This window comes from Oncorhynchus keta, chromosome 1 (assembly GCF_023373465.1).
Source record: "Oncorhynchus keta strain PuntledgeMale-10-30-2019 chromosome 1, Oket_V2, whole genome shotgun sequence".
In the NCBI taxonomy this organism is placed as follows: Eukaryota; Metazoa; Chordata; class Actinopteri; order Salmoniformes; family Salmonidae; genus Oncorhynchus; species Oncorhynchus keta.
In genome coordinates, this window is record NC_068421.1 from 40,883,203 (window position 1) to 41,003,681 (window position 120,479).

The 120,479-nt window shown below is 42.5% G+C and overlaps 2 protein-coding genes and 1 long non-coding RNA gene across 7 annotated transcripts; 2 read left to right on the forward strand and 1 right to left on the reverse strand.

Annotated features, from left to right (window-relative positions):
- Positions 1 to 9,202: 9,202 nt before the first annotated feature.
- Positions 9,203 to 28,946, reverse strand: LOC118385321 (uncharacterized). The gene is made up of 3 exons (XR_004825994.2): positions 28,579 to 28,946; positions 18,817 to 18,974; positions 9,203 to 13,734 (listed from the first exon to the last, which is right to left on the reverse strand). It is a non-coding gene; the product is annotated as an uncharacterized LOC118385321 (long non-coding RNA).
- A 44-nt stretch (positions 28,947 to 28,990) lies between these two features.
- On the forward strand, positions 28,991 to 64,181 carry LOC118385304 (echinoderm microtubule-associated protein-like 1). Of its 4 annotated transcripts, none has more exons than XM_035772341.2 (22): positions 28,991 to 29,200; positions 40,527 to 40,733; positions 44,115 to 44,247; positions 44,507 to 44,611; positions 49,732 to 49,754; positions 52,731 to 52,860; positions 53,334 to 53,483; positions 54,297 to 54,366; positions 54,675 to 54,785; positions 56,488 to 56,583; positions 56,820 to 56,954; positions 57,086 to 57,185; positions 57,374 to 57,528; positions 60,112 to 60,237; positions 60,453 to 60,584; positions 61,933 to 62,000; positions 62,198 to 62,286; positions 62,453 to 62,550; positions 62,663 to 62,750; positions 62,848 to 62,943; positions 63,333 to 63,463; positions 63,688 to 64,181. In XM_035772341.2, exons 1-22 carry the CDS (start codon positions 29,128 to 29,130, stop codon positions 63,811 to 63,813), a joined length of 2,442 nt encoding a protein of 813 aa, XP_035628234.1. In that variant the 5' UTR covers positions 28,991 to 29,127; the 3' UTR covers positions 63,814 to 64,181. The 4 variants fall into 4 exon arrangements, with proteins under 4 accessions (XP_035628234.1, XP_035628243.1, XP_035628252.1 ...); XM_035772350.2 differs by lacking the exon at positions 28,991 to 29,200 and adding an exon at positions 38,394 to 38,541; XM_035772359.2 differs by lacking the exons at positions 28,991 to 29,200; positions 40,527 to 40,733; positions 44,115 to 44,247; positions 44,507 to 44,611 and adding an exon at positions 45,900 to 46,043.
- A 15,218-nt stretch (positions 64,182 to 79,399) lies between these two features.
- Positions 79,400 to 112,551, forward strand: LOC118385325 (G-protein coupled receptor 4-like). 2 transcript variants are annotated; one of them, XM_035772387.2, is made up of 2 exons: positions 79,400 to 79,912; positions 110,149 to 112,551. In XM_035772387.2, the coding sequence occupies exon 2, from the start codon at positions 110,647 to 110,649 to the stop codon at positions 111,790 to 111,792; it is 1,146 nt and encodes a 381-aa protein (XP_035628280.1). In that variant the 5' UTR covers positions 79,400 to 79,912; positions 110,149 to 110,646; the 3' UTR covers positions 111,793 to 112,551. The 2 variants fall into 2 exon arrangements, with proteins under 2 accessions (XP_035628280.1, XP_035628287.1); XM_035772394.2 differs by having other exon boundaries at positions 79,400 to 79,885.
- The last annotated feature ends 7,928 nt before the right edge of the window (positions 112,552 to 120,479 follow it).

Genomic DNA, 120,479 nt, shown 5'->3' on the forward strand with positions numbered 1-120,479 from the left:
GCTGTGAAATATCTTTTGAATAAACAAAAATATTGTATGTTCAGCTGTTTGAAGCTGGTGTACAAAACTGAAAGTAAAAGATGCAAAAACAAAACTTAAGAATGGAAAGCATAGAAATAGCGCACATAATAATAATAATAATTTTGCACGCCCAATTTTTCAGTTTTTGATTTGTTAAAAAAGTTTGAAATATCCAATAAATGTTGTTCCACTCCATGATTGTGTCCCACTTGTTGTTGATTCTTCACAAAAAAATACAGTTTTATATCTTTATGTTTGAAGCCTGAAATGTGGCAAAAGGTCGCAAAGTTCAAGGGGACCGAATACTTTCGCAAGGCACTGTATTTTCTTCAACAAGCAGGAAGCACAGGATGTACTGCAAACACCCGGCAAGGAAGACATCCCCGTTATTGGCAAGAGAAGGAGACGCACTTACAGAGGACACAGAGCGGGGTGCCTCGTAATGATCCGGAGAAGACGAGAGGGAAAGCTGTCGTTACCGTCAATATTACTCGCCAACGTACAATCATTGGACAATAAATTAGATGAGGTACGATCACAAATATCCTACCAACGGGACATCAAAAACTGTAACATCTTATGTTTCACGGAATCGTGACTGAATGATGACATGGATATTCAGCTAGCAGGATATACACTGTGTCATGACGTTGGCCTGGGGATAGGTTTATGACAGTCATAAATACCTCTTACCCCCTTGTTCCTCTCTCTCTACCCTACTGATGTTACATTTGAAAAACCCTTGGTTAACATAGAGATTCTGAGAACATCAGAAGGTGGGGGGAAATGAACAATATTCTGGTAATCTGACCAATTGAACATATGCGGTGGTACTTAATGAATATGATGTCAGTTCGGTTTGGGACATTCGGTCAGTTCTGTCAGTTCGGTCTGAGACATTCTCATCAATGATAAGATGACATAAACTCTACAGTGGAAAGTCTACACATCAGAGTTATCGGATTCACATGGAATTGTTGTTCAATTTAAATGTTTAAATATGAAATTATTCGTGATGGGATGAAATGGGATTTTAGCTTCCAAATGAGAGATTTGGGTTTTCATAAGTTAGGGCTATGCTCAATCAGTGGCCCACCCCTGTGAAGGGACATGGGCTATAAAACTTTTCAAACACGCCCTCCTCTCCCTTCCTATGTAAAGCCTTGACAACAATATAACCTCCTGTTCCGAGGACGTGAGGACGACAGTCCGATGTCAGAATGGTTCAGATAATAACTACAGAACGAAGCCAACATCAGCGTGAGCTTTGGTTGCGAATGGTATGAACTTTGAACTCTTATTCACTACAGAAGTGATACCTCCTAGCCGTTGAGTTAGCAACAGCCACTGCAAACGAGGGTTAGGAAGGAACAGACAGAGTATCCTGTCTACCACACAACGACGTTACTAAAACGTATTCAATTTACCAGCAGAGACATTCTTCAAAGGACTCGGTTGGGTAACACGGCCTTCCATCTACCACCAACCTACCTCAGAGTGAATATTTATTGCATTTTCCTTTTCCAAATGGGCGGTAATTTAGAATGCATAAGATACTGTATTTTTGCAGAGGGTTTGTGCAGAGAAACAAAAATGTACAACTTTCAGATGAGACTGAATTACGATGACGATAAATTTTGACTGCTATTGATGTAACATATTACTAGGTCTTTAAGAGTTTATTTGGAAGATAACAGCTCTTTAAATATTATATTGTGGTGCCCGACTCTCTAGTTAATTACATTTACATGATTAGCTCAATCAAGTAATATTAATTACGGAGAAATTATTTTATAGACTAGCATGTCATATCACTTAATCCGGCATAGCCAAAGACACGACAATTGCACCGGCTAGATAGAACAGCACACTCCAGTAAGAGGGGGGCATATGTGCATATTTGTAAACAACAGCTGGTGCACGAAATCGAAGGAATCTCGAGTCTCGAGATTTTGCTCGCCTGAAGTATAGTATTTTATGATAAACTGTAGACCACACTATTTGCCAAGAGAGTTTTCATCTATACTTTTAGTGGCTGTTTATTTACCACCACAGACGGACGCAGGCACTAAGACCGCACTCAGACAGCTGTATAAGGAAATAAGCAAACAGGAAACCGCTCACCCAGAGACAGCGCTCCTAGTGGCTGGGGACTTTAACGCAGGGGAACTTAAATTAGTTTTACCTCATTTCTGTCAATATGTTAAATGTGCAACCAGAGGGAAAAAAATCTAGATCACCTGTACTCCACACACAGAGACGCATCCAAAGCTCTCCCTCGCCATCCATTTGGTAAATTTGACCACAATTCTATCCTCCTGATTCCTGCTTACAAGCAAAATGTAAATCAGGAAGCACCAGTGACTTGGTCTATAAAGAAGTGGTCAGGTGAAGCAGATGCTAAACTACAGAACTGTTTTGCTATCACAGAACAGAACATGTTCGGGCATTCTTCCGATTACATTGAGGAGTACAATGACGTCATCAATAAGTGCATCGGGGACGTCGTCCCCACAGTGACTGTACGTACATACCCCAAACAGAAGCCATGGATTAAAGGCAAAATTCACACTGAGATAAAGGGTAGAGCTGCCGCTTTCAAGGTGCGGGACTCTAACCTGGAAGCTTATAAGAAATACTTCTATGCCCTCCGACGAACCATCAAACAGGCAAAGCGCCAATACAGGGCTAAGATTGAATCGTACTACACCGGCTCCGACGCTCGTCTTATGTGGCAGGGCTTGCAAACTATATCTGACTACAAAGGGAAACACAGCCGTGAGCTGCCCAGTGACACAAGCCTACCAGACGAGCTAAATCACTTCTATGCTCGCTTTGAGGCAAGCAACACTGAGGCATGCATGAGCTGTTCTGGACGACTGTGTGATCCCACTCTCCATAGCCGACGTGAGTAACACCTTTAAATAGGTCAACATTCACAAGGCCGCAGGGCCTGACGGATTACCAGGACGTGTGCTCCGGGCATGTGCTGACCAACTGGCAGGTGTCTTCACTGACATTTTCAACATGTCCCTGATTGAGTCTGTAATACCAACATGTTTCAAGCAGACCACCATAGTCCCTGTGCTCAAGATCACTAAGGCAACCTACCTAAATGTCTACAGACCCGTAGCACTCACGTCCGTAGCCATGAAGTGCTTTGAAAGGCTGGTAATGGCTCACATCAACACCATTATCCCAGAAACCCTAGACCCATTCCAATTTGCATACTGCCCAAACAGATGCACAGATGATGCAATCTCTATTGCCCTCCACACTGTCCTTTTTCACCAGGACAAAAGGAACACCTATGTGAGAATGCTATTCATTGACTACAGCTCAGCGTTCAACACCATAGTACCCTCTAAGGTCATCACTAAGCTGAGGATCGTGGGACTAAACACCTCCCTCTGCAACTGGATCCTAGACTTCCTGACGGGCCGCCCCCAGGTGGTGGGGGTTGGTAGAAACACATCTGCCACGCTTATCCTCAACACTGGAGCCCCCTTTTGGGTGTGTGCTAAGTCCCCTCCTGTACCCCCTGTTCACCCACAACTGCGTGGCCAGGTATGACTCCAACACCATCATTAAGTTTGCAGACAACACAAAAGTGGTAGGCCTGATCACGAACAACGCCTGAGAGAGCCTATAGGGAGGAGGTCAGAGACCTGGCCGGGTGGTGCCAGAATAACAATCTATCCCTCAAAGTAACCAAGACTAAGGAGATTATTATGGACTACAGGAAAAGGAGGACTGAGCACGCCCCGATTCTCATCGACGATGCTGTTGTGGAGCAGGTTGAGAGCTTCAAGTTCCTTGGTGTCCACAGCACCAACAAACTAGAGTGGAACAAAACACACCAAGAAAGTTGTAAAGAGGGCACGACAAAGCCTATTCCCCCTCAGGAAACTAAAAAGATTTGGTATGAGTCCTCAGATCCTCAGGCGGTGTCAGAGGAAGGCCAAAAAATTGTCAAAGAACCCACATAGCCCAGTCATAGACTGTTCTCTTTACTACCGCATGGCAAGCTGTACCGGAGCGCCAAGTCTAGGACCAAAAGGCTTCTCAACAGCTTTTACCCCCAAGCCATAAGACTCCTGAACAAGTAATCAAATGGCTACCCAGACTAATTGCATTGTGTGTCCACCAACCCCTCTTTACACTGCTGCTACTCTCTGTTTACCATGTATGCATAGTCACTTTAACTATCCATTCATGTACATACTACCTCAATTAGCCTCACTATCCGGTGCCCCCTCCCACATTGGCTACCCGTACTCTCTGCATTGTGTCCCACCACCACCCCCCCACCCACCAACCCCTCTTTTACGCTACTGCTACTCTCTGATTTTCATATATGCATTGTCACTTTAGCCATACCTAAATGTACATACTACCTCAATTAGCCTGACTAACCGGTGCCTATATATAGCCTCACTAATGTTACTGCCTCGCTACTGTATATAGCCTCGCTACTGTTATTATTCACTGTCTTTTTACTGTTGTTTTTCATTTCCTTACTTATCTATTGTTCAGCTAATACCTATTTTTTACTTAAAAATTGCACTGTTGGTTAGGGCCTGTAAGTAAGCATTTCACTGTAAAAGGTCTAATCCTGTTATATTCGGCGCATGAGACAATAAACTTTGATTTGAACTTTGATTTGATATACCCCTTTTTAGACTTGCTTTAAATGAGAATGGCAGATCTACAACTAACATTTCAATGTGAGTTTGGTCAGGTCGTCCAAAAATATACATATTTCAGCTTTAATGTTCTTGGAACAATTTGAGAACATGACTTTTAGCAGAACCATGTGGAAACCTGTAGAAAACGTGATGCTGAAGTACTGAAGAATGTTGTTTCTTAACGTTCTCTGATCTATTTGAGAACATTCCCAATGTCAAACCAGTTGGAAAACGTTTGTTTGAACATTACCAAAATGTAAATGAAATGTAACCATGTTTGAACTTCCAGGAAGCACTTTGTTAAAGTAATGAAATACCAAAGAAAATAGCATTTTTTTGTCAAGTTCCTTAAATGCGCAGAGAATGTTCCAAAGCTAAGCAACCATCGTGCACCATTTCCAGAAGGTTGTGGGAAAGTTGTATACAAAATAACCATAGGACAACCACGCTCTCACCAAGCTCAAAGAAATATATGGTTCTCAGAAAGTTATCTGCTAGCTGGGTACTCCGTGCAACAACACGCTTGGTGTCCGTGACGAGCTGTCAAAGACTCACACCAAGCCCAAATACTGCAGGCTGCATAACACACACCACACACAATGGCACAGTTCAAACATCAAACATACATAACCAATCAGCATGCCCCCATGAACACACACACTCATGCACACACACTGAGGCATGCCCCACCCTTCACCCGTGGGTTGGGACCAGGGGTGACATTGAGTGATTATAACACAGTGTACCGTAAGATGAATACCGGTAAGCAAGTGTGGTCCCACCTTGTTATCACAGGCAAAAGCAGAGCATGACAGGCAGCCTCTTAAATGCATTAGCTTGTTACTCCCGCAGGGTTCCATGTGTATCATGGGGGCGTGGTATTATTGGCTCCCTTGATAAAGAGGAGCAAAAAAAACTGTACAAGATAAATAATAAAAATACTTAGCTATATTGTATGATATTATTTTATACTAACACAATTGCCCAGAGAAAGAGATTTTGATTAACAAGTAATACATTTTTTGAAAGATAAGGGTCAAAGTTCAAAAAATGTTTTATGAGATTGGAGAACATGTTGGATGGGATCTTAGACCATTCCTCCACACAGAATATTTCCAGATCCTTGATATCCTTCGTCTGCACTTATGGACGGCCCTCTTCAAGTCAAACCACAGGTTTCCAATGGGGTTCAAGTCTGGAGACTGAGAAAGTAATTGTAAAATGTTGATTTTGTGGTCAATTAACAATTTTTTGGTGGATTTTGATGTGTGCTTTGGGGTCTTGTTGGAAGATTCACTTCAAGCCAAGTTTCATCCTCCTGGCAGATGCAACCATACATTTTTTTATTTATTTGATTTATTTCACCTTTATTTTACCAGGTAGGCTAGTTGAGAACAAGTTCTCATTTACAACTGCGACCTGGCCAAAATAAAGCAAAACAGTTCGACACATACAACAACACAGAGTTACACATGAATAAACAAACATACAGTCAATAATACAGTAGAAAAAAAAGAATAAAAAACTTTTATATACATATATAAATGTCCTGGTACTGGGTAAAGTTCATGATGCCGTTGACCTTAATAAGGGCCCCAGGACCAGTGAAAGCAAAATAACCCCATAACATCAAAGATCCACCACCAATCCTTAAGTGTTGAGGCTCTCTCCCCCTGCATCTTTCTCCCTCTCTCCCTCCCGCTCCTTCTCGCTCTCGTCCTCTCCGTTTCTCTTTCTAAATCAAAGCTTAGCTGTCTACATTTGTACAGCCACAACACTCCAACAACACTCAAAGTTCGGTGGCCCATTAGCTGTCTGGGGAGGTGCTGTCCAACCAAAGACTGCTAACTCTTAATGCCACACACAGATGTATTGAACCAAAAGCAAAATATGCAGAAAAGTAAGTCAGTTGTGTAAACATCAACTACAAACCATCAACATCTACTACAAGGCGTCCTCTTAGCGGCGTACTCTAAATTCTGTCTGTACTCTATTCTGCTCCACAGAAGGAAACACACATAGAGTGCAAGCAGGAACGAACTAACAGCAAAAGACTTGACTCTGTGAAAGCGGTCTTTGGAAAATGACAGGATGTTCATGTGAAATGCAACCATTTGAAATATATGGATGGAGCCTACTGATAGACGGATTCCACCTTCGCCTGACTAGAAGCTATAGATATTTCAGCGATCATTTAGTCTGTAATCCTGAACGATTCACAGCACGCAGGAAAAATATGACTTCAGGCAAGCACCTCTCAGTTGTTGCCTCTTGGCTGTAGTGAATATTTGTGACGAACTCAACCACTCGTTGACAAGCCTCTTTGTGCAAACATGTTCAATTACAAGCTCCGCACTTTGTTTGATCTGAATATGCACTGCTGTGAAGTGAACAGATTCAAACAAAAGTCACAAGCTTTATGGACTCCCACTATGATGATTGAGAAAGGTAGCAGTCATTTGTCTATGTACGGGAAAGCCCTTGTCTCCTATAATAGTCTACTGTACATTATGTAATGTGGAACAGACCAAAATACCCACATTAAATGATCAGACACATGGAAAATCCCTCTGAGAAGCGTTTTGTCTTTCGGGTGAGGTTTATGTTTGAGTTAGTGTTTCATTGACACAAAGCCACAAAGCTACAGTGTTATGAGATGGAGCCTAGCAGTGGCTCAACGGATATCAGTTAGACCCTACTATGCTATCAGTCATTAAATCTGTTTTTTAATGTGCTGTCCTCCACTTCACGCTCCACAGTTCTTGATGCCCGCATTACATTTACTGGTTAATACTTGCCATTAAATGATCTTAGTTAAATTGAATCAGCCCATATATTTCACATGTATATGGAATCAAGAGCAAACAGCCAAACAACATAAGCGGTCACAGTGAAATTGGACATTAGTTGTCCTCAATGTAACTGTTTCGCACATCAAGAGGTTAGGCACATGGTATCACTTGTATGTTGTTGTTTGCATCGACACAGAGGCCCTTTGCTCCACTAGGAGTTAATTAAGTAAAAGTTCAGTAAATCATGACATACCTGTATATGCATGTGAATAGCCATAGGACCACATAGCATTTGACAGCTACTGTACAGTCGAGCTGTCAAATGCTCGCCAGATAATATCAGCCAGTTAACATGACCTTTATGAAATATGAAGCCTTCATGTGCTTGTTTTGATGACATAAATGCGTCAAAATTTGAGCCACTGATGAAGATTATCTCATAGAACAAAACACAAGATTTTCTGTGTTCACCACAGACCTTATTTTCAGTGTTTATCCAACACCCTTACAAAAGCCCATTCATTTCCCCATAGGTTTTGTTCAAAGAGCCACGGCAGTTAGTGCCTACAAAAAGATGCCATTACTATTGCTCTCTATAGCTACAGATTACAAAAAACAATCACGTCTACTTGTCATGCATTCTTTAGAGCAAAAATCTTTTTTATAATTTATAATTAATTCTTCACTTGCACAAGTGATTTACACTCATTTTTCAACATCACCTGTTCCTCAGCTCACATTAGCATGAAACCCTCAGTAGCTTTTCGCTAATAACGGTTTAATTAAGGGCTTCACCCGGGGCTGCCCCAGATCTCCTTAATAACCCATCTCTGATCAGTGATCACACAGCGTACCATCCAACTAACACATCTGTCCAAAAGAGACCTGGCTCTTAGTTAACTTAGTATGGGTCCATCATGGAGCAGATGTGTGTGGGCCTACGTGTGCTGAGGGCCCACCAGTCAACCATGGCTTAGAGAGTCGAGAGACAACACTTAATACATTTAGCTTCAATTAAAAGGTCATCCAGCTAAATATTTTTCATTGACTGGATTTGGTGTCTGTGGTCAGTGAGCAGCAGTTATTCTCAGACCTTTGTCAAAGTCAGAAATAGTCATTGTTGAAATAACCATCCCTGTGCCAAAAGTTGGTAAATTTCAATTTGCCCTGAGCGTACAGCATACACAGGTATTTTGTTAGAGGTAAAAGTTAAAGAGAGTAGTTAGTGCAGTGTAATTTAAAGTCTCAAATTTTCCACCAAGTCTTTTTTCTTTGTAGACCGTAGTACACTATCAGCGCTCAGGTCCACAATTTGACAGTGACCCTTTAAAAACGCCTGCATGTTCTCTGAGTCAGACTCAGTCCCTTTGTGATGAACTGACCAAGCTAGCTACTGGCCAGTGTTCTAGGCTTTCCCCTTGCACTGCTTGCGTCTTCATCAGTATTAATGCAGCTCATGTGGTGGAGGGCCATTATGGGTTATCACACACTGCTACTGTAACTTATCTCTCACCCCATCAAAGAGCAATGAACCAACAGAGAGGGGGGAAGATATTGACAACCGCGCAGTCCTAAAACCAGTATTGTCTGCTTCAGACCAGTCTCCTGCTGAGAGTGTGACGGGTCTAGAATCTGGTCTTCCTTCATGCCTGGTAGCCCTTCTGCTAATGGTTTTCAGAAAAACACATTTGACAGCCCATAATGCATGAAGACACGCTTTATTGTTTGTGTTAGCAACCTGGACTCCGGGGTAGACGTAAGAAAGTAAATGTAAACCCGGGACACTCCAAACAGTATGATATGTTACGTTTCATTTGGTATACATTCATTTGTGGATGTCCATCATCCATTTCGTATGATATGTTACGAATTACAATTCCTACAATATGTTGCGAATTGCACTTCGTACAATAAGTTAATCACTGGCAAAACATATATGTTACGAATTCCCATTTGTTGTGACTAACGTTAGCTATGTGTTGCCTCCTGCCCTCAGGAGGATGAAAAGGTTTGGCACGGCCCCTCAAATTGCATGGCGCTACAGAGGATGGTGCGAATAGCCCCAGTACATCACTGGAGCCGAGCAAGGTTCCCATACTTTGTAGAACTGATCTGTTTTAGAATGCAATGTACATGTCAGCTATTCCAGTGGCACCCATTCAAATAGTATCTTATGCCAATCTTTAATAGAGGAACCTCATCACTAATCCACTGTAAGAGGATGTTTTTCCTCGCTGCGAAGGTAAGGATGTTGTAAAGCCTCCTCTTACCCACAGAAGTAACACGCCTACTAGGGAGACCTAACAGTAAATAAACTGGGTCCAATTCTAAATCAACCCCTAGGATCTTTTCAATTTCGTGCAGAACACCAGACCAGTATCTTTGTATTTTGGTACATGACCATAAACAATGTATTAGGGAGCCTGTATCAGTTTTACATTTAAGACACTGAGGAGAAGAGGAAGTGGGGCTAAAAGCATGTCTGTGATTTGGGGATATATGCAATCTGTGTATTATTCTTAACTGGATTGCTCTAGTACGATTACAAATAGATATTGTTTTTGCATATCTCCAAATGTCCTCCCACATCTCTTTGTCAATAGTAACAGACAATTCTTTCTCCCACACTTGTTTCACCCTCTGTGTGTTGACAGCAGAAAAGGATCTTAAAGTATCATAAAACAGACTTACAGACATTTTCCTTTGTGGGACAAAAAAAAACATTATTTCAATGACAGTCACATCAGGGTTGCCAATTAAGGTGGTGCTCTTCAAAATATAATGTCTTACTTGTAGGAAGCGGAAAAAGTCCTGCTTTGGGAGTCGATATTTCTCGACCATCTGCTCAAATGACAATAAAATCTTATCAGCAAATAAATCATTTAGTCTGCGTATGCCCTTATTAAGCCAAAAGTTAAAGCCAGCATCCAGCAATCCTGGACCAACATCTAGGTTGATAAGAATTGGGGTAAGAGCAGGAGGTTAGTTTGGACCTTCCCAAAAAAACATTGAACTGACCTCCATACTTTGAGTGTGTTAAATGTAATGGGATTATTGCAGTGACCTTTTACAGACTTGAAACTTCCGAAAAATAAAATATCCTGTAAGGGGTATTTTGAAAGAGAAGTCTCAATGTCTAACCAAATAGAGAAGTCATCATTTGTGATCCAGTCAGAAATATAACATAGTTGGACACACCATTGATAGAACCTGATATTGGGTAGATCCAAGCCACCCATAGAACTTGGAAGCTGCAATATTGCCATCTTAAGTCTTGGCTTGCGTTTACTCCATTTAAAGGAAGTTAGCCATCCATTTACATCCTGTATTACCTTATTGGAGAGTAATACTGGGATCATTTGGATTGGGTAAAGTAGTCTAGGTAAAACGTTCATTTTCAAGAGGGATATTCTACGCAACCATGAAATCGGAAGAGAGTTCTAATTGTATCAAACAAGGGAACAAAATTGGCTTTGTACATTTGCTGGAATTTAGGAGTTACAAATATACCCAGATACGTCAAACTTGAGGGAGACCATTTAAAAAGGAAGGGGGGAGAAGTATTAGGTACAGAGTGTAGGTTACCAAGTGGCATAGCCTCTGATTTAGTTAAGTTAATCTTGTAGCCTGAGAATTCGCTGAATAATTCAATAATATTAATAAGAGATGTAATTGAAGTCTCGGGACTAGAGATGAATATCAGGACATCATCAGCGTACAAGCTTACTTTATGGTGAACATCACCAATGAGCAGCCCCTGTATAGCAGGCGTTAACCTGATGGCCTCGGCCAGTGGTTCCATAGCGAGTGCAAATAGGAGAGGGGACGTGAGGGGAACATTTTGCTATTACACATTTTGCCATGAGGCTGAGATGTATTCTTGCCTGTTTAGAGCACATTTCCTGCAGGTGGGGGTCCTTCAGGGGTCCATTGGCCCCTCTCCAGCAATGGCAAGCATAGTCTGTCTGACCAGCCATCTGAGAAGTGTGGCATGGCCATGTGGGAAAAGAGCATGAGGAGGAGGGAAAGAACTGTGAGTAATAATAATTCATTTAATTTGCAAAGCACTTTCATCACACCCAGGGCAGTGGACTTGCATCGATAGAGTGTATGCATCGTGGCATATTGTCGTTATTAAGGTTGGGGGTCTTCTGTACAGCTGCAGTCAAAAGACCGGTGCATACTGTAACTTGTACACTGAGTGTACAAAACATTAGGAACACCTGCTCTTTCCTTGACATAGACTGACCAGGTGAATCTAGGTGTAAGCTATGATCCCTTATTGATGTTACTTGTTAAATCCTTTAACGATGCTCGGTTTTACATGTAAAACAGTTTCCAGTGTATATCAAGAATAGTCCACCACCCACGGACACCAAGCCAACTTGACACAACTGTGGGAAGCATTGGAGTCAACATTGGCCAGCATCCCTGTGGAACGCTTGGCACTTTGTAGAGTCCTTGTCCCGACGAATTGTCCCAATATTTGGAAAGTATTCAGACCCCTTCCTTTTTCCACATTTCATTACATAACAGCCTTATTTTAAAATGTATTAAATATATTTTGTTCCTCATCAATCTACACACAACACCATATAATGACAAAGCAAAAACAAGTTTAAGAAATGTTTGCCAATTTGTGAAAAATTAAAAACGGAAATACCTTATTTCCATAAGTATTCAGACCCTTTGCTATGAGACTCGAAATTGAGCTCAGGTGCATCCTGTTTCCATTGATCATCCTTGAGATGTTTCGACAACTTGATTGGAGTCCACCTGTGGTAAATTCAATTGATTGGCCATATAGGCACACACCTGTCTATATAAGGTCCCACAGTTGGCAGTGCATGTCAGAGCAAAAACCAAGCCATGAGGTCGAAGAAATTGTCCGTAGAGCTCAGAGACAGGATTGTGTCGAGGCACAGATCTCGGGAAGAGTACCAAAAAATGTATGCAATTTAAGGTCTCCAAGAACACAGTGGCCTCCATCATTCTTAAATGGAAGAAGTTTGGAACCACCAACGCACTTCTTAGGGCTACCCGCCCGGCCAACGCCCGGCCAAACTGAGCAATCGGAGATTTTGTTGAAGAACCTTTTTGGTCTGTAATTACTGCCAAAGGTGCTTCAACAAAGTACTGAATAAAGGGTATGAATACTTATAGAAATGCAATGTTTCCATTTTATTTTTTATTTTTTTAAATGTAAAAAAATGTTTTTGCTTTGTCATTATAGGGTATTTTGTGTAGACTGAAGGAAAAACAAAAATGTAATACATTTTATAATAGGGCTGTGACGTAACAAAATGTGGAAAAAGTCAAGGGGTCTGAATCCTTTCCGAATGCACTTGGTTAGGGTTAGGGTGAGTGTACACTTGCGTAATGAAGGGCATTGACCCGATATCTGAGAAAAGAGCTTCAGCTTTGTTTTCACTAACTGGTCTAAATGCTGATATTGATGGGGAGGGATAGGTTTCCCTTGAAATGGACAGATAGTCAATGAATCTAGTCCAGCCCTCATCAACTAAAGAGACTGGCAGCATGGATCATTGAGCACGATTGGTGCTTCACAAAGTGATTGGACCAATGGCTTTGTCTGGGTTGGTTTGGCGGCAGGAATAAAAGGCACCAAAAAACAAACAAACAAAAACATTTGTGTTCACTTGTGATTTGTTATGAAAGACAGTGACCTGGAAGAGCAAATAATATCAACATCAATGCCAACATGAGTTATTCCGCCAGAACATTCATGTTCCCCTCCGAAGATAACGCTACACAAAAACATCTCTAGCCCTCATAAAGCCACAGGATATTGTCATATCCTTCAAGATACAGCACAATAGACAGCATTTGAGCTCACATTCCAACATACAACATATCAAGCATCACCTCAGTGCAATTGTTTTTCTATTGCGTTTTGGCATATTGACACCTAAAACACTTTTTAAATTAAACCTCAACCTTTCTGTTCAGCCTCATTTTTGAACAGATTGAAATGATTGGCATCAATAACAGACTAAGTTTAACTCACAATGAGAGATGACAAAAAAAATGCAACAAAATTTACGATTTGTTTGTGGTCGCAGCACAAGGAGAGGCATGGAATGAACGGGGGAGTTTATTGGATAAAGAAATGTTAGATAAAGTCTGGTTTCGGGGCCCACTTCTACTTCCTGTGGTCTCTGTGTCCCCTCCCTACTGCTGATCCAGCCAGTCCAAGAGAGTGCCACAGTGTCCTGAAAGGAAAAAAACATTGCTACAGTTATATAGTGAATATACTGACACCCTATACTAAACTATGTACAAGTAATGAGGTTCAGCCAAAAGGTAGGGCATAGTAATAATCACAAAAATACAGCCGAGACCAATAAACGTATGTTAACCTAACCAAGTGGGGAAGAGGAATTGGTTCCTTCACTGCACCTGCTCCTCTGACCAACACAACTAAATCAAGTATCCTGTGACGGCAGGCTTTCCGTTAAGCAGTCAATTAAGTGATAATGCAATCGAAGCCGGTGTTTGGAGCATATACAGTATTGGCACGGGTGTTGTTAGGCCCGAGACAAAGTCCAACTGTGCCAATATATCCAACAAACACCGGCTTCGGGGGCATTATCACTTTTACACAACGGGTTACCAACATATTCAAATAATGATTGACATATTATAATTAGAAATGTTATTTTGCTCAATTTAATCATACTATATTTCATCCTTCCACAATATATACAGTTGAAGTTGGAAGCATACATACACTTAGGTTGGGGTCATTAAAACTTGTTTTTCAACCACTCCACAAATTTCTTGTTAACAAACTATAGTTTAGGCAAGTCGGTTAGGACATCTACTTTGTGCATGACACAAGTAATTCTTCCAACAATTGTTTACAGACAGATTATTTCACTGTATCACAATTCTAGTGGGTCAGAGGTTTACATACACAAAGTTAGTTGTCTGTGGCTTTAAACAGCTTGGAAAATTCCAGAAAATTATGTCATGGCTTTAGAAGCTTCTGATAGGCTAATTGACATAATTTGAGTCAATTGGATGTGTACCTGTGGATGTATTTCAAGGCCTGCCTTCAAACTTCAAACTTCAAAATAAATCAGCCAAGACCTCAGAAAGACAATTGTAGACCTCCATAAGTCTGGTTCATCCTTGGGAGCAATTTCCAAATGCCTGAAGGTACCATATTAATCTGTATAAACAATAGTACGCAAGTTTAAACACCATAGGACCACGCAGCTGTGATGAACGTACTTTGGTGTGAAAAGTGCAAATCAATCCCAGAGCAACAGTAAATGACCTTGTGAAGATGCGGGAGGAAACAGGTACAAAAGTATCTATATCCAGTAAAACGAGTCCTATATCAACATAACTTGAAAGGTAGCTCAGCAAGGAAGAAGCCACTGCTCTAAAACCATCATAAAGAAGCCAGACTATGGTCTGCAACTGCACATGGGGACAAAGACTGTACTTTTTGTAGAAATATCCTCTGGTCTGATTAAACAAAACTAGAACTGTTTGGCCATAATGACCATCGTTATGTTTGGAGGAAAAGGGGGGATGCTTGCAAGCCGAAGAACACCATCTCAACCGTGAAGCACAGGGTTGGCAGCATCATGTTGTGGGTGTGCTTTGCTGCAGGAGGGACTTATGCACTTCACAAAATAGATGGCATCATGAGGCAGGATAATTATGTGGATATATTGAAGCAACATCTCAAGATCAGTCAGGAAGTTAAAGCTTGGTCGCAAATGGGTCTTCCAAATAGACAATGACCCCAAGCATACTTGGCTTAATGACATCAATGTCAAGGTATTGGAGTGGCCATCACAAAACCCTGATCTCAATCCTATAGAACATTTGTGGGCAGAACTGAAAAAGCATTTGGAGCAAAGAGGCCTACAAACCTGACTCAGTTACACCAGCTCTGTCAGGAGGAATTGACCAAAATTCACCCAACTTATTGTGGAAGGCTACCCAAAACGTTTGACTCAAGTTAAACAATTTAAAGGCAATACTACCAAATACTAATTGAGTGTATGTACACTTCTGACGCACTGAGAATGTGATGAAAGAAATAAAAGCTGAAATAAATAATTCTCTCAACTATTATTCTGATATTTCACATTCTTAAAATAAAGTGGTGATCCTAACTGACCTAAAACAGGGATTTTTTTTTACTAGGATTAAATGTCAGGAATTGTGAAAAACGGAGTTTAAATGTATTTGGCTAAGATGTATGTAAACTTCCGACTTCAACTGTAGTCTCGACACAAATCAAGGGTTGCTAGATTTGTTCGTTCTATCGGTTCGGTTGCTAGAGACGCGACCCAGTCATTCAGTCTTTTTGTTTTGTATCTATGGACGTGACCCAGTCATTTGTTCTAAATGTTCCATTGCCATACTGGCTGGCAATCTTATTATCCCTTGCTTGCTAGCTAGCCAACTAAAAAAGTGCAGCAAGAATATCAGCCTAGTAGCTGCATTTACATTTGTTTAAGCTGTTTTCTAGTGAATTTATTTGGATACATCCATAACAATGAGCTAATGAGGCGCAATTTCGCCTGGAATAGAAAATGTGCTCACTAGTCAGGATACTGATGTTCAGAGGAGCTAGCCAACAACACAGCTAACAAAATCAATTGAAACTGAAGCTAGAAAGACTGCAAACTAGCTGCACTATGTTTCATTTGACATTTTTTCAATTTACATTTATTTGTATATATCCATAAAAATGATGCCAGCTGATTCATGATTTTGACTGACTGAGAAATGCTGCCTGCTTGTCTGTCTTGTCCCGACACGTTCATCACTATGGGACACATTTTTATATTGAAACAATGTTGCAAATGTTGGAGAGACAGACAAAAATGTTTATACAAATTCTCTACTGTTGAAAATGGAAATATTAGTCTGAAAGAAATGTGAGATAATGTCTAGATGCTTTTATAATGAAGATCAAGTTTATAAATTCCCTGAAAGGCTGATGAGACAGTGGATTGCGCAGTCAGTTGGAACAGAGTGAATAGGCATTTTAAAGTCATAGATTTAGCCGGTGGTAACCTGTGGAATAGACACCGACTGGAATGCGGTTTTAACCAATCAGCATTCAGGATTCGACCCACCCCTTGCATAAAGTGGTGTAAATTCTGTGGCCTTTGGGTACACACAGTAAATAACTGCAAACAGCCAGCAGAGGGATAATTAGAGTATGTGCATTGACAATAAAAGTCTGCAGTGAGGGAGATATACAAACACAGGCCCACCGCTCAGTACACAGCTGCATCCAGGCAGCCAGCACAATCGGAACATCACTCATCCTCCATACACAAACCACCCTCTTAATGGAACCACTGAATAGACTTATTATCCTCTCTCGTGGTGATACAAGAACAAGACTCCTTCAGGAGGTTAAAAGGACACATCCTGGCAGTCGTGTGAGAAATGTGGAGTGTGTTAAAGGTGATTATGATGTCACACTCATAAGTTATTCTGGACACGGTGGTAGGCATGCAAGGTTTACCTAGCAGCCTGTTGGTCAAGACATGCGTGCCTGTGTCACTGGACCATTTTAGTGCACCTGAATTACTTTAGCAGCACTGTGGCCTGCAACGCAGTCTCAATCCGCCAAGCACAGCAACCTCAACAAGAAAGCATTTTCACTATAAAATGGGAGAGGTTTTTGACCGTCTGAAATCTGCATACAGCAGGCTCACAAGAGAATCGTATTTGAATACAGGAAGTACTAATCAGCAGTACATTCTAAAGGTGGAGGAAGAGACACTGCCGCTGCTCAGCGCTCTGACAGTCTTGGATAAGATCCAAAATCCCCTGGAAAGGAAGAGCCCCAGCTCCCATAGGGCAATTCCCTTACACTATCCGCAGAGGGGTGCAATAGATCCTCACCTTCTATCCCAACTGTATAACTTTAGAGGTCAAAGCATAGATGCAACATTTTTGTCAGGGTTAGTAATAATGTGCTCTGGAGCTGTGCAGGCATTGGATTCGTTTAATTGCTTTCTAGAACGATTTCCCTGTACTGTGTTGCACATTTTCTTGTCACCACTAATCTAATATGTTTGAGGTATAGTGCTATTATCATCATCTTGCAGTAAGTTGAATTGCCATTTTGCAGATTTGTATGGTCTTATTGAGCTCATTTCCAAGTTTTACACATCTTGTGAACACTGAAATGCTAAATTGCTCAGAAATATACATGAGTGGGTGTAAAAGCCGTATATGCAAGTCATTTGGCACCTTTCTCCTCCCAGACTGGCTCTGGTTACAGTGCCAGCACCAGACATACATCACTCCTGTCAATTGTCAGATGTGTCCTTGGATTTCAGTAAGGCAGCATTTGAGGTCTATGGAGACTTTTCCGCACAGGGAGTCAATGCCGCGTTTCCAATGCTTATGTCAACGGTGCTGTCCCTTATAATAGCTATGTCCTTTCTTTGGTGCCAGTGACCTCTCCATCTTTTAATCCCCCAAATGCATATTCAGAGCAAAATCATTGGTAAATTATTTTATTGTGCACGAAAAGCTACTGTACAGGTATGCATCCATTTCATTGCGTTTGAACGAGAGGGCTTTATATAATATTGGGTTTGATCCAGGGAAGGTACAAGTAGTGTTCGTCTACCCATGGGTTGGATGGGTATCTTCTGAAGATCTAAAAATAGATTCTGTAGAAGATCTAAAAACATGTCAAGTGTAAACATGTCCATCATGGCCAGGAGCATGGAGCAGACATGAGTCTATCCAGTAGCATTGGTGCTCTTTCTGTCTGTCTGCTCCCTGTTGGGAGGTCTGTGAGGTGGATGCACATACTCAGGCGTAATCAGAGCCTGTTAAAACCCTATGTAGAGAAAGGAGAGCTGCCTCTGGTTTGGTTTTTCTGCCCTGGGCCTCAGTGGGAGGCTCGCTGCGTGACTTCCCAAAGTTCCTCCTCCAGGCAAAATGGAAATCAAACTGACTAATTGCATCCGGAAGACAAATTCATGCGCATTAAAGCAAGTCAATGAAATGTGAATCTCATTTTTATCACAGGGAGAGGTGCATGAAGAGGCGCTGGACTACTAATAGGACTGCCAGACCATATAACATTATTTACCATGTCTCTCTCTCTAGCATACGTTATCTATCTCAATCTGAAGCAGTCAAAAACTAGGGTCAGTTGTCTGAGTGCACTTTGGCATCGCCTCCTCCTGTACAGAAATAAGGTTATCACTGGCCATTTCTGTATAGTGTTACCTTTCGGTTTTCACTTTAAGTGCTGTGTTAGCATGCTGTGCTCATACGGCGAGCCTCACCTTCCTTGAGATTTTCTTAAGCGATGCCTTCCGTGTGCACCAGTACTCTGCACTCAGATTAGTCAAGATCCACCAAGGTGCAATATTCTGTTCCATTGTGGCCTTGAGTGATGATGAAGCTGTTGAGTGAGAATAAAAAGAATCTCGGGACCTGGGACCTGTGGGTCAGAGAAAAATGGAGGATCAATCAAGATCATATAATGCACACGGGAATTGTTGAGAGCCAGTGTGATACTTTTAAAAATGCATTTCCACTCATCATCTAAAGTCTCAGAATGAGCGACTGAGGTAATGGACCTCTGATCAATGGAGATACAAGAGATGCAAGTAATGGAATGGAGAGTGGTTGCTATATGCGGTGAAGCAGCTCCCTCTACAGTTCTCTCTACACCGTACATGAGATAGTGACGTGACAGAAGCCTAAACGAGGCCTGTTATCATTCCCTCAACTCATATTTATTTACATGAGCGATTTAACAGAGATTCCACTTGTTTCTTTCATATTTGTTGACTTACAAAAGAGCCCAATATTTATTTGTACATATATTTGACCAGGGGTTTCATTCAAACTGTGCGTGACTGTCTGAGCTTTAGCTCAGGGTTAAGATTGGTGTTCTGTATATCCTACATGAGGTCAGCGTGCCAAGTTTGCTCTTTACACCCATTCTAATAAACACCCATCTGTTTTTAAATGATCTGGAGATAAGATGCATTACAAAATGATTCAGCTTCAGTCTATTTTGGAAGTCTGAAGAAGTCGGTTGGGTTTACTGTCCCTAATTCTGCCTAGACAGAATCATCAAGTCTACATGGAAATTCAGAACGACTGGAGATTTAAAAAGACCATAGAGCAACGCATGTTACTTTCTAATGAATAACACAAAAAAATACTGTTGAAGTGCATTGTAATCTGCAATGTACTGTTTACTGCATGTAGGCCTTACCGCACTACATGGACAGATAATCCCCCAACACAATGCAATGTAACCAGTCCTATAGGGGGGTTTTATTGAAGGAAAGATTCATCCATTTTGAATGTTGGAGCGATGCTCTATCGATTCCCGGGGTCATTTCATGTTTCAATGTGTACATGAGCAATTCGCCATTCAAGCAGGCAGGAATACAGGCAGAAAATGATCACATGATGCTTTATTTCTGCCTGCTTGAAAGGCGAATAGCTCAAAGACACATGAAATGACCCCGGGAATCGATAGAACATCACTCAAATATGCACAAATATAATATAACATTCAATATGGGTGAATCTTTCCGTTAAGTAGACCTGAGCCAGCTGTTATTGTATTGGTGCCCATGGGAGAGCCATAAGATTTAACCAAATATGACAGATTTCCCCCACACACAGCAACGGTAGTACATTTTGGGCAAATTTTATGACAAGCCAAACGCTTTCTGAACCCAAACGGACATCTTTCTAATAAATACATTATTAGAAAAACAGCTTTGTTTGAAGTCTGTGGTAGTTCTCAAAGTGTATGAAGCAGTCGTATCTGCCTGCTGATCGCTAGCTCGAACTCCTGTGAAACAGAAAATGACGTAGTAATGAATGACAATGTTTTTAAATTAAATATTCTTTGTTGGTGTAATCAATTGTGTGCGTTCTTGTGCTTAATTGTGTTTGATGATAAGGAACTAGATGGTAATTGAGCCTATAGCCATCATTTTCATGCAAACTGGATTGTTAGCTAGATACTAAAGAACCATTTAATCAACCTTGTACAGTACCAGTCAAAAGTTTGGACACACCTACTCAATCCAGGGTTTTGTAGAATAATAGTGAAGACATCAAAACTATGAAATAACACATGGAATCATGTAATAACCAAAAAAGTGCAAAACAAATCAAAGTATATTTTAGATTATTCAAAGTAGCCACCCTTTGCCTTGATGGTAGCTTTGCACACTCTTGGCATTCTCTCAACCAGCTTCACCTGGAATGCTTTTCCAACAGTCTTGAAGGAGTTCTCACATATGCTGAGCACTTGTTGGCTGCTTTTTCTTCACTTTGCGGTCCAACTCATCCCAAACCATCTCAATTGGGTTGAGGTTGGGTGATTGTGGAGGCCAGAACATCTGATGCAGCACCCCATCACTATCTTTCTTGGTCAAATAGCCCATACACAGCCTGGAGGTGTGTTGGGTCATTATCTTATCATTATCTCTCATTATAGTCCCACTAAGCGCAAACCAGATGAGATGGCGTATCACTGCTGAATGCTGTAGCCATACTGGTTAAGTTGAATTCTAAATAAATCACAGACAGTGTCACCAGCAAAAAAACACAACATCACACCTCCTCCTCCATGCTTCATGTTGTAGGAAAGTAACTTTTCTAATAACCAAAGGAGAACCTTTAGAGAACATCACAGTTCTGAGAATGTTCAATTAACCCAATAAAATAACATAATATTTTGGTGTGTTAGAGAACATTTACAGTGCATTCAGAAAGTATTCAGAGCCTTTCACTTTTTCCACATTTTGTTACGTTACAGACTTGTTCTAAAATGGGATGAAATTGTTTTTCCCCCTCAATCTTAACACAATAACCCATAATGACAAAGCAAAATAGGTTTTTAGAAATATCACATTTACATAAGTATTCAGACCCTTTACTCAGTACTTTGTTGAAACACCTTTAGCAGCGATTACAAACTCAAGTCTTCTTGGGTATGACGCTACAAGCTGGCACACCTGTATTTAGGGAGTTCCTCCCATTCTTCTCTGCAGATCTTCTCAGGCTCTATCAGGTTGGATGGGGAGTGTCGCTGCACAGCTATTTTCAGGTCTCCCCAGAGATGTTAAATTGGGTTCAAGTCCAGGCTCTGGCTGGGCCACTCAAGCACATTCAGAGACCTGTCCCGAAGCCACTCCTGCTTTGTCTTGGCTGTATGCTTAGAGTTGTTGTCCTGATAGAAGGTGAACCTTCGCCCCAGTCTGAGGTCTTGAGCACTCTGGAGCAGATTTTCATCAATGATCTCTCTGTACGTTCCTTCATTCATCTTTCCCTCGATCCTGACTAGTCTCCCAGTCCCTGTTGCTGAAATAAATCCCCACAATAAATCCCCACAGCATGATTGGTGGAGTGCTGAGAGATGGTTGTCCTTCTGGAAGGTTCTCCCATCTCCACAGAGGAACTCTGGAGCTCTGTCAGAGTGACCATCGAGTTCTTGGTCACCTCCCAGACCAAGGCCCTTCTCCCCCCGATTGCTCAGTTTGGCAAGGAAGGCGAGCTCGAAGAACAATCTTGGTGGTTCCAAACTTCTTCCATTTAAGAATGATGGAGGCCACTGTGTTTTTGGGGACCTTCAATGCTGCAGACATTTTTTGGTACCCTTCCTCATATCTGTGCCCCGACACAATACTGTCTCTGAGCTCTAGAGACAATTCCTCTGACCTCATGCCTTGGTTTCTGCTCTGACATGCACTGTCAACTGTGGGACCTTATATAGACAGGTTTGTGCCTTTCCAAATCATGTCCAATCAATTGAATTGAATTTACTACAGGTGGACCCCAATCAAGTTGTAGAAACGTCTCAAGGATGATCAATGAAAACACAATGCACCGGAGGTCAATTTCGAGCCTCGTATCAACGGGTCTGAATACTTATGCAAATAAGGTATTGCTAAACACCTGTTTTCGTTTTGTCATAATGGGGTATTGTGTGTAGATTGATGAGGGAAAACATGTATTTAATACATTTTCTAATAAGGCTGTAACGTAACTAAATGTGGAAACAGGGAAGGGGTCTGAATACTTTTTGAATGCACTGTACATAACATTCCCCTGTAAAAACGAACCACACGCCAACCCCTCTTTTACGCTACTGCTACTCTCTGTTCATCATATATGCATAGTCACTTTAACCATATCTATATGTACATACTACATCAATCAGCCCGACTAACCGGTGTCTGTATGTAGCCTCACTACTTTTATAGCCTCGCTACTGTATATAGTCTCGCTACTGTTATTTTTCACTGTCTTTTTACTGCTGCTTTTATTTCTTTACTTACCTATTGTTCACCTAATACCTTTTTTGCACTATTGGTTAGAGCCTGTACACGTGAAAATAAACTTTGTTTTGATTTCATTTGTTTGTTTGTTTGAAAAATAACCTTCCCCTAACGTTCTGGGAACCTTGCATGTGTTTCTTTGGGCTAGGTGAGGGCGTGGTTGTCCTTTGGTTATTTTTCATACAACCTTCCCACAACTTTCTGGGAATGGTTTTGAGTAGATGCTTGGCTTTGGATTATTCTCATCACATTTAACCCCAAAATGTTTTATTTTCTTGGTATTTCATTACTTTAACAGAACATTTCTTAAATATGTTTACAATTTTAGTAATGTTCTCCAACTGGTTTGGCATTGGGAATGTTCTCAAAAAGTTCAGACAACGTTAAGAAATAGCATTCTTCTGTGGGAATGTCAGTAATTCAGCATTACATTTCATACAGGTTTGCTCATGGTTCTAAAGTCATGTTCTCAAGTCGTCCCAAGAACATTAAGAAACAACATTCTTCTGTGGGAATTTCAGTACTTCAGCAAAACTTTTCCTTCAGGTTTCCTCATGCTTGTTTTTAAAGTCATGTTCTCAAATTGTTCGAGAACGTTAAAACCTCTCTGGGATATGTGGGACGGTAGCGTCCCACCTCGCCAACAGCCAGTGAAAGTGCAGGGCTCCAAATTCAAAACAACAGAAATCTCATAATTAAAATTCCTCAAGCATACAAGTATTTTACACAATTTTAAAGATAAAATTCTCATTAATCCAGCCTAAGTGTCTGATTTTAAAAAATGCATTACAGCGAAAGCACCACAAACTATTATGTTAGGTCACCACCAACTCACAGAAAAACAGCCATTTTTCCAGCCAAAGAGAGGAGTCACAAAAGCACAAAGAGGTCCAATTAATCACAAACCTTGGATGATCTTCATCAGATGACACTCATAGGACTTCATGTTACACAATACATGTTTGTTTTGTTCGCTAAAGTGCATATTTATATCAAAAAAGCTCATTTTACATTGGCGCGTTACGTTCAGTAGTTCTAAAACATGCGATGATTGTGCAGAGAGCCACATCTATTTACAGAAATACTCATTATAAATGTTGATGAAAATACAACTGTTATACATGGAATTAGAGATATACTTCTCCTTAATGCAACCGTCAGATTACATTAGTCATAAATAGCATTATAAATATTCACTTACCTTTGATGATCTTCATCAGAATGCACTCATAGGAATCGCAGTTCCACAATAAATGTTTGTTTTGTTTGATAATGTTCATCATTATGTCCAAATAGCTTCTTTTGTTAGGGCGTTTGGTAAACAAATCCAAAAGCGCGTTCAGGTCCTGTCGAATTTCAGACGAAAAGTTCAAAAAGTTCAGTTACAGCCTGTAGAAACTTGTCAAACTAAGTACAGAATGAATCTTTAGGATGTTTTTAACATAAATCATCAATAAGGTTCCAACCTGAGAATTCCATTGTCTGTAGAAAAGCAATGGAACGAGAGCTAACTCTCTCGTGACCGTGCCTCAGAGCCTGTGGCAATCTGCCAGACATCCACTTCACAGTAGAATCCTCAAACAAAGTTCTAAAGATTGTTGACATCTAGTGGAAGCCTTAGGAAGTGCAACATAATGAATATCCCACTGTATCTACAATAGGGGCTGAGTTTTAAAAACTACAAGCCTCAGATTTCCCACTTCCTGTTTTCTTCTCAGGTTTTTGCCTGTCATATGAGTTCTGTTATACTCACAGACATCATTCAAACATTTTTAGAAACTTCAGAGTGTTTCCTATCCAATACTAATAATAATATGCATATATTAGCATCTGGGACAGAGTAGCGGGTAGTTTACTCTGGGCACCTTATTCATCCAAACTACTCAATACTGCCCCCCTGTCACCAAGAAGCTTTTAAGAAAACTTCCCATAAAAACTACAATCATTTTCTGGTAACATTCAGAAAACGTTGTGAGAATCTTATTAAAAAAAAAACACATATACATTTCGTTCTTGGCATCAATAAAACTCTGTATCTTCTATATTGTTAAGTGTGTTCAGGTGTGTTGGCCAAGCACACTAATTTGCCACACCTGATCTTAATGAGGGCTTGTTTCCTTTGAAATGGGCTCTGCTTGAATAGAGTGAAATCAACAGTTTTGTTTTGCTCCATCCTAGTTTTTGCTAGCTCCATCCTGGTGGCTCAGTGAACTAATTCCAAGAATGAAAATGATAGGTTTGAATCTCACTGATGCCGTGTCACAATTAAAAATAAATGCGTTCGCATGATTAAATCCTGAGGAAATTAATTTCCATATGTCCTATCTGTGCATTGCGTTAAAATAAATCTTCACACAAAATAAGATAGCAGTGTAATTAAGTCTTATTGAAACAAACACTGTTCTCAGAGCGTTAATAAAACCTCCAAGGAAAACTTTCAAGGAACCAGAGTAAAACATTAACGAAACCTCCCTGCAACCTAAAAATAAATGTTTGCAGAACAGGATAAAATGCTTGCTTCTATTCTCAGAATGTTTAAAAACGTTTAGTTTTACAGGTCATGAAATGCATGGCTTCGTTCCCACACCCAAAGTGAAACCAAAAACAAACATTCCCACAACTTCCAAGGACCAAATGTGCTAGATGGGTACTCTCGGAAATAAGATATATCCATGTAATTCTATGATATCCAAATGTGTGGTGTGGTATCCCAGGGAGGTATACCCCAGGGGATGGTAATAGAGGGGAGGTACGTGATGCAACGTTGGCTCCCTCTGCTGGGAATACGGGAGCTGGGCACCCCGACACGGACAGCTCTAAGTGGAGGTAATTAGAAGAAAGTGTCAACCAGCCGTGGAGGCCAAATAAAAGGAGCACGGTGGCACACCGAGAGGAGGGGGACGAGACCGACACCAAGCAAAGGTAGAGAAGAAGGGACGAGCGAAACCTAAGTGATTTTCTTTGTTATGTTTATTTTCTGTCTTAGTAAAGTTGTTTTTGTGGACTAAAGCCTCCCTGTCTCTGTGTCAATCTCTGCACGCTCAACCGAACACCCCACGGTTTACCACAGTGGCTATTGATGATATCTGCGTTTTCTGTGAAAAAGGTGAGAATCTGTCTCACTCGTTCTTTGAATGTAAATATGTGTCATAATTTTGGGAAAACATTGCGAAATACTATTTACCATTATGAACACTACACACGTTTCTGACATGAAGGATATAATGTTACTATTGCAAGGATAACAAGACCATTGAATTTTTTTCTTTTTTCTTGTTAAATACTTAATACATGATTGAATGTAACTATTTTATTAAAACATTATCCCTAGTGAATAACAATAATAATATTTTCCTGAATCATTACAAGATTTTTGCACTAGATTTAAAAAAATATTTGTATTACTTGATATTTTTGTATGTTAGCATTTTCTTGTTAATACCATTCTATTTTGTTTGTAACAATGTAAATTGTTCTGTATTTTGAATTTTAAAAAAAATTGTTACAGAATCATTAAGAAACATATTTAATCAAATAAGCCACATGTAGCAAATAAGCCATTATAGGTTTTGTCAACTAAAATTCAACACTCCCTCATTGACCTCCATACAAAAACTCCTCACTTGTTGAGCAAAAAACACATCAAACTATACCTGCCAGAGAAAGATTTTCGACCAAGTTCTCCCCCTCACTTCGCCTCTTCTCTGGTTACATTCCATTCTCCACATTGAATCCTTCAAGTCTTCTTCTATAATATCATGGCGATCCACAAAGAAACATTTACAGTGCATGCCACTACCTACTGTGTTGGAATGTACGATCAATCATGATTGGGCCAATTCTGTACTACCTTAAATACAAATGTTTTGGAGAAATGTCCTGATGAAACAAAAATAGAACTGTATGTCCTGATGAAACAAAATTAGAACTGTTTGGCCATAATGACTATGTTTGGAGGAAAAAGGGAGAGGATTGCAAGTCGAAGAACACCATCCCAACATTGAAGCATGGGGGTGGCAGCATCATGTTGTTGGGGTGCTTTGCTGCAGGAGGGACTGGTGCACTTCACAAAATGGATGTTATCGTGACGGAGGAAAATTATGTGGATCTATTGAAGTAACATCTCAAGACATCAGTCAGGAAGTTAAAGCTTGGTCGCAAATGGGTCTTCCAAATGGACAATGACCCTAAGCATACTTCCAGAGTTGTGGCAAAAAGGCTTAAGAACAACAAAGTCGAGGTATTGGAGTGGCCATCACAAAGCCCTGACCTCAATCCTATAGAAAAGATGGGCAGAACTGGAAAAAGCGTGTTTGCGAGCAAGGAGGCCTACACACCCGACTCCGTTACACCAGCTCTGTCAGGAGGAATGGGCCAAAATTCACCCAACTTATTGTGGGAAGCTTGTGGAACGCTACCCAAAACGTTTGACCCAAGTTTAACAATTTAAAGGCAATGCTACCAAATACTAATTGTTTGTAAACTTCTGAACCACTGGGAATGTGGTGAAAAAAAAAAGCTGAAATAAATCATTCTCTCTACTATTATTCTGACATTTCACATTTCACATTCTTAAAATAGTGGTGATACTAACTGACCTAAGCCAGGGTATTTTAACTATGATTAAATGTCAGGAATTGTGAAAAACAGTGTAAATGTATTTGGCTACGGTCTATGTAAACTTCTGACTTCAACTGTAGTTCTACCAACCTGTTTTACAGCCTCTGCATATGATACATCATGACTGATCCTATTTCTGATCCTCTCCAGCAACTCTCTGTACCTGGCATCCACCAAACGCTGCACTGTGTTCTCCCACACAATTACTGCACTTAACCTTCACTGTAATCATGTGCACATCCACACATGTTATTTATTTTACATTGAGCAGCTACATGACCCATTCTTTGGCATTTAAAACACTGCAGTGCATATGGGACAAATTCTCTAATATTGAAACGAAGGAATCTGATCTGCACTTTTCTCTTGTAAGACTTTCTCAAAACCTAGATAGACAGTAGTTTTGGAATTGTTAGTTAGATTACTTGTTGGTTATCACTGCATTGTCGGAACTAGAAGCACAAGCATTTCGCTACACTCGCATTAACATCTGCTAACCATGTGTATGTGACAAATACAATTTGATTTGATTTGATTTGAAACCTCTGCATCACTGATAAGCTTTCACTTGTTTGACCCTCTTTCCTACTGATCAACCTTTTGGCCTCAATCACTCTGCCTCTCTTCACATTTTAATATCATCTTTGGGCATAGACATTAGGACCCCAGTGATGACTCCCCTCAATCTAGCATCAGCACCAGGGACATGGCTTTTAATCTTCTTCCCATTAAGTTTTCCCATTTTCTGAATCTTCTCTTGCTGAGCCTGGCTACCACACAATATTAACAATCTACCATTTCCAATGAACCAGGCTAATTTCACTTCACCTATCTTTCTCTACAGCATTAGTTAGACGTATAGGGTGTAAGTGTAGTAGTGGTCTCATCAAACACGATCACTACTTTCCACTCTAACACATCATTACTCTTGATTCCTACATTGTCCCTCTTTATCATTTCTTTACTAGATGATCCACAGCTTTCTGTATCATGATCTCTCTTCTTTCCACTACCGATCGTTCCGGTGCTTGACCCTGATCCTTCTGCTCCATACCATCAGAACTGACACCCATATCGTGAGCATTCCACCACACCTTTCGCTTCACCAACCTTTTCTCCATTTCCTCCATTTCGTCTGCAGTACTAGCCGCCATTTCCATCCTCCAACCCTCTCGCCCCTCCAAGTTGTCAGTTCTAGTCGTTATATTTCTATGCATGTATTGATGAAGTGTCAGGTGCTCAGAAAAGACACCTTACTGCAATAATTATTCAGCATAGTAAACAAAACCAACAGTAGGCTTATACAATCGGCATTTAACTTTAAATTAATGATAGTTGTGGATATATCCTACGTTATTAAAGACATTTAAAGTAGACAACATTTTTCATTTCAAATTTGATCAATGTATCTATTATTGTAAGCGATCTCGTGTCTATTACCAACCGCGTCCTCTCCGGGTTTCGAATGGTTGCATGTTCTGTGGTGAGGCTGTTGCTATAGTAACAGGTACGGAGAGCAGACAGTAGTGGCGCTGGTGAGCGACAAATAGCGAAAGGTGTTGAGGGTTTCTGAATGTGAAAGAGTGAGGTGGAAAGACGTGCGCGGTTAGGGAGGCTGCAAGAAGGGGGGAAGTGACGGGTCTGCTTGAAAAGAAAGAAATGTCGGAGAGGATCGCTTCATCATGTGGAAACCTTTATGACACTACGTCACTCCTTCTCCAGTACTGCAAAGGTGAGTTCACTTTTGACTTGCTTGCAGCTCCGAGTCGACCGGTTTTGATATGAACCGTGGCACACTGCTGGGACTGTAGGTTTGCATGCACCTGTTTGCAGGTTCCCTACCAGTTTACACGAAACATACATGTAGCTCGAGCTGCAGATTATTGAATAGAATGTTAGCTTGCATCGTTAGAATGATCTATGGTCGATCTATCCATCCATCATAGAGCAGGCTGTCGTGAACTTCGTTAACCCACTGCTATGTTGTGTTAGGTGTAACCCAGAGCCATGTATTTAGAAAAATATTTGGTTCAGGTGTAGCCGAGCTGCAAACCCTCTGACTTTATGTAAAATATTTTTCCCTACTGGGGGAAAACAGATAGGCTATCTCTATGATATTTAATAGTGGAACTATTTGCATAATATGGTTTCACTGTTCCAGATTAAGTGTAATTGCCTTAGAGAGAAGATGAATTACACTGTCGTGGCTTCATCTCTCTGTTGTAAATTAGAGAATGGTGTTCACTTTTTGAGGGGCAGCAGGGTCTGGACATGACTGTGGTGTGAAGGGTGATTATAACAATACAGCTCATCAAAGAAAAGCTGATGCAATGATGCTGTAACTGGCCACATCACAAGACCAGGTTCATGCACATGAGGAGAAAAGAAAACACACACCTCTGGTAATGTTTTTTACTCTACAGTATTTAGTTATATTTTATGCACCCATGCTATCCAATACAATTTGACATGGTTCACAAATCCAATTATGCACGTAAGCAGTGGGATGAAATTGAACTGCGAGTAAACATAGGATATTTGAAGGGACCGTGTAGCGTACCTAAATAGACTTGAAAGGTAATTTATGTATTGCTGAACAAAAATCTGTGAAACTCAGGTTCTGTGTATTGGGCTACATGTAGGTCTAAAAATATTGATATCATATTGAGTGACAGGTGGACAGACATGGAGAAAGGCATGTCATCTGTTCAAATGGCCAGGTTGTCCTTACCCTGTAACCATGAGAAGATATTTCCCATGGCAGGGTCTACTATGCACAGTACCCAACCGGGGTGTCCTGCCATGGTCTCCGTTGGCCAATGCCTACCCAGCTAGGACATAATGTTCTGAGAACCATATTTTTCTCAGAGCTTGGTGAAAGTGTGGTTGTCCTATGGTTATTTTGCATACAACCCTACCACAACTTTCTGTGAATGGTGCAGGACAGTTGCTTGGCTTTGGAACATTCCCAGCACATTTAAGTCACTTGACATAAAAAATAAACAAAATCTTGTTATTTCATTACTTTAACCGAATGTTTCCTAAAAGTTCAAACATGGTTACATTTCATTTCAATTTTGGTAATGTTCTAATCTCGTACGAACCATCCTGATCTCGCAAGCTTACATTCTGTTTCGCTACACGGATACAGTTTGGTCACGACAAGATTCAAGTCATTTGAGCCTCTCCATTCTATCCGATGTATGGTCGGACCAATCAGCATCCTCTAATAATCTGTGGGCACAGAAGTAGAAAATCATAACAACAATGGCTGCTCCTGAGGAGGTTGGTGTTGATTTTTCTATAGGAACAGTTATATCAGAACTGGAGGACATCGCTTCATTGAAAGAACAGCAAATAACTGCACTGAAAGATTGGGAGATGTTTTCAAGTCAAATCACATTTTATTTGTCACATGTGCCTAATACCAGAGGTGTGGACTCGAGTCACAAATATGATGACTTGCAACTCGACTGACTTTAACACCAAGTACTCGTGACTTAACTTGGACGTGAGCCTTTTGACTCGAACTGACTTGATACCCTCCCCAAGCCCAAATATGAAGAATTATGCTATTAAAAAGTGTGTAGCGCGTCAACTCTTCATTTAACGGATTACAGTTTGGACTGCAGCCAATCAAATTGTGCCCGTGGAGAAAAAGTTGCGCGTGGAAGTGCAGAGGAACGTCGGCGGGTGAATTCAGTTGGAGCCCTTGGAAAGATGATACCCCAAATTATTATTTTCGGATATAAAGACTACGCTGTAGTCAACACAAAATGGATTACAACTTGCACAAATGCGGGAAGAAACTGCTCAATTACAGATTTGAACAATACCAGATGAACAAAAGTGTCACAAGTGAACCACAACAGTCTCCAATCTGACAGTTCATGGAGACCCGTGTAGGGCAGCACAGCATGAATCATCCACAGCATGAATCATCCACAGCAGAAAGCTATCAACAATGCAATACTGTCTGACCTGGTTATCGATTGCACCTTGCCTCTGTCTATTGTGGAAAACAAGAGTTTAAGTCACTTTCTGTCAGTAGGTACAGCCCAGTGTGTCGTAGAACATTGACATCAAAAGTATACATTGTGTGCAAACGGCATGAGGAGGTAGGCGATGAATATGTAGCGAGGGCCTGCCGACTAGAGCATACAGGTCGCAGTGGTGGGTGGTATAAGGTGCTTTAGTAACAAAACGGATGGCACTGTGATAAACTGCATCCAGTTTGCTGAGTAGAGTGTTGGAAGCTATTTTGTAGATGACATCGCCAAAGTCGAGGATCGGTAGGATAGTCAGTTTTACTAGGGTAAGTTTGGCAGCGTGAGTGAAGGAGGCTTTGTTGCGGAATAGAAAGCCGATTCTAGATTTGATTTAAGATTGGAGATGTTATGAGTCTGCTGCCAACATGAGAAAGGCATTCACGGTGTGCTTCCCCATTGATCAAGAAGATGAAGTACATGACGAAGATCACCTTGATGACCCAGAGCTCTGGAATGACCTAGCCCTGGATGACCAGACAACAGTGGATGCTGCTATTGCTAAAAAAACAGTGCTTGCAGTGTTTTGCCCACACTCTCCAGCTCGTGGTGTGAGATGGCTTGAAAGAAACAAAAGAGATGACTCCTTCTCTTTCAAAGTTATCAAAAATCAGCTCACTGCTGCATACAAGCACAACATACAAAGAGGTGTTTGAGGCTGAATTTGGGGGAAGAGGCATCCCTGCTGTTGTCAACACAAGATGGAACTCAACACCGAGACAAATGAAGGTAGTTATCCAATGTGACCATCTAAAACTCAGGCATGTTCTAGGAAAGTCTGGGCACAAGGAGTTGTTGTTCACAGTACGGGAGTGGAATAAATTGAAGGAGTTGGTGGACATCCTGAAGCCATTTGGAGAAGCAACAGATATGACACAGGTGAGAAGATGGTCACAATCAGTTCTGTTGTTCCCTCGGTCCTGTCCCTGAATCACCATCTGGAGCAGCGGAAGCCTCAAGTCCATTTGCTGAGCGGCCTGTTCAGAAGTCTCCAGGCATCCGTGAACCAAAAGATTTCTTGGAATCTTCATCAATGTGAAAATGCCCAGGACACAAGATGGAATCACTGCCCCCTTTTCAGATCCAGTCTACCTCAAAGCAGCTGCCTTGGATCCGGCTTTTTCTCTGATGTGGGTGGAGCACCATGTGCTGTTCAAGGAGGGGGTCAAGGAGGAGGTGGCACAAAGAGTGAAAGGTAAATTATTATTGAGTTTAATGTCACTTTTTTTCTCATTTAATCCAATTGACTGCAACAATAATACTGTTTCAGTTTAACCCAGTGTACCACCAATACTCTAATACCGACCTTTTGGTTTCTACTTTTACATGTTTTGCCAGAACTGATTCTGCAAGATGCTGCAGGGACTGAGCAAGCTGTGCCTCTTGTTGATGAGGAAGAGCGAGAGGACCATAGTCTTGGACATGAAGAAGGGCTGTTTGCAGCATACTGTAAGAGGCAGAATAAAGCTGTTGGGACCTCTCCAGCACTGCAGCTAAGTCACTACCTTGACATATGCGAAGGACAGAATGCCCTCTTGTTCTGGGCAATGAAAAATGAAGGCTCTTCCTTCACTGTCCCAAAGGGCCACCAGGGTCTTGGCAGTGCATCCAGTGCCCCGGTGGAGCGTGTCTTCAGCCATGGTGGCATCATACGGCGGTCTTGTGCACAAATGACTGACAGACTTTTATCGAATTGGGTATTTTGCAAATGCAATGTATCATAGGGCCCTGAGATAAGAGGAAAAAAATGAAACTGTTTATGCATTACACATACACTCAAACACATGTAGTCTCCATGTTCAGGTTTTATCTCCCATCTTTGGGATCAGTATTTTATTCTCAGACATTCAGGCCAGTGTTCAAATTGTAGGCCTACTTGAATTTCAGTAGCAGTTGTTTTGCTGTACCTTTTTAATAAATGATTGTAACTTTATGGCAGGATTGATTTAAGTGTCTAAAGTATATCTGGAGAGAGATATTTTGTTTTTGTTGTCTTGTTGTTTTGTTGTATTTCCATGGAAATATAAAGTTTATTTGGAAAGTAATAAATATTGTAATAAACCTGTTGTTGAGGTTATTCACTGTAGCTCTCTTGTTTTGCTAGATCTATGGTCATAGCCAATATTCATACTGCCCTTGCAAGTCATTGCCACTCTTTCCCCTCAGTTGGCACACAGTCTTACATGGAACAGGTTCTGGAATGGGAAGGGACAGAATATCCCCCTTGACTTACACCTGGAACACCTCAGCTTCTTGAAGGCATTTTTGAAGGGCCTGGGTCCAAACATGACTGAGCAAGCAGCAGACAGGATTATCAAGTCCATTGGTGTCCTCAAGGACTTGATGGACACCGCAGATGCTGAGTTAGCAGCATTAAAGTCTAGTGGCATCCATCATGCTGCTCGCAAGACTGGGGACATTCTAGGCTTTGTGGAGGTTGTCAGGGAGGCAGAGCTGTTTAAAATCCAACCGGGCAGAGTTCACCTCATTCCCTGGTTTAAACCGCAACATTTTCTCAAAAGTGAAGTACAGTGAGTTGTTCCCATTTTGATTTGAAACAACGTAGGTGCCAGGCTAGCTGGGGATGTGGATGGCTTAGTCTGACAATTAAACCCTGTCTAAGAGGTCGACCGTGATTGGGAGTTAAGGGGCAGGAGTAGGCTAAATACACTAATGTTGTCACTGTAAATATGTCTTATTCATTTGTATTTATCAGTACAACTTTTGCTCAGATTCGTACTTTGTTATACAGATAAAAGCAAACGTTGACTTTATGCCTCTTGATTAATTCATAATGTTAACAGTTGGAAGTGAAACGACACCACTGACCGTTTTGAGCAACAGTTGTGACGTTTTGCATTTGGACAAGTAAATACACACAGATGGTAACAAAGGCTCATTTCTGAGCAGTCATTCAACTAACTACTATAGAACAATGTCCGCAGCATAAATTGTGCCGTAAATGACCTTCTGTCTTATGTACTGTGCAGTGCAGTACATCAGAAAGTATTCACACCCCTTGACTTTTTCCACATTTTGTTCTGTTACAGCCTGAATTGATAATGTATTGCATTTAGATGTTTTTGTCACGGGCCTACATACAATACTGCATACTGTTAAAGTGGAATTATGTTTAATTAATTGTACAAATCAATTAAAAATGAAAAGCTGAAATGTCTTGAGTCAATAATTATTCAAGCCCTTTGATATGGCAAGCCTAAATAAGTTCCGAAGTAAACACTTGCTTAACAAGTCACATACCAAGTTGTATGGACTCAATCTGTGTAACAAATAATAGTGTTTAACATGATTTTTGAATGACTACCTAATCTCTGTACCCCAAAAATAATTATCTGTAAGGTCCCTCAGTCGAGCAGTGGATTCCAAACACAGATTCAACCACAAAGAACAGGGAGGTATTCCAATGCCTCACAAAGAAGTGCACCTGTTGGTAGATAGGTAAAACATTAAAGAAGACATGGTGAAGTTATTAATTACACTTTGGATGGTGTGTGTCAGTACACCCAGTCACTACAAAGATACAGGCGTCCTTCCTAACTCAGTTGCCGGAGAAGAAGGAAACCACTCCGAGATTTCACCATGAGGCCAATAGTGACTTTAAAACAGTTACAGTGTTTAATGGTTGTGACTCCACAATACTAACAGAGTGAAAAGAAGGAAGCTTGAACAGAATAAAAAATAATACAAGACATGCATCCTGTTTGCAACAAGGCACGAAAGTAATACGGCAAAAAAGTATTACAGAGCAAATCACTTTTTTTTTGTGCTGAGTACACAAATCCAATAATACACATTTAGTGAGTACCACTCCATATTTTCAAAAATTGTTGTGCCTGCATCATGTTATGGATGTACACTACCAGTCAAAGGTTTTAGAACGCCTACTCATTCAAGGGTTTTCTTTATTTTTACTAATTTCTACATTGTAGAATAGTGAAGACATCAAAACTATGAAATAACAAACATGGAATCATGTAGTAACCAAAAAAGTGTTCAAGAAATCAAAATATATTTGATATTCTTCAAATAGCTACCCTTTGCCTTGATGACAATTTTGCACGCTTGGCATTCTCTCAACCAGCTTCACCTGAAAGGCTTTTCCAACAGTCTTAAAAGAGTTCCCACGTATGCTGAGCACTTGTTGGCTGCTTTTCCTCCTCCACCTCTTCCATGCTTTACGGTGGGAAATACACATGCGGAGATCATCCGTTCACCCACAGTTGGAACCAAAAATCTCCAATTTGGACTCCAGACCAAAGTACAAGCAAGTCTCTTCTTCTTATTGGTGTCCTTTTAGTAGTCGTTTCTTTGCATCAATTTGACCATGAAGGCCTGACTCACACAGTCTCCTTTGAACAGTTGATGTTGAGATGTGTCTGTTACTTGAACTCTGTGAAGCATTTATTTGGACTGCAATTTCAGTGGCTGGTAACTAATTAACTTATTCTCTGCATCAGAAGTAATTCTGGGTCTTCCATTCCTGTGGTGGTCTTCATGAGAGCCAGTTTCATCATAGCGCTTGATGGTTTTTGCGACTGCACTTGAAGAAACTTTCAAAAGTCTTGAAATGTTCCGTATTGACTGACCTTCATGTCTTAAAGTAATGATGGACTGTCGTTTCTCTTTGCTTATTTGAGCTGTTCTTGCCATAATATGAACTTGGTCTTTTACTTGGTCTCTCTCTCTCTATCTTCTGTATTAGGGCTGAGGAGTTTTGCAGGATAAAAATAAAAAAAAACGTAATGGAGCTAAGCACAGGCAAAATCTTAGAGGAGAACCTGGTTCAGTCTGCCAGATACTGGGAGGTGAATTCACCTTTCAGCAGGTCAATAACATAACACACAAGGCCAAATCTACACTGGAGTTGATTACCAAGAAGGCATTGAATGTTCCTGAGTGGCCGAGTTACAGTTTTGACTTAAATCTGGTTGAAAATCTATGGCGCCACTTAAGTTGTTGTCAAGCTATGATCCACGACCAATTTGGCAGAGCTTGAAGAATTTTGAAAAGGATAATGGGCAAATGTTACACAATCCAGGTGTGGAAAGCTCTTAGAAACGGTTTGAATCTGGTTTTGGCTAGGGTTAGTCTGTTGTTAATATAGTCCCAAAATGATTTGCATGTCAGCGATCAAGTTTTCAAGATATATAACTTTCAACATACAGAAATACAGCCGGTATGATGCTTTCAAAGTTATCTCCAATTCCCATGTGTCCTATTTGTGCTCGAAGTTCCAAAAAGTTTACCAAAAATAAGCTAGCAATGTTATTTAAAGTCTCTTATTGAAACATTCAGTGAAAGTTTGAATGAAGTTATTCAAAAACCTCAATATAATCATTAATTATTGTCACGTACCGGATAGGTGCAGTGAAATGAAGGATCCAGAGTAAAACGTTGTCAGAACCTCACTGCAACCTAAAAAATAAACATTCCCAAAACATTCAAAATGTGCACTTCTGTTCTCAGAACATTTTAAAAAGCTTAGTTTTACCAGGTTATGAAATCTATGGCATCGTTCCTACAACCAATGTAAAACCGAAAACACATGTTCCCACAACTTGTGCTAATGTGCCAAATGTGCTATTTGGGTAGCCTGGATGTGCTGCAGACTTAGGATCTGTTCCAGGCTGCGGATCACCCCGGACGGTAGAATACAGAGGGGAGCAGCTCAGCTCCTCTGCCAAAAGGAGGGTGAATTGGCTTTGGAGCCATCTTGGTCAGGGTTGACCAGCTCCTTTACTGGTTGCTGTGTGTGTGTGTGTGTGTGTGTGTGTGTGTGTGTGTGTGTGTGTGTGTGTGTGTGACCAAAGTTAGAGTCTGGACTCTGAATGGTCTGGTGCTGACGATTTAGCACGTAGTGTCACTAGGGGTTAATTAAGCACTTCAACAGCTGAGATAGCAATTGAGTGTAAAGGTGTATTTTTTTCCCCGCAACAAGCTATTGCTGTGTCTTTTGTTTCTCTCCACACATAGGGTTGTGTGTTCCTTCCAAACGCCTCAAATTTAGTTTAATCTGTTCACAGAAATATTTTGCCAGTGCATCTGTGGAAAGTCCAGGTGCACTTTTGCAAACTTCAGACGTGCAGCAATGTTTTTTTTTTGGACAGCAGTGGCTTCTTCCGTGGTGTCCTCCCATGAACACCATTCTTGTTTAGTGATTTATTATGAATGCAAACAATAGAAGGTAAAAGGCCTGCAAAGGTTAATGTGCTTTTAACTTGTGACCATCTGGCCCATTTGTCTTATTGACTGACTCAGACGGCGTGCAACAACAATGGCTCATCTATTAGGAAATATCAGACCTACAGGTCAGTGTTCAGGTGTCTTAACCGTTTTCATGGTGTGACAGCTGGTAGTAGGATCCCCTCCCTAGGGTTTGCTCACATTGTTACTCATGTAGACGCTGGTCCCCGTGGTGTGTGTGTCCTCCCATGACTTCCTTGGAGATGAAGGCAGGGGGCTAAGTTGTGTCTGTCATTCTGTCATTGATATAATGTACAGTATGATTCCAGCCATGCCACGGTGTGGCTGATGTGAGCACATACACATGTATCTGTGTGTTAGTGAGTGAGTGTGTTTGTGTGTCATGAATGGAGGAGACTCGGATCCGACCCGCTGCAGTCTCACTTCCTGGTAGTGCCTGGCTGTCTCTGCAGCAGAGTATAGGTCTGGCCCCCAGCCAAGCCAGCCTCCCTCCCAGCCTCAGGCTGCATCCACTGCTGCTGCCGCTGTGGAGGCAGGGCTGCAGGGAGCAGTGTCCTGTTACAAACTGTGACTCGCTGCTTGTCTCTTTGTGAGCTGCATGTACCGCTAGGGAGGAGGAGAATAAGGGGGGGGTTGGTCCAGGAAGAGGGAGGCAGAACAGGCACTGGCTGTAGAGGAGAGGAGGGGAAAACCCTACATAAGAAAGAAGCCCAGACTTGGCATCCCGGGAGCCCCCAAGAGAGCTGAGGAGAGCAGGCTGTCTGACGGAGTGGCTGGCTGGCTGAGTGACTGAGCATGACAGGTAAGGGAAGGCAAGCAGAGCCCAGAGCCCTATGAATATTTCAGCAGGCTTTGGTTTCGCCCCCGACCTCCATTGTCCTCTCGCATTACATAGGGGTTCATCCCTCTCCACCTTATGCCATATTGCTAACCTTCCTCCCCTCCCATTTCCTCTCTCCTCTCCCCATTTACTCATTTTCATATTATATAATTAGTAGCCATGCATTTTTAACACTGAGGCCACCTGCTTTAACTGTGCTAGCTGTAGCTGTCCTTTGCCTGTGCTGTGTCATCTGCTGGAGGCAGTAAAGAGAAAGTTATTGAGCACGCATCATAAGCCTGCAGTCTGTCGGACAGCTACTGTGTGTAAAGTAACAAGGGTGAAGGCTGTTTCATTAACAAAGTAATGGGACGGCGTTCATGTGGACTCGTTGTTGAATAATTAGGTAGATTTAAATGAATGAATGATCACAATTAATTCATTACCAGCAACGTTTCACTGAGGTGTTTTAGTTTGGGACATGGGGATGGGTGGAGTAAACCTCCATAGCTGTGGTTGTTTTGTACCTTGGCAGTGTTATTTACATTTGCTGCAGAGGCGATTTGAAATCTTATCAATGCTTTACTCAGCAGATTTCAAATTGTGACTAAGGTTATAAAGCACGCCATGGTTAATTGACAGCATAAGCCAAGTAATTCAATTTGGGGAAATAATCTTGCTGGTTATTTCCTTAATGAAAAACGGTACCTAATTCCCCATAAAATCCAGTAGGGATTTGTCATGTCGGAGTATCCAGTTCGACATGTTCTTTCATTTTCCCTCCTGCTTAATAAAAACCTCTTACAGATGTTGGGATTTTTAATGTCAAACTCTCCACTCTGCCCAATTTTGAATATGTGTGTTCTTCCACAATATTTCTGACTGAGAGATGAGATCATTGGTTCCACTGGGTCTGACAGGCAGAGTAAATAGGCATGTCAGTCAGAGTTTGCATTATACTCAGAAATCATGTTGGCAGTACTGCATGACAGATGCATATTAGTCCAGGTAGAATTCTCATATGCAAATAGATGTCTCTTGGTCATTTGAATGGCACATGATGATAACGAATATGAGAATGTCGTCAACTCAGCATTATACTGTATGTACAGCATGCTGTTGCATGGTCACAAAATCTGATTTAACAGCATTGTTTTGTTGAAAGACATTTGAAAACATTGTCAGACTTTTCAGTTACAGGGCATCCTATCTGATATTGCACAGTTAAGCATTGGAGCTGAAACAGAGGATTAAATTGGGCAACAAATTATGTCATCCCAGTGAAGGACGAGGGATTAGGGGCTAGATAGCATCACACAGTGGCGAAGGTGCATAAAGATGTAGTAATTCAGAAATGACGTCATTGTTTTACCACTATTCAATGAGTTTTTAAAGTACGACGCGCGATATGGTTCAATGCGCTGATGATTAAGCACAATATGCTTGATTCAAATTGCCGGCGTCTTGGAGCTAGAACTGGTTTACCCAGGTATAATGTGCTAATGACAACACACAAAAGAGTAAAGGAGGCCAATGTACAATGCAGTTAACTTAGCAAACGATTCATGTGTGTTAAGTCCATGGGGGCCGTCATCTTTATGCACCTCTGCTATTCTTCAGTGATGTAGAGAAAACAATCTTCAAAACGGGGTTGGCCTCAATTTTGTTTCAAGCAAATACACCTTTTCATCTCTGTCAGAAACCCCAGCACTGTCATTTTTGGTGTAGGAATCTAAGACCAACATATTGTTTGTCAAGGAAGTAGCCTAGTGTAATCTTTATTAGCAAAAACAAACACATAAAGCTTGGAGAATTATGCAAATTCCTGCTTACAGTCCTGGGTGAACAACAAAACACCTTTTGTTCCATGCTCCTGACACCATCGCTATCTGTCACTCTGTCCATTTTTCCTTCTTCCGCTCTCTCTCCCTCCCCATTTCCCCCCACTCTCTCTCCCTGTCTCCCAGATGACAACGTGTCTGCGGGCAGCACAATGGAGGTGGACGACCGCCTGTCCCACCTGGAGCAGCGTGTCCAGTTGCAGGAAGATGAGCTCCAGCTGCTGAAGGCTGAACTGGCCGACGCGCTGCGCAGACTGGGTTACTGTGAGGAGCTGACCCAGCCTGGGGCCGGAGCTGGGGGGAGGAGGCCTACCGTGGCCCCACCCACCAAGAGTGAGGGGCTGGGGAGCTAGGAGGCTGGGAACATGCTAGACCACCGTAGTCTCGTCGACATACAGTTGAAGTCGGAAGTTTACATACACTTAGGTTAGGAGTCATTAAAACTAGTTTTTCAACCCCTCCACAAATTTCCTGTTAAGAAACTATAGTTTTGGCAAGTCGGTTAGGACATCTACTTTGTGCATGACACAAGTATGTTTTCCAACAATTGTTTACAGACAGATTATTTAACTTATAATTCAATGTATCACAATTCCAGTGGGTCAGACGTTTAAATACACTAAGTTGATTGTGCCTTTAAACAGCTTGGAAAATTCCAGAAAATGATACCATGGCTATATAAGCTTCTGATAGGCTAATTGACATCATTTGAGTCAATTGGAGGTGTACCGGTGTACCTATGTATTTCAAGGCCTACCTTCAAACTCAGTGCCTCTTTGCTTGACATCATGGAAAAATCAAAATAAATCAGCCAAGACCTCAGAAAAAAATGGTAGACCTCCACAAGTCTGGTTCATCCTTGGGAGCAATTTCCAAACTCCTGAAGGTACCACGTTCATCTGTACAAACAACAGTACGCAAGTATAAACACCATGGCACCACGCAGCCGTCATACCGCTCAGGAAGGAGACGGGTTCTGTCTCCTAGAGATTAACGTACTTTGGTGCGAAAAGTGCAAATCAATCCCAGAACAACAGCAAAGGACCTTGTGAAGATGCTGGAGGAAACAGGTACACAAGTATCTACAGTGGAGCAAAAAAGTATTTAGTCAGCCACCAATTGTGCAAGTTTTCCCACTTAAAAATATGAGAGAGGCCTGTAATTTTCATCATAGGTACACTTCAACTATGACAGACAAAATGAGAAAGAAAATCCAGAAAATCACATTGTAGGATTTTTAATACATTTATTTGCAAATTATAGTGGAAAATAAGTATTTGGTCAATAACAAAAGTTGATCTCAATACTTTGTTATATACCCTTTGTTGGCAATGACAGAGGTCAAACATTTTCTGTAAGTCTTCACAAGGTTTTCACACACTGTTGCTGGTATTTTGGCCCATTCCTCCATGCAGATCTCCTCTAGAGCAGTGACGTTTTGGGGCTATTGCTGGGCAACACGGACTTTCAACTCCCTCCAAAGATTTTCTATGGGGTTGAAACTGGCTAGGCCACTCCAGGACCTTGAAATGCTTCTTACGAAGCCACTCCTTCGTTGCCCGGGCGGTGTGATTGGGATCATTGTCATGCTGAAAGACCCAGCCACGTTTCATCTTCAATGCCCTTGCTGATGGTAGGCTTTGTTACTTTGGTCCCAGCTCTCTGCAGGTCATTCACTAGGACCCCGTGTGGTTCTGGGATTTTTGCTCACCGTTCTTGTGATCATTTTGACCCCACGGGGTGAGATCTTGCGTGGAGCCCCAGATCGAGGGAGATTATCAGTGGTCTTGTATGTCTTCCATTTCCTAATAATTGCTCCCACAGTTGATTTCTTCAAACCAAGCTGCTTACCTATTGCAGATTCAGTCTTCCCAGACTGGTGCAGGTCTACAATTTTGTTTCTGGTGTCCTTTGACAGCTCTTTGGTCTTGGCCATAGTGGAGTTTGGAGTGTGACTGTTTGTGGTTGTGGACAGGTGTCTTTTATACTGATAACAAGTTCAAACAGGTGCCATTAATACAGGTAACGAGTGGAGGACAGAGGAGCCTCTTAAAGAAGAAGTAACATGTCTGTGAGAGCCAGAAATCTTGCTTGTTTGTTATTGACCAAATACTTACTTTCCACCATAATTTGCAAATAAATTAATTAAAAATCCTACAATGTGATTTTCAGGATTTTTTTTCTCATTTTGTCTGTCATAGTTGAAGTGTACCTATTATGAATATTACAGGCCTCTCATCTTTTTAAGTGGGAGAACTTGCACAATTGGTGGCTGATTAAATACTTTTTTGCCCCACTGTATATCCACAGTAAAATGAGTCCTATATCGACATAACCTGAAAGGACGCTCATCAAGGAAGAAGCCACTGTTCCAAAACCACCACGAAATAGCCAGACTGCACATGGGGACAAAGATCATACTTTTTGGAGAAATGTCCTCTGGTCTGATGAAACAAAAATAGAACTGTTGGCCATAGTGACCATCGTTATTTTTGGAGGAAAAAGGGGGATGCTTGCAAGCCGAAGAAACCATCCCAACTGGGAAACACTGGGGTGACAGCATCATGTTGTGGGTGTGCTTTGCTGCAGGAGGGACTGATGCACTTCACAAAATAGATGGCATCATGAGGTAGGAAAATTATGTGGATATATTGAAGCAACATCTCAAGACATCTTGGTCACAAATGTGGTCTTCCAAATGGACAATGACCCTAAGCATACTTCCAAAGTTGTGGCAAAATGGCTTAAGAACAACAAAGTCAAGGTATTGGAGTGGCCATCACAAAGCCCTGACGTCAATCCTATAGAAAATTTGTGGGCAGAATTGAGAAAGCGTGTGCGAGCAAGGAGGCCTACACACCTGACTCAGTTACACCAGCTCTGTCAGGAGGAATGGGCCAAAATTCACCCAACTTATTGTGGGAAGCTTGTGGAAGGCTACGTTTGACCCAAGTTTAACAATTTAAAGGCAATGCTACCAAATACTAATTGAGTGTATGTAAACTTCTGACCCACTGGGAATGTGATGAAAGAAATTACATCTGAATAAATCATTCTCTCTACTATTCTGACATTTCAAATTCTTAAAATAAAGTGGTGATCCTAATTGACCTAAGACAGGGTATTTTTACTCTGATTAGATGTCAGGAATAGTGAAAAACTGAGGTTTTAATGTATTTGGCTAAGGTGTAGGTAAACTTCCGATTTCAACTGTACTAGCTGTAATAAGAGAGTCTAGAAGCTCGATATGTGAGGCTACTACTACTGAGGATGTTGCATTTTCAACCTGATGCACAAGGCGTGGAGAGTGTTGGTTTACCAGCCAGGGGGAATTGTTTTAAGATGGTCATACCAAGGATCATATGGCTATGTGATTTGGAATCAGCTTAAGGTATCACAAAATATATATAAAAATGTGTTGATTTAAACATTTAATTTGGCCCATAGAAACGCATTGAATAACAGATAGTACAAATAATTTTAAAAATCTAAAGGAAGTTTGTTCTGAAGTGTCTCTCCTATATCTGAGAGATATAAGAAAGATCAGGAAACTATATATTTTTTAACGTGTATTTAAAGATGAGACTTGCAATGGAGATAAATCATGTACTACTTACTGTATGTAGTCTTTGGTAAGAATTTGCAGTGTCGATTTTCAAAAACTTCAACAACATACATCTGTTTACTGAACCATTCTCTCCCTCTTGATGCCAGTGCGCCAACTCCTGCAAGCCTTACCATCCAAGCCTCTCACTCTCAGCAATGGTTATGTCCAGCAGAAACGTATGGGGGGATACCCTTCCTCCCCCTCTTCTCCCAAAAAGGAAGTGTCGCTGTCAATCAAAAGGTAAGACATTGTCCGAATGTGTGGATCTAATACTGTTTTTTCTTGGTATACTTCTAATGTGCATTTCCAAACTCAACCTTAGGGTGGCAGTGTTGCATTGAATCTACTGTACAGTAGGCAATGTAAACTAATGACTGGGGACATGTCTTGCCTTTCATATCCCTCTCAATACCCCTATTCACTCTTCACCCTCCCACTCTTTCCACCTCTCGTCTTTTTCCTCTCCCTCTTCCCCCTCTCACCTATCCTCCCCCACCAGGAAGAGCATGTCGACAGAGCGTCTCTCCACGGCCAGGAGGGAGATGGTGTCTGACAGCAGAAGCAGAACCACCTCGTCCAGCAGCTCCGCATGTGGCAGGAGCAGGTGACAGTTTGAAACAAGCACAGACACCGCTAACCCTCTAAACACAGACACTGACTCAGCTAAACCTCGAAACACTGACACAGCAATCACTCCTGCTCTTTCTGGCTAACTGAGAGATCATGGTGTGCAGCCAAGCAACCCTCTGACTGACAATGATGTAGTCACTGGCTAGAGAAGACCAAAGCAGGGAGCACCTTAGCACTGCATTCTCACATAGTGTAAGTTTATGCTTAGGCTGCTCAGTGTTACAGTTGACTATGTCCCTCTTTTATCCACAAGGCATCTGTAGCCGTAGCTCACATCCGTGCTAATATACATCTGTGCATACCTTATATACATCTGTACAGTCGACCCCGACATCTGAGAATGGGTGTACAGCTTATCTCTGATATCTGGGGAAAATATCAAGACCGCTTGCCACATCCTGAGCAGCCATATCTGCCTCCTTTGCCAGATATTACTGTAAATACCCTTTCTTTCTCCCAGACAGGTGACATATGGTGTGGGTCTGTGTTCTTCCCAGCTCTTCCTCGGGCTGACATTGTATTCTGACAGTCGAGGACCCATGGTCTCGGTGTGGCTTTGTTGACGTCCAATTTAGGACACTCTGATCAGTAGACCGATGGTTGTTTTTAACCTCTCGCTGTTCAGATCAGATGACAAAGGATCATTAAACACTTGTGTGAATGCACCACGGATGCATTGCTGTGCCACACCGTGGTGTCGTATTTCTGTGCAGAGAGCATGTGAATGCACGCTGGATGTTTGACTGGCTTGAATCATTTAGACCCGTGTATGTGTAATGTCTAGGGAGGAGAGCCGGGGAGGGTGGTGTTATGATCTCTCTATGTTGACAACATACGTATAGAAATACAGATCTGCTGATTTAACATACATCTCCGTCATTTTATTCCGGTGCAGTGTTATGTAGGTTACTGTATTTAACAGCATCATTATTTACATACATCTAAGTAATGGTGAACACAGCACAGTTGATTAGTAAAGGAAGATGGAACAGTGTATTCACAGTCAAATGCATGGTTGGTTGCTTGTACCGAACATAAATGCCCAACACCTGCTCATTGTTTGAATAGTAGATAACATTATCTGATTGGTTTTATGGAGGTGCTATTAAGCTTTGAAAGACAGATGTATAGTCAGTCCGTCCACTCCCTCCTCCCTCACCCTCATTGAGCTCACTCTGCTGAGGGTGTCAAATTTCAGGGGTGTAGGTAAAGGAGGTGTGGTTACCGAGCAGAGGGGAGGTCCAGCAGAGTAAGGAAGTGCCTCCCCATTGGTGGAAAAGGTGCCCAGTAAAGTTAACGGAATCAACAAGGAAGCCTGTTAGTTGTCTACAGGGTTCTGTTTTGTGAACCACCTTGCCAACACTGCTGTTACTTAACGGAAAACTTACCATGAAGAGATCACCCAGGTAAAGGAATGCTTTATACTTAGACAGTTTGCAGTTAGGAAGGAGCTTGTTTGTTTGTTAAAAGCCATTTTGGGTGGATGGATAGTTTATTCCAACAGGAAGCAGTAACTTAAAAAAAAATGTGGTCATGCAGATCTTCTGATGGTTTTATTTTCAGTGGGGTTTGGGGAGGGGCAGCACAGAACAAAGGTCAATTGTGATTTACAACACAAACTGTTAAAGGTGCAATACGCAGAAATCACTCTGCCATTTCCTGGTAGAAAAAAAACTAATAGCACAGAGAACATATATACAGCTTCTTAGACTTGCTTTCAATGAGTGACAGATCTATAACTCACATTTCTATATGAATTTGGTCAGGTCGCCCAAAAAGTAACATATTGCCGCATTAAGAGCCACAATGTTTGGGCTAAATGCATATGGTTGCGGTATGGTTTTGGGAGCATAAAGCACCTTCTCTTTCATATCGGCAACAAATCATTGAAACATTTTTTTTTAACTTAAAGTTGAATTGATACACACCTTTCATAAGGTTAGGGTTATGGTTACCATATTTCCATGTTACAGCGCTGATTACTGAAGACAGACGGAAGAAAGAGGTGCTAATTTGCTTTCTAGCATGCTCCGAACACCTGTGTGTAACGGAAACAATACGCCAGTAAAGGGTTGTAACCGAAAAATACTATAGGCTGCAACTGTGTTAAAACAGTGTACAGTAAGTATATATTTTGCATTTGTGAAATTATTTTAATGTGATATGAAAGTAGAGGGCTTTATATTTTGAAAAACCGTATTGCCAGCGAAGATTATTAACGTTACTAAACATTAAAACAGAGCGTCGGGATTGTAGTTCACATGGTCCCAGGTTAGTTTAATATTGGACTAAAGGAGCCTAACAGTACTCCTTATTTCAAGGACCTTGCATGTTCTGTTTAAAGGGTGAATTGGCTCTGGAAGCCAAAACAACCTAATACTCCATCTAGACGCGAATCGATTCTCAATTGCGTTACAGTTCTAGAATCATAAATCCCTCTACTTTCATATAACCTCAAAATAATTTCACAAAACACTCACTGTACACTGTTTGGACCGGTTTTTACACAGTTGCAGCAGTATTTGTCAGTGACAACATGTTGGTGTTGTCTGTCTTCTGTTTACACACGGGTGTTCAGAGACTCAGATAGCTGATTTAGCACTCTGTTTTCTGTAAACAAGTGCTGTAACATGGAAGTATGGGTGCGTGGTGACCCTATAACAGTGTGTAGTAATTCAACCTTTTTTATTTTATTATTATTATTATAGCGTATATAAGGTCCTTCCTTATGTTACCAAAACTGTATCGCCAGCGATGCGTGTTAACGTTCAGACAGAGCATCGTGGCTCTTAACTAAACCCCCCCGATCGGAAGATACCTTTGTGAATAGACACTAGAGTTGGCGTCTATGAATAGGCTAGGGGGAGCGCTGTCCCGTTCCAGTTTTGGGCAGATCCTTAATTACATTACGGGTGTGTGAGTCAACAAACCAAAAAGAATGGGCATTTTTTCCACGTGGGCTTGATTTTCTATGACAGAGAGGGGCTTACGTAAACATTCCCCCCTGGCTGTTGCAATGCCTCAGTTTCATTGTGATCGTGGGTGGCTGGTTTGGATTACTGATTCCTCTTGTTCTGCAGAATGACTATTGATTGGCACTTTTGCTCATCCACGTGCATTAAACGGATCGACTGACGCACCCTGATTGCAGACTGGCTCGATGGTATAGCTGAGCCTGAGGACGAGGAACAGATTGCATGTATTTGAATGGCAAATTTGATTCAGGGGTCTGAACGCATGCAAATACTGGTTGAGGAAGAGCTCATGATATCCTGTTTGACCACTTTTCTATCTCTCTATGCTGACTTGTCATACAGTGTTTGATACAGTATGCTCTCAATCACTTCGCCGCCCGGGATAACACAGCTCACTGGGTGCCTAGCATTAATTTGCTCGGAAAATCTCAGCCGTGTTGTCTGAGTGCACAGGGACTTGACTAAAACCACTCTCTCCACTGCTGCAACACCATACAGTAATTGCCCGAAACACTCAAATCGCAAGACCACTACATTATTGGCCACAATTTCTGTTTGCTTTATGCTAGACAACTGTTCACATCAGTACAGACTCCAACATGCATGTATTTTACTAGTTGAGACAACACAATCGTATCACACGTTCCATGTCCTCTCGTTTTCCATGTGGAGTGTAGTCTTACTCTTTGTGAAGTCTATGCAAAATGATGTAAAGCTACAACAATCTGTACAGAATGCCATTCTGGATGTATTGTTCTCTGTATTCCGGTAGCACCTGGAATTTACTCGATAATGATGCTAGGCGATAGAGTATTCTCTGGTACTTACTTCAAAGAATTCAACATAATATGTAACTATTTTGTACCAAATGGTACAGATTGCTACTTGTTTTAATGAATTGAAAAGAAACAAACACATGGATCATAAATAATCACTAAGTAAATGCCTTTGTGGCTTTGGATCTTTCAGTGTCTCTCATTGGACACAACAGGGCCTCTCCTCTTTTTGAAAGCCGCAGGCAGGGAGACAAACAGGTATTTTCTTGGCCACTTTAAAGAGAGCCCTGCCCCGGCTGTCTCGGGTTGCCCCACAAACAACCAGTCTCCAGATGGAATACACTGTAGTGAATGAATGCTCTGCCAAGGACAGAAATATAAAATCCTCACTGTCTACTTATGTTCTCAGTCTGTCGACCAAAATTGGTACTTGGTGTGTGTGTGTGTGCCTTGCGAGTATCCAAACTTTTTTTTGTTTTGTCCCAAATGTACTACAATACATTTTCAGTTTGAATAGCAAGAATGAATAAAGCAAGCTGTCAAAGAACAATCTTCAGTAGTATTGTAATTGTATCCACAGTCTCCCTCCAAACTGAATAACCTACTGTGCTATATTTTCAGATGGTTAAGATGGTCATGGCTATTTCATGCCATTCATGTTCCCTACAAACTGAGAGGGATTGTTTCTCCTAGAGTCTCTCTTATCTTACTTATCATCACTCCTGTGACTGTGCTGCCATGGTACTCTCAAACTGACCTACCTCGGCAATCTGTCAGTGGCCTTGACAGAAACTCATTACTTTTCAGCTGTTGTCGGGTAGTGCTGGAGAGGCCACTCTATAGGATATTGACTGTCGTGTTGTCTCTGTCACTCTCTCTTGCTCTTTATTTCATTCTCTACCACTCTCTCTCTCGCAATAACTCTCCTTATTTTTCCATTTCTCGGCATGGCACCAGTTGTATTTACAGCTACCCCTCTCTCATCATGGATACAGTATTTTCCCTTCCGTTTTGTGTTTGCGTCTGTGAATACTGTATGTTATATGTGTATGTTGTCTATATGCGCTACAGTATGAACTACTGCTTTTCATCTTGCAGCACTATTTGGATAATGCTAAATGTGCATAAATGGGCGTAAATGGGCTCTACTGTAATTCTACTGTGGATAAAAACATTTTTTGAAAGTAGGCGGTCAGGAATAAAGGATGAGGTCACTGAATCATTTGGTCCATTGCAGCAGGAGTTAAACTGCGTCTCAGAAATGTCAACTGCTCACACAGTGTCTTAACAGTCGCCAGTCATACACTGATATCTGTTCTCTTCGCTCTTTTTTTCTGTTTCAGCAAAGAATGCGCTGTCAATGCAGGTATGTCTTACACACGTGTGTGTGTGTGTGTGTGTGTGTGTGTGTGTGTGTGTGTGTGTGTGTGTGTGTGTGTGTGTGTGTGTGTGTGTGTGTGTGTGTGTGTGTGTGTGTGTGTGTGTGTGTGTGTGTGTGTGATTCCTCTACCATACTCGGCACCCTTTTATACCTCAGTTTGACTAAAGAATACAGTGTACCTAAGATTTTTTTTTTTTTTTTTTTACCGTTATTTAACTAGGCAAGTCAGTTAAGAACAAATTCTTATTTTCAATGACGGCCTAGGAACAGTGAGTTAACTGCCTGTTCAGGGGCAGAACGACAGATTTGTACCTTGTCAGCTCAGGGATTTGAACTTGCAACCTTTCGGTTACTAGTCCAACACTCTAACCACTAGGCTACCCTGCCGCCCCAATTAAGATAATTAATTAAATGCAAACAAAAACATTTCCCGTCACTGAGCATTTTTATGTAACCTTTTATTTAACTAGGCAGTTAATAACAAATTCTTATTTACAATGACAGCCTAGGAGGGTTAACTGCCTTGTTCAGGGGCAGAACAGTATTCACTGATTTTTACCTTGTCAGCTCGGGGATTTGATCTAGCAACCTTTCGGTTACAGGCCCAACACTCTAACCACGAGGCTACCTGCCGCCGCATAACCAATAAGCATTTCCCAGGTTACTACACGGAAATCCATGAAACAGGAGCACTGAAGTAAAGAATGAACATAAACAACAACCAATAGCCTGTCTGTTATTGTTGGGGGCTGTATTCATTTTTAACAAGCCAATTAACTGCATTTTCCCTTGTCCTCTGAGTGCTTGGGTAAATGATTAGGGACCGCAGAGCTGCATGGTCAGAGCCAGAGAGCACAGCACACTGCTCCATTATTGAGCTCAGTTGACTCGCCGCAGCACTATAATGCAAACCATAACCGCAATTAGTTTTTATATGATGTCATATCAGCCAAGAGAGACTGTATTATGGGGTACCCTGAGTAATTGTAGTGCCTCAAATAAAAATAATTCTGCACAGCAGAAATGACATACACTAAAGCTATATGCGGTGCTTTCGGAAAGTATTCAGACCACTTGACTTTTTCCACATTTTGTTACGTTAAAGCCTTATTTTAAAATGGATGAAATAAATGTTTAAATAAATGTTGTCCCTCATCAATCTACACACAATACCTCATAATAACACAGCGAAAACGGGTTTTTAGAAATTTTAGTATACATAAGTACTCATAAGTATTCAGGCCCTTTGCAATGAGACTCGAATTTGAGCTCAGGTGCATTCTGTTTCCACTGATGAACACTTTCATCAGTTTCCATTGATGAACAGAGATGTTTCTACAACTATTGGAGTCCACCTATGGTAAATTCAATTGATTGAACATGATTTGGAAAGGCACAAACCTGTCTATATAAGGTCCCACAGTTGACAGTGGATGTCAGCGCAAAAACCAAGCCATGGGGCCGAAGGAATTGTCCGTAGAGCTCAGAGACGACAGGATTGTGTGGAGGCACAGATCTGGGGAAGGGTACCAAAAAATATCTGCAGCATTGAAGGTCCCCAAGAACACAGCCTCCATCATTCTAAAATGGAAGTAGTTTGGAACCACCAACACTCTTCCTATAGCTGTCCGCCCGGCCAAACTGAGCAATCGGGGAGAAGGGACTTGGTCAGGGAGGTGACAGAGCTCCAGAGTTCCTCTGTGGAGATGGGAGAACCTTCCAGAAGGACAACCATCTCTGCAGCACTCCACCATTCAAGCCTTTATGGTGGTGGCCACATGGAAGCCACTCCTCAGTAAAGGCACATGACAGCCCGCTTGGAGTTTGCCAAAAGGCACCTAGAAGAGTCTCAGACCATGAGAAACAAGATGTTCTGGTCTGATGAAACCAAGATTGAACTCTTTGGCCTGAATTCCAAGCATCACTTCTGGAGGCAACCTGGCACCATCCCTACGGTGAAGCATGGTGGTGGCAGTATTATGCTGTGGGGATGTTTTTCAGCGGCAGGGACTGGGAGACTAGTCATGATCGAGGGAAAGATGAACAGAGCAAAGTACAGCGTGATCCTTGATGAAAACATGCTCAAGAGCGCTCAGGACCTCAGACTGGGGTGAAGGTTCACCTTCCAACAGGACAACGCCTCTAAGCACACAGCCAAGACAAAGCAGGAGTGGCTTTGGGACAAGTCTCTGAATGTCCTTGATTGGCCCATCCAGAGCCCGGAATGGAACATCTTTGGAGAGACCAGACACTCACCATCCAACCTGACAGAGCTTGAGAGTATCTGTAGATAAGATTGGGGGAAACTTCCCAAATACAGGTGTGCCAAGCTTGTCGTGTCATACCTAAGAAGTCTCAAGTCTGTATTTGCTGCAAAAGGTGCTTCAACAAAGTACTAAATAAAGGGTCTGAAATACTTTTTCATTTGTAATGCATTTGCAACAATTTCGCTTTGTCATTTATGGTATGTGTGTGTGTGTTGTGTGTGTAAAATTGATGAGTGGGGAAAAAAAATATTTAATCCATTTTGAATAAGGCTGTGATGTAATTAATAAAATAATAATAAGTCAGTTATGAACAAATTCTTATTTACAATGACAGCCTAGGAACAGTGGGTTAACTTCCTTGTTCAGGGGAAGAACAACAGATTTCTACCTTGTCAGCTCAGGGCCCAACACTCTAACCACTAGGCTACCTGCCGCCCGTAACAAAACGTGGAAAAAGTTAAGGGGTCTGAATAGTTTCCGAATTCACTGTAATTTTTCTCAGTGATTTCAATGCACACATCCTGCCTCTTATATGGGTGGGGGAACATAATTTATTGGAGTGCTTATGTTCAGAAGGCTGTTACATTTCACTACCTACTGCTTGCAAGGAACGGTATAGAGTGTTTCACCATAAAACCTTTTTTTTTTAATCCCTCCCCTTTATGTTCTTATCTCGCCCCCTCTCCTGTGTCAGAGGATGGCTATGTGAGGATGTTCCTGAGGGGTCGGCCAGTCACCATGCACATGCCTGACCAGAAGAGGGACAGCTACAGCCTGGACCACAAGGGGGCGCTGCCTGCGCACAAGCTCAAACTGCAGTGGGTGTATCCTTCTGTCACTGACAAACAACGAGTAATGTTGCTAGGCATACAGGGGTGTATTCACTAGGAACTAAACGGAACAAAACAGGAAGGGACCTACCTGAATGTTTCCAACATAAACTTGTTTTTGTTGCACATTTTCAGTTTGCTAGGGTTGGACGAATGATTACACTCCAGATGAACCAGGGAAAGCTTGGTTTGGGACAATGGCTATAGAAGTATGATGCACATTTTCAGAAAGGACATTTCAGTGTTGCATTACTGACGTCACACAAGAATATAAGACCACTTTTGACTATTTTGTATAGTTGATCACTTGTGTTTATGAGTTTATGGCCCCTGGAGAGTAACATCTTTGGTTTGTATTGTACTTACCTCTCCATAAGTTCTGAGATTAGCATCAGCCTCCTACTGTTCAACACTATGGTTGTTCAGACGGGATTACTGTTGTGGTCCTTAAACCCTCGGTTGTCCAGGTATGGGTACAGGGGCAGAGACTGCCGCTCCAACCTCTACCTGCTCCCCACAGGGGAGATAGTCTACTTCAATGCCTCCGTGGTGGTGCTCTACAATGTGGAGGAACAGCAGCAGAGACATTACCTGGGCCACAACGACGATGTCAAATGGTAAGGCTAGTTTAGTGTGCTTAGTTCAGCATCTCCCACTAGCATAACCTTTGGTTGAAACTTTTCTTCAGGAAATGTACCTTTTTCTTCTTAGCCTTAGCTTCCACTGCAGAGGGTGATGCCGCAATGCACGTGATAGGCTTTGCAAAAGGGCATTTGGTATAAATGTAGCTAAATGTGATTGCTCCCTGTATGCCATTCACAGTGTCACCTGATTATCATCAGCTGTCATTTGATTGAAACCGAGGCAAGGTAGATTTGCATTTTCCCAAGGCTTACTGTGCAAAGAGAACTTCCTTAAATGACACATTGATTCAGGATAAACTAACTCTATTTAAATCAGGTCCTGTTTGAGGCAGTGTCTCCTGTGCAAACAAAGGTTGGGCTGTAATATGGTAATATCCTACTTGCACAGTATCATTGTCATACATGTTGGGCTACAGCCAACTCTTGGCCAGCTTACTTTTTCATTTATATTGTAGACTAATGTTTTCAGTGTGGCTATAATAATGTAGAATTGACCTTCAAAATGTGCAAATGCGTTCGTGAAAGTTTATGTACCATCACAACACTTGTACCTCTTCAAGGGCCTTTGTACCAGTGTCTTTGTTGTAGGGCCCCGTTGTTTTTCCTTTTTGAAGTATTATTAACTTGTAATAATGAAGGGCTGAATAAATGAGTTGACTGGGACCGCATTACAAGCCATGAAGTACAGAGACTGGAAAACAAAACGAGAAGTCCCCAGAGGACAAGTGGGAAAGGTTAGCGTAGCCTTATGGCCACATCACTGTGACTGTTCTGTCTTCCCGACAGCTTAGGCATCCATCCAGACATGGTCACCATAGCCACTGGACAAGTCGCCGGAACCTCCAAAGATGGCAAGGTACATTTTTAAAAGCAACATTTTCTTCTATTCTAAAGGAATGACCTCTTCTGGGAATCGTATTGTGGTTCACAGTAGTATGGACATGGCTGCGGTGTTTTCAATTTCTCTCTCTCAGACCCACTCTTTCTCTCTCTCTCCTTCATTTCATTATCAGCTGTTAGAGGGCAAGGTACATTTTAAAATCAACACATTCTGAACGAATGACCTGTTATGTCCTCTTATGGCCATCTTATATATTTCACTGTAATACATGACAGCACTGTATCCAATTTCTTTCTCTCTCACCCACTCTCTGTCTCTCTCAGCTGTTGCCTCCTCATGTGCGTGTGTGGGATTCGGTCAGTCTCAATACCCTGCATGTCATTGGGATGGGCGTGTTTGACCGGGCGGTCACCTGTGTGGCCTTCTCCAAGTCGGTAAGCGCTCCACAACGTGATTACACACCTAACTTTGAGAAAGTCATTCATAGTCATTTATTATTACTTTGAAAGCATGTTCCATGACAATAGGCAGCATACTATGCATTCCGACCCTTTGACCTCTTCTTCATTTTGCTACGTTACAGCCTTATTCTAAAATGGATTCAATCGTTTTTTCCACATCAATCTACACAATCTACATCTAACCCGCAATGACAAAGAAAAAACAGGTTATTAGAAATGTTTGCACATTTAAAATAACTGAAATATCACATTTACATAAGTATTCAGACCCTTTACTCAATACTTTGTTGAAGAGCCTTTGGCACCGATTACAGCCTTGAGTCTTCTTGGGTATGACGCTACAAGCTATGCTACATTCATCTCTGCAGATCCTCTCAAGCTCTGTCAGGTTGGATGTGGTGTGTCGCTGCACAGCTATTTTCAGGTCTCTCCAGAGATGTTCAAGCCTGGGCTCTGGCTGGGTCACTCAAGGACATTCAGAGACTTGTCCCGAAGCCACTCCTGCGTGCTTAGGGTTGTTGTCCTGTTGGAAGGTGAACCGTCGCCTCTGTCTGAGGTCCTGAGCACTGGAGCAGGTTTTCATCAAGGATCTCTCTGTACTTTTCTCTGTTCATCTTTCCCTCGATCCTGACTAGTCTCCCAGTCCCTGAAAAATATCCCCACTGCATGATGCTGCCACTACCATGCCTTACCGCAGTGATGGTGTTTTTACCGCAGTGATGGTGGTTTTCTCCAGACTTGACACTTGGCATTAAGGCCAAAGAATTCAACCTTGGTTTCATCAGACCAGAGAATCTTGTTTCCCATGGTCTGAGAGTCTTCAGGTGCCTTTTGGCAAGCTGCCGTGCTTTTTACTGAGGAGTGGCTTTCGTCGGGGCACTCTACCATAAAGGCCTGATTGGTGGAGTGCTGCAGAGAAGGTTGTCCTTCTGGAAGGTTCTCCAATATCCACAGAAGAACTCTGGAGCTCTTTCAGATTGACCATCGGGTTCTTGGTCACCTCCCTGACTAAGGCCCTTCTTCCCTTAATGCTCAGTTTGGCCGGGCGGCCAGCTCTAGGAAGGGTGATGATGGTGGGCACTGTGTTCCTGGGGACCTACAATGCTGCAGACATTTTTTGGTACCCTTCCCCAGATCTGTGCCTCGACACAATCCTGTCTCTGAGCTCTACGGACAATTCCTTCGACCTCATGGCTTGGTTTTTACTCTGACATGCATTGTAAACTGTGGGACCTTATATGGACCGGTATGTGCCTTTCCAAATCTTGTCCAATCAATTGAATTTACCACAGTTGGACTCCAAGTTGTCGAAATATCTCAAGAATAATCTATGGAAACAGGATGCACCTGAGCTTAATTTTGAGTCTCATAGCAAATGGTCTGAATACTTATGTGAATGTGATATTTTTGTTTTTAATAAATCTGCACACTTTTCTAAAAACCTGTTTTCTCTTTGTCATTGTGGGGTATTGTGTGTAGATTGAGGGGGAAAAATAATTGAATCCATTTTAGAATAAGGCTGTAAAATAACAATGTGGAAAAAGTCAAGGGGTCTGAATACTTTCCGAATGCACCTTTTTAGATGTTAAATATCCATAAATTGTCTGAAACAAATAGAGCTATTTATTTACATGAGATATATTAGATCTCTGACAAATTCCTTGTGCTTCAACAGAATGGTGGTGCTCATCTCTGTGCCGTCGATGACGCCAATGACCACGTCCTGTCTGTGTGGAACTGGCAGAAGGAGAAGCAGCTGGCGGATGTGAAGGTGATGAATCCTCACAGACTATACTACAGTATGCATGAGGGGAGCTGCTTTCCTTGGTATTGCATGGTGTATCACTGCAATAATGACTAGTCTTGATTGATCGCTTATCATAAATAAAGAAAAGTGAAGGCGTCAGCAGTGTAGGCTTGGGTATGAGTAAGTGTTGTTGTCTGTGGTGCGGTCAGTCACCATTGTCTGCAAGTTCAGGGGTCGAATTCTCCTCTCATCCCCTTCAGTGCTCCAATGACTCAGTGCTGGCCGCAGCCTTCCACCCCATGGACGCCAACCTGATCGTCACCTGTGGGAAGTCCCACTTGAACCTCTGGACCATGGACGGGAACACTCTCACCAAGCGCCAGGGGCTGTTTGAGGTCTGTCGATGACCGAAATACAACTGTTAACTTCTGCCTCCTGTTACAACTGATAACCGTAAAAAAATATATATTGTGTACACAAAGTACTTATTTGAATTATAACAGAACTGTTAAACCGTTTCTCCCAGAAAAACGAGAAGCCCAAGTACGTGCTGTGTGTGGCCTTTGCTGAGAACGGAGACACCATCACAGGAGACTCCAGTGGGAACATCTTCGTCTGGGCCAAAGGTCTGTTTGAAGACAATCACCTTATCAGCCTCCATAATTCAGTGCTCTGCAATCAGTCATTCAATTCACACATCCATTTCTTTACTTTCATGAAAGCAATTTATTAAGAATAAAGTACCAAACGCACAAGTCCACCTCAAACGTCCCTCCGTGAAGCATATTATTTGACAGCTGTTTGTGATTGACAGGTGGGAACCGAATCAGCCAGGTGGTGGCGAGGGCCCATGAGGGTGGGATCTTCTCCCTATGTGTGCTGAAGGACGGTACACTGGTGTCCGGTGGAGGGAAGGACCGCAGGATGGTGCTCTGGGACCACGACTATAACAAGCAGAGTGAGATGGAGGTGAGAGAGGAGGGTGTGGGTGACTCTGAAGGATGAGTAAACCTTATGCAGATAAGGACATGCTGTACTCTATATGAGCCAAAATCCAGACTGCTGCTGAGGTCATCACTTCCCTTGACTTTGTCCTTAGCACAGGACAGTTAGAAAGACCAAGTGTTTGTTAACTAAACGCAGCAAAAGAAGAAACGTCCATTTTTCAGGACCCAGTTTTTTAAAGATAATTAGTAAAAATCCAAATAACTTCACAGATCTTCATTGTAAAGGGTTTAAACACTGTTTCCCATGCTTGATCAATGAAACATAAACAATTAATGAACATACACCTGTGGAACAGTCGTTAAGAGACTAGCAGCTTACAGACGGTAGGCAATTAAGGTCACAGTTATGAAGACTTGGGACACTAAAGAGGCCTTTCTACTGATTCTGAAAAACACCAAAAGAAAGATGCCCAGGGTCCCTGCTCATCTGTGTAAATGTGCCTTAGGCATGCTGCAAGGAGGCATGAGGACTGGAGATGTGGGCAATAAATTGCAAGGTAAGATGCCTCAGACAGCGCAACAGGGAGACAGGACGGACAGCTGATCGTCCTCGCAGTGGCAGACCACGTGTAACCACCTGCACAGGATCGGTACATCCGAACATCACACCTGCGGGACAGGTACAGGATGGCAACAACTGCCCGAGTTACACCAGGAACACACTATCCCTCCAATAGTGCTCAGACTGTCCGACATAGGCTGGGCTTGTAGGTCTGTTGTAAGGCAGGTCCTCACCAGACATCACCAGCAACAACGTTGCCTATGGGCACAAACCCACCGTCGCTGGACCAGACAGGACTGGCAAAAAGTGCTCTTCACTGACGAGTCGCGGTTTTGTCTCACCAGGGGTGATGGTTGGATTCGCATATATCATTGAAGGAATGAGCGTTACACTGAGGCCTGTACTCTGGAGCGGGATCGATTTTGGAGGTGGAGGGTCCGTCATGGTCTGGGGCGGTGTGTCACAGCATCATTAGACTGAGCTTGTTGTCATTGCAGGCAATCTCAACGCTGTGCGTTACAGGGAAGACATCCTCCTCCCTCATGTGGTACCCTTCCTGCAGGCTCATCCTGACATGACCCTCCAGCATAACAATGCCACCAGCCCCCACAGAAGTGTCCGGGAACTTGCAGGTGCCTTGGTGGAAGAGTGGGGTAACCTCTGACAGCAAGACCTGGCAAATCTGGTGCAGTCCATGAGGATGAGATGCACTGCAGTACTTAATGCATCTGGTGGTCACACCAGATACTGACTGTTACTTTTGATTTTGACCCCCCCCTTTGTTCAGGGACATGTTATACCATACTGTTAGTCACATGTCTGTGGAACTTGTTCAGTTTGTCTGTTGTTGAGTCTTGTTATGTTCATACAAATATTTACATTACATTTGCTGAAAATAAACGCAGTTGACAAGTGAGAGTACTTTTTATTTTTTTTGCTTAGTTTATATACACTACTGTTCAAAGGTTTGGGGTCACCTTAGAAATTTCCTTGTTTTTCAAATAAAAAAATGTCCATTTAAGATAACATCAAATTGATCAGAAATACAGTGTGGACATTGTTAATGTTGTAAATATTGTTGTTGGAAACGGCAGATTTATTTTTATGGAATATCTACATAGGCGTACAGCAACCATCACTCCTGTGTTCCAATGGCACGTTGTGTTAGCTAATCCAAGTTTATCATTTTAAAGGGCTAACTGATCATTAGAAACCCCTTTTACAATTATGTTAGCACAGCTAAAAACTGTTCTTCTGATTAAAGAAGCATTAAAACTGACCTTCTTTAGACTAGTGGAATATCTGGAGCATCAGCATTTTGTGGGTTCGATTACAGGCTCAAAATGGCCAGAAACCAGGAACTTTCTTCTGAAACTCTTCAGTCTATTCTTCCTCTGAGAAATGAAGACTATTCCGTGTGAGAAATTGCCAAGAAACTGAAGATCTCGCACAACGCTGTGTACTACTCCCTTCACAGAACAGCGCAAACTGGCACTAACCAGAATAGAAAGAGGAGTGGGAGGCCCCGGTGCACAACTGAGCAAGAGGACAAGTACATTAGTGTCTGTTTCTCAAACTAGACGCCTCACAAGTCCACAACTGGCAGCTTCATTAAATAGTACCCGCAAAACACCAGTCTCAACGTCAACAGTGAAGAGGCGACCCTGGGATGCTGGCCTTCTAGGCAGAGTTGCTCTGTCCAGTGTCTGTGTTCTTTTGCCCATCTTCTTAATCTTTTATTTGTATTGGCCAGTCTGCGATGTGGCTTTTTCGTTGCAACTCTGCCTAGAAGGTCAGCATCCCGGAGTCACCTCTTCACTGCTTGACATTGAGACTGGTGTTTGGCGGGTATTATTTAATGAAGCTGCCAGTTGAGGACTTGTGAGTCGTCTGTTCAAAAACAAGGACATTTCTAAGTGACCCCAAACTTTTGAGCGGTAGGTAGTGTCTGTGTCCTTTGGGTAGTCGTAATGCAACTTGAGAATGACCGATGAGATGTATAGTTTTATGCTCGTTGCTGTCGTGTGTCGTCCTCTCTCTCAGGTGCCTGAGGCGTTTGGGCCAGTGAGAGCCGTGACTGAGGGGAAGCAGGGGGAGCTGTTAGTGGGGACCACCAAGAACACCGTCCTTACAGGCTCTTTCCCTGAAACACTCAACCCTATAGTACAGGTACACAACCTCTCAATTTCCACTGTAACTAGTTATTTCCTACGCTTCAGTAGGAAGTATATATCTGTTTTTACCTGTTTATAACCCCCATATTCCTCTTCTCTCCCTTCCTCTCTTACCGTTCTTCCTCATCGGTCTCCATTTTGCTTTTTCTGCACACGCAATACCCTTTCTCTATCATCTCACCTCTCTCGCCTCCTCTCTTAATCTCTTAGGGTCACACAGATGAGCTGTGGGGTCTGGACATCCATCCTTCCATGGAGCAGTTTGTGACTTGTGGCCAGGACAAGCAGGTCCACCTATGGGACACCAACTCCCATCAGCCTCTCTGGAGCAAGACCATCGAGGTTCTCAATCTTCCGACTCTTCTCTGTAGCTAGTCTCTTTTGAATATACACCAGCTTCCAGAAGAGAGTTGTAGTTTGGCGTAGTTGGTTCTGCTGTAATGACAAAGGCACCTGAAACAACATCTAGCTGTTTAGTGTATTTACATCAGTCCATAGTAAGTGTCCTGACTTCAAATCACATTTTATTTGTCACATACACATGGTTAGCAGATGTTAATGTGAGTGTAGCAAAATGCTTGTGCTTCCAGTTCCAACAATGCAGTAATAACCAACGAGTAATTTAACCTAACAATTCCACAACTACTACCTTATACACACAAGTGTAAAGGGATGAAGTATATGTACATGAAAATATATGAATGAGAGATGGTACAGAACGGCATTGGCAAGCTGCAGTAGATGGTATAGAGTACAGTATATACATATGAGATGAGTAATGTAGGGTATGTAAACATTATATTAAGTGGCATTGTTTAAAGTGGCTAATGATACATTTATACATCAATTCTTCCATTATTAAAGTGGCTGGAGTTGAGTCAGTATGTTGGCAGCAGCCACTCAATGTTAGTGATGGCTGTTTAACAGTCTGATGGCCTAGAGATAGAAGCTGTTTTTCAGTCGCTCGGTCCCAGCTTTGATGTGACTGCACTGACCTCTCCTTCTGGATGATAGCGGGGTGAACAGGCAGTGGCTCGGGTGGTTGTTGTCTTTGATGATCTTTATGGCCTTCCTGTGACATCGGGTGGTGTAGGTGTCCTGGAGGGCAGGTAGTTTTCTCCCGGTGGTGCGTTGTGCAGACCTCACTACCCTCTGGAGAGCCTTACGGTTGTGGGCGGAGAAGTTGCCGTACCAGGCGGCGATACAGCCCGACAGGATGCTCTCGATTGTGCATCTGTAAAAGTTTGAGTGCTTTTGTTGACAAGCCAAATTTCTTCAGCCTCCTGAGGTTAAAGAGGTGCTGCTGTGCCTTCTTCACCACACTGTCTGTGTGGGTGGACCAATTCAGTTTGTCCGTGATGTGTACGCCGAGGAACTTAAAACTTACAACCCTCTCCACTACTGTCCCGTCGACATGGATAGGGGGGTGCTCCCTCTGCTGTTTCCTGAAGTCCACGATCATCTCCTTTGTTTTGTTGACGTTGAGTGTCAGGAAAATAACCTCACACCACACTCCGAGGGCCCTCCGATTACCATCGTTGTTGGTAATCACTGTAGTGTTGTCTGCAAACTTGATGATTGAGTTGGAGGCGTGCATGGCCACGGGTAAACAGGGAGTACAGGAGTGTCTTGTATGTGATGGTGCACCAGGCAGTCCTGCTGATCCTCCATGTCTCCCTCCGTTCCCCAGGACCCAGGGCGTTGTGCAGGGTTCCACCCCAGTGGAGCTGTGCTGGCAGTGGGGACCATGACAGGAAGGTACTGTACATCTTCAGACACATTGGCTTACCAATCATCTCTTATTGGACAATGAAACGCTAACGGCACATGTCCCCATTTCGTTTAGACAGGATGAAGGATTTGGTATGGAATTTGAGTACATGGTGTCATTCCCCTGATACTATCAAATGGTCTCACTTACAGTATACTTCCTCATCCTGTCTGTGTGTCTGTAGGTGGTTGGTGCTGGACGCTGACACCCGAGACCTGGTGTTCATGCACACTGATGGCAACGAGATAATCTCTAATATCAAGTACTCCCCAGGTACTGTACAAGACACCGTCATTTACAATATCATACTGTGTATCCCAACTTAAATATACACATTGTTAATGGCTCCAATAAGTCTGAACAAAACAGTACAGGATTATACAGTATTCTTATCCTCCACCTCCTACATCCATTAAAAAAAGAACTCTCCTGCTCTTAGACGGCAACTTCCTAGCCGTAGGTTCCCATGACAACTTTGTTTACATCTATGCCGTGATGGAGAATGGCAAGAAGTACAGCCGCGTGGGGAAATGCACCGTAAGTAAGAAAGACTATCCCTTTTATGGAAAATTAAATCCTTCTATTTTCTGAACTATTACACTAACATTTTTGGGATTTGAAAAAAACCTAACTTTTTTTTCCTCCATAGGGTCACTCCAGTTTTGTCACCCATCTGGATTGGTCCGTCGACAGCCAATACATCGTAACCAACTCAGGAGACTACGAGATCTTATTCTGTGAGCCTCTTTTGTCCAAACGGATAACTCTCTGTCTACAACTGTAGTCTATGTTGTGTTGTGGTACATTCAAGCTCGTCTTCTGTTTGTGGTAAAGGGGAAGCTTCAAGCGGCAAACATGTGACGAGCATGGACCTAGTTCGTAATGTGGAGTGGGCAACATCCACTTGTGTTCTAGGCTTCAGCGTCTTTGGTGAGTCACCACTTCCTGTTTGGGGTAATGATGGCAAAACCAGACTGTAGCTTTATAAATCCAAGAAACAAAACGTATATGCTTCAACTGTAACTGAGTTCTTTACAGTCAGATCAGGTCACTCTAGCAATTGCAGATTGTGACAGCAGTCCAACCACTTTCAAAATGGAGCTGTTAGTCTTTGCAGTTGTATCAAGTGGAGTCTCTTGTTTCCTGCCTCTGGGCTGGTTTGGTTCGCAAAGTAAACAGTCTACCCACCTTTTGCGGAAGTATGCATTGAAAGTATAGGAACTTAAGCATGACTTTTTTTCACCGTGACCAGTGGGAACAAAACAAAAAAAGTTTACCCATCTATTTTGTTTTACTGCTACATCACTGGTTCTATCTAGGCGTTTGGCCTGACGGTGCTGACGGCACGGACATCAACGCCGTGTGCAAGTCACATGACTCCTCCCTGCTGGCCTCTGCTGACGACTTTGGCAAAGTGCACTTGTTCTCCAACCCCTGCTCCCAGCCAAGGGTACGCTTGTCGTCATTTACGTCTTATACGTTTTATTTGAGTGTTTTGTCATCCACTTAAGTTAACCTGTTTGCATCTTAAACGTATGGAAGTTAATCATTCGGGGAAACCCTTCCAATAAATCAATGTTTTTTTTTTTTTATGAAGTGGAAGTTAGGATCTTTCCAATGAATTTTTAACCTTTTGTGTCCGTCTCCCTTCTCCCTCCTTGTCACGACATGCAGGCCCCAAGCCATACCTATGGTGGCCACAGCAGCCATGTGACCAACGTTGCCTTTCTCCACGACGACAGTCACCTGATCTCCACCGGAGGGAAGGACACCAGCATCCTCCAGTGGGTGGTCGCCTAGACAACCCTGCTGCATCAGTCTCCACCGTCGCCTCCTGCCCACCAGAGGGCAGCAATGCTGTGCCTATAAAAACACCCACCTTTAACCCTCTCCTCTCTGCACATATGTTTGATGGTACTGTCCTGAGGTGCCACTAGGTGGGGCACTGACTTCAGAGAATAAGCATGTCAAGACTATTTTAAGGCTATTTAAACACAGTTGTCGCTGCTATTTATGTTGCAAAGGTCTATAAGAGGTATATCTGAGTGGCTGTGGTATTCTAATATTAACTGTATTGTGGTGGTGTGGCACCTAGCACTTAATACATATTTAGGAGTAAGCTTAAGCTGTGCTTTGCCTTCGTTTTGTTAATAAAGTTTCTAATCCAATCATGTTTGAATACTCTCTGATACTGTATTTAAAGAGCTATTTGCCAGAGGCAGTGATTCAAACGGTGTACAGCGACTTTAAAAGGTAGCGCTAAAATAATGATGTTGAATGTAATGTACAATTGCAAACCATCTTCTGACTTGCTTTAGTACTACCGGTATGTAGTCAATCTACTGCAGTGTACTCGTATCACTTCCTGCCAATGAAACATACAGAAGTTTCCCATTTACACCCAAGGCCTTTTCCACATGCCTAGAGAATACGTACTTCATTGTATTTTCAGAAGTGACCCCTGCTGTGTATTGCCGCTGTTCTCTTTAGACAGTCAACATGCTGACGACAATAACATCCCTTGTAACCTATTTGTTTGAAGGGTCAAGGCCTAGCCTGTTGTTATTGGTCATGAGGCTGATGTGGTGGTGACCTGTCAACACGTGCCTGATTAGCAAAGAGGAAGAAGATCATGGTAATCCTCTGAAACAGCATTAACGTCTCCTTGGGATCCTATTTGTTTTGCCCTCTGTGCTTCAATCGTATGGATGAAGTCGTGTTTTTTCTTCTCCTGTAACCCCTAGGTAAACAGACAATGTTCTTGATCACTGACCATTTGGAATCCTATTTTAGTCAGTACTTCAAAACACTTAAAGGTCGTCGTTAGCAAATACAATTTAAAGTACTTTGTTGTGTAGGGTTTTGCACCAAAAACCTCTGCAATCCTATTTGTGCATCAAAGCAATTGCTGTCCCACTTGAAATTGAATCTGTCAACTATTCAGAATACCTCACTCATCATTTTAAAAACATTCCCATGTTTTCCTGAAAAGAAACAAGAAAATGGTGGGGCATGTGCGTTGACTGTCGACATATACCAAACCCTGCTGTACTGTATTATGTGAAACGGATCTCTCCAAACCCAAGCTCAAGCAGGAAGGTTAGTGGATTTTAATCTTCAAAGAGGAAGTGCATATCTCTGATGCTGCGGTTGCTGTGTCAAAGCCCTGGTGTGTGGGAACACTTCTGCCTCTTTCCAGGCTGCCTCTAGTGGCTCCCTCCCTGGTCCTCAGTCACTGAGGTTGGGGGGTGGGGGTAATAATATCGACTTCTTGGGGGATACGAAACCATATTGCTGACATTTCTCGAGTGGAATTAGACGGATGAGACTCCCAGCAGCAAGTGCCGAGCAGTCGCTTGTTGAGTGGCTTTTGCTGTGTTTTCACTCAAAGATTAAAGCCCAGGCTCAAACTAGAACAACTTCGGTAATAGAGGGAATTTCAAAGGGGAGAGATGGGGTAAATGATCTACACTTTCTAAGGTTGATGACAAAAAGGATGTTCTTTGTGGTATAAATTATGATTTGGTAATTTTGAATAAATTGGCTTACCATAAAGTAGGTCTAAATGTTTTGAAGTGCCTGCTGCTTATCAGATGTCGAAATCAAGTAAAACAAGTAGTTTATTTTATTTCAGGATATTTTAAGATATTTTACATTGAACATTTAAGGTAGAACATCTTAAAATATCTTAATTAGATAAATTACTCGTATTAAGCCTTTTTAGGGTTAAAATAATTTTTCATGGTAAGAACTCACCCCACCTTCCCCCCACTAATTTTAAGTATTTTATTACTCAATGTAAGATTGCTTACATTTTAAACTTTTTGCAGTGTAAATAAATCTGAGTTGCTTTTTTCTGTCAGGACCATGGGCTCAAAGACAGAAGGATGCCTCAGACTCATTACCAATATATTTATCCATATTTAGCTCTAATACTTAAGTCTCTGATAAACACAACATATTACAGGTTTAGGCAAGATTCCAAATCTAGAAATGTAGACATAAGAATACAAATGAAATGCTATACCTTTTGTCTCAATTCGCTGCAATTGGCTTGTCTGTGTTTCTTTTAAATTCTTTCTAAAAAAAGTTTATTTTAAATCTCACAGCAAGGTGCCTGTCTGATGAATTGATGGGTTAACATCTGTAGTCCTAAGAATGGCCACAAGGGGGTTAGGGCTCCAGTCCAATATCAAGATCTATAAAGTGTGGTGCCCATTGGATGCCCAGTAGTAATTCAAGTCAATAGCCAATTCGGAGGAATCATTAATCGGGTTATCTCTTGAACCATTCAAGACCAGAATACTTCTGATTTATAGACATTTTTGGATCTCTGTGTATAAATATCATTGAATGGAATGAATCCTCTTAAAACAAAGTACATATTTTTAGTAGGAAAGTGGGAATGACTGTTGATGTTTACCCCTTAGAGATGGTGATTCAGGACAGAAAATAAGCAGATAGGCCAAAACAGATTCCAAGTAAAACCACAGCGGGTGGAAGAGTTTGACTTGGGTCTCCCACATAACATAAAATCACGCTTGACATCTATTTGACTCTTTGACACACGTCTAGCCCGTGCTGAGTCTGTTTACCAGGCTTCTGAACACACTGTGTTCCCATAGTCCACCACACTGTAGAGAAGCCATCTCCCTTTCACTCTCAACGAGGACCATTTAATTGATCACCTTCCATCACTTTCCAGTCTCTGGTCTTGTGTGCGGTATTTATGTCGGCCACTATGAATCAATCTCCAGCTGGATATACAGAAGAGATACACTGGGATTCCTTTTCCATTTATGGCTCGCTTGTGAATTATAGATGTTCCCTCACTTAGGTGCCCATAAACATTCTCTCTTCTACTTTATAGCCCTGACATCCCAGCAGACTGGATGAAAGACTAATTGGATCTCTCACCATCACAACGTAGACTCACAGGTCATGTGGACAGATGCAGTTTCTACAACACCCGAGTGAACACTGAGATGAAAAGTCTACAGTGGGGTCCAAAATTGACAGCCTTTATAAAGATGAGCAATAATGACTGTATGAAGTAAATAATTCAAATACTGAGCTATATTGTACGCTCCAACAAATTGGGAATTTATACTATTTGATGCTAATTCAATTGCGCAGAGAAAGACATTTTGTTTAACAAGGTAGGGGTCAAAATGATTGATTGTTTAGTATTTTGTCCCATATTCCTAGCACGCAATGACTACATCAAGATCGTGACTCTACAAACTTGTTGGATGCATTTGCAGTTTGTTTTGGTTGTGTTTCAGATTATTTTATGCCCAATAGAAATGAATAGTCAATAATCTATTAGTCATTTTGGAGTCCTTTTTCATTGGAAATAAGTATATAATTTGATAAACACTTTTACATAAATGTGGATGCCACCATGATTATGAATAATCCTGAATGAATTGTGAATAATGATGAGTGAGAAAGTTACAGAGAGTCAAAGATCATACCCCCAAGACATGCTAACCATGCTATCCAGAGTAGTGGCAAAGGCACAGGACGGCAGGCAGGCTCAGGGTCAGGTCAGGCAGAGGTCGGTAATCCAGAGTAGGTGCAAAGGCACAGGACGATAGGGAGGCTCAGGGGCAGGGGCATGCAGAGTGGTCGGGCAGGGGGGCTCAGAGTCAGGACAGGCAAAGGTCAAAACCAGGGGAGCAAGAAAAAGAGAGACTGTGGAAAAACAGGAACTGAGACAAACTGCTGGTTGACTTGACAAACAAGACGAACTGGCAACAGACAAACAGAGAACACAGGTATAAGTACCCAGGGGATAATGGGGAAGATGGGCGGCACATGGAGGGGGTTGGAGACAAGCACAAGGACAGGCAAAACATATCAGGGCGTGACAGTTTGTAGAAACCTGCCTGGGTGAAAAAGTCCCTTTAAATGTGGAAAGCTTTACGCTTCATTAATGACATATTTATGGTGTGCTTATAAATGCCTAATGAATGCTTCCTTATACAGTTAATGTAAATCATTACCAAATTGATGTGTAAATAATTCTCACTGTGACCTCTGTGAAACATTCTACCTGTGTAGACTGGATATAGTATTTATGACCTCTTCAATAGACCTGAGCTCTGCCCAGTACAAAAGAACAGGAAACAGAGGCTAATTTCTCTCCAGAATACATGTACCAGTCTCCTCTCTGGGAATATTTCACATATCCAGATACTACTATTTTAATTATGCTAACTTTTTATTAATAAATCATAGCAGTCGGCCTATGTTATGAAGTCATGGTCAGTAAAGGCTATTATCTCTTTACAAGAGACTACAGCATCATTAAAGCATGGTGATGCAGCAGTGTTCTGTCCAACATTCTGTTTACTATATGAGCTACTGGAAAATTGTACAACAAAAAAAAGAGCCTGGATTTGGCCTGGGTCAAACCCCTTGCCAAGACAAAAAGACACAGCTAGGAATGTATGCCCATAACAATAATTAATTGACACTACAGGGGATCCATATATGCACAGGCGTGCTTTTGAATTGGAATGTTGATGTTTCTGTATTGAATGGCTGCTAACTCGTGCATGATGTACACTGAGTGTACAAAACATTAGGAACATTTTCCTAATATTGAGTTGCACCCACTTTTGCCCTCAGAACAGCCTCAATTTGTTGTGCATGGACTCCTCAAGGTGTTGAAAGCGTTCCACAGGGATGCTGGCCCATGTTGTCTCCAATGCTTCCCACAGTCGTGTCAAGTTGGCTGGGTGTCAGCTGGGTGGTGGACCATTTTTGATACATACGGGACTGTTGAAAAGCCCAGCAGCGTTGCAGTTCTTGACGCAAACCGGTGTGCCTGGCACATACTACCATACCATGTTCAAAGGCACTTAAATAGTTTTTCTTGCCCATTCACCCTCTGAATGGCACACATACACAATCCATGTCTCAATTGTCTCAAGGGATAACAATCCTTCATTATCCTGACTCCTGCTTTTCATATACACTTGATTGAAGTGGATTTAACAAGTGACATCAGTAAGGGATCATAGCTTTCACCTGGATTCACCTGGTCAGTCTATGTCATAGAATGAGCAGGAGTTCTTAATATTTTGTACACTCCGTGTATATCCTGCAGTGCCTTGAAGCTCTGCAGTCCCCGACATTTGCTTACTGCTTGGCCCAGTGCTTGTAACGGTATAAAGTTCAGGCTTTTACAGGATTGAATGGCTGCGCATTCTGAACCCTGTTGAGAGCGAACCAGATAGCCGAGATCCCCTAAAACCTCTTGGTGGAGATTGTTCTAGTGCTGAAATCAGCCCATGCCTGAGCTCTGAGTAATGTAGTAACTGTTGTAGGCTACACTGTTGTATTGTGTGTGAACTAAAAATGGATACCAGTAACTGGATTATTATTATTTATTTTTGCATGGACACAATGTCCTCCTCCTGTCACAGTCTTGATTCATGTCCAGAACATACTGGGGGACTTGGTGGGAGGAGCTCATAGAATATAGTTGTTGTTTTTCTTCCAGTGGAAAAACTTTAATCTAGCAAATAAGTATTTGATCTGATGTGTAAATCTGTACACGCTACAATGCGTTGCTCCATAGGCTACTGTAGGTGGGTTACTATGACTCCAGGCCTGCATTTGACAAACCCCTTGCCTTTATCTCTCCCGTAGATTCTAATCTCCCTAGGCGATCTGTCTCCGCGTCTCTTTGGAGGTTTTGGTTTGATCAGAGCTGTTTGCGCTGTGCATTTGACACATTCCATTTGCTACAGTAGTGGGTCGGCAAGGCATAGTGGGGTACACTCTCTCTCTCTCTCATTCTCTCTCCCTCTCTTTATCTCTGGAGTTCATCTGGTGTAACACATGATGAATCTCTCTGAAATGGGTGCTATGCACCGTAAAATGAGGAAGGTAGCTCTTTTAATGGACTGGAATGACTCTGTTGTTGCTAGGATAGAGACCTTTTAGTGTGATGTACAGAAAGATGGGCCGTGATTTCAGCAGGTTTCATTTCACATTGAATCTCTCTTATGGTGTTGACCATTATTTTCCAATCATTTATGTCTTGTTCATGGCTACAATTGAATCACTATCACTATCACTCTCACTCTCTCTTTCTCTCTCCACCACCTCATTACATAGAGTGCTGGTATAACAGTTTATTTGAAGTATCCCACTGTTGAGGTGAACCTATAAATGTTTCAATATTATGAATATGAAGTACTGTTTTCATTCACAACTATGCCCCGGGATCCAGCCCAAAACCCCATCTTGGCTGTGACGGTAACAGCACTTAAATCTTCTCTGAGGTACGGTGCATTCAGAAAGTATTCAGACACCTTGACTATTTCCACATTTTGTTATGCTACAGCCTTATTCTAATATTGATGAAAATATTAGTTTTTCTTAACAATATACACACAATACCCCATAATGATGAAGTGAAAAATGTTTTTTGGAAATGTTTGCAAATGTGTTAAAAATACATTTAAAAATACATTTAAAAAAACAACTTATTTACATAAGTGTTCAGACCCTTTGCTATGAGACTCGAAATTGAGCTCAGGCGCATCCTGTTTCCTTTGATCATCCTTGAGATGTTTCTACAACTTGATTGGAGTCCACCTGTGGTAAATTCAATTGATTAGACATGATTTAGAAAGGCACACACCTGTCTATATAAGGTCCCACAGTTGACAACACATGTCGGAGGAAAAACCAAGCCATGAGGTCGAAGGAATAGTCCGTAGAGCTACGAGACAGGATTGTGTCGAGACACAGATCTGGGGAAGGACACAAACATTTCTGCAGAATTGAAAGTCCCCAAGAAGAGAGTGGCCTCCATCATTCTTAAATGGAAGAAGTTTGGAACCACCAAGACTCTTCCTAAAGCTGAGCAATTGGGGGACATCCCTTGGTCAGGGAGGTGACCAAGAACCCAATGGTCACTCTGACAGAGCTCCAGAATTCCTCTGTGTAGATGGGAGAATCGGCCATTCCGATTAAGCGGTCGACCTCTAATCCAGACCTTATGAAAGTTGCCCAGTATACCCTTAAACTTGTAATAAATCAAATCTAGTGATACATAACTTGACATTGTGGGAAGATAACCAACCTTCCAATTAATGGAAATGCACTTCTTAGCCGCTATAAATGCTTGGTTACACAGTTTCCTCAGATAACAGTTTCCAGTATCAACGTTTCCAAGCAAACAAAAACAGAGAGAAGGGAGAATCTGTGGACATGCTGAGATAAAAGAACATATGCATAACATATGCAAATATATCCCTTTGGGGTTGTATATGGAATGACATGACTGCACGTAAATCAGTTTCACTGGCATATATTACGTTCTATGGATGGCCTTAAACGACAGTAATTTATGTCTGAGATGATATGAACATGACGGGGCATTCAAACATATCTGTATCCATTCATCATCATCATCCATAGCTTATACCAGGTCACCTCACATTTTAGTTTGACATGTTTTTGTTTTGTGTCATCGAGAAAAGCTTTTATCAAACCTTGATACAGTTTGGATATCAACTGTATCAGACTGCCTTTAAACATTATCTGGCTTGTCCAGTGTTTTGCTGCACAGAGAGAATAAAGTGTTGTGCCTGCAAAAATGTATTTCCCTTCCCTGGCCACCTGACCCTGCTGAGATCCCTGTCGCCATCTGATCCTCCTAAAATGAGGCATGATAAAGAATGACCTTGGTGTACATTTAGAAATATTATACAAGAATAGAATCAATGGTTCAATATTAGAAATGACCATTATTCCCAGATCCCAGACTGTAGCTTTAAACTGCTGTCCTGTACAGATCCACAGATGATGCAAACTCCATTGCACTCCATAATGCCCTTTCCCACCTAGACAAAACACCTATGTGAGAATGCTATTCATTGTGTGCTCAGTCCACTCCTGTACAACCTGTTCACTCAGGACTGCACGGCCAGGCACAACTCCAACACTGTCATTCAATTTGGCAAACTGCAAGGCTATTCAACAAGCTAAGCGTCAGTACAGAGACAAAGTAGAATCTCAATTCAACGGCTCAGACACAAGAGGCATGTGGCAGGGTCTACAGTCAATCACGGACTACAAGAAGAAACCCAGCCCAGTCACGGACCAGGATGTCTTGCTCCCAGGCAGACTAAATAACTTTTTTGCCCGCTTTGAGGACAATACAGTGCCACTGACACGGCCTGCAACGAAAACATGCGGTCTCTCCTTCACTGCAGCCGAGGTGAGTAAGACATTTAAACGTGTTAACCCTCGCAAGGCTGCAGGCCCAGACGGCATCCCCAGCCGCACCCTCAGAGCATGCGCAGACCAGCTGGCCGGTGTGTTTACGGACATATTCAATCATTCCCTATACCAGTCTGCTGTTCCCACATGCATCAAGAGGGCCACCATTGTTCCTGTTCCCAAGAAAGCTAAGGTAACTGAGCTAAACGACTACCGCCCCGTAGCACTCACTTCCGTCATCATGAAGTGCTTTGAGAGACTAGTCAAGGACCATATCACCTCCACCCTACCTGACACCCTAGACCCACTCCAATTTGCTTTACCGCCCAAATAGGTCCACAGACGATGCAATCTCAACCACACTGTACACTGCCCTAACCCACCTGGACAAGAGGAATACCTATGTGAGAATGCTGTTCATCGACTACAGCTCGGCATTCAACACCATAGTACCCTCCAAGCTCGTCATCATGCTCGAGACCCTGGGACTCGACCCCGCCCTGTGCAACTGGGTACTGGACTTCCTGACGGGCCGCCCCCAGGTGGTGAGGGTAGGCAACAACATCTCCTCCCCACTGATCCTCAACACGGGGGCCCCACAAGGGTGTGTTCTGAGCCCTCTCCTGTACTCCCTGTTCACCCACGACTGTGTGGCCACGCACGTCTCCAACTCAATCATCAAGTTTGCGGACGACACAACAGTGGTAGGCTTGATTACCAACAACGACGAGACGGCCTACAGGGAGGAGGTGAGGGCCCTCGGAGTGTGGTGTCAGGAAAATAACCTCACACTCAACGTCAACAAAACTAAGGAGATGATTGTGGACTTCAGGAAACAGCAGAGGGAACACCCCCCTATCCACATCGATGGAACAGTAGTGGAGAGGGTAGTAAGTTTTAAGTTCCTCGGCATACACATCACAGACAAACTGAATTGGTCCACCCACACAGACAGTGTGGTGAAGAAGGCACAGCAGCACCTCTTTAACCTCAGGAGGCTGAAGAAATTCGGCTTGTCACCAAAAGCACTCACAAACTTCTACAGATGCACAATCGAGAGCAACCTGGCGGGCTGTATCACCGCCTGGTACGGCAACTGCTCCGCCCTCAACCGTAAGGCTCTCCAGAGGGTAGTGAGGTCTGCACAACGCATCACCGGGGGCAAACTACCTGCCCTCCAGGATACCTACACCACCCGATGTTACAGGAAGGCCATAAAGATCATCACGGACATCAACCACCCGAGCCACTGCCTGTTCACCCTGCTATCATCCAGAAGGCGAGGTCAGTACAGGTGCATCAAAGCTGGGACCGAGAGACTGAAAAACAGCTTCTATCTCAAGGCCATCAGACTGTTAAACAGCCACCACTAACATTGAGTGGCTGCTGCCAACACACTGTCATTGACACTGACCCAACTCCAGCCACTTTAATAATGGGAATTGATGGGAAATGATGTAAATATATCACTAGCCACTTTAAACAATGCTACCTTATATAATGTTACTTACCCTACATTATTCATCTCATATGCATACGTATATACTGTACTCTATATCATCGACTGCATCCTTATGTAATACATGTATCACTAGCCACTTTAACTATGCCACTTTGTTTACTTTGTCTACATACTCATCTCATATGTATATACTGTACTCGATACCATCTACTGTATGCTGCCCTGTACCATCACTCATTCATATATCCTTATGTACATATTCTTTATCCCCTTATACTGTGTATAAGTGTAACGGATGTGAAACGGCTAGCTTAGTTAGCGGTGCGCGCTAAATAGCGTTTCAATCGGTTACGTCACTTGCTCTGAGACCTTGAAGTAGTAGTTCCCCTTGCTCTGCAAGGGCCGCGGCTTTTGTGGAGCGATGGGTAACGATGCTTCGAGGGTGACTGTTGTCGATGTGTGCAGAAGGTCCCTGGTTCGCGCCCGGGTATGGGCGAGGGGACGGTTTAAAGTTGTTCTGTTACATAAGACAGTAGTTTTGGAATTGTTAGTTAGATTACTTGTTGGTTATCACTGCATTGTCGGAACTAGAAGCACAAGAATTTCGCTACACTCGCATTAACATCTGCTAACCATGTGTATGTGACAAATACAATTTGATTTGATTTGATTTGCCAGTGACACAGTGGTAGGCCTGATCACCAACAATGACGAGACAGCCTATAGGGAGGAGGTCAGAGACCTGGTCGTGTGGTGCCAGGAAAACAACCTCTCCCTCAACGTGATCAAGACAAAGGAGATAATTGTGGACTACAGGAAAAGGAAAACTGAGCACGCCCCCATTCTCCTCGACGGGGCTGCATTGGAGCAGGTTGAGAGCTTTAAGTTCCTTTGTGTCCACATCAACAAACTAACATGGTCCAAGCACACAAAGACAGTCATGAAGAGGGCACAACAAAACCTATTCCCCCTCAGGAGACTGAAAAGATCATGTCATGGGTCCTCAGATCCTCAAAAGGTTCTACATCTGCACCATCGAGAGCATGTGTTGCACTGGTTGCATCACAGCCTGGTATGGCAACTGCTCAGCCTCCGACCGCAAGGCACTATAGAGGGTGGTGCGAACAGCCCAGTAAATCACTGGGGCCAAGCTTCCATCCAGCACCATCCAGCACCTCTATATCAGGCGGTGTCAGAGGAAGGCCCGAAACATTGTCAAAGACTCCAGCCACCCTAGTCATAGGTACCGGAGCGCCAAGTCCAGGTCCAAGAGGCCTCGAAACAGCTTCTATCCCCAAGTCATTAGACTCCCGAACATCTAGTCAAATGACTACCCAGACTATTTGAAGTCCCCCCCCTCACCCCCTCCTTACACTGCTACTCTCTGTTATCATCTATGCATTGTCACTTTAATAACTTTACCAACATGTACAATGGTGTGTGTAATCAGTAGTGTAAGTGAGTGTTTTGCATGCATGAATGTGATAATGCAGGGTGTTGAAAGGTGCCAAAGCAAACCAAGCCACCAAGATACACAATGTGACTAATACAATTTGTGTGACGAATACAATTTGTAGCTACTGTAGGTCTACCCATCAATTCAAGATGGAACTTTGTATCATTCACTGATATTGTTAATACAGGCATACTGCAAAATTCACCTGAGCTCTGTGGACTGGTCTTCCCTGGTTTTCTGACCCTGCGGGGACCACTGTCAACATCTGATCCTGCGAAGACAGGATCAGATGTTGTGTACTGACTGCACTAGAGGGCTCCATTTCCGCGGGATGCCTGCAGGTCTTGACAGAGATCGGGCAATCAGACAGACGACTTTGGGATTAAATTATTTTTGTTGTCCCATTTGGAAATGGTCCTCTTTCTGTTTTGTATGCGTTAGCCTACCTATTGTATTAAAAGTAGATATTTTTCGCATTATTCTCACACTCAGAATTCACTGCTTCAACTTTAGTAGGCTACCTCTCCTAGCTGGGCGTGAGAGTTCAAGTGTGCCTAGTACTGTATGTGTGGTCTCTAGTGTGGGTGCCTACATGGACGGAGAATCAAGTGGCAGTTAACTTGAACATGAAATTAACTTAAATATGATTAGAGAGACCGGGTCAGTCAATTACTTATATACTAATAGTCTTAGTAAAAGTATTTATCTTCAACTCGCAATCTGTGGATTCTATTTGATAAGAGATTGAAATTGTATGTTAAACATCACAGCATAGCTGAAAGATACAGTGGGGCAAAAAAGTATTTAGTCAGCCACCAATTGTGCAAGTTCTCCCACTTAAAAAGATGAGAGAGGCCTGTAATTTTCATCATAGGTACACTTCAACTATGACAGACAAAATGGATCATCCAAATGCTCTCTAGCAAACTTCAGACGGGCCTGGACATGTACTGGCTTAAGCAGGGGGACACATCTGGCACTGCAGGATTTGGGTCCCTGGTGACGTAGTGTGTTACTGATGGTAGGCTTTGTTACTTTGGTCCCAGCTCTCTGCAGGTCATTCACCAGGTCCCCCCGTGTGGTTCTGGGATTTTTGCTCACCGTTCTTGTGATCATTTTGACCCCACGGGGTGAGATCTTGCGTGGAGCCCCAGATCGAGGGAGATTATCAATGGTCTTGTATGTCTTCCATTTCCTCCCACAGTTGATTTCTTCAAATCAAGCTGCTTACCTATTGCAGATTCAGTCTTCCCAGCCTGGTGCAGGTCTACAATTTTGCTTCTGGTGTCCTTTGACAGCTCTTTGGTCTTGGCCATAGTGGAGTTTGGAGTGTGACTGTTGTGGACAGGTGTCTTTTATACTGATAACAAGTTCAAACAGGTGCCATTAATACAGGTGACGAGTGGAGGACAGAGGAGCCTCTTAATTAAAGAAGAAGTTACAGGTCTGTGAGAGCCAGACATCTTGCTTGTTTGTAGGTGACCAATAGTGCCATACATGTGTAACAGATGTGAAATGGCTAGCTAGTTAGCGGTGGTGCGCGCTGGTAGCGTTTCAATCGGTGTCTTCACCCGCTTTGAGCCCTTGAAGTAGTGGTTCCCCTTGCTCTGTAAGGGCTGTGGCTTTTGTGGAGCGATGGGTAACGATGCTTCGAGGGTGACTGTTGATGTGTGCAGAGCGTCCCTGGTTCGTGCCCAGGTCGGGGCGAGGGGACAGACGTAAAGTCTATACTGTTACACATGCATTCAAACATATTCAGTTTGCCTTGCTGTTATGATTTAGGTTGACCTTGATGTATTTTGCAATGTTGTTTTCAGTTTTCCTTTATCTTTTTTCTCTTTTGCACATTTTGTTGGTGCATTGGGGGGATGGAATTATTTTATTTATCATTTTTTTCTCAGGGGGAGGGTCTGTGGGTGAGGGTTTGGATGGTTGAGGGGCAGCTCTTGGGGAACTGTGGGGGGGATCTTGGAGGGCTACTGGCCTGGCGGTTGGGAGCTTGGGCCGGGTCCCCATTTTTGACCTTGTGGGAGATCTGTCAACGTGCCTTTGAGCAGGGCTTGGACTCTGGTTGCTTCTTGAGCAGGGCGTTGATCCTGGTTGCTTCTTGAGCAGGGTGTTGACCCGGGTTGCTTTTGTGTGTCTCTCTGGATGGAAGGCTGTTAGATGACTAATGTGATGTAGTTGTTAAGCGGCTTCACTGCAAGTATATTGTATGTTTTAAATATTCAATAAAAAAATATATAATAATGAAAAATATTATGATTAGACTGTAGTTTACTACAGTGTCTGTAAATAAATATGGATAATGGAAAGAAGTGGAGGGAACTCACCAATGTGAGTCAAAGTGCAATCAAAAAATGTATCATCATCATTGAAATCATCATCATTGAAAAGGCACAACGCGCACATAGGTTAGGCTACTATGGTGAGCGACCACTGTGCCTTTTCATTTTTGATTAAAATTGATTACCCATTTTATTTGTCTCTGCGTGCAAATCGTCCTCCTCTTAAAGGTAGGCTGTATCCAATAGGCCCATGCAAAACGTAGCAAGTGTTGCTGTCATCATTCTTCATGCTTCCAGTTCAGTAGTCATACCTGTGAGATCACGTGCGCTTGTGGTCTCAATTAAATAGAGTAGGCTATAGCCTATACATGGACGGAGGCACGGGCAGTTATCTTTCCAAGGAAATGTACTTCCTATAGGTCTATGATTAGGCTATAGTTTACTATATTGCCTAGAAATATGACAGAATATTGATCACTCATATTTCTCCATCTGAAAATCTTCCCACTCCTAACAGGTAGGCTATAAAAATAGCTCAAGAGAGAGTGCAAGTCTCTCCAACTCTGCTCTCTTCAAACTACATCTATCATATTGGCTGACATAGCCCAATAATAGCAATATAAAGGCCATGTGAAAATCTCTGGTAATTGAATCTATTTCCAAAGTTATTTTTGAGCGTTTGATATTGCCTATGGGGCGCAAAATTGCTGGAACTATGGCCGGCAAGTGAGCTGCGTCACATACGCCTAAAATAACATTGTGGGACTGTGGTTGGGTTTGGGACCAGTTCTTGCAGTAGCAGGTAGGAGTTGGACAGACAGCCAGCGGGAGCAGTAATGTTAGAGCTGTTTATTACCGTGTGAAAAGTAGGGAATTAGCTAGGGAAACTGACAGATCAATAACGTTACATTGCCATACTGACTAATTAAACTAACACTGCACTGTAAAATCATCAGAATATCAATCTTCAATCATTTGGCCGGTGGTTTCATCATTTGATTCAGGTTTAGTGTGATTGAGAGAAAAATAATAGCTAATTTTAGCCCATTTTTGGCCAGCTCTCTCTAATGCTACATCAACTGGCGAAAGCTAGCCAAGTTAATTCACTTCTGAAACGGAACAAAAAAGGCTAGAAAACATTTCCGTACAAACAACAGCTCTTAGATAGTGATATGAGGCGGCCATTATTACTATCTGACAGATAATTAGAGGCTAGAGCTGACCTGGCTGTGGTAGCTACTAGCTAGCGTAGCTTATTCATTCATTTCAGTCGAGAGGGGATGAAACATTAGCTAACATTACATGTCAGTTACAATACTAGTTTAGCACTGCGAATAAACACTCGTTGCGCTTGTTTCTGTTAAGTTCAACAGAAGTTACCTTGCCAGCTACATCATTAAACTAAATAATAGCCAGTCTCTGCTCTGCTTTCTTTTACAACTCGTGAAAGAGCGCAACACAAACACACTGAACTATGCTCAACTCTCCCATGCTGGTCCAGCCAGCCTTCCAGAAGCTTTTCCTTCATACAGCATGTCAGCCCGCTCTGTGGTGTCAGACCATCCTATATCCAGTCAGCGGACACACTCCAAACAGCCTACCAGACAGCTCGGAGGCATCCGCATGGTCTTAAAGCAGACTGTTGCCGCTTTTTGTATCACATTGCAATGATAACACTGTGGGTGACTAAAATGCCATTTCAGAATGTGGGAGGGACATGACCCCCGTCCCCAGTGAAAATTGCGCCCCTGGAATATACTTTATCAGCGGATGAAAGGTTAACAAAAATGTTAGTCATCCTGTAAACCTACTCTCCCCTCCCCCCATGATGAATTTCCCTGAAATGGAGCTATGCACCATAAAATGAGGAAAATGGCTCTTTCAATGGACTGTAATGACTTTGTTGTTGCTAGGATGGAGGCCTTTTAGTGTGATGTACAGAAAGACGGGCCATTATTTCAACAGGTTTCATTTCAATCTGGATCCCTGTTTTGGCGTTGACCATTACTTTACAATAATTGATGTCCTGTTCATGGCAGCAATTGAATCTCTCTATCTATCTTTCTCTGTCTCACACACGCAGGCACGCTCTCTCATATAAGCACGCACTCGTTCTCGCGCTCTCTCGCTCCTACTCTCTATTTCCCCTCTCAATTACTTTTGGGGGTTTTCCACAGAAGTTAAAGAAATGCAATGTCCGATAAACAACTGATGGCAAATATGAAGCATTCTGCCAGATAGACTACAATGTGCAGATTGCAGACGCGTACCGCGAGTGCAGTGTACCAGTGGCGCCATCTACAAGGTGAGCAAAGAAGAATTCGACACAGCTCCGGACTCTCTCTCGGAGGAATATACGGAGTGAGGATTACACAGTTTCCTCAGCGAATCAGTTGTACTATAGACAATGTCGTGGAGGTAAATTGACACCGAACCTACCTGAATGTAAGTGTTCCACCGTGTATTTAATGTAAACTATAAATGCCAATTTAGACTTTAGAAGTGCGCGCTCCTGTTATCACCTGCTTGAGGATGGGCATTTATTTTAGGCGTATGTTTTGTACCATCATTACATTTATCATTGCCTTTTTATTTTTCTATCTATCTATATCTAGTTTGGGTAGACCTATCGAAAGTAACGTAATAGTGTGAATTCCTGACAAGATAACATTTACAATTGTTGATGGGTCTAGTGAAACGTGAAAAGGAAACTACTATATTGGCAGCATTTATAGTAACTTTATTTGAAGGTTTTACTATCTCTACCGCTCCCACATATTTAACAGTAGCAAAAGCAGTTAATTGATAGCACGTCCTTAAGTGAATTGCTCTCCTGCTATACCGAAAAATATTCCATTATTAATGTATTAATGGAGTCAAATCCAATGCACATTGGGGGTCTTTTCTGTAAACATTCAGCACAATGTAACGTCTGTTCCTCCTTCAAAATGCTCATTGGCTGCATTGATGGTTGTAGTATTTACAGCAGAATCTCACCGATTAAAAACTCTGTATTGTATTCAACTAATGCCCATTTCTGAACAAGGAGAAACGATTACCCTTTAACGGGTTGAGCTACTGACCTTCAAGACTCACAGTGTGGTTTGCTAAAAGCTCTGGAATTATTTACCCTGGCTTTTAGACGGTGTCGTCTTACCAAACCGCTGCAATTAACTGCTGCTGCTCACTTCCAGTGCTTTTATAAGCCATTTATTCAAACATTCTAGGCCTTTACAGGTATATACTCTCCAGTAGCGATGCGTGGGTAAAATCAGTGGGGAAGCCAAGCCATAAAAAAGCCATATTACACCCTACGTGTTGTGATATGTGCGTTCTTTGCTCGAGAACCTGTTAGTTCATAAGCCACACCTTTGTTTCATCACAAAACCAGAGAGCAACATCTGTCTGGTGGAGTCCACAAAGCATACAGTTAGTTACCCGACGCTGGCTGCAACCTGGTCTCAGAGCATTTCGTATTGTTTTGTATGATATGTTACATTTCGTATTGTATGTATTCATTTGTGGATGTCCATCACCCATTTCGTATGATATGTTACGAATTACAATTCGTATTATATGTAGCTAAAAGTAGTAAGTTGTTGAAAAGTTGCTAATTCGCTACAATGCTAAATTTGTCCGTTATGAGATTCAAACTCACAACATTGGTTTGCTAGATGTGTATGTGCCCACTGGAAGACAACAACATATCGAGATGCCACAACTAAAGTTTTTTTCTGTCAATAACATTTGACTTTTGATGTGATGTGATTGGTGTAAAACTAAAAATCCAAACTGGCTACCCGTGGCACTGTTAATTGATGCAACAGGACCATTCACAGTTGAGCTCACTCAGTTTAGCTCAGCGCTGATTGGCTATTATTGTATCAATTTCTAATCAAGGGAGGCCAAATGCTTGCTGGCTTCCCTTGCATTCAGTGCTACGGGCGGCAACAATATTATACTATTTTTGACCAGACAGCATCAGATAGATGGGCTACAGAGACAGGGGGGCGCTGTTTTGCTCGCTCAGATGCTTTCCCCTGTGAGATACATTCAGCCTCTTGCAAATTGAAGGACAATTATGAAACACAGAGAGACGAACTCTAAATTATTTAATTAAACAAGTTATTGGTACATTTTTTGGGGGAAGCCTGACTTCCCTTGGCAACCAAGAATACACGCCACTGATACTCTCCCCAATACCCCATATGTTTAATCGTGTACGTCCTTTCAAATCCCATTAGTTTCCTTACCTTGAAAGTGGTGTATGGACAACGAATGTCTGCAAACCACACTTTGGTTTAGCTACACTAGCCACTGCGAACAATGAGCAGCATGAGCATTGTGGGATCAATGTTACAGTCACTTCTTGTCCATAGACTGGAAACAAATATCTAAATATCTAAAAATGCTGTCCCTTTAACTTGATGGGTTATAGTACAGTACTCTCCTTATGCACTCACTTTGTATTGGGTTGTATGCTGGCACTGTACCTACTGTAGTGCACTGTACCCACTGAAATGGAGCTAGGGAGGGTTTTACCGCCTCATTGATTGTGTTTTCATGGCATCATATTAAATCATGTCCACACACAATGACTGGTGGTTGATCTCTTCCAGGTCAACCACTTATGAGGGTTCATTCAGTAGCTAGTCCTCCTGCCTCTGCCTGCCTGCTTGCAGGCCTTTCTCTCTGGGGCTGGGTCCTCAGTATCCAAGGTCACTGAAGGGGGAAGCGCTCACATGTTTAATCCAGCCAAGCTAGAGCCACTTGATTGCTCACAGTCTCACAAGGGGGACGTGTGATAAGCATGGACACTTAAAGCTGCAATATGTCACTTTTTGGGTGACCTGAACATATTCACATAGAAATATATGTAATAGATCTGTCATTGTCATGGACAGTACGTCTAAGAAGTGGTAGAGCTGTTCTATGTGTGCTATTTCTATGCTTTCATTTTTGCGACTTTTACTTTTGTACACCAGCTTCAAACAGCTGAAAATACAATATTTGTAGTTATGGAAAATATATTTCACAGCGGGTTAGATGGTACAATTATTATTTTTATTACCTTTATTTAACTAGGCAAGTCAGTTAAGAACAAATTCTTATTTTCAATGACTGGCTAGGACCAGTGGGTTAACTGCCTGTTCAGGGGCAGAACGACAGATTTGGAACTTGTCAGCTCGGGGATTTGAACTTTCAACCTTCGTTTACTAGTCCAATGCTCTAACCACTAGGCTACCCTGTCGCCCTGCTTCTCTACCCTATACTTTCTTGTTTTGTCACATAAACTGATATTAGGTGAACTATTCGAATTTTAGAAACCAGGAAATTACGGAATGATTTCTGCACAGTGCACCTTTAATAGCCTGACAAGTGAAGTGGTTATCACCAAATAACGAGCGGGGAGCCTCAGCCGGCCCAACCACAGCTTGGTCTAATTGAATATTGTTTTCCAGGCAGAGCTGGATTGCCTGCTTAGGTGTTGTCATTGGACTGTAGTCTCTAATTTGTTGTGCAGGCCACTGAGGTAGACGTTCCACTGAGAATATGCCATGAAAAGGCTTTTGACATGTTTTCAGGTCTCTTGCGGAAGGCCAGAGCGTCAAGCGTGCACTCTGAACGGTGAATGAGATGGGCGGGGCTAAAGCTTAAGAGGGTGTGAACGATGCTGAATGGGTGTAGACAAAGAAGAGCTCTTCACTAGATACCAAAACATTCAAAGGCCATTTTTTCAAAAGTGAGTTTACAAGTCTATCAACTTTCAAAGCAGAATTGCTTTCCCATTGTTCCTCAAAAAATATAGTGTATGATATACTATTTTGTAGTGCTGAGTCTCTACTTTTATCCAATGTAAAAAAAAACCACAAAGTTGCTACATAAGACCGAATCCAGGTGGTGAGTCACATATGCTACTGTAAAAGCTCCAAATGCTTAGAGGGAAATTGTTTAGGCATATCCCTATCCCTCATAAAGCTAACTGGAATTTACATTGCAAACAAAATATCTCCCATGCTTGTTTGTGTTCTTTTGGTAAAGCAACAAAGAAAATATTTGTATATTCAAATATTAAAGGACTAGCCTCCTTATGCCAATCTGCTTTTTTTTTTTCATTTTTGCTTTATGACAGCTGTGACCAATACCATGCCTTATTTACATTTTTAAGTCCGATCTTTCATATTATAGAATTTCAAATGTTTCATTCTGGTTTTCAGAATGACCTTTGCTGCTGTTTCTGACATCCCAGGTTTAGTACCTCGGTAGGAGTCAATTCCATTTCAGCTCGCTCTGTTCAGAAAAGTAATTCATGCTGAACTGACTCTATTAACATTGGGATTAGGGATGTTAACGGTTAACCGTTAATCGGCCCAAAAATACGCTTGACCGCTCATGCATATCGGTTTATAGGTGCATTTGCATGATTTAGTGCCGTTAAATTGGCCACTAAATGGTATTTTAGTTAGTCGTCATGTATCTTATTTATCACACGCACACAGCATACATACAGCATACATACTCTACAGAGCCTAGTTTGAGGAGAAGAATAGCCTTTTACCTGTCCGCCGGTATTGGAGTGACACGTGTTTTTATAAGCCCAGTCATTGTGCATTGCGCAACAAATAACTATTCTAAATGCAATTGCGTGTTAAAAACTGTTTTGATGGCCACGATTTAATAGAGTTGCTTGTAATTTAAGCACGCATCCCATTTGTCATTCGACTTCATAGGCTATAGTCAACAGTAGGCGGCTATCAGCGTGTCACCCACCACTTTGCAACATGAGCCTGACGCAGTATAATTGTTTGAAACCTGAACGTTTTACTTTACTTCAAATAATGAGGCATTTCTTACCTTGCTTCAAAGTAGCCTAGTGAAAATCCAATTAACCATAGTTTCTCTACTGTTCTATTGGTTTTCATATCAACTTTCTTTAGTTGTCCAGAAGCCAAAGGCACAATCCTAGCCATGTTAGTTTTTGCTATTAGAATCCCCATCTTTGTAAGTTTCAAACTGAGATTTTCATCTCTGTCACAAATGGAATCGCTCACATTAGGTTCACTGTTTAGAACAGTGTTTTCCTGTGAATTGCATTTTGGTAAATGTTTGAAAATTACTTGCTACCCCCCTTCCCACCCTGCCTAGCAACAGGTTGGTTGTCATTCCCCACTCCCCCATATCTCTATCTGCCCCCCCCCTACTCCCATAAACATCCAAGGTTGCTTGTCAACGGTGGATGTTTTTAAATCCTCACTCCCTCCCTCCTCCTGGCGACCCAGAGAAAACCCTCCCCATACCACCCCTTCCCTGTGGGACTGAAAGCATGCATAGTATTTTCTGTTGGTCACATCATTTTACTGTTTGGAAAGATGTTTACCATTTGTTGACCGGTTAATGAGGGTTGGCTAGTTGACCGAAATTTGCATCCCTAGTTGGGATTGATTGAACTGTACAGTCTGTCTCAGTGTCTCAGATGTGTTATGTAAACGGGATTACCATGTAAGAAACAATACTAACAGATATTTCAAAACCTCTTTGACCGTGTCTCTGTACACCTTTGTGTAAAGATTTAAACACGTGTCTCCAATGACCCGCTAGAACAAAGAAGCAGCTTCACAAGAGAGGAACGCTGTGACAGAATACAGTGTGTTTACAGAAACACGGATGATGACTTCATAGACAACAAGCATTTCGAGATGGCGTCAGGTTGGCAGCACTTTCATAAAGACATCAGAGAGGGAATACAAGCCTCCGAGTCGTCCTGCACTCTGTGTGCACCTGCTACCAGCACTTTGCCTAATCTGCAGGCCATCGATTACACAGCACTCTGAAAATGTAAGTGCATGTGGATGAAATATCATATGGGAAGAAAGCCTCGGGGTTAGAGGAGGAAGATTTCTTCTTCCGTGGTTTGGAAAGTGCAGTCATAGATCCAGGGTACTTTGTCCATGAGTGCTGTTGTGAAAAAAACATGATTTATATTGTGAATGTGAGGGGCAATGGATTGGCATAGCAAAAGGGTTGGTTTCGTTTGGGTGAAGAATGATGGTGGAAAATATCTAATCTATCGAAAAAAATCGAATTGAGGGACCATTTCTAAAGGGGCTGCGAACTATCCTTCCTGTCAAGAGGTTGTTTTTCTTTCATATTCACGCTGCTTGTAAACTGGAGGATTTCCTGACTTTGAGTGGTGTTTTAAACAAAAGATGGGAAAAACACACATAGCAAAACATGCCAACTTGAGTTAGTACTGCCTCAGATTCTCTGGCACTTCACATAAACCTTTAATGGTCGGCTAGGCCTCTTTCCACCTTTTTAAACAGTAAACAAAATGTGTCCTTTCTCACCCCTATTTTCTCACTGTGAGGACAGAGGAAAGCTTGTTGGGGACTTAATATTATTTGTTGGGGACTTAGTAATATTTGGTTAATTTGGGCACCCGTCCCGCACTTCCTTTTTGGCAATATAAAGCTCATTCTGGTTAAGAGCTCCCATGGGGATCTCACAGCGGGTTACTAATGCACACGCAGACAACACACACACATGAACTAGGGAGCACCGTGCTCATCAACCCACAACAGCACCATAGTCTGTGTATTACGGTCATGTCTCATTAGGTTTCATTCTCTATCCAGCCGCCTGAATGCCTGGCCCTGGTCACCAGCATTATGAGAAAGGACTTTACACAAACAGTATGAATTAGAGCTTTGATCTGCAATCATTTAGTTTGGTTTGACCTTTTATGACCTCATGACATGCTGCTTGTTTCCCCCAGGATAGTGCTAATAACTAAACTAAACTAAGTTTGACAGAACAGGAAGGTACACAGGGACTGACAAATCCCCGGCGGCACCCAGACCCCCAGAGCCAGACCTCTCTTCATTGAAGTGATCTATTTGCACTCTGGCATTCGCCTTGTAGTACCACCATGTATTTCCTCTTGCAGGCAGCCGTTTTATTTGTCTAGGAAGTGTCAGTGGCATTCTTCCACTGTGTATTCTGGGTCTGCTGCCATTTCAAGCCTGTCAACCAGCAGGCTGATAACAGTTACTAGTGGGGCTTTGGCTCAGGGAGGATTTCAAAGCCTGAATTCAGACTCAAACAAAAGCAGCTTTCAGCTGTGATTACTCAAACTCATAATGTGCTGGCGTTTACAAAAATCCCACAGATTCTTCTTCATCCTACCTCAGAGAGAGAGAGAGAGAGAGAGAGAGAGAGAGAGAGAGAGAGAGGAAAGGGTGATATGTCAGTTGTCTTGTAAGAACCTCAAAGGGTCTGCGGCTCAGAGTGTGGCCACAGTCCAACACGCAATAATTCATTTCCGGCACAACAAGCTGATTGGACCAAATTAAGGCTCAGCCAATAAAACCCTCCGGTGGGAATTTGAATGGAAAATGCGGCATTTTTATTGAAGTCATTAATTCTCCCTGCAGGAAGCCTGCCCAGGGCTTTATAGAGACCCGACGTTGGCTCTCTAGCCGAGCGTGAAATGAGCAGCCTGCTAGGCCAGGATTAAATACCTGCTCTCTGCTTAGGGCCAAGTGAAGGTTGCTGCAGCCGACACCGCACACGGGCTGGGCTCCCCCTCATCAGTTACAGGCTGTATTAAGTCACAGGGGTGATGCAGGGAGCTAAGGACACTGTGCTGCAATGGTTTGCACTGCAAACATGGGGGCCAAGGGGGATGGCAGCTGAACTTGCCCTTCATCTCATGGACAGTACAGTATTTCAGATCATAATGTCTGTGGAATGGGATGAATGGGTAGCTGACCTCCTATTAAACCTTTATTTAACAATGTGTCGGTCACTTTAAATTGACAGACTTTGTCATGGTATGAAAGAACAGATGGTCACCATCCAAACACAGGTCAGCGTTCGAGATAGTAGAGAAATGATAGAACGTTTCGGGTAGCCTTCCAGGGGCTTCCCACAATAAGTTGGGTGAATTTTGGCTAATTCTTTCTGACAGAGCTGGTGTAACTGAGTCAGGTTTGTAGGCCTCCTTGCTCGCACACGCTTTTTCAGTTCTGCCCACAAATTTCTATAGGATTAAGATCAGGGCTTTGTGATGGCCACTCCAATACCTTGACTTTGCTGATGTCTTGAGATGTTTCTGCAATATATCCACAGAATTTTCCTTCCTCATGAGGCCATCTATTTTGTGAAGCGCACCAGTCCCTCCTGCAGCAAAGCACTTCCACAACATGATGCTGCCAACCCTGTGCATCATGGTTGGGATGGTGTTTTTCGGCTTGCAAGCCTCCCCCTTTTTCCTCCAAACATAGCGATTGTCATTATGGCCAAACAATTATATTTTTGCTTCATCAGACCAGAGGACATTTCTCCAAAAAGTATGATCTTTGTCCCCATGTGCAGTTGCAAACCATAGTCTGGCTTTTTATGGCGGTTTTCGAGCAGTGTCTTCTTCCTGGCTGAGCAGCCTTTCAGGTTATGTCGATATAGGACTCGTTTTACTGTGAATATAGATACTTTTGTACCTGTTTCCTCCAGCATCTTCACAACGTCCTTTGCTTTTGTTCTGGGATTGAATTGCACTTTTCACACCAAAGTACGTTCATCTCTAGGAGACAGAACGCGTCTCCTTCCTGAGCGGTATGACGGCTGCCTGGTCCCATGGTGTTTATACTTGCGTACTATTGCGTGGACTGGGATATGTTTCATATTGCGTCAGACAACAACATTGACGAATACACTGATTCGGTGAGCGAGTTCATTAGAACGTGCGTTGAAGATGTCATTCCCATAGCAACGATTAAAACATTCCCAAACCAGAAACCGTGGATTGATGGCAGCATTCGCATGAAACTGAAAGCCCAAACCACTGCTTTTAATCAGGGCAAGGTGACCGGAAACATGACCGAATACAAACAGTGTAACTATTCCCTATTCCCTCCGCAAGGCAATCAAACAACTAAAACATGCAGACACTCCTTCACTGCAGCTGACGTGAGGAAAACATTTAAACGTGTCAACCCTCGCAAGGCTGCAGGCCCAGACGGCATCCCCAGCCGCGCCCTCAGAGCATGCGCAGACCAGCTGGCTGGTGTGTTTACGGACATATTCAATCAATCCCTATCCAAGTCTGTTGTTCCCACATGCTTCAAGAAGGCCACCATTGTTCCTGTTCCCAAGAAAGCTAAGGTAACTGAGCACTCACTTCTGTCATCATGAAGTGCTTTGAGAGACTAGTCAAGGACCATATTCTCCTCCACCCTACCTGACACCCTAGACCCACTCCAATTTGCTTACCGCCCAAATAGGTCCACAGACGATGCAATCTCAACCACACTGCACACTGCCCTAACCCATCTGGACAAGAGGAATACCTATGTGGGAATGCTGTTCATCGACTACAGCTCGGCATTTAACACCATAGAGCCCTCCAAGCTCGTCATCAAGCTCGAGACCCTGGGTCTCAACCCCGCCCTGTGCAACTGGGTACTGGACTTCCTGACGGGCCGCCCCCAGGTGGTGAGGGTAGGCAACAACATTTCCACCCCGCTGATCCTCAACACTGGGGCCCCACAAGGGTGCGTTCTGAGCCCTCTCCTGTACTCCCTGTTCACCCACGACTGCATGGCCACGCACGCCTCCAACTCAATCATCAAGTTTGCGGACGACACAACAGTGGTAGGCTTGATTACCAACAACGACGAGAAGGCCTACAGGGAGGAGGTGAGGGCCCTCGGAGTGTGGTGTCAGGAAAATAACCTCACACTCAACGTCAACAAAACTAAGGAGATGATTGTGGACTTCAGGAAACAGCAGAGGGAACACCCCCCTTTCCACATTGATGGAACAGTAGTGGAGAGGGTAGTAAGTTTTAAGTTCCTCGGCGTACACATCACAGACAAACTGAATTGGTCCACCCACACAGACAGCATCGTGAAGAAGGCGCAGCAGCGCCTCTTCAACCTCAGGAGGCTGAAGAAATTTGGCTTGTCACCAAAAGCACTCACAAACTTCTACAGATGCACAATCGAAAGCATCCTGTCAGGCTGTATCACCGCCTGGTACGGCAACTGCTCCGCCCACAACCGTAAGGCTCTCCAGAGGGTAGTGAGGTCTGCACAATGCATCACCGGGTGCAAACTACCTGCCCTCCAGGACACCTACACCACCCGATGTCACAGGAAGGCCATAAAGATCATCAAGGACAACAACCACCCGAGCCCACTGCCTGTTCACCCCGCTATCATCCAGAAGGTGAGGTCAGTACAGGTGCATCAAAGCTGGGACCGAGAGACTGAAAAACAGCTCCTATCTCAAGGCCATCAGACTGTTAAACAGCCACCACTAACATTGAGTGGCTGCTGCCAACACACTGACTCAACTCCAGCCACTTTAATAATGGTAATTGATGGGAAATTATGTAAAATATATCACTAGCCACTTTAAACAATGCTACCTAATATAATGTTTACATACCCTACATTATTCATCTCATATGTATATGTACAGTGCCTTGCGAAAGTATTCGGCCCCCTTGAACTTTGCGACCTTTTGCCACATTTCAGGCTTCAAACATAAAGATATAAATCTGTATTTTTTTGTGAAGAGTCAACAACAAGTGGGACACAATCCTGAAGTGGAACGACATTTATTGGATATTTCAAACTTTTTTAACAAATCAAAAACTGAAAAATTGGGCGTGCAAAATTATTCAGCCCCTTTACTTTCAGTGCAGCAAACTCTCTCCAGAAGTTCAGTGAGGATCTCTGAATGATCCAATGTTGACCTAAATGACTAATGATGATAAATACAATCCACCTGTGTGTAATCAAGTCTCCGTATAAATGCACCTGCACTGTGATAGTCTCAGAGGTCCGTTAAAAGCGCAGAGAGCATCATGAACAACAAGGAACACACCAGGCAGGTCCGAGATACTGTTGTGAAGAAGTTTAAAGCTGGATTTGGATACAAAATGATTTTCCCAAGCTTTAAACATCCCAAGGAGCACTGTGCAAGCGATAATATTGAAATGAAAGGAGTATCAGACCACTGCAAATCTACCAAGACCTGGCCGTCCCTCTAAACTTTCAGCTCATACAAGGAGAAGACTGATCAGAGATGCAGCCAAGAGGCCTATGATCACTCTGAATGAACTGCAGAGATCTACAGCTGAGGTGGGAGACTCTGTCCATAGGACAACAATCAGTCGTATATTGCACAAATCTGGCCTTTATGGAAGAGTGGCAAGAAGAAAGCCATTTCTTAAAGATATCCATAAAAAGTGTTGTTTAAAGTTTGCCACAAGCCACCTGGGAGACACACCAAACATGTGGAAGAAGGTGCTCTGGTCAGATGAAACCAAAATTGAACTTTTTGGCAACAATGCAAAACGTTATGTTTGGCGTAAAAGCAACACAGCTCATCACCCTGAACACACCATCCCCACTGTCAAACATGGTGGTGGCAGCATCATGTTTTGGGCCTGCTTTTCTTCAGCAGGGACAGGAAGATGGTTAAAATTGATGGGAAGATGAATGGAGCCAAATACAGGACCATTCTGGAAGAAAACCTGATGGAGTCTGCAAAAGACCTGAGACTGGGACGGAGATTTGTCTTCCAACAAGACAATGATCCAAAACATAAAGCAAAATCTACAATGGAATGGTTCAAAAATAAACATATCCAGGTGTTAGAATGGCCAAGTCAAAGTCCAGACCTGAATCCAATCGAGAATCTGTGGAAAGAACTGAACACTGCTGTTCACAAATGCTCTCCATCCAACCTCACTGAGCTTGAGCTGTTTTGCAAGGAGGAATGGGAAAACATTTCAGTCTCTCGATGTGCAAAACTGATAGAGACATACCCCAAGCGACTTACAGCTGTAATCGCAGCAAAAGGTGGCTGAATAATTTTGCACGCCCAATTTTTCAGTTTTTGATTTGTTAGAAAAGTTTGAAATATCCAATAAATGTCGTTCCACTTCATGATTGTGTCCCACTTGTTGTTGATTCTTCACAAAAAAATACAGTTTTATATATTTATGTTTGAAGCCTGAAATGTGGCAAAAGGTTGCAAAGTTCAAGGGGGCCGAATACTTTCGCAAGGCACTGTATATACTGTACTCTATATCATCTACTGCATCTTTATATAATACATGTATCACTAGGCACTTTAACTATGCCACTTTGTTTACATACTCATCTCATATGTATATACTGCACTCAATACCATCTACTGTATCTTGCCTATGCCGCTCTGTACCATCACTGACTCATATATCTTTATGTACATATTCTTATCCCCTTACACTTGTGTCTATAAGGTAGTAGTTTTGGAATTGTTAGCTAGATTACTTGTTGGTTATTACTGCATTGTCGGAACTAGAAGCAAAAGCATTTCGCTACACTCGCATTAACATCTGCTAACCATGTGTATGTGAAAAATACAATTTGATTTGATTTGTACAGATGAACGTGGTACCTTTAGGCATTTGGAAATTGCTCCCAATGATGAACCAGACTTGTGGAGATCAACAATTATTTTTCTGAGGTCTTGGCTGATTTCTTTTGAGTTTTCCATGATGTCAAGCAAAGAGGCAATGAGTTTAAAGGTAGGACTTAAAATACATCCACAGGTACACCTCCTATTGACTCAAATTATGTCAATTAGCCGATCAGAAGCTTCTAAAGCCATGATATCATTTTCTGGAATTTTCCAAGCTGTTTAAAGGCACAGTCATCTTTTGACCCACTGGAATTGTGATACAGTGAATTATAAGTGAATTAATCTGTCTGTAAGCAATTTTTTGAAAAATGACTTGTGTCATTCACAAAGTAGATGTCCTAACCGACTTGCCAAAATAATAATTTGTTAACAAGATATGTGTGGAGTGGTTGAAAAATGGGTTTTAATGACTCCAACATAAGGGTATGTAAACTTCCAACTTCAAATGTAAATACTCAATGAGTAATGATAACATGGCTGTATACACAGGGTACCAGTACCAAGTTGATGTGCAGGGATACGAGGTAATTGAGGTAGATATGTACAATCAACAGGATAGATAATAAACAGTAGCATGAGCTTATTTGATGAGTCAAAGAAGTTACTGCTAAAGGGGTCAATGCAGGTGTCCAGGTAGTTATTCGGTTAACTATTCAATTAACTATTTAGCAGTCTAATGGCTTCGGGGTAAAGTTGTTCAGGGTCCTGTTGGTTCCAGACTTGGTGCATCGGTACCATTTGCCATGTGGTAGCAGAGATAAAAATCTATGACTTGAGTGGCTGGGGTCTTTGACCATTTTTAGGGCCTTCCTCTGACATCACCTGGTATAGAGGTCCTGGATGCCAGGAATCTCAGCCCCATTGATGTACTGGGACATACACACTACCCTCTGTACCACCTTGTGGTCGGATGCCAAGCAGTTGTCATACCAAGCGAAGATACATCCAGTCAAATTGCCCTTAATGGTGCAGCTGTACAACTTTTTGAGGATCTGAGGTCTCATGACAAATCTTTTCAGCCTCCTAAGGGGGAAGCGGTGTTGTCGTGCCTTCTTCATGACTGTGTTGGTTTGTGTGGACCATGGTAGACCCTTAGTGATGTGGACACCGTGGAACTTAAAGCTCTCAACCCGCTCCACTAAAGCCCTGTTGATGTGAATGGGGGCGTGCTCGGCCCTCCGTTTCCTGTAGTCCATGATCAGCTCCTTTGACTTCCTGACTTTGATGGAGAGGCTGTTGTTCTTCTTCCTATAGGCTGTCTCATCGTCGTCGGTGATCAGGCCAACCACCGTTGTGACGTCAGCAAACTTAATGATCGTGTTGGAGTTGTGCGCTGCCGCGCAGTCGTGGATGAATAGGGTGCAGGAGGGGACTAAGCACGCACCCCTGAGGGGCCCCCGTATTGAGGGTCATCATATTTAAATCACAAGTCACGTATTAAGGTTGGTCAAATACTGTAGATTTGACTGTAGATGTAACTGTAAACAATACATTACAGTTATATCTGATATGATCAAATAAATAACTCACAGAGGTGTGGAGTCCGCTGTACTTCAGCTGTGTGACTCCTGTAGCTTAGCATCTGCTTCATCGGACCATTTCCGTATTGAATGGTACTTCCTGTTTGAGTTTTTGCATGTGAGCAGGAATCAGGAGGATAAGAGTTATGGTCAGATTTGCCAAATTGAGGGCAAGAGGGAGCTTTGTAAGGGTTTCCATGGGGTGGAGTAAGGTGATCTAGAGTTTTGTCGACCTCTACTTGCAAAGGTGACATGCTGGTAGAAATTGGGTAAGACAGATTTCAGTTTCCCTGCATTCAAATTAAATCTGTTGGGTTCGATCCCAGGCTGTGTCACAACTGGCCGTGACCAGGAGTCCCATGGGCCGGCGCACAATTGGCCCAGCGTCGTTTGGGTCAGGGGAAGGTTTGGCCGGGGGTGATTTCCTTGGCTCATCGTGCTCTAGCGACTTCTTGTGGCGGACCGGGCACCTGCAAGCTGACTTTGTTTGTCAGTTGGATGGGGTTTCCTCCGACACATTGGTGAGGCCGGCTTCCGTTTAAGCAAGCAGTGTTTTAAGAAGCAGTGCGGCTTGGCAGGTCGTGTTTCGGAGGACGCATGACTCTCGACCTTTGCCTCTCACGACTCCATTGGAGAGTTGCAGCAATGAGACAGGATCTTAACTACCACTTGGATATCACGAAATTGGGCAGAAAAAGTCATAATAATATACAGTGGGGAGAACAAGTATTTGATACACTGCCGATTTTGCAGGTTTTCCTACTTACAAAGCATGTAGAGGTCTGTAATTTTTTATCATAGGTACACTTCAACTGTGAGAGATGGAATCTAGGTGTGCAAACCTGGTCAAGACCTACAGGAAACGTATATCTCTGTAATTGTAATTATATATATCTCTGTAATTGCAGACAAAGGTTTCTGTACCAAATATTAAGTTCTGCTTTTCTGATGTATCAAATACTTATGTCATGCAATAAAATGCTAATTAATTTCTTAAAAATCATACAATGTGATTTTCTGGATTTTTGTTTTAGATTCCGTCTCTCACAGTTGAAGTGTACCTATGATAAACATTACAGACCTCTACATGCTTTGTAAGTAGGAAAACCTGCAAAACCAGCAGTGTATCAAATACTTGTTCTCCCCACTGTATATATATATATATATATATCATTGTGTTTCATAGGTACTGTAGTAACCTAGGTGAGCCAAAGTGCGACATATGGTGAACTAAGTTTGTGTGTGTGTCCTCTGCATGGGAGATGTGTATGTTTGCTCTTACGACCTTTACCAAGACAAAATCCCGACATAATCCTAATTAGGGGGCTAGGTGCATGTCGACGACTGAGCACACCACATAGTCTAGACGGTGATAACTGCCCTGACACCTCAACTACCCCTATGGTTAGCAAGGCTGTAATGGTCTACTGTCTCGTCATGCCTCCAACGCCCATTCTGAGCTGCACTACATCGATGAAATAGGAACTGAAACCCGGGTGTCTGTTGAGCAGAAAACATGTTGCTTCCTATGATCTTATAATAGAAACAGGATCTCATGCACATGAAAGACGTATTTTTGACGACCCTATCGAGCCCACGTTTCAGCTGATCAGTGAGTCGGATGAAACAGAAAGAAACAGATGAGACCACGATCAAAAGGCCAGCCTCTGTAAAGTAGAGCATTGTTTTTGTCAGTAGAGACTGGGTAATGAATGTGTTCCTGACCTGGTTTTAGCGCCTCTTATCCATCTCCCTCTCGCTGTTCCTCGCTAAATTGAATTTTCTTGCTCCTGGTTGGGTTTGGGGCACTTTTTATCTTGATATTTTCAGCAACCACCTCATCTTTGATAGAAATTACAAACACACACACACACACGCACACACACACACAAAGCTTTGGTCTTATGACATTCAACGACTCATACTTAAAGACAGTGCGGTCAGAGTGAGTGATGATAATTATGATAACTATCTCTTGCCCACCGTACTAGGTTTGGATTGCTTGTTGTGTCACCTATTTATTGGTCATGACTCTGTTACCACCGTTACGGTTTTGTTTGGCCGTGTAATGTACTCTGATGAGTCCATTTTTTCCCCGCAGTTCCAGCTAGTGGACAATCCAGATACAAAGCACAGCTGGTAGGGTGCAGTTGGCATCCGAACACCTAGTTATCAGTAATCTAATGCAAAGAATGTATAACCATGACTCATCTGTAAAAGGAGTAGCCTAACATTTGAAGTATATTCATGGTCAACTCTGGTATCCAGTTAGACTAGATGTGAACCATTGATAAGTCTGTGTCATCACCTATACGTTCAGAAAGGAATGCTTTTGTGCCGGAGTCTGCCCTAGTGGTTAGCCCTCTAGACCGTATGCCACTGGCGACGTGGGTATGAGTCCCGTCTCAGTCCTTCCTCTCTATATGTTTCCCCGTCATTGTAAGTAAGAGTTTGTTCTAAACTGACTTGCCTGGTTAAATCCAATTCAAATGTAGCCTCCATTTCTGACTATCACTGTCTAATAAAACAATGACATTTATTAAAACATTCTGGCTAACAATTAAGTAGGTAAGTAAATGTTTTTAAAAAAGAAACTGAAATAGCTTCTTAGCGAAGGGCAATTTCTGAAGCAAGAATTTTGCTAGGACTGTCTGGGAGGGGTCTGAGTGGGGAGGGGAAACTGAAATCTGTTATTGGCAGAGAGGTTTGGAACTCTCTTATTGGTCTATTAACTCATTTCAAATCAAATCAAATGTTATAGTTTACCCCTTGATGATGTCACCAGGCAGGCCAAAACTCAGTCCACCTAAACAGGTTGAAATTTCAGGCTGTCTTTTCAAACAGCTCTTACACTAAAAGGGCATTATCATCATTTTCACAATTTCACAGTATTATTCCAACCTCCGTAGTGTGGACACATACAAGGACTGCACTGGGCCTTTTAATTGATTTTTTTTTAGAATCTGAACATGGCACGTTATATAATATACTTCCTGTTACCTAGTCACCTTACACAGCCCTGATAAAGGCCAACTCGAATTTGTCATTCTATGAATCATTTGAATGTGAACATCTATTCATTGTGGGTCTTGTAGAGTTGTGCCCTGCACTGCTTCCTTGTGACAAACCAAACTACGTGCTGTGAGCAGTTCTTCATTTGAACAGATGTCGTGTTGACCGTTGCAAAAAGGCGAACATGAGATCACTTCAAAGCCATCACCAGGCCACTACGGCCACACAAAGTGCCTGTATCTTCACATCTGAGTTTGGCCTCTGCCAAACATACTCCAAACAGTGGTGACCGAGACTTTTGAAAACAGATGCCCTCGGCAGTCAGCTAGCTCTGGTTCAGTTGAGTTCGGCACAGGACATTGTGTGACACCAGAGACTCAGCACAGTGTGGCCTCTCCACCAGCTGGAAGAGCAGGATTCCCCGGAGAGCACAACAACATATGAGCTCGAATGTGTTGAACCTAAAGAAGATCTCAACTCTTATCCACATGCTGTAGATAGCATTGCTGTGTTATGGTATGGTACATTAGGAAAATAACACCCACACACTCTGATGGCTCCTAAGCAACACATGTAATAGATACCAACAGTTTGACAGCTATGCTTCCCTCATCAGGGTTTCATCTTGTACACTATACTGTATGCTGTGATGTCACAATAACTATTTCCAATGGCAGCTGGACTTGAGATGGCCATGTGTAGCCCTAGTGTACAGCTGCATCCCGTGGGTTTAGAATCAGTGAGGCAAGTAATCCCTCTGAAGAAGATTATTATCTTACGACTTTCATTTCTTTTGATGAAAAAGGATGTGTGATTCATAGCTAGACGTACGAGTGGCAGCGTCTGTGTTATGTTGGTTCGATATTATTTTTCCACTCCACCAGTTATTATGTCAGCGGCAGCTGCTAGCTTGAGTTATGTCACGTCATTTCCTACCCACTTCCTACCCGTTTCCTACCCACAAGGCACACACACGTTGTTTCAGCGTAATTTGTCGACGTATTGTGACGTGGAATCAACGTGGAAAATACATTGGGATTAGAAAAAAAGCCATATCATCCAGCACTGTTTTCATCTCATTTCAAACAGCTTTGTAAACATTGAAATTAGGTTGAAATGTCAACTTAAAAACATTGACTTAACCGGACTAACATGTTGTTACATCAATCTCATTTCAACATAATCATCAGAACTATGTATACATTGAAATTGCGTTGAAAATTCCACATAGAAACGTAACTTTTTTAATTTTATTTTTCATCCTATATTCAATATACACTGAGTATACAAAACATTAAGAACACCTGCTTTTTTGATGACATAGATTGACCAGTTGAATCCAGGTGAAAACTATGATCCCTTATTGATGTCACTTGTTAAACCCACTTCTATCAGTGTAGATGAAGGGGAGGAGACAATTTAAAGAAGGATTTCTAAGCCTTGAGACAATTGAGACATGGATTGTGTATGTGTGTCATTCAGAGGGTGAATGGGCATGACAAAATATATAAGTGCCCTTGAACGGGGTATGCTAGTAGGTGCCAGGTGCACCGGTTAGTGTCAAGAACTGCAACGCTGCTGGGTTTTTCACACTCAAGTTTCCTGTGTGTATCAAAAATGGTCCACCAACCAACGGACATCCAGCCAACTTAACACAACTGTCGGAAGCATTGGAGTCAACATGGGCCAACATCCCTGTGGAACGCTTTTGACACCTTGTAGAGTCCATGCCCCAACGAATTTAGGCTGTTCTGAGGGCAAATGTGTAGGGGGGAACTCAATATTAGAAAGGTTTTCCGAATGTCAAATCAAATCGAATTTTATTTGTCACATACACATGGTTAGCAGATGTTAATGCGAGTGTAGCGAAATGCTTTTGCTTCTAGTTCTGACAATGCAGTAATAACCAACAAGTAATCTAACTAACAATTCCAAAACTACTGTCTTATACACAGTGTAAGGGGATAAAGAATATGTACATAAAGATATATGAATGAGTGATGGTACAGAGCGGCATAGGCAAGATACAGTAGATGGTATCGAGTATAGTATATACATATGAGATGAGTATGTAAACAAAGTGGCATAGTTAAAGTGGCTAGTGATACATGTATTACATAAGGATGCAGTCGATGATGTAGAGTACAGTATATACGTATGCATATGAGATGAATAATGTAGGGTATGTAACATTATATAAGGTAACATTGTTTAAAGTGGCTAGTGGTATATTTTACATCATTTCCCATCAATTCCCATTATTAAAATGGCTGGAGTTGAGTCAGTGTCAGTGTCAGTGTGTTGGCAGCAGCCACTCAATGTTAGTGGTGGCTGTTTAACAGTCTGATGGCCTTGAGATAGAAGCTGTTTTTCAGTCTCTCGGTCCCAGCTTTGATGCACCTGTACTGACCTCGCCTTCTGGATGATAGCGGGGTGAACAGGCAGTGGCTCAGGTGGTTGTTGTCCTTGATGATCTTTATGGCCTTCCTGTAACATCGGGTGGTGTAGGTGTCCTGGAGGGCAGGTAGTTTGTCCCCGGTGATGCGTTGTGCAGACCTCACTACCCTCTGGAGAGCCTTACAGTTGTGGGCGGAGCAGTTGCCGTACCAGGCGGTGATACAGCCCGCCAGGATGCTCTCGATTGTGCATCTGTAGAAGTTTGTGAGTGCTTTTGGTGACAAGCCAAATTTCTTCAGCCTCCTGAGGTTGAAGAGGCGCTGCTGCGCCTTCTTCTCGATGCTGTCTGTGTGAGTGGACCAATTCAGTTTGTCTGTGATGTGTATGCCGAGGAACTTAAAACTTGCTATACTCAGTGTATATTGGGGTGGTTGACTGTATGTAGAATATCATATTTGATTAGACATATTTTATTTGAGTTAGAGGAGTTACTTTTAACTATTCAATGTTATTCAAAATTCAACATAATCTCAAACACCCCAATATTGGCTATATTGAATATACAGTATGATGAAAATATTTTGTACATTTCTGTGGAATTTTCATTGAAATTTAAATGTATACATTGTTCTGATGATTATGTTGAAATTAGATTAATGTAACAACCGGTTAAGTCTATGTATTTAAGTTGAGGTTGTACCCTAATTTCAATGTTTACAACGCTGGTTGAAATGAGATGAAAACAATACTGGTTGATGACTTACTTAAAATTCTATGTATTTTTCGTGTTGGGTCCACATCATGTTGGGTGAAAAATAGTTGTTTTTGTTACACCCTCTTTTTTTTTAACCAGAAAATGAACATCCATTGGGTAATTTGTCATTTTCAATGATTTGTAATGTTTTGAGCTAGTATGTATTCAAATGTTGTATATATGATATAATAATTAACAGATTGCATTTTGCACTCCCTCCCCCGTCTTCTCAAGATGAATGGTTTTGACCCCTCTAAAGTTTTTGCTTCACTCCCGCACGCCACTGCTTTGCTTCCGTGCTGTTAGAAAGCACTCGTGTGCTGTTGTTACATTTGTATCGTTGTTTAATGTCCGATGCACTCAGGGTGTTGTCACGTATCATTTTAGCTGCGTGCGCCCCAAGCAAATTCATTGGACCCTTTCACGTTGTCTGTATGAACCATCATGTCTGCTTTTCTGTATCGCAGCCTCTGCCTCTGTGTGGCTTGCCCTCCCATCAGCCTACCAAAGGCTGCACATTTACAGAAAACTGCATGCCCAGTAGCTGTGCCTGTATGCATGGGAAGTGTTTGATTTGATTTGTTTTTTAAATATTTGTATCTCGATGAAACAGCTCTTCTTGGCTTGGTAAGTAATATCGACCAATTAAGCCATTTCTACTCTTGTGGCATCAAATGTGTATGCTGCTGAGAGAAGTTAAGTGTGCCTTGAATTCTAAATAAGTTACAGACAGTGGCCACGTCTATCACTGTGGGTGGGATTGTTAGGGGTGGAGCAGGATATATGTGAGTCACAGGGTTGATAGGGTTTCAGGCCTGTCAATTAATTATTGCGGGTGGGATTTTCAGGAAAGGGAGAAGATTAGCAATTTAGTCCTTAAAAAAATGTTTCAATACAATTTTTCTTGTGGCAAACCTTGTAGGTCCACTAGAACCCCGGCCCAACCAGTGGGTAATCAAGTATGTATTTGGGGATGAAATTACACATACTAGAATAATGTACAATTAATATTTTATTTTCTTACATTGTTTTTAACATTGATATTTTGTGTGCTTTGATTATTTGAATTATTATCGTCTCACAATCATAACTATCTGATGAGCCCATGTGTTATTCACACTTGTGGAACTGCCAATGAATGCATTCCCATTAGAATACAAAGTAAAAGTCCCAAGTTCTTCAGAGACCAGTCAGGGAGTTGCAGACGACATGATCCCTTTGACCTGACCTTTCCCTGTGCTCTATGCATTCAGTCCAACACAAATAACCCTTAGCTGACCCCTCTGTTTGTTGTCTGTTTAGGAGACCTGCCAAGCCTTCTCGTAGTATCCTCTCACTGATCTGCCCTAATGAATGAATAATCATGCAGCTCAATTTTAGACCCATCTCTCTCTCTCTCTCTCCCCCCTCTCTCTCTCTCTCTCCCTCCCTCTCGTTAAGTGGGGGGAAACAGAAGTGCCTCTCTCTCTCCCGGGCATTGCTGGTGGTTGATTGAAACACTGCCAGTTTCGTGATCACCATCCCTACTGTGTTTATTGTTGTGCAGCTGATTCGATAACGCAGGGTCTTTCCCACCCGACCTCAGAGAGTTGACAGAGAGGGGTCCTCGCCGAGGCCAGAGTTGACAGAGAGGGGTCCTCGCCGAGGCCATCAGGAGGCCTATGTGTTTACGCTCATTATTAAACTGGGACCAACTGGGCCTTCCAACTGGGACGACCTGTCCAAAACACAGACTTGTGAATGCCTGCGACACTGTCCAACTGGTAATGTCACTTGTCCAACTGGTTATGTTACAGGGAGGGAACAACCATCCTTATCATTGCTAATATTAAGTAATGTTGGGTCAGTATGGTGATGGTAAAGATTGCTTATCCGCACTGATCTGGTGTGAGGTCATCACTACTATTGAGGTAAGGAGTAGGAAAAACTGATCTCAGATCTGTGCTTTGAAGCATATATTACCTGGAGTGTATTTACTATGTCACTTGTGTCATATTATTTAGAAGTTTATTACAATCTCAAAGTTTCCCTATGAAAATGTCATAGGCTAAATGAATGTAAATCAATTATGAACTGTCTATTGTGGCCATAGCTTCTCAATTGTCCGTTCGTCATAGGGTTCACCAAAAGGGTTACTTTTCTATCAGACAAGGAATAGTTAGAGTTGTTGCGGTGCGGCTTGGACAGCCATCGCCACGTTAGATAGAACTGTCTGAATGTGACTCACATCCTTGTGTTTCCTGTCCCAATCCAAGCAACACTGACAATTTCTCCTGAGCTGGAAATAGATTAAAATTCTTATATTATGGTAAATGGTTTTCAGACTTAACCGTGTCTGGCAGTTTTAAGTATTACGTGCTGTTTAAATATTGGCCAAGGGACACTGCTAATTCAGCTGCACAAATGCACTTATTCATGTGAAGTAAAAATGGCGACTGTCGTTGAATCTAAAGAGCGAAAGTCACCATTATGAAACGTATGAAGGTTGGTCAAATAGATATAACTGTGAACAATAAATCACAGTTATCTGATATGTTTCAAATAAATAACACACGGGTATGGAAGCCGCTGGTGCTTCATCTGTGTGTCTCCTGACTAACCTGAAGCTAATGGTCCACTGTTACGGATACAGGTGTCCTGTGTGTATTTGTTATCTCTCCTTCTGCCCTAGTCACAGGTGGCAGTCATCAGTCGCCAATCTGAAGACACTGCTCCTTTTCCCTTACCCAATCACATCCCCTATCCCTTGGTTTAAAAGAAACCCAATCAGTTGTCTCTGGAGCTATCGCTCTTTTGTTTTTGAGCCTACATCTCAAATAGTCTGTTATCATCTGAGTATGTATTGCTGTGGTGTATGGCTGTTTGTTTGTTGGTGGGAAAAGGGGATACCAAGCCAAGTTGCACATGGGCATACATTACCCGTAGGAAAACTAAATACCCTAGTTAGTACTGGGCGGACCACCCACTGTATTTTATTGGTTAGTTAGCTAGTTATTATTTCTTTCTTTGGGTCCAGCTCAGCCCTTTTTTCCCACACCCCATTACCGTGTGTTTGACAATAAACCTAAAGTGTTTGACGATAGGTTTAGGTTGTCTGTGGATTTCTTTTAGTTCTCACTGTTCTTTTTCACTGTTGTGATTTGCGTAAGATATGTTACGGGTCTCGTTTCCCTCCCCCCCAGACTGCTGGGAGTAAGGGGTTCGTAACATAAGTGGGGGCTCATCCGGGATCAAGTCTTTACTAACACCCATGCCGCTCGTGCAAATAATTGTGGTGGTCTAGTTCAGTGTTGAGCGTTACAGCTGGGAATAGCTGATGTAGCATTAGTTTGCTATTTGTTGGCGCATGTGTTTTAGTGGTAGTTCAAAATAGCTACTTTTGATTTGACATCCTTTTTGGATAACCCTATGTAGGAGGTTTTTGACAAATGTCGTAGAATTGATTTACTGACCTTGGCTGACCATTATGCTGTATCTGTTCCCGCAGAGTTTAGTTTGTTGGAAGAGCAAGTGCTTGTGTTACCGCTGCCTGAGCCTACTACCCCTGTAGGGGATGTTGCAGCTCCTCTAAGCCCGTTGGTGTCTGAGATTGAGGGCGAGGCTAAAGCTCCAGCCACATTGCTCTGTTTTGAGCAACTGTCACTGTCCCCACTGTCAAACGGTGATGCCATGAGGGATGGCCATTTGACACAGCTCCAACTGGAGGCGTAAGAAAGCCCAGATCAGGTGAGAAAATCTCCAGTTGGAAATGTGTAAAATTGAGGCAGAAAGAGAACAGCGGCAGTTGGAGTTCAAGATGCGCCAGATGGAACTGGAGGCAGAGACTGCGAGGCTAGCTTCCGTTCCTGCTGTGCCTGTTAGTGAGCCGTCCTCACTAACAGGTGTTTTGAATTGAAAGCCGTAGCATTGAAATGGCCTGAAGCCGTATGGTGCCTATTACTTCAGTGTAAATTAACTGGTAAAGCCCAAAAGGGTTTGTCAGCGCTACCTCTTGAAGACAGTTTGAATTATGAAGTGGTCAAAGCTACTGTTTTTCGCGCCTATGAGCTTGTTCCCGAGGCATACCGACAGATTTAGGTCTCATAGAAAGTCTTCTACTCAGACTTATGTGGAATTTGCTAGAGACAAGGAAAATGTGTTTGATAAATGGCATGGTATCTGATTTCAACTCTCTCTGTGAGTTAATAATCTTGTTGGAAGAGTTTAAAAATTGCTTACCCGAATGCATTGCAGTTTACCTAAATGAACAGAAAGTATCCTCCCTGTCAGAAGCATCTGTGTTGGCAGACGAGTTTGTGTTGATGCACAAGAGTGTTTGCGGCTCATACTGAGAGTAGAGCCACTGAATTACCTACTTGTAGCCCTACTCGGTCAGCAGTACATCAAGCACGCCAGAAAAATGAGCGTCCCTGTTTCTATTGTCATAAAGTAGGACATATGATTAATGATTGCTTCCTGCTAAAACGCAAACAAGGGATGCCTCTTCGTGCCAAGCCGCCAACAGGTGTTGGGCTAATTCGTACGGTTGTGAGGTCTGAAACGAAACGGGTGCCTTAGTGTAAATGTATTTTGAAAGTCTCAGTCCCCGACTGCAGTTATGAGCCGTTCGTTTTTGAGGGGTGTGTTCCCTAACGAATGACGAAGCGTCTCAGTGTCCGGTTAAAATCCTTAAAGATACTGGTGCGACGCAGTCATTTATATTGTCTGATGTGTTGCCCTTCTCCGACAATACCAACTGTGGTTTCAGTGTGTTAGTTCAGGGTAATGAAATGGGTTTTGTCCCAGTGCCATTGCACTTTGTGAGTGTACACTCTGAGTTAATCAGTGGAATATTCAGAGTGGGGGTACATCCTATGTTGCCAGTAAAAAGTGTGACCTTTATAATGGGTAACGATATTGCTGGAGGAAAGGTAGTACCCGTATTGGAAGTATTGGATAAAAGTGACCGCTTTCTCTCCAATGAGCTGGCACAGAATTATCCACATGTGTTCCCCGCTTGTGATGTCACTCGTGCTCAGGCACGACAAGTGGGTGACGTGATAGATTTGTCAAACACTGTTCTGTTCAAAGAGTTTGATCAAGAGGATGGGTTGTGTGCTACCTCTGGGAAGCTGATCCCCTCTGACAAACAGCACAGGGAAGAATCGAAGGATATTGATCTTATTGCTGATGCAATACAGTTACCAGTCACTCGTGAGCAACTGATTGCTAACCAAAAGGTTGACAACAGACTTATGTCAGGACCCGGTTACGAACCCGAACTTACGCTGGATGAACTCCAAGGTGCGACCTACGCCCGGGTGACAGGTGAGACGAGAGGAGTGCCCCCACAGAAGGACCTCACTGCCTTGGGGACAAACAACCGATTGGCAGGACATCCTTTCGGGTCCGGTTCAATAGCTTGAGCTCGTCTCATGGTATCCTCAACTTGCCACGAGATCGGAGCCACGATCTTAGCAGCAGGAAGGACAGGCATGTCCGTGTCATCTCGAATGGCAGGAGCGTAGACTCGGGACAGGGCATCCGGTTTGAGATTCTTCGACCCGGGCCGATAGGTGAGGATAAACTGGAATCGATTGAAGAAAAGAGACCATCTAGCTTGTCTAGAGTTCAACCGCTTCGCCTGCTGGATATACTCCAGATTTTTGTGGTCCGTAAGCACTTGAAACGGGTGAGAAGCCCCCTCGAGCCAGTGTCTCCATTCCTTCAATGCCATCTTAACCGCTAGGAGTTCACGATCCCCAACATCGTAGTTCCTCTCAGCCGGGGTAAGCCGGTGTGAGAAGAAAGCGCACGGATGAAGCTTCTTGTCTTCACCCCTCTGAGATAGGACAGCTCCAACACCAACCTCTGAGGCGTCTACCTCCACCACAAACGCTTCATCCGTAGTCGGTAGTATCAGGATGGGAGCAGAGAGGACGCGCTGCTTGAGTCCTTGGAAGGCCGTCTCAGCTTCTCTTCCCCACAAAAACCTTGCATTGCCACCCTTGGTTAAAGCTGAGAGAGGGGCTGCCACCAAGCTGAAGTTGATGAACTTGCGGTAAAAGTTAGTGAAGCCCAGGAAACGCTGAACTTCCTTAACGGATTTGGGGGTGGGCCAATCCGCTACCGCCTCTACCTTCCTGGGGTCCATTTGGACTCGACCGGGTTCCACTACAAATCCCAGGAATTGTACTCGGGATGAATGGAATTCACATTTTTCCGGCTTAACGTACAGATGGCTGTCTAGGAGGCGCTTGAGTACTTGTCTGACATGCTTAGTGTGTTCTTGAAGAGAGCTCGAAAAGATGAGGATGTCATCCAAGTAAATGAACACAAATATGTTAAGCATATCCCTAAGCACATCGTTTATGAGCACTTGGAACACCGCTGGGGCGTTGGTCAGGCCGAAGGGCATCACCAAGTATTCATAGTGACCAGTAGGCGTGTTGAAAGCGGTCTTCCACTCGTCACCAGGTCTGATCCGCACAAGATGGTATGCATTCCGCAGGTCAAGCTTAGTGAAAACAACTGCTTCCTGGAGCTGCTCGAAGGCTGTGGCCATAAGGGGTAGCGGGTAACGGTTACGGACGGTTATGGCATTGAGTCCCCGGTAGTCGATGCAAGGACGTAATCCACCGTCTTTCTTGGCCACAAAGAAAAACACTCGTGAGCAGCTGCTATGGGTTAAGATTAAGAAGACCATGTCTAGGTTCCTTTGTCCTGGATTTACTTGTGTTGTGTTATGCGTTGAATTGTTAGTCGTAGTACTTTTACTCCCAGTGTTTCATAGTCAAAGTGACTGTTTGGCTAACCGCCAGCTAGTTTCCGATTCTCCTGAACACACTGTCTTGTGTCTGAGTGAGCGCTTTCTCACTATGTTAGGTCCATCAGCTTTAGCTCATGGTTAAACCACTAGACATCCAGAAATACTCACTGGGAAGTTCCTGTAATGTTAGAGCTCCTTGTTAGAGCACTTGTACTTAATCACGCTTTGAGACCTGTTATGCTGGTTCTATGGAAAAGTCTGGTCTATTATTCATTCATTATAGAGGGTGACCTACATGTGCCCCAATTACCAGGGTACAATGGCACAGACCAACAGCACTCTGGTGTGAGTTAGGACGTCATAATAACTTCTACACAAAGGTGGCGCCAAGATCGTGGTAGTTGCTCACAATGACTTTGTGAAATTAGACTGAGTTAAGTTGGGATCCATCATTCATCAATGTTTTCAATTAGTTTCAGTTACCCACTGTATTATGGTATAAGGGCACACTCTCATGCAAACTATGGCTGAATATACCCATGGAAAGACATCCAACGTATATACCCCCATTGACAATGGAAATCTCTGAAACAAAAGTAAACAAAAGACCTTACAGACCAAAATCAGTTGAACGGAAGTGACATTTGTAGGAGTGAGCAAAAAGTGTGGGCTAAGCACATTTATGGGAGTGAAGGGTGAATGGCTGTCGCGCCCAGCACCCCCGCACAATGCAAAGTGGTGGGCTTTGTGTGGTGGGGCTTCGATAATCCTAGCTGGCAGCTGATCAAACGCCACGCTTTGTTGCACAATGTGTTCCAGGTTAGCACAGGCTCCCCTAGTTCTCCCTGCTGCTCCCACTGGAATCTATAGGCTGTGTGGGCAACAATGTCAAGCCCTCACAAACCACTGGCTAGCATAACGTCCAATATGGCACAGGTTTAGACAGGGCACATTTCCAAGAGTCATCTAGCCAGGCAGGCCTCTGGGCTCGACTGACCAGGTAGGAGGACACAGGACAAAACAAACACCCTTCGGATGAGTTATATTATACAGGCTGAGGCTTGTACGCCAAAGCAAACTGCTGGAAGACGTTGAACCGGATGAATGTTGTCAGTACGCCTACAACCTTCAAAAGACTAGCGCAGGTATGATGATAACATCGGTGTGGTCACTGAGCCATGAAGGAAGAGTTGTCAACACAGTCTAAGTACAGAAAATGAATATACCCAGGCAAATAATGTACAAATTTAAAATCACCAGGGTGAGCATTAATAGAAAGACCTGTGCATGATTAACTTCAAAGTCAACCCAATATCAAGCATGTTAAGTCCAGTTTGTCTCAGGGTCAGGTATAGATCACAGCTACATTATATTGTAGTTGACATTGCAGTGTTAAGATTCCTCCCTCGCATATGCAAACACTCTGAGATAAGCATCTGAAATTGACAGTAGGCACAAACCACATTCTTCAGTGTCAGTGTTAATTTTTTTCCTGGAAAGAAACCAGATCCACATAAGCTTTAAATCTGTGGAAATGAAAATAACCCCAACAGCGCAGGCTGTAAAATCGTCATAATATTAGTGCTGGTGCTGATGTATGCAAGTGTCATTAGACATTTCTGTGGATGAATTGAAGTCTACTTGCATTATCTTTCCTTACAGCATTACCCTAGCCTATCTCTGCTACTCAGCACCTCTCCACTGCTCCTCCCCGAGGTAGATAAATCAATAATCAGAGGGGAAATTCTCGACATCATTTTACAATGCAAGTATGACGGTTAGGGTGTAATCGCTATAAGCATGCTGTGTAATTCCCCCAAAAAAACAACATTTTTTTTTTTTTGCCTGTAATTGAATGGTGATAGGAAAATGACACCTTGATACAACACATAGTGGAATTACACCATGCTGTGCCCTGGATACACTAGAATTATGTTGAATTATTAACATGCCCTGTCCTTTAATTTTCCGTGCCCTAGTCATTACGGGGTATTCCCAGGGATTAATGTACCTAGAATACGCGGTCGTACTTGCAAACTGACGAGAACAATTTACATTATTGGTCCCTCGTCACCATGACTGTGTCATTTGTATCTGTCCTATTGTGGGTACTTACGGGAGCCGTAACTCTAAGCACTTTTTATTATGGCTTGCTGACGTGTTTTGTGACCCTGTATATCAATAGGAGTGTTCCCGTTGAACTGTATTCGACAAGGTCACCATAGGAGTGGTCCGTCCTTCCTTTCTCTACAAAGACTAGCCTGGTATCTTTCGGGGCCTACTTCAGTAGTGAACTACTGTTCACTACTGCATATTATGCTACCGGTGATTGGTGTAGTTTCCATCAGAATTGGGACTAATTGGACCAATCATGACAGGTGGATAAGACAGGGCTGTCCCTCGTGTCCGTCTGTATTTCTTTTCAAGAAGGAGGAACTTGGAATGTGGCTGTGTTGAGTGCTGTGTTGTCAATAGAAAAGTACACTTTCGTATCAAGTATGTACAGTGGGGCAAAAAAGTATTTAGTCAGCCAACAATTGTGCAAGTTCTCCAACTTAAAAATATGAGAGAGGCCTGTAATTTTCATCATATGTACACTTCAACTATGACAGACAAAATTAGGGGGAAAAAATCCAGAAAATCACATTGTATGATTTTTTATTTTTTTATTTGCAAATTATGGTGGAAAATAAGTATTTGGTCACCTACAAACAAGCATGATTTCTGGCTCTCATAGACCTGTAACTTCTTCTTTAAGAGTCTCCTCTGTCCTCCACTCGTTACCTGTATTAATGGCACCTGTTTGAACTTGTTATCAGTATAAAATACACCTGTCCACAACCTCAAACAGTCACACTCCAAACTCCACTATGGCCAAGACCAAAGAGCTGTCAAAGGACACCAGAAACAAAATTGTAGACCTGCACCAGGCTGGGAAGACTGAATCTGCAATAGTTTGAAGAAATCAACTGTGGGAGCAATTATTAGGAAATGGAAGACACACAAGACCACTGATAATCTCCCTCGATCTGGGGCTCCACACAAGATCTCACCCCTTGGGGTCAAAATGATCACAAGAACGGTGAGCAAAAATCCCAGAACCACACGGGGGGACCTAGTGAATGACCTGCAGAGAGCTGGGACCAAAGTAACAAAGCCTACCATCAGTAACACAGTAACACATCAGTAACACACTACGCCGCCAGGGACTCAAATCCTGCAGTGCCTTTTGTTATTGACCAAATACTTATTTTCCACCATAATTTGCAAATAAATTCATTAAAAATCCTACAATGTGATTTTCTGGATTTTATTTCTAATTTTGTCTGTCATAGTTGAAGTGGTACCTATGATGAAAATTACAGGCCTCTCTCATCTTTTTAAGTGGGAGAACTTGCACAATCGGTGGCTGACTAAATACTTTTTTGTTGCCCCACTGTAATTATATTCTCGTGTAAAGCATACACTATGTGTAAAAACATAAGAAACTGAGAAAGACCGGAATGACCTAAGAAATAATGGCTTGAAAACAACATGAAAACAAGCAGAGAGGTGAGGAGTATTGGAAGTTCAACGTTTGACTAAATACCAGAAACAATAGGCAGCAGAAAGTTGATATAGAGTAACTTGAGAATTTAATGGATTTGACAATTCACTCCAAGTGCATAAACATGAACTCTAGTATGTGAAAAACTGACTGGGTTGGAAAACTCAAACGAAGTGTGTCCTGCCAATTCCAATATCTCACACGCTTTCCATTCTTCTGTTTCAGGTGGGCAGAGCCTGAGGCCTGAGTTAACAGATCGCCTGCTGCTGCTGTGTGCGTGGCACGGATCGTCAGTGACGCTCTTGGAGGAAGTGTGTGTGTTTGGCCTTTGAAGAGCTCTTATCCAGCACACAGTGGCCCGGTCCTCCCCCTTCACCCCATCATCCTCCCCACCCATCTCTCCACAGCTAGCGACAGACCCCGGACAATAGTCTCTCCGAGATTTATGTGGTCCTTGTGGTGGCCTGGCTCTTTGTCAATAAGAGGGGTTTTATTTCACCACTTTTTTTTTCTCTTGTCTTCTTCCTCTGAAAAAGGTGTGGGACCCAACTGTGAAATGGGAGACGTCTGTTTGACATGTGAAGCCCGCCTGGAGAAAATGTCTGCTTTCAGGCCTGGATATAAGGAATTACTCAACAAGAAGGAAACGTCACTGTACGGAATGTCGATTTCCCTCTTCCCTTCTCATTAACAACAACATGTCAGATTGTCCTGACCCTGCAAATGCTTAGTGTCAAAATAACAATGCACCTACAGAATATGAGGACAATGTGCAACATTTCCTTCTGCAATGTGGACTCAAAGATCGACCAGTACTTCCAGCCTACGCTGTACATCATTGTCATCGTCCTGGGCCTGCCCACCAACTGCATGGCTCTGTGGGCAGCTTACTTGCAGGTGAAGCAGAAAAATGAGCTGGGCATCTACTTGATCAACCTCTCCGTGGCTGACCTTCTCTACATCGGCACCCTGCCCCTATGGATCGACTACTTCCTCCAGCACGACGACTGGATTCACGGCCAGAATTCCTGCAAGCTGTTCGGATTCATTTTCTACACCAACATCTACGTCAGCATCGCCTTCCTCTGCTGCATCTCCATCGACCGATACCTGGCCGTGGCCTACCCGCTCAAGTTTGCCAAGGTCCGGAGGGTCAAAACCGCCGTGCTGGTCAGTTCCGTGGTGTGGGCCATCGAGATAGTGGCCAACTCTGCACCCCTCTTCCACGACGAGCTCTTCCAGGACCGTTTCAACCACACCTTCTGCTTCGAGAAGTACCCCATGCAAGACTGGGTGGCGGGCATGAACCTTTACCGGACCTTTCTGGGTTTCCTGGTTCCCTGGCTGCTCATGCTGGGTGCGTACCGGGGCATTCTGCGGGCGGTGCGCGGCAATGTGTCCACGGAGTGCCACGAGAAGGCCAAGATCAAGCGCCTGGCGCTGAGCCTAATCCTGATCGTATTGCTGTGCTTCGGGCCATACCACGTGCTCCTGCTGTGTCGCAGCATCCTCTTCCTCCAGAAGCCCTGCAACTGTGGCGCAGAGGAGGACCTGTTTGCAGCCTACCATGTGGCGCTGGCGCTCACCAGCCTGAACTGTGTGGCTGACCCTATCCTCTACTGTTTTGTTAACGAGGGTGCACGCCATGACGTCGGTCACGCGCTCACCACCCTGCTGGGGGTCTTCAAGCGGAACTCGCCCTCGCCAGCTGACGCACTGACAGCTGGCTCTGTCACCTTGGAGACACCACTGTCCACCAAGAAGCAGCTGGGCCTGTACAGCGAGGTCAAGGCCAGCACCTACAAGACAGAGCTGGTGGCCCTCAAAGAGGAGTGTCTTCAGATGACCATACTCGGTGTTAAGAAATGAACAGCCATCCTGAATCGCAATGGGCGGACATGAGAAAGCACAAGACTATGTGGAAGTGGGGGATGATTCAGTTTATGTAGAATAGAACGTGGGGGAGATTTTAGAATTCTCATGTGAAATGTTTTATCAGTTTTGGGGATGACACCTCATTATGTACCTCAAATGGTAAACTTGCGATTGAAATGTGTTTGATACAGATGAAAATAATCATATCAAGATTGACCATGAGTACATTGTGACGACAGTAAGAAAGACCACACTAAGTTCAGTCGCATAGATGTGATGCAACGTGAAACTAAGGATGTTTGCCATCAAACTGTGTCCTTCTCCACCTCGTCATCTATTGTAGGTATGTGTTCTGGGCGGGACAGAGTTATCTAACAATGGATTTGACATGTTTACATTTCTCTTTCAATGAGCCTCCAGATGCATTGTAACAGCTCCAAAAATCCTAAATGTGTTCTGTCAGCCGGAGAGTGAAGCACAATGCTACGTGTTTTGAGTTCGACAATTTCACTGGGAAATAAATTAAGTGTATCATCGTTTCAACTTGTGTTGTGTCTGCTGTGACGGTACATTGAACAAATATCACGTCAGGAACCCGAAGTCCGGGGTTCAACTGTATGGTTGATGTGTTGCCGTAAAAGCATTAGTGTGTTGACCATGGGCCCGATAACAGTGTTGTGTCGCGGTCTTTCTTCAAGGTTCATTGTTTTGCAGTTGGTGCCTATTTGAATAGATAAAATAACAAACACTTAAGATTAATGTCCCCATTAACATTTCTTGTGTCTTGTCTGTCATATTTGGAAATCACACATAATGACATTCACACTGCAATACCATTCCCTGATGTGAGGATGATGGGTAATTCCACTGGCTGATGGGACTGTCACATTGTTGCATGCAGAGGGTGGGTGTTCTTAAGATGTCAGGGAGACGTAACTCCTCCTAATGGTAACAGTACAGAGCGAGTTAAATAAAGGTGAAATCAAATACAAAGTAAAAGATCCAGATCCACGCTACATTGGCATTGCAAGACCTGCATGATGTGCCTATTTCAAGTAAGCAGGGCAAGGCTGCTATCACCCTCATCGCCACTGCTTACCTGCTAATGAGCCAGTGAGATTCCTAATCAGATGTGATCACAGCTCTGCCAGTCAAATGTTTCCCAGATCAGATTGAGGCCATCTGCAGCCTCTCACTCTGCCTCCAGGGTTTTAATGGTTTTGCTCAATGACATGGAAATGATTAAGGTCAATAGTTCAAATACAATGGGTGTCTTATCTCCGAGAGGCAGGTTATGTTTTCATTGATATTAATGGATTTAAAGCGAGCCTGGTGACCTACTTTGTTAAGTCAATATGGAAATACGAATGAGTGTTTAAATTAGATTAAGCTATGTTTTAAAATGGATTTTGAATCACCTAATTGTGGAAAGTTCAGGAGGAGGTGTAAGCAAGTGACATACACTAGGTTTGTCTGGAGTCTGTACAAAATGTTATTTCTAAAGGAGCTCGTCACAAAAATACTCCGGGAACGAACGACCAGTAAAATATCCCGGCCTTAGACTATTCCATTCCACTGATGTTTGTTATTGTTATTGGCGTAGGCCACTTAATCAGATGTAATAATGGCCATGCTGTAACCGAAACAGTCATTTCCTTATTATTAGCATGACAAGCCCACCCCTTGCTTTAGTGAGCACCGCTGAGAATTGGCCGAACGAATCCCGCTGCATTGCTTTCAAATCATTTTACCACAAACAGGATCTCTCCAATGCGCCCTGCCAACCTACAGATAAAACACAAAATGCAGAATTTTCCACTGCTAATTAATTAATTGGCATCACAAACCCATGTTTATTCAGAATTTAAATCTCATTTGACATTTCCCACAAATCAAATCACTGGCTGGACACTGATACAAAATAAAATACAATCTACAGAGGCATTTCATTTGATTGATATCCTCAGTGGTAAGACAAGGTGTTAGTGTACCCCAGTTGTCCTATATCAATCAGAAATAACTAACACTGTGAATACTGATCTTTGTGTTACTACTGTAGTTGGGATTGTCATGCATATGATAATTGGTATACTATATTACTCTCCGAGGAACCCAAGCTTGAAATTACTGTAAGCTTTTACCTAAATGAACTCGTTAATTTGTATGGTACAGTAGGACACACTGTCAGAGCAGTCTGGTCTCATAGACTAGTCATAACATAGCAAACGAAAATCCTGGCCACTCAAATTAGTATAATAGTTTATGTATGGTATTAAAGTGTCATCAAACACACATCCTTTAGTGGGGCGCAGGGCCAAAGAATAAAAGTCGGCATAAAAGAAATAGAGCCCGCAAACAAAAGGAGAGTGCTTGGTTGACGTGGATGGGTTGCCATATCATGTGAACGTCTAGCAAACCAAAGGTTACATGTTTGAATCTTATCACGGACAACTTGAGTATTTTAGCTAATTAGCAACAACCACTTAGTATATTTTAGCTACTTTGCAACTACTTAGCATGTTAGCTAACCCTAACCGTAACACTTTAACCTAACTCCTAACCCTAACCCCTAGCCTAGCTAACGTTAGCCACCTAGCTAACATTAGTGTTAGCCACCTAGCTAACGTTAGCCACAACAAATGGGAATTCATAACATATAATACGTATTGCAAATTTGTAACATATTGTACGAATTGCAATTCATAACATATCATATGAAATGGATCCACAAATTAATACATACCATACCAAATGTGACATATCATACTCATTTCAGTCCAGGTTGGTCGGAGGTGTGCCTGATAGGATTGTAATCAGGAAAATGTGAAAACAATGTCTGTTTTTGCTTTCCTTCATGATGTCATGCTAAACGGTCCAAGGCCCTTTTAGGGTGTTGTGTCAAAGTCAACACTACATTTAGTGTGTTTTTCCCCGTGCTGTTGGTCTCAACATGGAATTAAGTAATTTTTCTCTGAATATATGAAAATATATTCATATATATATATATGAAAATCTGTTTACTGTGTCACAATGATACACAGTGGGTACATTTAAAGCAGTGACGTGTAATATTGTGAATTTTCATGCAGAGCTACAGATAACCTCTTACTGTATGTAATTACTGTCTCATTGTGCTGGCTTTTTCAATTCACACAACCATCATTTTCTTTACCACAGTATTTTGAGATATCCTCTGTAAAACACACGGGTTCTGTTGAGAGCATACTGGCAAAAGATAACAACGCTGTATTTATGGAAACTGGGTTGTTTTCACCAGATGTAAAACATTTTAACCTAAGGTTTTGTATTCATATCCATTCCATGAAATCTGATCTCCAGCTAGGATAACTTCTCTTTACATAGTTGAAATGGGGAATCATTTTATGAAAAAATATTTACATATGAAAGAACATGTATTTTTCTATGTATATGACAGGCACTGTATCAGAATGGATCCTTTACCCAGTAATACAACTTGCTTAATTATTTCATTGTGATCTAGTTTGGTGGTTCCTATTAAATTACCTAATGCACTGAATGGGAAAAATGTCATATAATTTTGTGCAAATGTAGAATAGCATTAGCATAGAACTTTGAAACAATTTAAAATCAGGACAGACCCTACACTTTTAGAAAAAAGGTTCTACCTAGAACCTAAAAGGGTTTTACGCAATGGCGACCCATGGCTATTGGACCTAGGCCTTCAGTGGGGGGATTATTATTTTTTTTACAACATGTACAAAACTCAAAAATCAAGAGAAATTACAGAAACGTAGCATCACGTATTAATGCGCCCAACTGAATCGAACAGGCCTGAGGCTGAGCCGTGCTTCGGACTGCCACTCACACAGAGATGGCATCCGCACGGATAATGCTACCAGCAACAACAACCACACTGCTTACACAACCTGTGGTAGCCTAACGCCATCACTATCCCACCATCACCAAAAGCGACAACAGTGACACATCAAAAGATGGGAGTGTGACAGTCTTGTGATGCTGAACGGACAACGACCGTAATATGCAGCGCCCCGCATGTAGGAGAGCGCACTTTTTTGTAAAGCACATAGGGCCGATGGAAAGACAGCAGTCAAACACAGCGTGATGTTAAAGAATAAGCAGCACATTCACGCGGACATAATAAGAGAGTAGGTCCCAATCGTAAGAATACAAAAAGAATACATACACAAGCTAGCTAAATCAGCCATTGGCTAGACTAACAGACGCTACAGTGCCTTCAAAAAGTATTCACACCCCTTGACTTTTTCCACATTTTGTTGTGTCACAGCCTGAAAATTGATTAAATTGAGTTGTTGTATCACTGGCCTACACACAATAATGCCATAATGTCAAAGTGGAAATGTATTTTTAGAAATGTTGGCAAATTAATAAAAAAATAAAAATGGGGTATTGTGTGCAGTTGGGTGAGAACAAAACAAATGTATTCCATTTTTATTTCAGGCTGTAACACAAAAAAAGTGGAGTAAGTCAAGGTGTATGAATACTTTCTGAAGTCACTGCACTGTAGATAGAAGGCATCTGCCGTTCAACTTTATTAGGGTAGAATTTTGGAGTGACAGTGGAATTAACCAATCACATTTGGACTTGTAATGGGTGGGACTGGACAAAAACGTATGGAATCGTCCACCTTCTCAAAGGCGTACAGGTCACTGCGCAATAGAGCGTAGTAGTTTTCCCACAGTCTAGCTAGCTACTGGCTGCAGTAGGTGTTATCCTAGCCAAGTACAGTATATCTCAACACTACAATATTACATCCGCGGAGTTGAGTGCAGACTAGAGTTTTTGGAGTGAACCTCCGACTCCTTCGAGTCGCTTCTGCCCTAATACATTTGAATGGCAGACAATTTTAATATAACTTCTGAGGGCCTAGCCAATGGCTAGCCAGATTTATCACCCCAGAGACCGCCAAAGAAAGATCCTGATTCAATATTTTTTTCCTCTTCAACAAACTAAAGAGATTAGATCAGAATATCATTGAAAATAATAATATAATTAGAATATCATTGAAATATTATTGAAAAGATAACATAGAAATGAAAAGGACATTTACATTTTAAAACTATTATTTTATAAATCCTTAGGCATAGAAGGCCCTAACTGTTCCCCACTAGACTATCCCCATGGTAGAACCCCTTGAAGAACCCTTTTGGTTTCTATGTAGAACCCTTTCCACAGAGGCTTAAACTTGGAACACAAAGGGTTCTGCCACAGGGACATCTGGAGTGTAATAATATAACAATATCATAATAATAATAATAATGTGCCACTTAGCAGACGCGTTTATCCAAAAGCGAGTTACAGGCACGCGTGCATATATTTTACATATGGGTGGTCCCAGAAATCAAAACCACTATCCTAGCGTTAGAAGTGCTGTGCTCTACCAACTGAGCTACAAAGTGTAGGCTGCACGCATCCCACTTCCTGCTGGTGTCATCGTCATGGTGATGGCTCGTGGTTCGTGGTTCGTCACACTGTTGGGTCACCGAGGAGACAGGATTCCAGCTGGTCCAGCAGTGTTGAGTCCAGGGGGACCAGGGGAGACAGAGACAGATTCAGGATGCGGTTATGTTTCCCGCATTCCCATCCTCTCTGTAAACAAACCCTCCAAGAACTCCGTGTTCTGCGCCAGTGGGGAGCCTGAGAGACAGACAGAGGGAGAGAGAGAGAGAGAGAGAGAGAGAGAGAGAGAGAGAGAGAGAGAGAGAGAGAGAGAGAGAGAGAGAGGAGAGAGAGAGAGAGAGGGTGAATGGTGGATGATGGCGAAGCGTACAAGCGACAGGCCTAAATCCCTCAAAAAAGAAATGGTCAGACTGTTTTACTGTTGTGACATAAGGTACTTTTATCAACAGGTTTGCTTTGGAAGTTGGCTCGTATGGCTAATTGTATGTCAAAAGTGAATTTCAAAATGTAAGCCCCTGTAAGTCCTCTTGACAATCTCTTCAGTGCACAGTACATGGGAATGCGAATGACCTCTTAGCGTTGCTGTAATTATTTCCTGCCAAGCATCATGCACTGCACGGCCTTAATAAAGAGCAACTGCCTTTAAAAACAACAAATCTCTTTGAAAAGCTGGTCTAAAACAGAGTTTGGAACATGTGTACTGACAATGGGTAAATGAAGGCTGGGATGATGTCCATGATGTCCATTTGCCCACAAATATGGGGTGAATAGCTGCGGTGATTGCGCTCTATCCAATAGCATAGACCATGAGACAGACCTGCCCAGCAACTACGACTTTGTTAACAGACATGTTGCAAAACAAATTCTACTTGAGAAATACTGCACCAAATTGCGACACTAAAACATGTGGCACATTTTTTTACTTGAGAAATACTGCACCAAATTGCTCAACTACAAAATTTACTACAGATTCCTTGAGTTATCTTCATTCTGGGGATTTTGAGGAAGTGGAATAGACTTCAGTGTCTCGTTGGGAACAAACATCATTGATTGTCTAGTACAGGTTTTCGTAGGCTATGGGTAGTGAACCAAAGTGGGCCCCGGGCATGTGAGTGGTGGGCAGTGAGTTATAAGAATCCATCTATTAATCACAATGATTTATTCTTAATTTGGGTAGTTGGAGGACGATTTGTGTCCCAGAAGGATGGTCCATTTCTGATTTGGGTCTCGAGCTGAATTTCTTTTAGAAACACTGGTCTAGTGATTGGTACCCAAAGAGTGGACTAAAACTACAACAAAAACTCACCACTGTAAAATCAGCAGGACTTCTGCCCCAAAATCAACGTGTCAGAACGGGTTTCACTTGGGAGCTTCACTCCTGTTCATCCTTTATTATTGTGCGGCAAATGAAGATGAAGAAGCCAGTGAGGATGTGGCCCCAGTGATGGGCCTGTGAATGCAAGGCACCCAGACACCAAGACAGAGATGTACGTTGCCTAATTCTGCATTGAACCAGGGATCATTTTCCCCACACACAATCCAAACAGAAAATAACGTTGGAAAAATAAACACAGAGTGGTAAAAGAATATCGTGTCTATTTGTCTTCCAACAACATATCACATGTACCAACATTCACTGTGGGGGACAATGTCTCTGTGCTAGACAGGCAAGAACAGACCACACTTAAAATATACTAGTATATACAAATATATGTACAAATGTACGATAAGCATGAATCAATGCCTTTAGCGACTAATACCTCTAAAGGTGTATTAGGAACATCTAGAAATTACTTGCTTATAATGTTGTCCCTAAACTAGATGATGAAAAGAAAACAACACTTTGGCAATATACAACAAATACACAATGTCCAGTATGTTTTATAGGTGTTGATGTACCACAATTGGCCTTGTACCACAAGTACACAGCTGTTGCTGTAGAACAATTTAAAATGGACAAAGGTAAAGACACAAGAGCGCCACCTAGTGTACAGTCATGTGCACCTTTCTACATTTTCCAGCTTCTGCCTGATAGTCTGCATCATTATCTTTACCAGCGCAGCTATTGCCACACAATACATCCAGGGAGAAGTCAATGATAAATATCCCTCAAATTTGTCAAAACTATTAAATTAAATCACACTAAATAGTGGTCTAGTGCTTCTGTGGTAATAAAACTGTGGCAGAACAAACGTTTTGGTCAGTGTTTCACAAGGGACCTTAATTAGTGGTGGCATGCAGAAATTACATGTATAAACACATAGAAAATGTCTAAATGGAATCCTTAGGATGTCTCAACTCTGACCATCACCCCACTGAAGTTGAAATGTAAATCTGTTAAAGGTCCAATGCAGCTGTTTGTGTATCAACATCAAATCCTTTCTGGGTAACAATTAAGTATATTACTGTGATTTATTTCTATTAAAATGATAAAAATAAAAAAAAATAGCTTTTTAATAGCAAAGAGCAATTTCTCAATAAATAATTTTGCTAGGACTGGGAGTGGTCTAAGTGAGGAGGGGAAACTGAAAACTAGCTGTTATTAGCATAAAGATTTGGAACTCTCTTTATTGGTCTATTAACTAATTTACTGACGGGTGATGTCAATAGGCAGGAGGCAGGCCACAACCCCATCCCACCAAAACAGCAGAAATTGCAGGCGGTCTTTTCAAACAGCTCTTACACTATAAGGGCATTGTCATAATTTTCACAATTTTACAGTGTTATTCCAACCTCATAGTGGTATATATTAAACACTGGAAAATTCAGTTTTTGACTGCACTATGCCTTTACAGCTGAAATGTGTCACTTTTTTTGGCAACCCGACCAAATTCACATAGAAATATAAGTTATAGATCTGCCATTCTCATAGAAAGCAAGTCTAACAAGTTCTACTTGCGCTACAATGCATCCATTTATAAGTTTAGTTTTTGGTTCTTTTACTTTAGGTTTTGTACACCAGCTTCAAACAGCTGAAAATACAATATTTAGATGATATTTAAATGAGTATCTACACAATTACTGCTTGTTCGGTCACATAAACTGAAGTTAGGTGAACTATTAGACTTTTAGCAACCAAGAAATGGCGGGCCGATTTCTGTATACTGCACCTTTAAGTAACGCTAACGTTATGGTTCAGGTTATGGTTTGGGTAAGGGTAGGGAAGTCCCAGGATCCAGGATAGCACTAACCATAAAAGCACCTCTTAGATCTCTTCAGGTGCAACACTCACGTGAGCAATTGTTTGGGGTGTGGTCAAA

What these genes read in the sequence shown, in the direction of transcription:
- LOC118385325 (XM_035772387.2), top strand. Translation starts at nt 110,647, where the DNA reads ATGCTTAGTGTCAAAATAACAATGCACCTACAGAATATGAGGACAATG.
- LOC118385304 (XM_035772341.2), top strand. Translation starts at nt 29,128, where the DNA reads ATGTCGGAGAGGATCGCTTCATCATGTGGAAACCTTTATGACACTACG. An exon ending in CATCTTCGTCTGGGCCAAAG is followed by an intron (nt 57,186 to 57,373) that starts GTCTGTTTGAAG and finishes TGTGATTGACAG; the next exon opens with GTGGGAACCGAATCAGCCAG. An exon ending in CACTCAACCCTATAGTACAG is followed by an intron (nt 60,238 to 60,452) that starts GTACACAACCTC and finishes TTAATCTCTTAG; the next exon opens with GGTCACACAGATGAGCTGTG.